This window comes from Talpa occidentalis, unplaced genomic scaffold (genome assembly GCF_014898055.3).
Source record: "Talpa occidentalis isolate TD23 unplaced genomic scaffold, MPIMG_talOcc4v2.1 talOcc4.12, whole genome shotgun sequence".
Lineage (NCBI taxonomy): Eukaryota > Metazoa > Chordata > Mammalia > Eulipotyphla > Talpidae > Talpa > Talpa occidentalis.
Window position 1 is genome coordinate 60,810,353 of NW_023601212.1, and position 144,179 is coordinate 60,954,531.

The window sequence follows — 144,179 nt, forward strand, 5'->3', positions numbered from 1 at the left end:
GAACAGAGCAGTTAATGTGTAGCTCCGTGTGTGTGTGTGTTCACCCTTAATAGTTATATAAATAAATTACCATAATACTATGATAAGTGTTAGAATAGAGGTAACTGTGCAGAGATAAAGATGGTTAGAACATGTCTTTCTAGATGTCTACTTTGACAGTCTTTGTCTGTCTAAGTTTGTGGATTTTTGCCTGAAAGTTGTGGGTTCTTTCTTGGAAGGCATACGTGCATTCAAGCATGTATGTTAAAGCCTATGTGCACTTGTTCAAGCAGTGCACAAGTGGGAGCAGACCACTACCAAGGTGGGAGGCACAGCCTAACCTTCTCTTCTCATGTCACATCACAGAAGAAAAAGGGACAAAGATTGACACAGCCCAGCAGTACCTGGACTGGCCTTTGTGGGACCACCCAAAGGAATGTTCACATTAGGATAATGTGTTATTGGACTCTGAAGATTTAAGACTAGACTGTGCTATTCAGAAAAAGTCTTGAAATGGTTTAGGCAATAAAAGATCCTCTATTGGGCCTTTGTGAACTCAGGGTAGTAAATGAAATGCTAACAGTGAACTATTTACTAGACTTCACAGAGAAAGAAACTGAGACCCATAAAACATGATAAAAATCAGAAGATTACAGATTTAGGGGAAATTAGTTCACATAATTACTGGTGGAAGTTTATACATCTGTCATTTCTCTTATAGGAGATAGAAAAATATTAGCAATTAAGGTTTATCAGGTTGAAGATCTCATGAGGGCTAGCTTCCACAGAGTAGAAAATCTACACTTACAATTCTAGTCAAATGCATATGATCACATGAATATTTGGGGGGAATGTACAACATTAAAAACATACAATTCAAGTGGTAGCAAAAAAGGGAGATGGTAACTAATCTCTTCACAAGGCTCTAGAGAATGGCGATGTAGAAAAGGTGGGGCTCCCCAGAGGGTTCTTAATAGGCATCATGGCAGGGAAGGGAAAGCCACTCGGGGGTGAGTCTTTGGCAACTGCCAAAACTTGGAGAAGCTTCAATCCTTGGGTATGGAGTCCATAAGCATCTCAAAGTGGCTTAAATTCAGTATCTATATACCCTTCATAGGCATGTTAACAGGACTACCTGTTAATTTTAATTTAGGCAGGGCCTTTCTGCACAGTCAGGTTTTTATCTGGACTCCTTTCACCTCTGTCTTTGTAAAAGAGTGGCTAATTTTTAAAAAAGATTTATTTATTTATGCATACAAGAACTGGGGTGTAAGCCAGAGTTGTGGGGGGGTGAGAAGATTCACCAAAGAGTGAGGAACAGAACAGGCAGATCTACTCAAACACACTGCTGAAGGGAGCAGCGGGCAGGCCAGGTGGGAGAGGTCTGCTGAGCCATGTAGGTTGTTCCTTGGCTGGGGATCGAACTCGAGCTGCAGTGGGTGGCGATAGATAGCTTGACAGTGCTGTCTTTAACAGGGAGGCCCCACGAGTGGCTAATTTTTAATTGATAACTTAAAAGTCACTCTGCCTCAGTTTCCTCCGCCTTTCCATCAGCGAGGGGCATCACAATGTTAATGTGTATGACATCTCTTGATCAGGTAGGATCATTCCACTATCAACACATATGATAACGTTCCTCAGTGGGGATCTTGAGGACAAGGGTTCATTTCTTTAAATTCCATTGAATAGATTACTTTTTGTTATGTTAGTCCTCTTTCATGAATATTGCTGAAAGGTAATACAACCAACAGGCATTTTTCAAAGATGGATCAACAATTTCTTTATCATAAGTAGCAATCTATGGATCAGTTTAGAGAGTCATCACCAGATGGAATAAAGGTGATTTCATTAGTAGCAGGCTCAGATTCTCACTCTTGATAACACTAAGCAGCATACTAATTTCTGTAGTTAAGTAGCTAGCAGAGATGGATCTAAACTAATCTAAAATATAAATGGACACTCCAAAATACACAGCTTTACTTATTTGATGTAACTATAAATCAGGCAAACTGCAGTGTGCCTGAGCTACAGGCATTATGGCCCTGTGGTAAATATTCCAGGTATTTCTGAGTGAGGATACATTGTTACACAGAGCATGCAGACTGGAGCTAATGTAGCCGAAGCGGAGCTCATGCCATTTATGTGAAAGATATTCGGGGGCTGTGGGGGGAGACCAGTGACTTGGGGGGGAAAGGAGAGCCACAGTTTCCATTTTCTGCTGTGCTAGTAGTTATTATTTTTAAGTAGAGCCTCTTTGATGTGCTGTATATTAGCATTTCATGCTCCCTCAAATCAATATTCTTTTTCATGTGGGGATTGAGTCATTTTTGTACTTCCTCTTTCAACGTTCCATAAACCCCAATAAATAAGAATTTTGATTGCTGGCTCTTGGGGAGAGTAAACTTTTCTTTACCATTGATTAAATATTGTTCATTTGTCTTCATTGCTGCTTGGTTCTTGGAATTGGACTGTGGACTTCTTGAGCCCTTTAAGGTTAAGTCCTGTGGCTGCCTCTGTTTAATCAATAACATTTATATTTATTTGACTTCATTAAACAAAATGCTGCTTTGAAATAAGTCTCATATATTCTCATTTGATGACTACATGCTGCAGGTTTTCTTGGCAATTTTTTCCCCCACTACATTGTTAATTTTATCTGAAAAAAAAAAAAATCACTTTATGGTCCTGAAAACCTGGGTTAAATCAATTTTAATTTTACAATTTTTCCATTAGGAAATCTGGAACTCACTATCTATCCAAAGAGCATTATGGTTTTTCCCCCCTAAGCAGTACTGGAAACGTAATTTTGGGATTTTCCTGAAAACTGAATATTAAATGTAACATTTGATCCCAAATAGGTATTAAGAATATAAGGTTAATGCATTACTGAGTCCTAGGTCTCTCCAGCTTCTGAATACAAAATAAGAACTTTATGGAACAAATTCTACCTGCCTAGTGCCAGAAGTGTGCTTCTGCAAATGACTCTCACTGTTGAATTCCTCAGAGGATTTCTGGATTCTCGGTAGTACTCATAGGTCTCCAGCAGGAGGCGTTATGACATAGTGAAAGTCATACAAACACGTGTGTTGGAATCCCTGCTCTTCAAATGACTAACTTTGTGATTTGTTTCAGTTTTTTCTTTTTAAAACTGGGACAATGACAACATTTATAAAAGTAGGTTACTAAGAGGATACATTTATGTTTTAGCGTGGTCTTAGTACATGGGGAAGATGGCACAGTGCAAGGAAAAGTTCCTCATTTCACTCTATGTCACTGAACCAACCAATCCTGGAGCCACCAACTGTAGGACCTTGATAAATGAAATAATAAATTCTACTTTTAAGCCATCCTCAGTAGTTTTTGGGATACTTATTACCAAAAGCCTCCCATCTGATTGAAGTAGCAGTTACCATGTGCTAAGACAAACTGCTGTTAAATAGAGTGGCACATCACCTCCCTGGGAACTACTTTAAACCACCCTGGATTTAAAACTTGCTTTTTCTTCCTATTCACTTTAAAATCACAAATGCTTATGCTAGTTCACACAGACTATTTTACAAGTAAGTGTTATAATAGAAGGTACTTGTTTGGATTTTAATATCTGATCTGTCAAAAAAAAACCCTCCACAAACTTGATAGTCTAGGGTGTATGACCTTAAAATTGCCAGGTGATGAGCTGTCATAAGCAAATACTTTAAAAGATTAATTTTGAAAGTAATAGGTTAAATGAAAGTCATGAATACATGCTCCAATAGGATTTTTTTTTACAAGTTTTACCGTTAATGAAATGAATACTTGTGGGCTGGTGTAAAATGAATATTTGTGGGCTGCTGTAAAATTTAGTGTCAACATATCAGTTGAAAAGCTCTTAGTCCCCCCTGTTTGGTAGCTCCTACACTGATACTAGAATGATTTGGGAAAAAAGCTAAGTATGGCCCTTACACAAGGATGACATACATGCAACAAAGTCAGAAAGAAACCTATACTGTTACAAGAAACTAAACAGAACTACAACATAATGAAACTTGACTGCACCTTGGACACCTCTCCCTTTAAAAAAAAAAATGCAATTAACAGCATGAGGAGGGGAGTCTATGCTTTCAAAATGTAAACAATGTAAGCCAACATTACCTCAATTACAAAAAAAAAAGGCATACATGAGGAACAGGAAAAATCTGACTATGAACTGTATATTAGATACTACAGATTCTTTTTTAAATATTTATTTACACATACAAAAACTGGGGTACAGACAGAGGTGTGTGTGGGGGGGTGAGAGGATTCACCAGAGACAGAGTGGGGAGCATAACAGGAGGATCTAATGAAATACACAATACACTGCTGAGGGGAGCAGTGGGTGAGACAGGAGAGATCTGCTGCATCATATGGGTTAGCTCCCTGGCTGGGGATTGAACTCGTGCTGCAGATAGCTTCATACTGCTTAGAATTAACCCCTTGCGCCATCAGGAGGCCCTACTGTGGAATTATTAACTTTATTCAGTGTGGGCAGACAGACTCTGGCAGCTCAGGGTGCACAAAGGGACCCAACCCTGGATAGACACCTTTCTATTGCATCACACGCAACCCCACATTCAGATTGGGGATGAGACACACATCTGAGAACTTACATGCACATCTTTGGGATTCGGGGGAAACAAAATACCTGGAGAAAACCCATGTTGACGTGGGGAGAATGTGCAGACTCCACACAATGATTCCAGCTCAGTAACAACTATTTTCCTTATCAATCTTAGAATAAAACATGGAATGAAATGTTGAGGACCTGCTGTACAAGCCTTATAATACTATTAAATTCTTCAAATTGTATGTACATATAACTTCAATAGCTAAAAAATCCAATTTAAAGAATTGTTTCATTTTATATCCTCAGTGTTACCCATCCCTTAGTTTCCTCCATTTCATACAGTCTTTTTTTTTTTTTTAAACATTTTTTTTTTAAAAGATTTATTTATTTATTCATACAAGCACTGGGTACAGTCAGAAGCGCGGGAGGGCGAGAGAATTCACCAGAGCCAGAGCGGGGAGCAGAGCAGGCAGAAAGACCAAAGTACACTGCTGAGGGGAGCAGCGGGCGGCAGAAGAGGTCCGCGCGCCATGCGGGACCCTCCTCCGGTGGCTGGGGAGCAGCCGGGAATCGAACCAGCGCTGCAGAGACTGCGGGCAGCCTCGCAACCCAGCGCTCAACCGCTGCGCCACCGGGGAGGCCCATTTCATACAGTCTTAATCCCTAACTGGAGAAGAAATAAAAAGAGGATGATTATCACAGAAGATTGAAAGCCTATTAGATAACATAGCTTCTTATCAGGTACAAATCTACCACTGGCAAGAACTTTCACTCATTAAATATTTTTTTGCCTTATTTGGGCAATATCTCAGAGAAGAAAAATAAACTTCAAGTTGCAAGATGTTATGTTCTATTTAAATATAGAAAATATAAAAACAAGTTACAAAATATTACATACTCTAATATGGAAAAACAAAAAACTAGTCTTACAGATCATATTTAATAAGGGAAAACTACCCACATTTTATCAAACAGATTCAAATTCTCATCTTAGTGTTTGGAAAGGTAAACTGTGATTGTTTAGGGAACAAATGTTTATGTGAACATATAATCAGTTTGGAGTTGACTAACAACCAACCAATTACTTAAATGGTATGCTGTTGTGTTTAGCTTTTAAAGTGGCAAAAACTTACACCTATGTTAAGAGTAACAGATTTGTTACTCTCCTTCAAAGAACAGAAAAGCCAATAATTAATAAAGACAAGTGTTCAGATTTATTTGGAAATTCACAGTTTCTAATGGCACTACAGCTTTGTAGTTACATATTGAAAGTCATCTTTTCACAACACTGGATGCTGCACACTGATGGTGTAACTTCCCGCTCTACCTTTTCTCTCCTCTGGGCTTCTTTTCAACGGGTTCCTCCTGTACAATCAGGTCCTCTTGCTCTGAATGGCTAATTGTACAGACTGGAAAAAATTTTAAATCATCTAAAACATACTGTTAACCTAAAGCAGCAACTTAAACACAAAGGCTTTAAATAAGTCACATTACAAACAATACCCCAGAAAGGTATTAGACAAGTTTAAAAAGTCATTACTAAAAGTGCTCAATAAGTTATAACTTAAATCTTATAACACAAAATGATCAATTCTCTCTTTCAAAAAGAAACTTTCCTCTTCTACTCATTGCTGTACAAACACATAGTAAGAAATCATTTTATTCAAATAGTCACTGCCAATTATTTTTAAAGAAAAACTAGGACAAAAAAAAGACACATGGACATCACACACGGATACTTCTGCACTTTTGTAGCCAATGCAAAGCAAGTAATAAGAATCCCTTGAAACTTGCCCAATTAGACAAGGTTTGACAAACTCACTAGCTGGTTCTGTGCATAGGCACGTAGGCAGTGATTATGAGATTCGAACTCATTCAACAAAGCTTCAAATTTTCTATTTGTGGAAATAGAAAACAATGACCTTAAAGTTTGGAAGGATTAGTGCTTACTGTGAGTGTTTAAAATACAATATAGTTAAAGAAAAACTTTACAAGTGGTGGAATGTGATTAACAGGTAAATTTCAAAGAAATTTATTTGCAAATACCAATCTTTTGTAAGAAAATAGTTTGCCCCGTCCCCAAGTCAGTGACTAAAGAAAACTTAGTGTGACTAAAGTCAAATGAAAATAACATTAACATATCATCATGTACCTATAAGAATAGATTAAAAATTCCAGCAAGTTTGTTTCAAGTGAGTTTGCTAAATAGACTAGTTGGACAAGTCTTTAGGATCTTTTCACTGTTCGACCCACATTACTGAACTTCAGGCGCAGAGCACCTTAAAGCCTTGTAGTGTTTGCAGCTTCAAAAAACTAATAAAGTTATAAAAGAAATCAAATGACAAAAAACATCTTCCTCCTCTTCCAGTGGCATTATAAATAGACAAAAGGCACATAAATATGGGAAGGTGCAAGAAATAGGAACAAAGCTAAAGGAAGAGGTTTAGGCTTTCATTCCTATCCCACCCAAGGAACTGGGCTTCCAAATTACTTCTGTCCCAGTAATTAATCTGTGAAAAAAACTTCTTTACAAAATGTCTACCATTGTCCTTGTAGGAAGTGATCAGTCTTATAAAATTGCGGATCATTAACCAAGATTGACACAATCCCACCTACTTTTTAAAATGGCAGAAACCATAATTTCTGAATACTTCTCCCATTAATATTTTCTCCCTCCCCCAAATCCTTCAAATACCACAGATTGTTCTTTAAAGAACAAAAAAAGTCTCCAGTATGAAACATGTGACTAATTTTAGATATGTCCCGAGACCGCTGTAACCCCAAATGTCCCCACGGTGAGCTCTTTGTTTCCTTTGATTATGTCATGCAGGCTCGGCAACGATCCCGACTTAGTCTGTATTAGAGTTTTTAGCAATTTCCCTTGGTCTTGGACTTTAGATCGCCTTCGTTTTAAAGCCCTCTTCTCAGTTTTTGTCTTTTGGGTCTGTCCATTGCACAGACTTGTGCAGGCGGAAATGCCACAAAAATAAGACTCTTCTGACTGTGATGAAGTTTCTGAGCTTCCTTCAGATGGAGGACCTTTATAAGAAGAGTGATAAACTTCTCCCATATTAGAAAAATCTCTCTGATTTGTAAAGGGCTTCCTTCCTTTTATGTCTCCATTGGCTATTGGGTGCAATGGATCTGCTGGCTTTATGGTCTCAATTTTTTCGGTTTTATACTTGCAGCGTTTCTTCTGAAAGACAAGTAAAAGGACAGGTAGGAGTCAGACCTCCAATAGGCACGTAACTAAACATCTAGAGATGGAGGCAAGTGCAACCTCCAGTGAAAAGCAAGACAGTATTATAAACATTTGGATACTGCTATATTCTATATACATACCATCATTATCTTTCCATTTTGTAAACTACTCAGAAGTTCCTTATCTGACATCTGATTACAGATTTAAAGGTGGTAACTTCTAATTAAGCAGTGTTTTAACTAACATCTGAATACCCGTTACGTGCCAGCTATCATTCGAGTTGCTGTCATGTGTATCTTATTTACTAACTTTGAAAGATATTTCATCCCTGATTCCTAACAAGGTTCAGTCAGAGGCTTGGTTCCCTGTGCAACCTACAATGTAGAGAGTAGACATGTGATTGAAGCCTAAGCTTTTTGGTTGAAAAAACCAATTCTTTCACTTGCACACAATTACCTTTAATCAGAATGAGTACAACTTACTTTGAGATTCAAAATGGAAAAAGCACATACTTTTTAGCTAAAAAAGCTAAGGTATAGTTTAAGCTTAGATGCTGATCATATAAAGAAGTTACAAACTCTCTTGAGTTTCAGTTTTCTCATCTACAGGTTGTTGTGAGGAGTGTAGGACCAGCACATACACATTACTCAATAAATAATGGCCATCAACCGGGGATCATCAAACTTTTTCTGTAAAGGGCCAGACAGTAAATATTTTAGGCTTTGCAAGTACATATTGTTGCTCTTGAATATTCTTCTTTATTTTACTATGTTTTAAAAACAGCTCTATGAGTTGTGCTATATATACTCAATGAAAATACTACTTAAAAAAAGATGAAATCTTCTCTTTTGTGTCAACATGGAATGAACCTGAGGTGATTATAGTAAGTGAAGTAAGAAAGAGAAATCACCAGATAGTTGCATTCGTATGTAGAATATAATCAAATTTACAAAACACAACAAAAATAACTCGTAAGACTTTGCAAAATACGGTGGTTTCCCGAGGAGAAGGAAAGAAAAGGGAGCAGTAGTTTTCAGGGGTCAATTTAATAGGGTGAAAGACACTAAAATTTTGGTGGCGGATGAATGAGGCATATATACATACAGAGGTGTAAGCTGTATTCCTGAAATTTATATTAACATTGTAATCAATGGTAAATCAATGAAAGTTTATTTTTAAAAATTAGCTTTAGGCCCATACAAAAGAAGTCACAAGCCACATATGACCTATGGGTCACAGTTTACTGAACCCTGTAAACATTTATATTACTATTGAAAATAAATAATATGTTCAAGGACCATGTAAAAGATTATTAAACATTGCTACCTATTTCTTCACAACACAACAATATACAACACACGTTTAAAAGAAACAAATGTTTACCTTTTTTTCTGGAGAAAACTTGAGAGGTTCTACGATGTATAAATCATTTGGGTCTACTATAAGTTAAAAAAAAAAAAAAGAAGAAGAAGAAGAGGAAGACGTAAAATGTAAAGTAGATTATGTATGCCAGGATTAACCACTACAAAAATATTTTATGACCCCTTAGCAATTATTTTTTTAAACAGTGAGTTTATATCAATACCAGGTTAACAATGCATATATATTTTTAAAATTAGTAAGCCAAAAGCAACAAGGTAGGAGATGGCATCCTTATTTGGGCTTGATTGGTCACCTTCAAATAACTCCCTTCAAGTTTTTACCTAATAGCTGAATATCAGTCAATACAGTGGTAATCCTTCTTTTGGGTCTAGCCCTACCCTCATAACTGCTAAGTAAAATGATATCACCAAGTTAGCTAATATGAATTAGCTACCCATCATTTAAGTAATTCCCTAAAAAATCTAAACTCTACACTAAGTCCAAATGTTTGGTTAACATTGTGCAACAAGAAGTTGTGACCATGTGTGAGGGTTAGAGAAATGTGCACACAAAGAGATCTAAGAATTTTTTTCTAATTATTACTATGATTTACCCATGATCAAAACTATGAATTCCAAAGTCTAAAAATAGCTTCAGTGGCATCCCTCGTGGCACAGGCAGTTGAGGGCAGCGCTGTGAAGCTGTCCGCAGCCTCGGCAGTGCCAGTTCGATCCCCGCCGGCGGCGGAGCAACCCACGCAGTGTGACAGACCTTTCCTGTCTCGCCCACTGCTCCCCTCAGCAGTGTATTTCAGTCAGCCTGCCTGTTCTGTTCTGTTCCCGGCTCTGCCTCTGGTGAATCCTCTCACACTCCCGCACATCTGGCCTGTACCCCGGTTCTTGTGTAAATAAATAAATAAAATTTTTTTAAAACATAAAAAAAAAAATAGCTTCAACATGTAACAAATGAATAAACAATAGGAATAAACATTTCTGAACTGGTGAGTAAATTAGATATATTAGTTTTAGGTTTCTAAGATTTCATTATGTCAAGCACATTCAAGACATCTCTATGCCACCCCCAGAGTGGCATGGTAAATGTACATGTAAGAGGGGTTATTGATACTTTTAGTCCTGATCGATTAGAAATACACAATTTATGGTGTGACAGAAGTTCAAACAATTATAATTTTTTTTTTGTTGTTGTTGTTTTTGTTTTTTTAAAGATTTATTTATTTATACAAGCACTGGGTACAGTCAGAAGTGTGGGAGGGTGAGAGAATTCACCAGAGCCAGATTGGGGAACAGAGCAGGCAGAAGGACCGAAGTACACTGCTGAGGGGAGCAGCGGGCAGCAGGAGAGGTCTGCGCGCCATGTGGGACCCTCCTCCGGTGGCCGGGGAGCAGCCGGGGATCGAACCGGCACTGCAGAGGCTGCGGGCAGCTTCGCAACCCAGCGCTCAACCGCTGCGCCACCAGGGAGGCCCACAATTATAATTTTTTATACTGTCAAAGAAATTTGTTGAGGAAGACACTGAATATATGAAAATATTCAGTCATTTTTATCACATTACTAATCTTACTCAAATTGTTTAAAAAAAAAACATGACTGTAAACTTAATGAATGTTATTCAGATAACCTTCCCACTGAAAACAACTAAATATGATAGATTTTTAATAAATTATTGAAAGCACTAAAGAACTATTAAGATAGTGAGTAATCCCCAGGCCAAAATTCAAAGAAAAATAGAATTCAGAGTCAAGTGGAATACACAAGTCATTTCTGTCCTGAAAGCGTTTGCCAATGCAAAAATATGTGCACATAGGGCCTCCCTGGTGGCACAGGGGTTATTAAAGGCTCACCACTATCAAGCTATCACCACCCAACGTTGCGTGGTGTTTGATCCCTGGTCAGGGAGCTAAACCACATGGTGCAGTAGACCTCTCCTGTCTGTCTTGCCCACTGCTCCTCTGAGCAGTGTATTTTAGTAGATCCACCTGTTCAGTTTCCCACTCTTTTTCTGGTGAATCCTCTCACCCCCCGCACCTCTGGCCTATACCCCAGTTCTTGTATGTGTAAATAAATGAAAATAAATCTTAAAAAAAATATGTGAGCATAGCTCCGATGGCATCATAAGAAAATGTGTTGAAATCAAACTTCACATCTACCCAAAGTAGTTTAACAAGATATCCTTTCCATTCCCTCAGTAAACAGGGACTCCAAAGGCTTACATCCTCAGGGAAAGAATGAAGCTATAGGAAAGACTTAATAGTCCAAATCCCCAACACCTGGCAGTGGTCCAACAAACCTCAATTCACAAATGTAAAGTATTTTAAAATGAAAAGCAAACAAATTCTCTCTGGAATAAGGACCTACATTCTTACTCTCAAATTAGCCCTAGAAATAATTTCTCAAAGACATGGACTAGCAATGACCTTAGGCAAGCAAAAAAGCACCTTAGGTAAGAGCTTGCAGAAAAAATTAACAGATTCACAAAGATTCACTACATCAAAACTCCAAACAGACAATAAATACAGTTATACTGGGGTAGGTTCAAAATACCTGCAGGAAACATAAAACAAGAAAAAAATGCAGATGTTCGAAAAATACTAAAGACAAAAAAACTAAAAGAACTCTTAGCACTGGAAATGGTAGATTATCAATAGCTAAAGGACATGTGGTCTAGTAAGCAGATCAGAAGAAATCATACAAAATAAAGCACAGAAAGGCAAAAGGGTGGAAAAGAAATTTAGGAGACAATGGGGATATTATGGAGAAGGACTAACATTTAATAAAGTGAAGATTCTAAAAGAGAATGAAGCAGACAGTATTTTGGAGAAAAATGGTGAAGAATTTTCCAATATTGATCAAAAATACCAATTTGGAGATACAAAGTGTCCAATAAATTGAAGCAGGAAAAAAGAAATAATAGAGAAGTCTGAGGGCAAGTAAAAGTAAGACAAATGGAAATCCTTAGAAAGACTTAAGAATTAAGAAATTGGTAAATATGTGAGTAATTTAAATGAACTTTAGTATTAAAAAACCTTACTGCATTAAAACTGAGCAGAAAAAAAGTAAAAATACACAAAAACAATAACATATAAGTCAAGATAAGAAGAGACTGGTGATTGCCAGAGGGAGGGGATAGGAGGTGGGATAGGCAAAAAAATTTGTCAAAGGGGTCAAAAGCAAAATATTCCAATTATAAATAAATGGATCCTGGGGATATAATGTACAGAATGGTAACTACAGTTAATACTACTCCATTGTATATTTGAAAACTGCTCTAAGAGTAGATTTTAAAAGTTGTCATCGTAAGGCAAATAAATTTGTAACTCCATGTATGACTGTGGCAATCATTCTGCAATATTCTGAAATACTGAATCATTATGCTATATAAATGAAAACTAATATAATATTACATGTCGATTACATGTCAATAAAAATTTATGTAACATAACAAGTACACCAATTTAAAGTCAAGAGTGGGTTAAAAAAGTAAGACTCAACCATATGTTTATGAAAAATCCACTTTGAATGTTTAGATACATATAGATGAAAAATTAAGGGATGAAGACATATAATACTAAATAATCAAAAGCAAGCAGGAATAAGTATATTAATTTCAGACAGAACAGACTTCAGAATAAGGAAATTTATCAGAAATAAAGAGGGGCATTTCATAATAAAACAGTGACTATTCCAAGAAGACATAAAAATCCTCAATGTGTATGTGTATGTGCCTCACAACACAGAGACAAAATACATGAGGCAAAACTTAATGAACTGCAAGAAAATACAGATGGCTCTGTTACAGTTACAGGCTTTAATACACATCTATCAAAAATAAACAGATCTAGCAAGCTGAGAACCAGTAAGCACATAGCTGAATTTAAACACCAAAATCTATTGTATTTCTACACACTCGCAATACAGATATACACATACCATTTATGACAGCATCAAAAAATATTCTAGGAATAAAACTTTCAAAAGTTTTGCCTTTTTGAACCAAACAGATATTCTATGTTCTTCCCAAATTGATTTGTAGAGTCAATGTAATCTCAATCAAAAGCCTACTACTATTAATAAAGCATTGAATAAATTTATATAGAGATGTAAAGAGACAACACTGGCCAAGAAACCTGAAATAACTTGATATTCATTTAAAATTTTATGAGAATCACTACTTAATACCATATACAGAAAATCAATTTCAGGTAGATGAAAAACCTAAACATAAAAGTGAAATTAAACATGTAAAAGAAAACATAACAGAATATCATCCAAAAACTTGGAGTATTCTGTTTATTTTTTTTTCCTAAAGATTTGTTTATTTATACAAGAACCGGAGTACAAGCCAGATGTGCCGGAAGGTAAGAGGATTCAACAGAGACAGAGCAGGGAACAGAACAGGCAGACTGATGAAATACACTGCTGAGGGGAGCGGCAGGCGAGACAGGAGAGGTCTGCTTCGCCATGTGGGATTCTCGCCGGCCTCTTGCCGGCCTTCCGGGATCGAACCCGCACTGCAGAGGCTGCGGACAGCTTGACAGTGCAGTGCTCAACGGCCTGCGCCACCAGGGAGGCCCTGGAGTATTCTGTTTAAACAAGAGATAAATGACACTAACAAAGTGGAAAAATAAGTTAATAGATCTGATTACATTAAAATCAAGTGTTTTTCTTGTTTAAAAGACCACATGTTAAGTAAGATACCTGCAACATAACTAGCCAACCAACAACTAAGACCCAAATCTCAACAACAGCTATAACTCAGTACAAAAGAGGTCAACAACCCAATAAAAGAACAGGCAAAATAATTTTAAAGGCTAATGAAAGTCAAATGACTAAAAGGCATAAGATGATCAACTTAATTAGTAATCAAGATAATACAAATTATAATTGCAATGCACACACTTTAAATCATATCAATTTTGGGACCTCCCTGGACACGCAGGGATTAGTCTCAGTGCTATCAAGCTATTACCAGTCACTGTGGCATGAGTTTGATCCCCAGTGAGGGAGCTAACCCACATGGCACAGCACACCTCTTCTGCCTTGCTTGCTGCTGCCCTCAGCAGTATATTTCAGTAGCTCTACTTGTTCTCCCCATTCTGTCTCTGGTGAATCCTCTCACTCCCTGTACCTCTGGCCACCCCAGTACTTGTATGCATAAATAAATAAAAATCAACATGTTAATGTTGTTTGTTGATAAGAATGCAGTATAGTGGAATTTTTGGTAAAAATATAAACTGGTGTGACCATTTTAGAAAAGTCTGCTATTATCTTTCAATTTGCAGATAAGCACATTCTACAAACACAGCAATTTTACATTTAGGTACTATTCCTAGAGAAACTCACACAACTTAGGTTCCAGTAACAAAAGGTATGTTTATGGAAAAATCTCTAACAAAACACTAGCAAACCAAATTCAAGGATTATACATTGTGACCAAGTGAGACTTACTCTCAGAGCACAAGGATGGTTCACCATATGAAAATCAATCAATATATAATATACTACACATTAACAAAATGAAGGACAAAAACCACAAGATCACTTCAATTGATGCAGAAAAAGGCTATGACAAGATTCAACACACTTTCATGATTAAAAAAAAAAAACAAAAAACAAAAACACTCAGTAAACCAGGAACAGAAGGAAACTACCTCAACAAAATAAAGACTATTTATGAAAAGGCCACAGTAATATGATATTCAAAAGTGAAATACTGAAAGTTTTTAACTAAGATCAGGAACAAGGAAAGGATATGTCCTTATCATATAGTCAATCAAAATAGTATTGAAATCAATACTTCTAATCAAAATAGTATTGAAAAGTCCTAGCCAGACTAACTAGGCAAGAAAAAGAAAATAAAGGCATCCAAATTGGAAAGGAGGGAATCAAATTATCTTTATTCAGAAATGACATCATCTTATATGTAAAAAAATCTAAAAATTTCACATACAAAAAAATGGTAAAATAAATGAATTCGGCAGTTGTGCACACAAAATCAACATATAAAGATCATTTGTGTTTCTGTACAGTAATAATGAGTAATCCAGAAAAGAACTTAAGAAAACAATTTTATTCACAATAGCACAGAAAGTAATAAAAACTTTAGAAATAAGTTTAAGACAGTGAAGGACTGGTATACAGAAAAATACAAAACATTCATGAAAGAAATGAACACACCAACAAATGGAAAGATATTTCATATTCATCACTAGTAGATTTAATAGAGTTAAGATGTACACATGATCTAAAATGATCTACACAGGGCCTCCCTGGTGGCGCAGTGGTTGAGCACTGGGCTGCGAAGCTGCCCTCAGCCTCTGCAGTGCCGGTTCAATCCCCGGCCGCCAGCGAGGGTCCCACATGGCACGCAGATGTCCCCTGCAGCGCCCCTGCTCCCCTCAGCAGTGTATTTCATCAGTCTGCCTGTTCTGTTCCCTGCTCTAGTTCTGGTGAATTCTCTCACCATCCTGTGCTTCTGACTATACCCAATGCTTGTATAAATAAATAAATAAATCTTAAAATAAAATAAAATAGAATGATCTACACAGTTAGTGTAATTCCTATCAAAATCCCAACAGTGCTTTTTGCCTGAATAGAAAAATACATCCTAAAATTCATATGGGACTTCAAATAACCAAAACACTTTGAAAAAGTGTAAGATTCAGACGTCCTGATTTAAAACACATTATAAAGCCACAGTAATAGAAACAGAGATGGGATGGGCAAACAATACAGAGAAATGGAATAGAAAAAAGGTCCTAGAACAAAACCTTATCCATATGGTCAATATAGTGCCAATGCCAACCAATGGGGAAATGGATATCTTCTACAAATCTTACTGCAAAATCTAGATATTTAGAGGCAAAAGAAATGAAGTTGGAGCCTTATCTTTCCCCATGTGCAAAAATTAACCCAAAATGTATTAAAGACTACAACTATAAAATTCCTAAAGAAAACATAGTAGAAAAAACTTCATGACAATAATTGGCAATGAAGGGTAACATAACAAGTAGGATAACATCACATGTCAAAAATCCTATCAAAGAACACATACAACAGAGTGAAAACATGACCTACAGAATAGGAGAATATATGTTGTAAATGATACAACTGATAAGGGGTTAATATTCAGAATATGTAAAGAACACCTACAGTAAAAAAAAAAAAAAAAAAAAAAAAATCAAATAACCAGATTGAAAAATGGACAAAGTATTTGATATTCTCCAAAGATGACTTATAAATGGCTAACAAGCAACATAAAAAGATACTTAACATCAGGAATTATCAGAGAAATATACATCAAAACCATGAGTTACATCATCACACTATCAAAAACCAGAAAATATTACAGGTCTATAAAAAAAACAGGAAACAAGTGTGGCAAAGATGTGAGAAAATCAGAACACTTACACATTATTGGTGGGATTGTAAAATTGATGTAACCAGCATGAAAAACGGTACAGATGTTCCTCAAATATTGGAACTACCATATGTTTCGGCAATCTCACTTCTGGGTATATATCCAGAAGAAATAAAACAATGAAATATTTTCACAGTCATGTTCATAAGCAACACTATTTACAAAAGCCAAGAGGTAGAAGTGACCCAAATGCCACCAACAGATGTTAAAAAATATGGCATGAACGTAAAATGAAATATTATTGAGTCATAAAAGGAAGAAGATCCTGTCACATGTACCACATGGATGAACCTTAAGGACACTGTGCTAAGTAAAATAACTTAGGCACAGAAAGACAAATACTGTATGATTCTACTTATATGAGATATCTAAAGTAGTCAAATTCATAGGAACAGAAAATGCAATGGTGGTTACTAAAAGCTGGAGAAAAGGGTTTAATGGAATGATTTCAGATTTACAAAATGAAAAAGTTCTGGAGATCTGTTTTACAACAATGTGAATACACTCACTACTAAACTATACACACACACACACACAGAGTTAAAAGTGATTAAGATGGTAAAGCTTATATTGTGCATTTTTCACCACAATTTTAAAAAATAACACACGGTCTTGTCTCATAATGTTTAGACTGAAAATAAGGCAAATAGAGGATGGCTAACCTCAAAGCAGACTATAAGTGCTATAAGAAGAAATTTAATTCAAATAGAAGAAACAATAGCAGAATCAGAATTAAAGTCAGTCTCCTGCCTATTGTAGTCAACATTTTTAATTGTAAATATAAACAAGGATGAAATAATTGTTTAAAATAGAAGTAATTCTATTATCAGGTATAAAAGACTATTTCATTTTCTTTGAAATGTTACATAAAGAAAAGAGAAATAGTAAAATAGTCATGCTTTCAACTAATTTAAAATAAGATTAGAACTATGGAGAAGGAAAAACCTATTTCCTAATTACATGTATATAGTTCAAAAAAGGAATGTTACATATCCACTGGAATGGCCAAAAGAGCAAGAATACTAAATGTTAATAAGGATGTGTGGAACAAATGAAACTCATACATAGCTGATAGGAGGGCTGACAGGTGGAAAACAAAATCAGGGGTGTGTGTGTGTGTATATATACACACACATAAGGTATATATACATAAGGGGTGTGTGTGTGTGTGTGTGTGTGTGTGTGTGTGTGTATGGTACCATATATATATGGTACATGCCTAAGTATAAAAATATATCTTATGATTCAGCAATCCCATTTCTAGGTATATATCTAAAAGAAATCATCTATATGTTTACCAAATACATGTGATAGCCTCAAACTGAAAATAATCCAAATATAAATAAATGTGTGTAATGGAATACTACACAGGAATGAGAATAAACAAATTACACTCAAAGAAATGGTAAATCTCTCAACGAATAGTTAAAAGTCATAATAGCAGCTATCCAGTGAGAGAATGGGCAGTAACTGAAAGAACACAAAGTTTCTGGTCTGGATAATTTACTGGTTCTTAATCTGGGTCACATAGGTGTGTTTTGTTTGTGAAAACTTATCAATTTTTACATATAATAATTATACTTTCTTGCATATAATAAAAAATTTCAGTTATAAAAAGACATCAGACAAAATAAAATATGAGAAAGAAAACATCAGGAAGGAAGAATAGATTTACCAGTTCTAAGTAAACATACATGTAATGGGTTAAGTCTGTAAAACTTAGTGATAACAGTAAAATCAGCTGAAGTTCAGGAATGATTACTTGATGATTTGATCTATTAAAACATGTTGCTTAGTTACTAATCCTAAAGCAAGAGGGAGGGAGAGAGAGAGAGAGAGGCCAGTGATCATTAAGAAAGCACTCCTAATTGAAATATACAATTTGGCTATTAACCTGGCTATTTTAACCTTGCTATGACAATAAATCTCTTAGTAAGTACTAACTGTAAAAGTACTGATAAAGCAAAATAGCAACTCAGTACCATCCACTCATTTAAATTTAAGTATTCATTAAATGTTAGACAGTGGAAAGCTATTATAGACTCTGGGCTATAAAAAAAGACAGGCCAGATTTTTTAATTAGAAAGTGCCTCATAGTCCTAAACTATAGACAAAAGGGGTCCTACCTGTACAGGAAGAGGAGGCAGATAAGCACAGGATGCTATGGGAGGACATTCAGGTTTTCCATATCTGTTGAACTTTCTCAAACATCCCTTTCTAAAAAGAAATACTTCTAAACAGGAGCATGTGCAAACAAAGCTACCAATGGCTAGTTAAATAAACTAAGCACCCCTCCCACCCTATGGGCTCTTAGGAACAAAGATAAAGTGTGAAAGTGGTAAGGTGGCTTTAACACAGCACAAACGCAAAGATTTGCATCCATTATTCTGTTACAGATGGTCTCAAACACAATACTGACATACTTATTCCAGAAGTAAGCTACAGTCATGTTTACACACACACACACACAAATCTACCTTCTTTGCCAGTTAACTGTAGAGACTTTGATCTGATGAGTGGGAATGAAGTTCTCCTTTTCAAATTCATATCATCATAGGAAGAGAAACACCTAACACATTAAGAAAAAAAAAAAATCAATGTTAAGCATAATGAGTAAACAATATATAACTTACTCTACAAGTTGGGACTATTGGAAGTTATTGAGAATTTGTACATGCCACATGGGACCAAGCTCTAAAGGAACATTCCAATTACTGCCAATACATGTGTGGGGGGTGGGGGGGAAGAATTCTAAAGATTCTTCTCTAAAAGGTGCAATACTGAAATACCTATCTTTTCCCCTTTAGAATTTCACATTTAAGCATCTTTTAAACCCAAACATTTCAAATACATTAGTCAACAGAATCATCCAAGCATGTAGAACTTGGATGCCTCACTAACTCAAATAAATCTTTCAAAATTTTGGTCTCAAGATAATCATATGGTAAAATGAATTAACTCACTATTTGTTCAAAGTTCTCAAAAATACAAAATGCATTGTAACAAAAAGAAAATTGTGAAATAGAGTGCCAACATTACCTTTTAGGGCTTGGATACTGACTACTTTTAGGAAGTTGTGAAATAAAATCTCCATCAAATTGAGGGGTATTTCGACAACGCTGCATACAAAGCATCAGTCCCAAGACAACACAGAGAACCAAACATATGACAAGGTAGCTTTGTCGATCTGAGACCTGAGATGGGAAAGGATTTGAATCAATAAAAACAATAATAAAAAATATAGTGAAATCCAAATTCAAAGGAATCAAAAATTCGATCATTTTAAACATTTTTCAATGTGCTTCAAAAATACAGGCTATATACTCTTTGATATTACACAACTATGCAATGTTTTACTTTTTAGTTTTCCCTTAATCCTTACCTAGAAAATTTTAAACAAATGGAAAAGTTTTAGAAGTGGTACAATACAGGCCTCCTTGTTGGCGTAGGGGTGCTATCATCACTATGGTCTGAGTTCCATCCTCAGCCAGGGAGCTAACCCACATTTGGCAAAGCAGACCTCTCCTGGCTCTCCTGCTGCCCCTCAGCTGTGTATTTCAGTAGATCCACCTGTTCTGCTCCCCACTTTGTCTCTGGTAAATCCACTCACCCCCTACACCTCTGGTCTACACCCCAGTTCTTGTATGCATAAATAAATAAAAATAAGTCTTTTTTTAAAAAGTGGTACAATATACATATTCATGCCTTTCATATATGTCCACCAATTGTCAACCTATTACGACACTTGCTCTGTCCTTCTATTTATATTATTTCTTCCTTAGGGAGAGAAAATGATGCTTGTACCTAGTCTTTCCCATCCTGTAAAACCGAGCCATCAGTTTTAAGCCAAAAACCTAGGGCTCACTCATAGCCTCTCATTACCATACAATCTTTCAGCAAGGTTTGTCTCCTTACCTTTTAAACATATTCTCAATTTAACAACCTCACACTGTTCTCCACTTCTAAAATCCTAGTCCAAATCACTTTCACCTCATCAGATTACCACAATTACCTGCCAATGGGCTTCTTCCTCACACCTGCAATTCTCCACAGAGCAAGAAATAAGGAATTTCTTAAATTATTAAATGAGCTGATCCATGTCACTATACTCTGCAATGACTTTGCAATGATTAGAACTCACTTCTTACCCTCATGCCTCTCATTCACTGCTCCAGCAACATTAGCTTCCTTTCTGCCCTCAAACATTTTACCTTGTTTGTAATCATGGGTCCTTTGCCCTAGTTCTGCGAGTAACAGGTTTGGTCTGACCTCAAGCTGTATATGACTGTTTACTCTTACTGAGTATTCAGTCTTAACACCACCTCCTCATAAAAGACTTCCACGATTTCCATGATCACCCTAGCCAAAGCAGCAATCTTTATCACACTAATCTATTCACACACATTTTGTTATCTTCTTGTTCTTCAGAGCACCTATTGTTAGGAGAAATGATCACCTATATTTACTATATGTATTTCCTTTCTCCCACAAAACATAAAGCCTGTGAGGCCAGGGGCTATGCACTACTATATGCCAACCTGAAGCTCATGCGTCATATACTGACAGTTCAATCAAAATGTGTTAAATCAATGAAATCTTTGCTTTCCTTAGCAACCTAACATGTATTTTTGAAGTGAAAATGGAGAATTTATTGCAAAAAGCCTAAAACTGCTTTATAACTGGTAAGATATAATGGTTGTGTTTTCCAAAAGATTTTGATACTTCATTTCCAAAATTTAAAGATGCCACATTCAGGTATAATAAAAAGTTCTCTATAAAATTCTGTTCAGTTAAAATTCATTTCTACCAAGTTTTTAAAAAGCCTGCCTTTATGATAATCTCTATATGTGCACCTGCAAAAACAATTACCTCACGTTTTAATTCTGCTACTGTTGTTGATAAGTTTGAAACAAGTTGTGTCATGTTGGTCAGTTGTGCCTGAAGTAACTGGATGGCTTCAGTTTGACGTTGATCCTATGATAGAGGAAAAAAAATAAGTACTTTATTTTCCATCTGTACATTAACTACATTATAAATTCAAGTAAATAATCTGCTAAGTGGAATGCTGCCCGATTCATGAATCATTTAATAAAACTAATTGGTTTTAAAATTAACTTGGTTGGATTCTGTTACTTAATATTATGATGTCACATAGTCAATAACCTACAATTGATCATGCAGACCATCAATGCTATGCTGGGGGAAGAGGTTTCATGTATAAAACTGTAACAAAAATGTTTCACTTACTACCATTACTGTGATCTTCTGGGGTAATTTCTATCCTACTTTATTATTTTAAAATGTTGAACATAAATGACTCATTAAATTGTTTAACATTTGGAAAACACTGATGAATTCTAGACATTTATAAACATTTACAGGATAAGGTATTAAATTTAATAAGTTGGCTAACCTTTCTAATCAAGATTTACTTCCAATACTATAATAGCAAAGATGTTAACATATAAATCACAGGGAAAAATACAGAGTAAGGGAAATTAATACAATTAATGAATAAATATTGTGCTCATGTATTATAACAGTTATGTTAAAGTGTAAGTTCTTCAATTGATCTATAAATTCAACACAGAGTGATTTTTTTTTTTTCCTTCTGGTGGGAGGGTTGGTGATTTTAATAGAAACTGACAAGCTTGCTCTCAAATCCAGATTGGTCAAAAAATTTTGGAAAAGAAGAGTAAAGCCAAAGGAGGATTCACATTACCTTAAAAGTTACTTCATAGCAATGGTAAGATGTACAAATAAATAAACAGAAAAGAAGCCCAGAAATAGACCAATAGATATAGCCAATGGATTTTTATGAACATGGCAAAGGAAACTCAGTGCAGATAGATGTCTTTTGAACAAATGATGCTGAAAAGCTAAGGAATATCCACATTTCCTAATCTCCTTCCTCTATACTTCCTTAATCCTTTCCAACGCATAAAAAATAACTCAAAATGGATCATAAACCTAACATAATACTAAAACTATAAAATTTCTAGAAGAAATTACATGAAAAAGAGTCTGTGTGACTTTCTTTAGGCAGGGATTTTGCAGAACAAAGCAAATGGTAAACTGGGTCTCAACAAATTAAAAATGTAGCTTTTTCAAAATACTTTTAAGAGAATGCAAAAACAAGTAACACTGGGCCTCTCTGGTGGCACAGGCAGTTGAGCGCTGAGCTGTGAAGCTTTCCGCAGCCTCGGCAGTGCCTGTTCGATCCCCACCGGCCACAGAGCAACCCACATGGTGCAGCAGACCTCTCCTGTCTCACCCGCTGCTCCCCTCAGCAGTGTATCTCAGTCAGTCTGCCTGTTCTGTTTCCTGCTCTGTCTCTGGTGAATCCTCTCACTCTCCCACACATCTGGCCTGTACCCCGGTTCTTGTATAAATAAATAAATCTTTTAAAAAAAAAAAGTAACACTGGGGGAAAATAACATTTGCAAATCAAATCTCAAGTTCAAAAAAAGGACCTGCACTCAAAATGTGTAATAACTTTCAAACCTTAAAAAAAAGTGGGAGAGGGAGTAGAGGGGAGGAATTTTTTATGGAATCACAACTATAATGTTGAGAATTAAAGGCTAAGATTAAGAGGCAATGGAACTCACTGAAATTATAAGTCTTTTCACTTCACCTCATCTCACAAGTCCCTACACCAAAATACCTTTTAGAAAAGTTTGACATAAAATAATTGTGATAACACATTATAAAAACTTAATAAACATCACATTTAACAGTGCAATACTGAGGTCATTCCCTTAAAATCAGCAGAGAGAATGGCAACCATCACCAGTCCTATCACATCATATATAGCTCAAGGCGAAAGAGAAAAAAAAATAAAAACATATAAGGATTGAAAAAGAAGAAAAACTGTTGTTTCTTATTTGCAATAAAATTGTCTAATTGAAAACCACAAAAGAATTGAGTTTAGCAAAAGTGCATAAAAGTACAGTGTACCTCAACACATGTCTCAAAATGTAGGATTAAAATGCTCTAGAAAGTTTTCTCTAAAGGATATAATGATGCTAAAAACTATGCGACTTTCCAAACATTGGTGATGCATAACGGACTTAATCATTAGTTATCAGGAGAAAAATAAACTAGTAATACTTAATCTTCCTACCGGAGAGATCCTACAAAATTCAATGGAAATTTACGTAAGAAGAAAGTAAGACATGCAGATGACCAACCTGCTCCTCTGCTATTCTTGAAGTATTCTGAAGTTTTACTATTGTTTTATTAAAAGCCTTCTGCATTTCTTCCATTTGTTTTCGGTACCTGTGGAGTTAAGAATTGATCTAAATTTAATTTCTTATTTACTCATTTATTTACTGGAAACACCTCTGATTTTGATGAGATAAATTCATTTTTTCTATAAATGATGCTTGTGAACCTGTGTGATACAGGTAAAAAGAAAGGTTAAAAAGGAGATCCCTTGCTGTTAAGTCTTAGCCCTTCCGCCATGGTGGCCTAGGTTCGATCCCTCGCCAGGGAGCTAACACACATGGTGAAGCAGACAGCTCCTGCCTCACCCGCTGCTCCCCTCAGCAGTGTATTTCAGTGAATCCGCTTGCTGTGCTTCCCACTCTGTGTCTGATGAATCCTCTTACCTATACCCCAGTTCTTTTACACAAAATAAAAAAAAAAAAAAAAATCTTAAAAAAAAAGATCCCTTGAAGTATCGGCTACCTCAATGTCAATTCTATGCATCTCACTGCTATAGAAGAGTTATTACCAATTGCTGTAGTTCTCCTGGGGGCTGCCTGGGGTATGGGAGGTGATTGGGAAAAGCAGGTATGAGCTAGGTGAACATGCACATGAACACACAATCTGTCGATAAATGTATGGGCTAGGGCGAAACCCCATTTAAGATATAATGACTACCTTAGTGACATCTCATCAGTATTTCTACTTAAGAGGAAGAAGAAAAGGTAGTATTTCAGAAATTTTAAACACTTAATGCCAAAATGCTGGAGAAGCCCTGAGGACCCTGGGAACTTAAAAGGAACCAAAAAAAAAAAGAGTACACATGCTTGTCAAATGAAAAATGGTATCTTAATAACTGCATAAACATACTGGAATTGCCTCTGGCACTTATGAGCAGAAGAACATAAATTATTACAACTAGAACTAGGACTCTAGGACTTATTTAAAATAGCACAAATGTTGCCTAATTATCCAATTCGGTCCATTCTAATTTTCACTTACTTAAACTCTAGAATGATCCCTTGTCAAGTTTCACTAGGAGCTTTAAGGTTCATGTGCTATGATTTTTTTCCATGAGCACACTGGTAATCAAATAGTAAAAGTGGCTAAATTTAAGCGACAGTAGAAAGCAGAAATGGAGTACAGATAATTCAAACTTGTTACCCTAATATCAAAAGCATTTCATTACTTAGTACTTCTAAAAAAGAAATTATTCTTTAAGTCACCAATTAATATCCAATTACATTCTTTCTCTTCCAGATCTTTTATGCTTACTGCTATTATATCACAGGATAATGAAATCCTTCCTCTTCTAGTCACAGAGTATGTTCTGCTACTTAACTCATAATATGCAAAATAGATTGTGCTCATTCATAAGAAAGCTTACCTTTGGCTTAGCTCCTCCAGATAGCGACCACTAAGAGACATGTTAACTTCTAAGGCTTTAATACGATTATTAAGTCTCATAAATACTGACTCCTTTTGGTTTGATCCATGTACAAGATTCCCATTAGCATATCCCAGATCTGTAGAATTCTGCAGTTCAGCATAAAAATCTGTAGCTGTCCTCTGTAACCCTCTCAAAAGGGCATCTTCTGGAGATTGTTCCTCCTCTTTTACTTCAGGTAATGTAGAAGAATCCACAACAGGAGTCAAAATTTGCTTTGGTGTATCAGCTATGTTTATTTTGGCTTCACCATCTTCACTTTCTGGTACAGTAGGTGTGTTTACAGGTGGCACTATTGTTTCAGATAGCTTTGTGATAATTTGCATGGAGTTTACGTCTTCTTTTACAATAGTATCCATTACTTCATTAACTTTACTTGTTTCATAGATCACAGCTGGTTTTTCTATAGAACTAAAACTCACAGACTTCTTTTCTGTTTCATTATCAACCTCAACAAAACCCTCTTGGGGAACCACCTGTGATGGTATAGGATCTGTCTCATATTTAATAGACTCAGATACTTCTATTTTAGATAATGAATTGATTTCTGGAGTAACATCTAAATGAAGAGACTGAGAAAGAGTTTGAGGATGGCTTGGTTCAAGTTCAATTGCATCTATAGTGTGATTAGTCAAATCACCTTGGCCCATACTACTTAAGTCACCTCCAACAATAGTTTCAGCTTCATTTTCCTTACTCTTACTATTCAATTCTTCACTTTGAGGTTGCAATACTGAAACATCTACTGACCCTGCAGGAAGTAGTAATGGTGGTTGAAATGACACAAGATCATTTCTTTCTTTATTCACAGCAGTTCTGCTGCGTTGCCGATAAAAAGCAACACTAACTGAACACCATTCATATATGTATTCCGAAAAAGTAGAAATACAACAAATTGTAGCGAGTTCACTGCAAAATATTTGTGTCTCTAACTCGAACCAGGGTGATGACTCATCCTCTTGTTCACCGCTACCCAGAAGTGTCACTGTGGATGGACTTGCATCCTCCTCTTCCTCTTGAACTAGTTGTACAATGGGACTCTCTTTCGGAATATCTGGTGATGACACCTCTATGTCTTCTCTGTGTTCTTCAGTGGTTACAAACCTAAAATTATATATCTTAATTATAAATCACTTTAACTAGAAATCTGAAGTTAAAATTATTATAGATATTTCACACAGAAGACAAAAGACCAAAAATGAAGAAATACAAATTATTTTTTGATGAATATTTCCCCTTCAAATCATTTTCATCATAAAGACAAAAACTGTTCAGAAATGGTAACAGAGGACCATTTATCAGTTAACATTTGAGAGACTGAAACCACAATATTTAACAAATCAAACTTGTGTTTTTATAATGTTTAAGATACTTACTGAAATATCACATACCTTTCTTCCTATAAATCTACCTAAAATCTTTATAAGCTTCATCACTCTTTGTATCAGAAACTAAGCCACCTAAGGACTATTAAGTCTCACAGCCAGAATCAGAATTCTTAATATTTATGAATGTACTTTTTGCTTGACTATCCTATCTGAAAAGGCAGCTAGGATTCTGAAAGGTAATTTTTCCAAGGATTATTTAAATAATTCCAATATGGCATTAAACACACACATGATTATCTACTTCAGAGAGAAGAGTATTTTTCCCTCCCACACTCACCCCCTATACTGTTTAAGTATTTCAGGCACCCTTTATAGCTTTTTCTAGGCATAGCACAGATACTTAATCAATGCTTTCAAATTACAGGCCTTTTATATTTGTCCTCAAATCTATACTTACAGTGTGAGGTCAATTATTTGCAATAAGGATTCAGTGTTGGGAAATGTAAAGTAATACATAATATCAATATGACAAACATTTGGTTTAGAGTGAAGTATATTCCTAGTACCAAGAAACAAAGTACCTTGTACCAAGCTGTTTTGAAAACTGAAACATCCTTCCTATGATTCAGAGCTTTGGATAGATAATCATTTCACATACAAATCACAAGTAGCTTTTCATATGCTAGTATAGATAGCTCTCTATTTTAACAAAACTCTAATATACAATATAACTTACTCAGGTGCTGTAACAAGACTTGAAACAGGAACTGACTCAGGCATTTTAGGTGTAGTTGTGGCAGTGGTATTCTCAGATATACTTCTATTTCCTATTTCAAAAAAGATGCCCATTTTGAGTTTAATTTTAAAAAGCTATACCATAAAACATTTCATTTTAACAAAAAACTTAGTTTCAATGTCAATTCAATGTCAATTAGGTTTACTATTGAAGACTTTTTTTATCAGTTCTTTTAGTAAGTATTGATTGTAAAAGGTCACAACTACAACTAATGCATATTCTTTTCCAACTTCTCAGATAATTAAACTCACATAACTATGAATTTTATGTAATATTACATGATTAATATGTTTTCTAGACCTGAAGTTATAAAGAGAATAAGAAGAAATAAACAGGTCATTTCAAGTTTGCTCTTAGAACTAAGTAATTTTTTAAAATAAAGGCAAGATTGTTTCTCCTTGTTAATAATATTCTTGTTTGGCACTCATTAAGGGAAAATAAACCCTCTTTCTAAATGGAATATCTCAAAAAATAAAAGGAAAACATAGTTGAAGTATTACTGGTTATCAAAACCTCAGTAAAGAAATAAGGAGTAAAATCACTACTTTGACAATAGGGAAGAGTCAAAATACAAATTTTGAATTTACATAAACAGGATCCTATTATAAAAGAGAATTTGTGTAATTTAAATAATAAATAATAAGATAGCTAATTTCCTTTGGAACATTTCAGTATTTCTAAATAAAAAAAAACTGCGTGATAATGTAAGCTTTATTAATTTTCTTAGTAAGAAAGAACCCTGAATTATCAGATATTTCAAAGACCCATAAAATGATTAGGTACCTTCTGTTAGGTCTTCAGTTTTTGCTCCCAGAATATTAGCGGCAATATTCACCATATTTAGAATGGCATCTAAAACAAAATTCAATCAGAGAAAAATACCAATACACCTAAATAGTCTCATATAAAAATATCAGAAAATCAAGAAACCATTTGTAATGGTCCTTTTTTTGCATTTTTGGACTAAAGTTAAATCACCTGCTACTTAAATACAGGACACAAATTTCAGCCAAAAGATATAAAACATAAATCTCAATTTTTATGTTCATAAGGACTGAAAATTAAAATGTACTTTTATAATAAAGCTTCCCAAAATGTATAAACAAAATGCTATATTTAGTATATCATAAATATTCAAATATAATTCAACATAGTATTGTGACAAGGAAGAAATATGTCCAAAATTCATATTTCACAGAGAAGTTTGTTTTTCTTTAATAAGGTTCGAAAGGTTAAAGAAACAAAAATTTTTTCCTAAACAGGTAATAATCATAGGTAACCAAAAAAAGGGGAAATTATCCAAAGGACAGCAGATTTTGTTTTATGAACACATAATATCTATTGGTATTATGATTAAATCCCAAATTGATATTGCCTATAATTAAATTTATTAGATTAAATTTAACAATGGACAATAAAATACACAAATTTTTTCACGAGTTGGGTGGATACAGTTATGAGGTAATTAAACCTCAAAGTTACGAAACTCTAAGTGTAGGAGGTAAAAAGCAAACTGCATATCTGCTAATTTTGCCTCTTTCCAAAGAAGGTATTTGGATGATGACTGAAGTGGCACAAACCTTAATCTATATAAAAGAGGAGGACCATAAAAGAGCAGAAATCAAACCAGCTCATGCTGAGAACAGGATGATTCCCACCAGGAATATGATATAACTTCAAGGGAAATTACCTTCTACCCCCCATGTAATCTCTGAAGTTTCACTGAAAGTTACTTCATCAGTATTAGGTATTTCTCCTATTAAAATACTAAGGCTTGCGGTCTGCCTGGTGGCGCAAAGGGTTAAAATGCAGCTATTGCCAGCCACCACAGCAAGAGTTTGATCCCCGGCCAGGGAGGTAACTCACATGGCACAGCAAACCTCTCCTGTCTCATCCACTGCTCCCCTCAGCAGTGTATTTCTGTAGATCTGCCTGTTCTGTTCCCCACTCTGCTCTGGTGAATCCTCTCACCCACTGCCTCTCTGGCCTGTACCCTAGCTCTTGTATGCATAAATAAATAAATCTTAAAAAAAAATACTAAGGCTTGTCAGAGGCTATGTATGAAGCATCATCATCTATTTGTATCCTTTTTTTTTTTTTTTTTTTTTTTTGGTGGGACCCTAGCCGGTGGTGGGGGATAGAACTGGCGCTGCTGAGGCTGCGGGCAGCCTCGCAACCCAGCGCTCAACCGCTGCGCCACCAGGGGAGGCCCATCTATTTGTATCTTAGTCTCCTCTCCAAGAAGAGAGCCATAGGATTTTTTTCAACACACACCAAAAAAACCACTGATGTGAAAAGTAGGAAAGGATCCAAAAGAGGACAAGCTAATACATGAAGAAAGTTGGAAAGGGGCTAAGCATTGTTATCTGGAGCTGATCCTGTAAATATATGCTTGTGGGGTAGGAGAGTTTAGGTTAAAGGTGATAACCAGTAGACATTATTTTGCTCTTTACAGAACTATGATCCTATGCTTTGAAAGGCCTTGTTTGCAATCATTAGTAAAATATACTCAAGTTTTATATCCGACATTTTAAAATGTTCAATTTTATAAGTCAACCTTGCCTTTTGACCTGGCAAATTGGTAAACATAAGTGGTCTCGGTTCTGAAACAGATACCTCAGCACTGATAAAAACAGGAAAGGAAACTTCATATTTTTTTTAACAAACCAAGACAAAGTAGCAAGAAAAACTGTTACTTCCTCAAAAACCCACTTTTAAATGCCAACCAATATTTCAATTAGTGGTATGTGATCTTCTACTCAGCCTGCTGGCTAAAGCTGATCAAACCTGACTACTTGACAAAACCCAGATTTGTAATCTTAGTCTTTACCCAAGTGCTTGTATTTCAAAGGGTGATCTAACCTCATATTTCAAAAATTTTGGCACTCACTATTTAAAGAATTCAAGTAAAGATCACACCAATTATCATGTGTAAATAAAGAGGCTTTAGAGCACTATTTTTTAACCTAAATATTAATACTAGTACCTACAAAGAAGGGAAAATTTATACTATCCATTTAAAAATCATTTCAGAGAACTACCTTCTAATAAAAAATTTGGGGAAAATTTTTACTTTCTCAGCCCATCTAACCGACAAAAAATAATTTTGCATTGTTCATGGAACACTGAAAAATGTAGTCTTTTCTTGTCTTTTAAGGGAAAGCAGGACTGTGTATATTCTAATCTGAACACTCATATTTTGTATCCGAATACATATCAGCCTGTCACAGTGACAATCTGATCACTACAAAGTCTTCAGGTAGGCTATACTAATAATTTGGTATACAGTATCTAACTAGATCTCTGTTCCTAGTTTCTCCTCAATTAGCAAACTCTTTAATCTTTGTATTAGGCAACTATTCCTCCTAGCTTATCTTCATGCTTTAGACAATCTCCAGTACACTAACAGTTCTTTTTTGATAGAGAAAACAAATTACCTAAACTACAACACAAGATAAACAAACAAAAATAAATACTTCAGCTATCTCTGAAGCATGCTCACATTCTCTCTTTTTCTTCTAGGACTTAAAATACATACACTTATTAAAAAAATACTTAAAAGTAGTTAAAAAAACAAATATTATATTTTATCTTAAACATATGCATTAAAACCTGGACTTGATTTGGAACTTCTAATAAAATACAGGTCTTTAGTAGGGGTACAGGCAGGTATGCAATAATATCAAAGTAGAGAATGATCTGGAAAATCCACATGACAAGTTCAAAGATAGCAGAGTGATATAAAGATTTCTTATTGAGCCAAAATATTATAATATTTTAGTTCAAGAACACAAACAAAAGAATCAGAGAGAGGAGCTACTAGAGCTGGCATATATGCAAAGAATGGTGGCTATTACACAATGAACTTTATAAACACAAATTTAAGGGCACAAACATTAATATTCAGATAGATATAGCAGCATCTTTTATACCTAAACAATGACATCCATTGCAGTGAATGAAGCACCTATTTTTAATACCATTATCAGCAAGATAACAATAGCTCTTACTTTAAAGGATTCAATATTATCTAAAGTCTACTGACTAGCAATAGAACAAAATAAAAATATATAATATGTAAAAAAATTAAATATTATATAAAAGGATTCCCTTTATCCAGGTATTTTTAATGTTATTCTTCCTATTTCTTAAAAAAGTACACTGAAGTCTACTGTCTTCTATGGAAGAGAAAAAATGCAAAAAGGGATATAAAGAGAGGGAAATGACTCTGAACTTCATATACCATAGCCATGCAAAATATTTACCTAAGTACATGTATTACTGTTTGAATATCTTAAAAAGCTATAGATGGTGCATATAGTAAGGCTAAATTCGGCAATTCAAGTCACTAAGAGCAACAAGGGAAATGCATAAGCAACTACTTTTCTACTTTACTAAGATTTACTTCCTTGAAATTCAATTTTCAATCTCAAAAAAAAAAACAAACAAAACCAAACTCCTTATGGTCAGTGTCATACTCTTTGCAAATACAAATAGCAAGCATTCAAATGTACATACATATATTACAACAATAAAAATAAAGTACAAGTTGGTAAAGTACCAGACTTTCCAGGAGTCTCCATAGCAAGCCTTCCACTAAGCTTAAATAACTATGTTAGAAGTCAAGAAACTAAACAACTAGCATCTTAGTGATTGTTTCTTTAGTTTACAAAGAGTATATTATTATCACTATTTTTACTGTTGCTTGGGGATCATTATTACACTAATTACCTCTTTTGGTAATGTAAGAGGAATATAGCCATATCCATAGATTAAAGAATTCTCCTTTCCTAGAATTTCACTGATGCATACCACTCCTGAAACTACCACTCAAATTCCTTACCCACCTGATATGAGGCACCTACATGTTCTTACTCATACGACCTAGGAGTGCTTTAACAATTCTTTCTTCAGACAAATTGTAGCCCTTTATTTACTCTAAGAAATTTGTGCAGGGGCCTCCCCTGGTGGTGTAGTGGTTGAGCGCTGGGCTGCGAGGCTGCCCGCAGCCTCTGCAGTGCCAGTTCATTCCCTGGCCACCGGCGAGGGTCCCACAAAAAAAAAAAAAAAAAAAAAAAAAAAAAGAAATTTGTGCAAAAATAAGTTCTTAATTAGAACAGAAGTACACAGGGCCTCCCTGGTGGCACAGCGGTTGAGTGCTGGGTTGCGAGGCTGCCCGCGGCCTCTACGGCGCCGGTTCTATCCCCGGCTGCTCCCTGGCCACCGGAGGAGGGTCCCACATGGCGTGCAGACTTCTCCTGCCACCCGCTGCTCCCCTCAGCAGTGTACTTCGGTCCTTCTGCCTGCTCTGCTCCCCGCTCTGGCTCTGGTGAATTCTCTCACCCTCCCGTGCTTCTGACTATACCCAGTGCATGTATAAACAAACAAACAAATAAATAAATAAAACATGCCTCTATATTAAAAAAAAAAGAAATTCTTAGAACAGAAGTACACAATTTATGGAGCACTTTCCCTCTCTTTTTTTTCATCTACCATTCCTATTTTATTTCCATAGGAATACTTTTCAAAACCTAGTATTTTTCATTTCTATTCAAAGTTCAACAATGGGAATACGAGCCTCCCCAAACCATATCACAACAAAATGACCACACACATCAGGGGGAAAAAGTTGAGAAACACTCTAACAGTGACTAGGAAAACCTAAAATACTTACTTGTAGCAGATCCAAGGAGGTTTTTTGAGGATTTATCCTCCCCAGTATTATAGTCCAGTGGATAGTCTGTTTCATGAGAAAATGAAGGTGATTATGCTGAGAACTAAATATAATAATAATACATTTAAAAGCTGAAGTTATGGCTTGCCAAAGTCAGCTGACATTCAAATCTCATAATACTCATTATAGTCCTACAACATGTTAAAAAAAAGAGATCAAAAATCATTTATCAAGCAAACAGATGTAAACCAAGGAAAGTAACTTCATCAAAATTTTAATCATATTATGAAACTTTCATTCAAGCTTTCAAGGTATTTTACCACCTCCCAGTAAATGTATTCATTTCACTTACTGGAAAACTACAGAAGGAAAAATTTAGATTTTTCAACTGGTTTAAGACATCTTAAAACAAGGACTTGAGGGCCTCCCTGGTGGCGTAAGCGGTTAAGTCACAGCACTTAAGAAGCTATTTGCAGTCACTGCAGCATGAGTTCCATCCCTGGCCAGGGAGATAACCCACATGGCACAGCAGACTTCTCTTGTTTCGCCTGCTGCTCCCCTCAGCAGTATATTTCAGTCAATATGCCTGTTCTATTCCCAACTCTGTCTCTGGGGAATCCTCTCACCAATCCCCCCGACCCCTCTGGCCTATACCCTAGTTTTGTATCCATAAATAAATCTTAAAAAAAAACAAAAAAAAACAAGGACTTAAAAATTTGAAATGGAGGGTGCATAAGACCTTTTCCTATCCCATCAGGCTCTAAAGAGTTTCTGAAAGGCTCAGGTTTCAATGTGCTTGGCTCTTAGCTTCTGGTAATCAAAGGATTTAGCACTCAATTCTATTATTTCAATTATGTTATAGGTATAATAGACCTTTTGGACCTGGCATAGGGATATAATCATAACTTACAGTTCTGATTTTATGAAATGGGGCTCCAGTCATAAACTGATTAACATGCTTGGAAAACAACTTGATTTGAAAAACAGAAAAATCATTTTAGAAAGTAGCTTTAAGGAAAACTTAATTAGCGTAAAAAACCATGAAAAAAACTAAAATAAAAACACAACCATCTTAATTAGTTTTTTAAAATGATTTGTATTGACTCATAAGTATCATATTTTAAAAAGCATAAAAAAAATATACACAATAGTCATCCATGTTAAAGTCACTTACCATAGTCCTCATCAAACAGTTCTTGACGTTCTGACTGATACTGGGAATCAGCAATCTCTTCATATTCTTCTACCATGCTAGTGCCAAATACCCTATTAAAAACAATGTCATTAGAGACTTTTAAAACAAAATAGAGTTATTAAACGCATCTTCACACAAAAAATGACAAAATACATTAGCTCTGGTCATGTTTTGAGATCCACTAGCTTTTAGACTCTTAACTGTTCCTTACAATGCAGTTCAGCTTCCATTAAATGTAAGCTTAATCTATTTAATACATTTAAAAATACAATGACCAAAGTTGGTATCAGTCTAAAATGTTTCTATACATTATCATCATAGCAAAATAGCAAACAAACTATACCAAATACATTATTCTTTCTTAACAGAAGAAACTGATATTTTTCTAAAAAATATTATTAGCTTCACATAACAGAAATTATTTCTTCATTTCATATATTGGGATTTTACTCTTTTTTTTTAAACACTGTAAATATATTTTGCTCTATATTACCTTATGAGGCTTAATGGACAAAAGTGCTCTGATCCAAAATGTGATATCAACTCCACCTAAAGAATAAAAGCACATGAAACAGGAAGCCAGCAATAATGCATGTAAGATTACCTAGCAATTTCCTGTTTCTTTCACTGCAACATTTCTAAAAATAAAGTCCTCATTTCCCCCCAAATCAATACTTGTAATGTTTTGCGTTTTTTGCCATGCAGTAATATGCCATGCCTTATTATTCAATATTGCAAAAGAGAAGGTTGCTAACCTTTATGTACTTGATGAACATCTGAAGCAAGAGAAAGGAAAAGAAAAAGAAATCAGTTTCAAAGTCTGGATAACATGCCATAAGCAACATTTAATATTTGTAAATTATATTGTATAATTAAAGTATAGAAAGCAATATACAGTGATGGATAACATTGTAGTACTCATTTCTTTGCAGAAATCAAACCAATGATTTAAATTTTTACCATCACAACTAAAAAGTAGAGCCTAAAGTAATGAAATAAATAGCTAGTAAGTTAAATAACTTAAAAACCACTGCTGTTGTTTTATGTGTTAGATATGAAAGCACTCTGAAGATAATAACAATTATCCAGACAACTTGTGTCTTATTTTAAATATTATAGATGTGTATCATGTGTATATATATCTATACATGAATTTGTATTGATACACATATATACATATTGATAAGATTAATAACTAGCACAATATGAAATATTTATTGATGTTTATTCTTGTATGATACCGTATACAAACTGTTTCAGGGAAAACATGAAGTTCTGGTATGCTATGTCATTTCAACTATAATTTACAGAATTAGATGATATATAGCAATCCACCTTTAAAATGTAAGCTAATAAAGTGGTTTGCAAATCTAGGTTTAACTCTTTTGGAAACACCAGGAAAACTTAAGTAACTTTTATTCCTCTAAAATAAGAATCAGAAAATTTTTTTTTTTTTTGCTTTTTAGATTAAATTCTATCAAAAAGGGTTTTTTAGAACACTAATTACCAAATGTTCTATACCTCTCAACCATTAAAAGGACAAGTAGGGAGTTTTATTTATTTTTTTACAGCACCAATAAAATGTTCTTCCCTTGTTAATAACACAGATAGTATAAAGAATGAGTCTTGAAACTATATCACAACATGTGAGCTGCTGTAACTGTAAAATTAAATACAACTATATCACCAAATAATTTAAATGTTTTTTTCTCAGTGTTGTATCTATGCTAAATAAAAAGGCCACTAAAGAATTCTTTCAGTATTCCTTTTAAAAAAACTGAAAATATACCTTCATTTTTCTGAACCCTACTGAATCATCATTAACTGAGAATATTTATACCAAGACTAGGAATACTACAAGTTTACCCATTCATAAAAGCCAATTTAAAACATGCTTTAAAAAGACACAGATAGTAAAATCTCAGAAGATAATCAGTTAAAGTTTTCACATTTAAAGAAGAAAAGATAGAAATTAGAACTGCTGCCACTCCAAAAATTCATTATTAACACAGTGGTACTTGAAGACATGGATATTATTATATTTGCAAGAAAAAAGAAGTGGGAAGGAGTAGGACGTTTTTATACTTTGTGATAATTCTACTTTGACAGATAATTCTTCCCCCACAAAGAGAGGAAGCAGCAGGAATACTGACTATAAATGTTTAATCAAAACTTTATTTGAAATTTGTATTTGGACAAAGAACATTTCACTTGAATATACAAAAGAAAAGGCAAAAGTCATAATAATAAAAAACTGGATATTAAAATAGGAATCTAAACATCAGATTCTAATTTAAGAAATCAGACTTCCATTAAAGACTTCAATGACTCACAATGTTTGGGTTTTGAAATAGAAATATAATACTATAAAGATGGCATTTTTTATTAAAACTCAAGGAAAATTAAGAGTCATAATTTGGAATTTCATCAGTCACAAATATCAAAAACTGACCTTGGTTTTCAGTTATATATAAATAGGATTGAATTAGTATTTTTTGCATAACAATATGTCTACGTAAGAATTGTATAACTAAGTGAATACAGAAATTAATTTTTCTTATTTCTAAACAGGTGGGGGTGAGGCATGTTTTCATTATAGAACATAGGCCTGTATATGTAAACATTACCTTCACATATTTTGCATACATTTGTTCATCTAAAGGGAAACTCTGGACATTCCGCTCATCTCTACCATGGAAAGTACCCAGCTTAATCCATTTATTTGTGGGATATCTAGAAAATATAAAATGTAAATATTACTTTAAAATATCATAACAAAAATCACCCTCAAAACAACCTGTGTATGGGTCTCCCTGGTGGTGCAAGGGGTTAAGCACAGTATTATGAAGCTATCCACAGCCACTGTAGCACGAGTTTGATGCCAGCCAGGGAACAACCCACATGGCGCAGACCTCTCCTGTCTTGCCCGCAGCAACCCTCAGCTGTGTATTTCTGTCAATCCTCCTGTTCTGTTCCCCACTGTCTGTGGTGAATCCTCTCACCACCTGTACCCCAGTTTTTGTATGCATAAATAATCTTTAAAAAAAACAAAAAACAAAAAAAGAACCACCTGTATAATGTTTTTCCTCTTCACGTAAATGCATTATTCACTTAACATAGTTTAAATACAAGTTAAATGTTGAGTTGAATAAATACATTTTCTTTTCCAACTAAACTGATAGGTTCCTCTTTACAGGAGAAACTATCTTGAAGAGTGACCACAATCAAACAGAAGGAAAAAAACAGGAAAAGATAAAAATAAGACCAGGACTGCTATCTTGGGGTTTAGAGAGCTTCCACGTAGACGGAGGTTTTAAAACAATTAATAGATCACTTTTTGAAGGAAGTATGTTATTCTTCATATACTGACAAATGTCTGAAAATAAAAAGTATAAATACTGGTGTAAACAGAAATATCAATCACCAAAAAATAACTCTTTATCATGATACTTACATTTCATAGATCTTACAAGGCTTAGAGGACCCCTCTCCCCCTTTAAAAGGAAATCTAATATAACAGCCTAAAACCATTAGTGGTTGGGGGGAAGGGATGGCATTCTCAAGAGGTCTTGAGAATTGATTTCAAAAACCAATGCAATGCTGAGTGTGGGATGGAGGAAGAAATACCATGGAAAGAATAGATAAAGAAGTAACAACTCTACATGGCATATCATGGGCACTCAAAAAGTATTTATGGAATGAATAAACACCTCCTCTGGGAGGAAAACAGTAAGTACTTACAAATGATGTTTTTAAAAGATAAAAGGATATTCTCAGGATATAAGCTGTAAGAACTGAATGTTTATATCTGTAGAATTAGTAAATAAACATAAGACTGAAAGGAGTATATTAAAAATGTTAATTTATCTCTGGTTAACAGGATTGTAGTTCTTTACCAAATTCCCTACAATGTATATTTACTTCTTTCATAGTCACACACAAGAAATAAAGTTTTGAAATATAATTTCACAAAAAATATACCACATAATACAAAATGAAGTACCCATGCTTGTTTTTAATAACTTTTAGAGGAAATGTTTGGAAACAGAGCATAATCATCAAAAGGAGGGACACTGAAATCGTATAGAACTAGGTTTGGGTCTTGGTTCTCCAACTCACAAGTCATGGGACTTAAGCAAGCTACTTAACCTCTCCTTGACTGCTTCCTCATCTTACATGGAAATATCTTTATGTTTGGTATAAGGCACCAGATGAGTTAATGAAAGTAAACTGATTAGCAAATGACTGCACTATACAGGTAGTACTACTATTCTTACAAATCAATACTTTAAAATAAAAAATAAAATGATTGATTTTACCTGTCACTGATGGAAACCAGAAAGTCTTTAGGAGTAGAAGAAAATAATTCATAATTTGCAATATCAAGCTGTTTTACTTGAATTGGTTCACAGAGTTCAATAACAAACCTTCAGAAAGAAAACAGGACAATTATTTAGATAAACAAAAGTAACAGTATATATTAAACATGACATTAACAGTCCAAACAAATTAGACATTTATTAAGTTAGTCGCTTAAAAATATAAGGAAAGCAACTTCCAGGTCAAGCCTTTAAAAGGAAGCTACTAACTCTCCTTATGCTTCTTCCCTCACTCCCTCAGGAGTGAGGCTGTGGTAGGAATAAATCAATTTGGCAATGCAGGGAAGAACAGAAAGTACACAGTTTCTTCAATTATTCTGTTATGTCTTGTATCACCTATCAGTTTGAGTTTTTATGTCAGAGAAAATGAAGTGTCTATCTTATTTAAACCACAATTTGGTCTCTGTTAGAAGAACAGAATCAAAGGTCCTAACAGATATTTTGGCAATAAATATTGAAGTTAAAATCAGACTACAAATCTGGGTGACTCTAAAACATAAACATTTTCAGACCACCACAACATCCTAGAGATGGCTCCAGGAGAAAAATCACTCAGCCTCTGGTTTTTATTTACAATGGAAAAATAAATATAAAACAGGATAAAAATGAAAATAAAAAGTGAATCCTGACACCCTCCTTTTATGTATATAATGTTCTCCATTTCGAAGAAAAAATGAGCTATATTAGTATCAGATAAAATAAGCTTTCAGACAAATGTCTTAACTGGCAAAACTCAGCAGGAAAATTTAACCATTCTAAAACTACATGCACCTAATAAAAAGCCTCACAATATATAAAATATTAATATGTAATTATCCTTCATTAAAACTCACTTTTAAATGTTTGTTATATCTTTTATGCTTTCTTAGAAACACAAAATATTGCATGCAAATTAATAGCACACATAAAAGGTCAAAAATACAATTCAATACACTTATTATTTATAGGCCAGACATTTTAAAAGATCAGTTAAATTAACAGCTCTAAATGCAAAAGTAGTTTCATAAAATGCTACCTATCAAAATTTAGATGATACAATTAAGGGAACTTAGAACCTTAAATGTGTCTATTAGCAAATTAAAACAATCTTTAAGTTCAATGGACTAAACCTAATGAAACATGAAACAACAAAAATTTAAGCTGAAATTCATGAACAAAGAAAAAAACATGGAAGAGGTAATCAATAAAGCCAAATTAGAAAAATTTATATGGTGATTAAAAGAGGGGGCATACATTAAGATATTAGGAAGTTTTTAAAAGAAAGGATCTTTAAAACAGAAGAGATTTTTAAACAGTAAGAGAATACTATAAACTATTCAATTATAAAAACTGAAAATTTTCAGCAATGAAATCAAGTAATCTAATAAGACTGTTGGTATATCACACATTATTTCTTTAAAAACCGGTCCCTTTTTCTACATTCTTATTTAATGGCAGAGTCATAAATCCAAGTAGTAAAGCCAAAATCCTGGTAAAGCCAAAATCCTGGGAGATTTCCTAAATGCCTATGTCTTCTTCATATCCAATTACTACCCAAGAGCTGTTAATTTTACCTGCTGAAAATAATTTCAGATATAGCCCCTTCTCCTCTCTATGAAAACTGCCAATACAATTTGCTGTTTTAAATCTTAACTATAATAACAGATTCCAAACTCATTTCCCAAATTTTCTTTTTCTTTTTTCTGCTTTGTTATTTTATTTTTTTAAATTTTCCTATATTATTGTTCATTTTAGTATAATTGGTTTCTTCCCTCACTGTATTTTCTCGTGTTCTTCCCTCCCCTGTTTTGATCTTCCTTCCTTCCCCTTCCTTAATGTATTACTCCTCAGATCGATGCTTAGCTTGCTAGTTGTATCTGTTTCTTGAAATTCTGTTCAGTTTCTTTATATTTTGCATGAAAGTGAAACCAACCGATATTTATCTTTTTCCTTCTGACTTATTTTGGTAAGCATAATCCCTGCAAGCTCCATCCATGTTGCCACAAATGGCATGAGTTTGTCTTTTTGATTGCTGAGTAATATTTCATTGTATAAATATAGCACAATTTTCAACTGCATTTTCTGCTATAACTGCACACCTTAAAAACAAGCCTTTCCGGGCCTCCTCTGGTGGCGCAGCGGTTGAGCACTGGGCTGCAAAGATGCCCACAGTATCTGAGGCGCCACCACCAGCGAGGGTCCCACACGGCATGACTCGGACCTCTCCTGCCATGCCCACTGCTCCCCTCAGCAGTGTGTTTCATCAGTCTGCCTGTTCTGTTCCCCACTCTTGCTCTGGTGAATTCTCTCACCCTCCCGCTCTTTTCTGACTGTAGCCAGTGCTTGTATAAATAAATAAATAAATCTTTAAAAAAAAAAAAAAAGAGCCATTCCTAAAATGTCAGTACAATCATATCACTTCCTCATTTAAATAAACAAGGCTGTCCATAGTCTCTAAAATAAACTTCAAAAATTTAATCTGGATATACATAGAATTGTATGGCCTAATTATTGTTAAAACTCTCCTACCACTACTCTAGTTACATCTTTATTCTTATCATGTCTAAAATAACTTCAGATTTTGTCTAATTGCCCAGAAGAAAAATGCTCATTTAATTAGTGCCCCTTATTCTCACAGATCATAAATATATTGCCTTCCTTTCTATGATACTGTCAAGATTCAGCTCAAGAATTACCTCTTTCAGAAAGCCCTCTCTCATTCTCTCCTGTAGTTACATAACATCTCTGCTCCTATAGTACACACCTTAGCTGTACTTTTTATACTATTTCATAATTGTTTCACTGTCATTTTTTGTGACTTCTGTAAAAGGAAAGATATTTTATCTTCAATTTTGTATCTAGGGCCTAAGATAAGTACAGTGATGGCACTAAACAATCATAAAAGCTTATTAGGTAGTAACAAACAAATCAGCCTAATCTTAACAGAGAAGCTTAACATAATGTGCTTTATCAAATTTTATATTACTTACCAAATTTTAGTGCTGCACGGATTCAACATATAAAGATCCATATTTTCTATAAGTATAGCAGATGTGCTCTATTTTTATAAAGGAGAAGGGCATATATTACTTGAGGAAAAATATTTATTTTAACTCTAAAGCTTTCTAGGAACTGTAATTTTGATCTAAAAAATATACTTAAGACTCTGAAATACTTACTTGAGGTAAAAGCATAAAAGTCATTAAAATTTACTACCGGGCCTCCCCTGGTGGCGGAGCGGTTGAGCACTGGGCTGCGAAGCTGCCCGCAGCCTCTGTAGCGCCTATTCGATTCCCAGCCACCGGTGAGGGTCCCACATGGCGCGCAGACCTCTCCTGTTGCGCTCACTGCTCCCCTCAGCAGTGTATTTCATCAGTCTGCCTGTTCTGTTCCCCGCTCTGGCTCTGGTGAATCCTCTCACCCTCCCGCACTTCTGACTTTACCCAGTGCTTGTATAAATAAATAAATAAATAAATAAATAAATAAATAAATAAATAAATAAATTTTAAAATTTACTACCTACAGCTATAATACCATAACAAAATATTTGTTTAGAAAATAAAATATTTAAAATTCAATAAATGCCTGTTGCTACTAAGAAAAAATGATTTTCTATTATTTCCATTTTAAAATCTCACAGATTTTAAAAGTTTAAAAAAATGGTACATGATTTTTAGTCAGTGAATAAACTGTGATACACCCAGACAATGAACTATCATTCCAAACCAAGAAGAATCTGGCTATAAAGCCATGAAAGACAAAGACAAAACCTGAATACGTTTTACTGAGTGAAAGGAACACAAAATATTCCACACTGAATGATTCCAATTATATGACATTCTGGAAAAGACAAAAACTACAGAGATAATAAAAAGGTCAGTGGTTGTTAGGGCTTAGAGGCAGTGAAGGGTGAGGCACAGAGGATTTTTACACAGTGAAAATACTCTGTGTAATATTATAATATGAATACATGTGGATACATGTACACATTTGTCCAAACCCACAGAACATACATTAAGAGTAAACTCTACTGTAAACTATGTCCTTTGGGTGATATTGATGTGCAAGTTAGGTTCATCATCACCTGTAATCAATGTTCCATTCTGGTGAGGATATATTGATAATGGAGGAAGCTATGAGAATGCAAGAGCAAGAGGTATATGGGTACTTTTTGCTTTCCGCTCAATTTTGCTATGAACTCTAAATTGTTTTAAAAAATAAAAGTTTTACAAGAAAATTTTAAAAAAATGGCACAATTAACCAAGATAACTCAGAATTCATGCAAGGAATGTGTTTAAAAGCATAATCCTCTATTTATTAGTGAATTAATGGCTCATGTTAAAATACAGTTTCCAGCAAACCACTGTTCATACTTAATAAAGACAGTTTCTTATATGTATAGAAGATTTTTATACTTGAAATACCTTGGCTTCTGGATTAGCTGCCAAAATTTTGGCACCACATTCTACTGAGGCATAATTGTTCCGATTTTTCTGGACCTTTTTTGTAGCATGTAGACCTCCATTAGAAGATGGATGCATTGACTGACCTGCAGACAAACCTTATTATAAACATATACATGGTGCTTATGACTGATCATTCTGACAGCATCAGAATGATCTCAAAAGCAACAGGTTGCCATTTAAGAAAAGATTTTAATGCTTCAAAGATATTTAAAAATTCCTAAGAAATTCAAAGTTCTGCATCCCAATGGCTTTAAAGTATCAATAAACAGATTAAATAGAAAAATCCATGTCTAAGTTATATGTAATTCACAAAATAAATCTTTTCCATAAGAATCAAAGCTTCTGCATATACATTTTATTCCATTAAGGATGAATGGTATCCTTCAATCTCTAAGCCCCAATATTAAGAATTCTTAACTCTGTAACTTATTGTCCTATGGCAAAAAGAAAATATAACAGTCCAATTCTGTTTACAATTTAAGCTGTATGACTCAGAAATTTCCATGATTCAATTTTCCTCTTATAAATTGAGATAAAAATCAATGTTTTTCCTTCTTTAGTATCTTCATTTAATAATTTACAAGAATGAATCTTAAGATTAAAATTGTATATAATTATAACACAGTACAGATGAATCAATAGGTTCTTTAACCTTTAAGAAGCTTTTAAGAGTTTCACTTTATTCTGCCAATTAAAAGGAAAAATGCATGTTTAACCAATCCCTTAAAGGGGTTAAAAAGAATCTCCACTTCCTTACTTTTTTCTTTTTCTACTTCCATAACTTTCTTTTTCCATTCATCAAATGTTGGTATATCTTCTGGGTCTTTGGGACTTGCTACAGAAGTAGGGTCAATTTCTCCTGGCTTTGTATAGTCAGAACTCTGAAGAATCTCAAAAGTAAACAGATTTTAAATTTCAGAAAACAGAAAAATCAGATTAATAAATTACAAAAGTAAACACAAATGTTTCCGCCAAACCAAAGTTTAACTTTATAATGAATGATAGTACAAAAAAAAAAAATTTGGACTGTTAATCTAAGACAAAGGAGTCAAGAGGATACAGTGGAGAAAGTGAAGTCTCTTCAATTAATGATTTTGGAACAAATGGACAGTCAAATGCAAAAGATTAAACTATCTACCATCTCACACTACACACAAAAATTAACTCAAAAGCACTGAAGACTTCAATGTAAGACCTGAAACCATAAAATAAACAGAAGGTAACATAGGCAAAATACTCCCAGGCACAGACTTCAGGTGTCTTTGGGGACTTGACTCCAACAGCAAGGGAAACAAAAGCAAAAATAAACAAAGGGAACTACATCAAACCAAAAAGCTTTTGCATAGCCAAAGAAACTATCATGAAAATTAAAAGACACCCTTCTGAATGGGAAAAGATATTTATATAATATATATATAAATTATATATGTAAATATATATTATATAAATAGCATATAACATAAATATAATATATAAATATATGCATAAATATATAAATATAAACATATTTATATAATTATATATAAATATATATATTATATAACATATCCCACAATGGGCTAACATCCAAGATCTTCATAGAACTCATCCAGCTCTCCAAAGGAAAACAATAACCCAATCAGAAAATGGGCATAAGAACTAACTAGACAATTCTCAAAATAAGACATACAGATGGCCAACAAGCACATGAAAAAACACACATCATCGGTTATCACAGGGGAAATGCCATCAAAATCACAGTAAGATACCATTTCATACCTGTGAGATTTCCCATATCAAAATACAAAAAACACAAGTTGTTGAGGGTGTGGAGTGAAAAGGAACCCTTGTACACTGTTAGGCATACAGAATAATATAACCCTTATGGCAAACAGCATGGAGTTTTCTCAAAATATTTAAGATAGACTGATCATAGATTCCAGCAATTCCACTCTTACATATCCACCTTGTTGGGAGAGACCCCGTGCAGTGAGCAGAAGGGCCTTGACCTGAGTCCCTAAGGCATGTGAAAACACATGCGTCTTGGAGGAAAACCTCTGGGTGACAGGACTTGGTGTTGAGTGCCTGGAAAGTGACCTGCGTGGAGTCAGGCCTCTACATCTCCACAGTCTGAGAATAACAAAAATAATGAGCGAACTTCCCAGGCTCTACCTAGGGGGCGATAAGATTATGTGCGTGAGAACTAACCACCTGGTATCCCACTGTCTGAAGTAAATAGATGATAGTAAGAAAGTAGACAAATCATTCATATGTGTTATCATTATATGGTATGCTTTGATGTTAACACCTGCTGCAATTAAAATAGTATATAACGAGCACTAAGACAATAAAGATTTGCTGCATGCTGGACATGACAGTCCCCCATGTCTGATTTCCCTCCCCGTCGTGTCCCAGGTCTCAGACTCACTAGAAGTTCACACACCTGAAGACAATTAAAACACTATGAAGGAATATAAACACTTATATGTTCACTGAAGCACTGTTTATAATAGGATTATGGGTGCTTTGGTGGTGGTGTTGCATAGTAATATACATTTGAAGAAGTTTCTGTTTACTTAAAATTGATGTTTTTCTTCAAAGAATTGAAACCTTCAACCTAAGTAGCACAGGATGTATTCCCTCACAAGTTAGCAAAACAAGCATGGGTTGTTTAAAAAAAAAAAAAAAAAAACACCCTACATTATATCCTAAAAAATTAGTCAAATATAAACTGTACACATTAATAAATACTATATAGTTGTAGTGCATCTATGTTATGTCAAATACCTAACATTAAAGAGAGCTAAAAAATAAAAGCTGACTAATTTTAGAGGCAGTATATTATTTTTACAAAATCCTTAATAAGAAGTGCCATTTACATAAAAATTTTAAAGTAGATTTAAAAAATTAAAGTTGAAAAACAAACTAAACTTTGAAGAAAATATATAGGTAAATATCTTTATGATTCAGGCTATGAAATATTTAACAAGATGAAAAGTACCTCAGTTTTTAAAGGCTGATACATTTGGCTGGATAAAAATAAAAAACTAAACATAACAAAAAAATCAAAAACTACAAGGTACAATAACCCACACTGAAAAAAAGTATCTACAACTACTCACTACCGTATAAAGAGAGCCTACAAATCATAAGTTGGCAGCTGGGGACAATAAATTCAGCAAAGAGAAAATAAAAAATGCTCAACCTCAGTAATAATCAGGTAATACAAATGAAAATCAGATATCAAATAAATTATACCAATCTGATGGAAGTTAAATGTGATAACTCTGTCAACAAGTATGGCACACCTATTGATAGGGATAGTTATTACACTGGTAAAAGGAGCTTAAAATTTAGCAATATTAAATAACAAAGAGAGATATACTCTAGTACCCATTAAGTCTACTCCTATGTATAAATATCAGTGGAAACACATTAGTCACATGTAAGAAAGTATGCACAAGAATGCTCACTGCCCTATTGTCGGTACTATCACAAAATTAGAAGCAAATAACTATTAATTGAAAAATAGACAAACTGTAGCAGAGTCAAATACAATAGTAAAAACAATGAATAGACAAATCTCAAATTTTAAGCAACAAAATAGTTAAGCTAAGAATGATACTATTTTATACTGTTTCAAAATTCACCAAATAACAGTATGCTATTTACAGTAATGCATATTTGGAAAAAATTTAAAAACATGCTCTAAAAATCAAAGGAAGTCTTTGGTGGTTACAAAGTGGTTATATCTACATAGGAAAGAAGAAATGTAATCACAGAAAGGAAGAAAATTCAATGTCACTTTTTTCTTTAAGCTAAATAATGTACGCAAGGATATTCATTCCACTTTTTAATTATTTGCATTCCTAAACCAATGTATAATGTATTTATTAAAAGCACCTTGAGACATATATAAAATCTATTTAAACAGCTTACTCTGGTAAAAGGCACAAATATCACATAGTATGTACTAGCTATTTAGGGCACATTTCTGAATACTAATCAGTATATTAGTGCAATAAATACTAATGAACTAATACAAATGCTAGTAATTAATTTCTCTTTAGGAAAACTTGACAAACGGTTCCCATACAATCTCCATGCTGGAGTGTTTTGTAGAACAGTTAATTTAATGAAGTGATGTATATAACTTAAAAAACAACTGGCAGAAAATAAAAGTTAAGCAGCAGTGTCATTAAGTTTAACATTAAATGATAAAAATATAGTTTGAATACAGTAAGAAAATAAACAAGAAACATATTTATAAAAATTAAGCTAGCTGAGATACTTAAAAGTGAAACACAAATACAGAAAAAGGAACATAAACATTATTATTTGAGGCCTAGGCAAAGCAATCACGGTCACCTCTTAACAAAAAATAAGAAAACTAAACAATAGAATAAAACCACCTTAAAAAGTACTATCTATAAACATGGCACAGTGTTTTACAGATCCTTGAGATAACAGGGACAGCACAAAGAAAGAATTGCATCAGAAAGCAAAATCTTTCCATTCACACAAACTTAGCTACACAAAATTACCCTGAACTAGATAACAGACAAAACCACTGGATATTTCATAATGTGTTCATTATATAATTTTTCTGGGATATTAATTTATTTAGGCAGGATAATACAATTAAAAACCCCACCCTTTGCCTATCAGCAGACTCATAAATCATTTAAATTCCTTAGATAATGGGCAGCTCTACTCTGCTCATGGTTAAAGAGAACAAATAAATTTAGGATAAAATTGGCTACCGTGCTTGAATTTTTACATTTGATACCTGAATAGTTCCAAAGAAGACCTTTTTGTAATGGTTGTCTAATTTCATGGCTTTAGTATTTGACAACTGAACTGTAACATATGCTTGATTTGGTTTCAAGGGAACCTGGTTCCTTCAAGATGTTGAACTATGAAATACTAAGTTCCTATACTTATAGAAAGCATTACAGAAACAGCTGATCCAGTGACAGTAAGCCTCCAGAATGAATTTTAGTTCATTGTGAATTCAGATTCACTGAAAATATGTGAAAAAAAAGGTAGAGAACTCAAGATTCAAAATAAAAAGGGACAAATGTGGATATGGTACTCTAAATTTTAAATTACTCTTTGATCCCATGTTTTGCTTTTGTAAAATTCATGCAGTAGCTTTCATCTGTTTTACTTTGGTATTTCTTACCTGAATATGGCCTAAATTTTTCTGTCAATATTTCTTTATTGACCTGTACAGGAAGTCAAAGCAGAACTCAGAAGCAGAAAAGAAAGCAAAACCAGTTCACTAGGATGAGCCCTGTCTTTCCTGGAAGAATGACACTCTTCAAAATAAACTGGTCTAGTTGCAGCATACTCTGCATACAAATAATGAAAGGTCAAAGTTCCTTTAAAATAATTCTGTTGGGCCTCCCCGGTGGCGCAGTGGTTGAGCTCTGGGTTGCGAAGCTGCCCGCGGCCTCTGCGGCGCCGGTTCGATCCCCGGCTGCTCCCCAGCCACCAGAGGAGGGTCCCACATGGCGCGCAGACCTCTCCTGCCGCCCGCCGCTTCCCTCAGCAGTGTACTTCGGTCCTTCTGCCTGTTCTGCTCCCCACTCTGGCTCTGGTGAATTCTCTCACCCTCCCGCGCTTCTGACTGTACCCAGTGCATGTATAAACAAACAAACAAACTAAATAAATAAAGCATGCCTCTATTTAAAAAAAAAAAAATAAATAAAATAATTCTGTTGAAGAGCTTAAATTTAACATTGTATTGGTGACTTAACCTTATATTCTAAAAATTCTTAATCTTAATAGTGCTTCTTCTATACATCTCCCTAAAAAATTGCTTAGAGGATTTACTGTATCTGGTATCAAAAAGTCAGTGATGGTAGAAAAATGATTTAATTACATATAACTAAAGAGAACTCGTATTTGGAAAAACTTTATGTATAAATAAATACTATGTAGTAATATATTCTAGGGTGCACAGCTTACCCCACTTTCATATTCATCATTAATTACTTAATCCCTAATTTTATGACAAATATGGTTAGCAAAATACAAGATTCGCTAACAAAATCCACTGTATGATAAGCTAGGAGACAGTGTGAGTTATATACCTACTTCATTTTTTAAATTATCTGAAGCATTCAATGCAGATTTTGGATCACCATCACGCTGCTCACTTGTTGAAACTTCTGATTCAAATTCTGATTTTGTTATCTTTCCTTTGCCATGTGAAGATGACACATTTTCTATATGCTGGCCAACAAGACTATTTGAAACCAAAAGACATATGTTAAATAAACAAATTATAGGTGCTTAATGAGTTTATAAAATTTCAACTATTATAAGTTATTATAATTATTATGAAGTAAATCAAGAAAGGAGCATCAAGAGATCAGTATTCTCTTGATAATAAAGATGAATTAAGCATACACCAAAGTCTATTCAAACATGACCAGTGACATGACACCCACCTTTCAGGTGAACTGACAAAGGCAGGCTGGTCAACTGGAGCATTTCCATCAAGGGCCTCACCAACATCACAATCAGTTTCAGACTGCTCAATTTCACTTGGCTTGGCTATAGGAACAGTACCAGGTTCTTCTATTTCACTAAAAAATAGAAAAAGACAACCTGGCAATTTCATGGACATAATATAGCATAAGTTGAAATCAACATTAGTGGTTTCCAAAACTAGGCAGAGGAGAATGCTTAACAGCTCTGCAGACTGTTTTTAAGAATTCACTTATTTTAAATCATGTAAAATATACTGTTGATTCTTGATTTGCTAATGTCCTGGGTTTCTAAATGGTTACCAAAAGGTTACCAAATTTTAAAACAAAATATCATAGGTTAATATTTGGTCCTATCAAAAATAAGATTTAATTATCTGTTCAAAATGCATCTTCTCTAATGTTTCATTTCTATTACTATAGCAATATTAGAATAGTTGCCTGTAATATCGAAAATCATCTATTACAGCAAAACATTTAAAAATCTTAAGGCATTTTTAGAATATCATCTAAAAACATATACATCCTAATATGTTTCCCTGCCTCACTTCCATTTCACTAAATATTTAGGTTCAATATTATGGAGAGGGCCTCCCCAGTGGCGCAGCGGTTAAGCACTGGGTTGCGAAGCTGCCCGCAGCCTCTGCAGCACCGGTTCGATCCCCGGCTGCTCCCCGGCCACCGGAGGAGGGTCCCACATGGCACGCAGACCTCTCCTGCCATGCCCGCTGCTCCCCTCAGCAGTGTACTTCGGTTCTTCTGCCTGCTCTGCTCCCCGCTCTGGCTCTGGTGAATTCTCTCACCCTCCCGCGTTTCTGACTGTACCCAGTGCTTGTATAAATAAATAAAAAATAAATAAATAAATAAATCTTTAAAAAAAAAAAAAAGTTATGGAGAGGTAAGATGTGCTGTCCAGATATATAGCAGCTAGTCTTACATGCTTTCTGGGGTAAGTATTTGGTATTCAAAAATTTTAAATGCAATCATTATTTCTAAACTTATCTTCTGTTCCCTTATTTCTTGTGGGACAAACTACTGAACAGTAACTATAACATCTTTGTGTGTAACTCCTTCAATCCAATCCCTTACATTCATGAAAATAGATGTTTTAAAGTGTTTAAAGAGTTTTTGAAAATTATAAGGAAAATTATTTTATTCAATTTTCTGTTTTTTAAACAAATACATTTTCACTTTACATATATGATGTGGAAACCTCATAGCTGAAATTTTACCAATTTCATTGAGTTAGGCAGATTTATAAATACTTATTTTAAGCTCAACAAATTAAAAAATAATATATAACATAAAACAGGGATTTTAATTTGGGTCTGCCACATAGCCTAAACTTCAAATCTTCCAAGATGACTTACCCTGAAAAGAAAATTTTTAGCATTATGTAATGAGATTACTTTTTTTTCCCTCTGTAATAACTTACTCAAGCTTTGAAATTGGAGTGATCTCTGAGGTAGATGAGCTGGAGATATTTTCAATGTTTTCACTGCCCACAACTACAGTGGATGAATCTTCATGTAGATCAACTGCAGGGAGTGTCTTAACCACAGATGAACTTAATTTTTTGGACTCCGTATTCTGTTTTTCATAAAAAGTCAGTTACAGTAAATATGGAGATTAATAAGTTATCTCTTTTGCCAAAAAGGATTGTATTTTTAAAAGTCTCCAAGGTGACAATATAAAGAATGCTCACTAAAAAAGTAATAAAAATTCCTTCTTCTAATATTACCACCCCAGAGAATATACTTCATGTTAAAATACAGGCTCTATGCATTTTTCACCACAATACATAAACTAGAACAAAGGAACATGTCTTTCTTCTTTCCTATAGGACCTACAAACATTTCTTTGTTATTATAATTAATGCTAGCAGTAAAACAGAAACCCTATGTAAATAACAAAATAATAAAACACACGGTTCTTGTCCCTAAGCAGTTTGGAAAATAATAGGTGTCAATAACAATACAAGCTATATAGGATTAACGTTATCAAGCAACACATGATTCTTGCTGCTCCCATCCTAAATGGCTGAGTCATTCATTCACCTGCCTAAAATAAAAAGTCTGAAATCTCCCTAATATCTACTTATATTTGAAAACCTCTACCAGCATACCTCCTCTTCCCTAACCAACCTAAAATGGAACTAGTCATTCCCTTTCTATTCGTCTCTACTGTTTCCTGTATAGGTATTTATCATAGCATCTGTAACACCTTAATTGCCCTTATTTATGTCTTCAGCTATACTATAAGTGCCTTGAATAAGGATTATGTTCTCTTACATTCCCAGTGTCTAACATAGACCTAACACAGAGCAGACATTTAATCCTTACTAAATGAATAACAGTATTCAGTTCAAGGAAAACAGAGACTATGAACTACGGCAGACTAGAAGAGCTAGGACTCTAGAGAAAAGGAGGGCCAATAGGTGAGCAGAAGGAAAACACAAGGCATAGAGCAAGAAGAATACAGAATGTGATCAGTTAGGGAATTATTTGTACTGGAATGAAAAATTCAAAAGCAATGCAAATAGTTTGCATTTTATTGTAGAGGTCTAGAGACTATTATTAGAACTATTATAAAATAGTGTATTATCACTTCAACATGGTTCAATATTAAAAAATTAATTTTTTTCTCTTTATCTAAATTTCCAAAATTGGGAGTATATTTTGTCTTTAGAGCAAATCACAAATTGGACTAGCCACAATTCTAGTGTTTGATAGCCACATGTAAGCTAGTGGCTACTGTACTGAATAGTACATGTCTGTAAGATGCAGTAAGCACTTCAAAGTATTTGAGCAAATCATGATAAAAGGCCTAGCAAATGACAATGGCACACTGTTCAGGATAATAATATAACTGGATGGGCTACAGAGATTATATTTCTCTTACTTCTACACACAAACCTGTGACAAATATCTTCCAGATAAATAAAATGAAACTCAGTATAACTCCTTAGATATGATAAACCATTAAGTCATAAAATAATTCTAGCTATATTTTAAAAAGAGAATTCTCCCTCATTTTGAGTTGAAATTTGATTTTTTAAAATATTTAGTTTTTCCCTAGTCCTTCTTCTTACAGATCAAATATTCTCAGTTCCATCAGTCATTCCTGATACTAAATGGCTTCCAGATGTTTTTAGCATTCTGATCAGCTTACATTCTGGTTTAGTTTTAAAGATCTTTCATAAAATCTGGTATACAAAGTAGAAAATAATATCGAGATGTAATATGAGAAAAAGGAAAAAACATTTTATCCTATTAGTTATTTATTAATTCATATTCCACACTGACAAAAATTTGGTATCAAGACACTAAGTTCCACATATACTCTTTATAGTAAGATAGAAAAATAATTTTTCCTGCCATATGAAAATATGAAGAGACAAAACACATTATAGTGAGCCAAATGGAACCTAAAAAATAATAAGGACTTACACTAAAATTTTAAGACAAAGAAATGTCACATTTATCTGTAATTTTGCATTTTCTCAGAAGCTGAAACCTAATTGTATGGTAATTCAAAAAGAAAAAACAATATGGTGACAAAACAGAGGTTTTCTATCTTGTAAAGTAGCTAAAAAGACTACACTATTAAAAATCAGAGCAAAATAGCTTACTTGTACATCCACAATGTAGTCATCTTTTAATTTATTTTCTTGTGGAGGAATAGGTAAGTTTGAACCCACTTTTTCCGATAATTCGGTATTGATAGGTCCCTTTCTTTTATCCTATATTCAATAAAGGAAAAGGGTTAATAATACTGTTTCACAAAACTTTCCTGAAGAAATATTAAAGACCATCTTTCTATGATTTACAACAAAAACATATTTTTATGCCATTTGACACTAATTACTTTTATGTTTACATGCTTTTTGTCTATCTTCCTTGCCCCAACACTTAAAATGTACACTATCAGTTCTAAAACTTCATTTGATTTCTTTATAAGGATTTCAGTCCAACCACAGCACTTTATGTTAGGCACATACAAAGTAAATATCTGATAAATGAATACACACATAGCTATTGTGTCATCTGATACTTATTCAACTTCAGATGCCTTCATGTCTTTAAAATTACCTTATAGTTTCACAAAAGCAAAATTATATCCATCCTCATCTTTGTTTATTTAAGCCTGTCTCTCATACTGGGTACCTAGATGTTTATTGAAAGAATAAAGTTTTCCCTGCTTAATGCTCTGCTTAAATTCACTCTTACAACATTTAGTTTTCATAAAAGAAGAGATTAGATCTGTCTCACAGCAGTGGGTGAAAGCATGAAATTACACTCTTCTGTAGATATATTCAGCAACAGTCTTCAAAATTGTAAATGTTCCAGCCTAGAAATATATCCCACATAACTCAAAAAATTAAATAATCCACTCTAAATATGGAAAAAACCCAAACCCCAAGCATGCGCGCGCACACACACACACACGTACAAAGCTAAGAAATAATGCAAAAGTCTCTCATGAAATGTTTAATAAACTTAGACATACCTATACAATGTAATACAAATGCAGCTCTCCAGAAGAATACAGAAACATTAAAGGGGAAGGGAAAAAATCAGTCGGTAGAATATTTATAATGTGACATTTTAAAGAAAAATATTGATTTGTGTACTATATAATGGTATGTCTACATACCATTATGTACACAGAAAATAATCTGAATATTTTCACAAGAAACAGTAAACTGTGATTCCTTTGAAGAGAGAAATGGGATATTTATATGAATATTTTACAGTCAGCATAATTTACTTGCATAATTTAAAATAAATACATTGATAGGGTGGGAGCCAAGTCTAGTCAATATTCACCTTTGAGCATTTAAAAAAATAAATGATTTAGGTTGTTTGGATTTTGTCTATTCACTCTACTCAATTATATAAAACAAACTATACAGCCACTTATTACAGACTCTATAATCTTCATTTCTCACAGTTTTTCATTTATAAGACTGTAGTTTCTTTAGAAAATATTTAGAGCATTGAAAACAGAGCCACTAGTTTTCAGTTCTCTAAACAGTGATTATTTTTTCCTACCATAGGACTAAGGATATTATAACATTCCAACTGATTAAATAAGAACAAATATATAAATATCTCAGAGTTAGCTTAATTTCAAAATTATCTGAGTAACTCCACAGATTATAGCAGGATAATTACCATCAAATTTTTTATCTTAGTATCTTTGAAATTACTTTTATTCCACATGTATTAGGAAGTCTTAGCTGACAAACAATTATAATGACAACTTTATTTAAGGTACCTTTTCCTGGAATTGTACATCTTCATTTTCTAATGTACAGCTGTCATCTTGAGAGTAATATGATGAAGGTGAAGAACTCTCTTTACAACATACATGCCAACTGGGAAGCCTGAAAAACATCAGTCATCATCATCAAAAGAAAGGAAGCAAAAATTATTAAGCCAACTTATGAGCTAGAATTTGAAGTAATAAACAAAGAGATGTTCCCTATGCACTTAAAAAATTAACAATTTCATAATGAAAACAAATGTACACAAACCAAGGGCAATATCTTTTAATCTCCTAAGATGTACATAGCATTATAAGTATTCCAATTAAGATATTATGAATTTCAGGCCTTCTAATGGTGCAAGGGGTTAAAGTCTCAGCCCTATCAAGTTATCACCAGCCACTGAGGCCTGAGATCAATCCCAGCCAGGGAGCTGACTGACATGACACAGCAGACCTCTCCTGTCTCCCTACTGCTCCCCTCAGCAGTGTATTTCAGTAAATCCCCACTCTGTTCCCTACTGTCTCGGGGGAATCCTTTCACTCCCACCACCCCACACACCTCTGGCCTACATCCCAGCTCTTGTATGCATAAATAAATAAATCTTTTTTTAAAAAAATACATGAATTTCATGAAAGTAAAATAAGAAATACTTCAAAAAAAGTATCTGATAATGATCACAGAAGAAACAAAGTTGTCAAAGAGCCAATCTCAGAAAAACACCAGCTGCCAATGATATTCTAAATTCTACCAAATATTTAAGAACAGATAACTCAAAGTTACATAAACTATTTTAAAGCATAGAAGGAAAGCTTTTTGTTTTTATATAGGGAACAGTGACATAAAAAATTAACATAAATAGCACACAGACACACAGCACAGAAATATGAATACTACTATAGGTTAATAATATTTGTGAAATTACATGCAAAACTTCTAAAGTCTCCAGGCTCATACCAAAGAAATAATACACCACTGTTATGATCAAGTGGAGTTTAGCTCTGATATTTTGTTTGCCATGCAAAAATACCAAAGAAAAAATATCTTACATGATTATCTCTATAGTCACTGAAAGACATCTGAGAAACAATCATTAAATTTTTTAAATCTATAGGAATAAGCAGATACTTAATAAATAAGCCTAAAAGTCAGTATCAGATTTAATGAAGAATCCTAAAAGAAGAATATCCATTAATATTATTACATAAAATGAAGATTAAAAAAGGTATCAAAATGGAAAAGGAGATAGTAAAATGACAATTAATTGCAGATGAGTTATAGAAGTGGGAAATTAAAAAGAATCACAGTAAGTCTTGTATATGACTTTCAATTACATGCTTAAGTCTTGTAATTACATGCCAACCTATAAACTTAAGAAACAAATGACTATCAACCATCACTGCCAGTTATATGTCATATTAGAAGTCCTCAATTACCAAAAAATACCCCCAAACAATAAAATGTCAAATATATACTTAGCAAGAAATAATCTTCTAAGCAGAACTTTTTGAAATTGGCAATATTGGGCAATTCTTTTACCTGAAAAAAAGTTAACTTCATACAATTCAAGTAAATATATCTATGTATGGAAATTTGAAAACCATATACTAAAGAAAGAAAAAGGATACCTGTTTTTAATTAATTAAGCTGATTCTAGCTTTTCTTTTAAATTTTTTTTTAAAGATTTATTTATTTATTTATACAAGCACTGGGTAGTCAGAAGTGCAGGAGGGTGAAAGAATTCACTAGAGCCAGAAAGGGGAAGAGAACAAGCAGACTGACGAAATACACTGCTGAGGGGAGCAGCGGGCATGGCAGGAGAGGTCTGTCACGCCATGTGGGACCCTCGCAGGTGGCCGGGGATCAAACCTGCACTGCAGAGGCTGCGGGTAGCTTCGCAGCCCAGCGCTCAACCGCTGCGCCACCAGGGGAGGCCCTGCTTCTAGCTTTTATATAAAAAGAACAGTCAAAAAGACTTTAACATGAAGGAACAAGATTCATATGAAACCAAATTACAACATCATACTGAGATGAGAGAAGAAAGGGAAACCCCATGGTGACTGGAAGGAGAAATCCTAGAACAGTGGGCTACCACTGCTGGAGGTCATCAATTTGATAACTTGGATAAATTGGAGGTTATCAATTTTAACTTGAAAAAATTCTTCTTCAGGAAGATGAAGTTCCCAGGGTAGCTGATGATTCTTTGAAAGTACAGATTTATGTAACTGGCAAATAATTTGCAATTAAATAAAAAAAAAAATAAGCAACTTAACAAAACAAGATCCTCCTCCACACTTTATATCTTTCCCTTTCCCCTTCCCCACCTGGAATCTTAATTCACCAGACAAATTCCTAGGTTTTGTTATCGGTTTGGTTTTGATTGATCCTTTGTTTTTTTTCTTTATATTTCACATATATGCTTTCTCCTTCTTGGCTTATTTCACTTTAGAAATATCCTCTCCAATTCCATCCATGTTGTTCCAAGTGGCAAGAGTTCATCTTTTTTTTAAATTACTGAATACAATTACATTGTGTGTGTATATACACACACATACACGTACATCATCTTAATCCACTCATCTTTCCTTTATCATTTAGGTTATTTCCATAACTTGGGTACTGTAAATAGTGCTTCAACAAACATAGGAGCACACATAGCTCTACAAATTAGTGAGATACCTAAGAGTGGAACTGCTAGATCATCTGGGAGATCTATTTTTAATACTTTGAGAAATCTCCATACTGTTTTCCATAAGGGCCACAGCAGTCTACATTCCCACTAACAGCGTCCAAGGGTTCCTTTCTCTCCATATCCCTGCCAGCACTTGCTGTCTCTGGATTTTTTTTTTTTGATATGGATAATTCTCACAGGTGTGAGATGGTATGTCATTGTGGTTCTGATTTGCATTTCTGTGATTAAGTGATGATGAGCATTCTTACATGTGTGTGTTGGCCATCTGCACGTCTCCTTTGAAGAAGTGTCTAACTAGCTGTTCTGCCCAATTTCTAATTGAGGTATTTGTTTTATTTTATGGAGTTGTATGTGTTCTTTGTATATCTTAGTTATCAGTCCCTTGTGGAATGTATGATATATAAATATTTTCTCCCATTCGGTAGGGTATCTTTTTTGTTTTAATGATAGTTTCCTTCATGGTGCAAAAGTTTTTTAGCTTGATACAGTCCTATTGTTTATATTCTCATTTCTCTTGCCTTTGAAGATAAACCCACAAATACATCACTGAAAACCAATGTCATGTAGTGTTTTGTCTATATAATCTTCAAAGTATTTTATGGCTTTGTGTCTTACACTAAAGTTTTTAACCCATTTTAAGTTAATTTTTGTGTAAGGTGTGAGATAGTGATATAGTTTCATCCTTTTCCGTGTAGCTGTCCAGCCCAGTTTTCCCAACATTATTTGTTGAAGGGTGAACTTGCATTCATACTCTGCCCTTGAACAAAAACCCAAACTTCTGGGTAGAATTCAAAGTAGAATTTCATCATTGGCCCCCTGTCCTGTCCTTGGTTTCTCAGACCTTTGGGCTTAAACTAGAATTAGACCACTGGCTCTCCTGGGCATCTATTTTGGCAGGTTTTTGAGAAGTCATGTGAATTTTCAGCTTCCATAATCATGCGGGTCAATTTCTCTCTCTCTCTCCCTCCATCCATCCAACCCTAATATAAACGTATATCAATTATACCTCAATAAAGCTGTTAAAATATTATATGCCCATAACTATATAATTTTGGAACTACTTCTACATTTGAACATACCTCACCCTCCATCAAAGTTCCAGTGTTACATCCCTGTCACTTTTGCTCCCTATCCTCTGTTTTTTAGGGCCCCCCCCCACCACCTTCCCTCTGGTAACTACACAGTCTATATGATCTTAGGAAAGTTCACTAAATAAATATTTCTCTGTGCTATTTCCTCAAAATTAATTTACCTATTTCATGGGACTGTTCTGAGGATTCAATGAGATACTTTAAAGCACTGAAAACTATAGACAACATAATAGACACACAATATTAAGCACTATTATACTTATGAAAAATATTTTCAATTCTAAGAAATTCAAGTAAGTGGTTTTTGCACCTAAAAACATGGTTCAGTGAGAATTACAAATGGAGGTAATTTATACCTTTGAACTATTTCTAATTTGTTCTTTCATCTTTTTATCCACTGTTGATCATATATAAATCTACTGCAAAATATCCTTGACGCTCAGATTTTATTCTAAACTCTAATGTCTACAATGAACCAATGGTGAAAAAAAAAAAAACATTTTGGATATTTCTACTCATTTGCATGTGATTTCTTGATCAATGGACTTGATTATGTACTTAATGTAGGATTCTAGACTTGACAGGAATAGAATTACACTGAGGAATTTGGATTAACGGGTAGTTAGGAGTTAGGTAGAAATCCACACAACTGCCTGCAAAAATGTATCCACTTTTATATAAGTATTCATCAGTGAAACTATATATGATATCTTAGTTTAAAAATATTTCACCACCTGCCCCTCATCCTGAAATTTCTAGGCACAGTTTTTATATACAGCATCAAAAGAATGATCTATGTGTTATAGCAATGTTTATTTCTTAGTTTTGACAAATGATACCATGAGTATGTGAGCCTAATAATAAGAAATTAGCAATTCAATTTTAAAAAATAGGCAAAAGATTTTCACAGGTCTATCACCAAAGATATAAGGATAGCATGTAAACACATAAAAGATTTTTTAAATTTTATTTTATGTATTTTTACATCATTTTTCATTTTTGTACAATGTATGCATTTTCATCTTGGTTATAGTCCCTGTGAAATTCCCACCACCCATTCACCCATGAACCATCACCATGTGCTCTTGAGCACATGGTGCTCTTCTGCTCTTGTGCTCTTGAGCTCTTGTGCTCTTGAGCACCTTGTGCTCTTCCTACCCTTGTTTTGATACTACTCCCTTCTCCCCGCTGCAGTATGTTTCTGGTTTATAGTTGCCTGTTGATTTTGATTTTTACTTTATTATAATTAGTCTTTTTTTTCCCTGCTCCCTTATTATTTTTGGATCCTCTACAATCCTGCTATTAAGTGAGACCATCCGGTATTTTTCTTTTTGTTTCCAGCTTATTTTACTGAGCATGATCTCTTCCGGCAGCATCCTATTAGAATGATTAAAATTAAAAAAGAATCATCAAGTGATGCCAAGAAATGGAGAACTGGAACCTCCACATGCTTCTCGTGCAAATATAAAATGGTGAAACCACTTTGGAAAACAATTTGGAATTTTGTTAAAAATGAAACATAAACTTCTATATGATCTAATCATTCACCTGTAAGTATTTACTTAAGAAAAAGGGGAATATAAATTTTCACAGCAATTTTACTTATAATTATTAAAATCCAGGGGAAAAAAATTAAATGTCCATCAATAGGTACATTGATCAAAAACTTGTGGTATACACAATGCAATGGAATACTGTTAGGCAATAAAAAGGAATGAGCTTCATACATACAATGCCCTGGATAAATCTCAAAATTATTTATGCTGAGCAAAAAAAGACCAAAAATAGTGCATAATTTCATTTATATAATACAAAGAAAAATGTAATCTAAACTATGACGACAGAAAGCAGACAAGTGGTTGCCTAGAAGAAGGCGATTACTGAGGGGACAAGAAAATTTCTGAGGGTAATAGATCTTGCTTGTGCTGATGCAGAAAGGATGGTTCTTATAAAATGTACAAGAGGACTCAGAAAATTTTTTTCTAGAAGATATAGCAACTGACTTAGGCCTTGAAGTGCCAAGGAAGACTTAAGAATGCAGAGAGCATTCTTTAATGTGAAATTGATTGAGAAAAATACCATTTTTTAATAATAGCCAAATGATTTAGAGAAACAGCATTTTACATCTGCTTGACACAGAAATACTGAACTAGCTATCTTTTAACAATTATTTTTTATAATCTTACCAAAGAAATCTAGCAAATTAATATAATAATGAAGTCTAGGACATATTAATATACAATTAAAAACATACTGATATGCAAATCAGCCAAGTATAAAATTGTGGGGGAGGGGATAAAAGTAAACTGGAATCTGTTAAGCTTTCCAATGAGTCAAAATTTTACTCTTAAGAGTTATACTGAAGAAACTACATAAGCATTTAAGACTACCTAATTGGCACTAGGTATTATTTAGATACAGAATCTTGTTAAGAAATGTTAGGTAAAATTTTCAACTCATTAAAAATTTGAGTAAAGATATGTGACGGAAACAGGAAAAAAAACAAAAACAGAATATTATGTTATAGTGGAAGACTACAAGTGAAAACTGATGGGCTTCACATAAGACAATGGTAGGAAAACTAAGCCTCTGAATACATTTGGAGACAAGCACTGAAAACAAAGGAACAGTGTAGATCCAAAGTGGGGGGAAGTGGGAAATAAGGACAGAAGTCATTGAACAGAGAACAAAAAAAGGACAAGATTAATAAAACCAAGAGTTGGTTCTTAGAAGAAAATATTAAAAAGATAAACATGGCAAGACTTATCAAGGAGAGCTGGTGATGTGATTTAACAAAATGGTATAAAACATAAGATAAACACAAAGTACTTGTATTTTTCAAATTATAAAATGCTATAAACTGGTACATATACTAGCCAGACACAAGACATTTGAAAATTTAGAAGAAATGACTGTTTCCAGAAAAACAGCAAAATTCAGACTGTACAAAAATTGAAATAGACTAATGATATGAACTTTAATGGATTAATCTACACTTCACATACATAGGAAGGCAGTCCTAGCACATTTTTTCCATGTTGTATTTGTAAATAATTTCAAGTTTTCAGAACTCCCACCACAGTATTAAGAACATTCATAAACTCTTTACCTATAGGAACCTATTATTAACACTTTACCCCATTTGTTTCATCATTTATTTTTTGCTAATGGCTCATACTCACCCTCCCTCAGTGGAAAAACAACACTGATCCATTCATCTAAGAACTGATGATATTAGCAAAGGCCAGTTATAGTATAACATAAAAATATAAGAACTGGGCCTCCCTGGTGGCGTAAGCACAGCACTGTGAAACTATCCGCAGCCTCTGCAGCACGAGTACAATCCCTGGCCAAGGAGGTGAACCACATGGTGCAGCAGACCCCTCCTGACTCAACCGCTGCTCCCCTCAGCCGTGTATTTCAATCAATCTGCCTGTTCTATTCCCCACTCTGGCTCTGGGGAATCCTCCACTCCCCGCACCTCTGGCCTGTACCCCAGTTCTTATATGCATAAATAAATAAATCTTAAAAAAAAAAAAAAGAAAGGCATACAGTCTAGAGAATGCTACTTAAATATATATGTATGTATATGTGTATGTGTGTGTGTGTGTACTATCACAAAGGACAGTATCTAAATACTTGTATTTCCACAGAAAAAGGGTATTTTCTTACATAACCACAGTACAACTATCAATTTCAATATATATTACATTGACACAATAATTTTCCATCGCATTTCAATTTTATAAAGTAACCCAATGTCCTTATACCACCCCACCCCCTACAGACCTGCCTAAATTAAAGATCAAGTCCTGCATTTGTCATGTGTCTTCAGCCTTCCCTGAACCTGGAATAGTTTTAGGTATTTTATGTGGCACTGACACTTTTAAAGGATACAGTCCTTTTATTTTTAAGTAATCTGGTTCTTATTTGAGGCTTTCCTGATGTTTCATTATTACCAGATTTAGGTTATGTATTCCTGGTCAGAATCCTTCACAAGTGTTATTGTGTCTTTCTCAAGGTAATACATCCAGAAGCTTAAGATACGCATCTGTTTCAGCTCTTGCAATTCACCTTTAGGTACCTCCCAAGAGAAATGAAAATTGTGTCCACAGAAAGTCCCTAATAGTGTTCCTGATAGTCAAAAGCTTGAAGCAGCCCAAATGTTCAATTGGAGAAAAACAAAAAGTGGTATGTATTCATGCAATGTACTACTACCCACAATTGAAAAAGAAAAGTTACTGATGAATGAAACAACATGGATAAATTTGGAAACACTACACTGGGTGAAAGAAGTCAGACACAAGAAAAAATACTGTATAAATCCATTTATTGATAGATTAAGTTCCAGTTCCATAATGATAATAATTTCAATCAATGGTTACTTCAGAGTATTTGCTAGAAATGGACATGATCTGACAATATTCTTGGGTGATGGGAATGTTCTGTATCTTGATGGGGTGTGGGTTATGCAGATGTATACATTTGTCAAAATTGATCCAATTGATCTGTGTATTTCATTGCCTCTGAATTGTCTCGATTCAAAAATACAAGAAACAAGTCACTATTTTCCTCCACAGCTGTAATAGAAAATAAACTTAACAATAACAAAAAGCATAAAACAACTTAGAAATTAATCTAAAAAAAATACCTACAACCACTTATAGAGAAAAATTTAACTCTATTAATGATCATAAAGAAATAAAGGCCCAGTATGTTTATACATGAAATGCTGGTAACAGCAATGTGAACATAGTAATTCTCCCCAAAGCAATTCACCACTTCAAATATAACTCCTACCAAAACACAGGATTCAATTGTTTCAAATATGATACAGAAAGGGGTGGCCCAAGAATAACTAAATCAATAAAAAAAGCAAAGGTATGTGATTCACCTTGATAGATAATGAAGATTTGTCACTAAATTAGACTATACTCTAATTGGACTACAGTACTGGGATAGCAAAAGATAACCAAAGGGAATAGAATGCCTTCATAGGCATAAAAGTCTCTTTTTAGAAGCAGGACCCACACACAAAGTGCTCAATACCTGTTGAATGAATGAATGGCAGGTCTTCCTGAAGGCATTTGCCACATCATAATTATGTATAAGTAATTTTGATGATTCTAGTAAATATATCGTTAAGTTTAAGGAAAGTAGGAAAAAATAGTGAGATTAAAACCTTTGTACCACTTGTTTGTATTTTAGAACATATGAACAAATAATATTATTTTGGAAGAAAGCACACATCTAAATAAATACTTGAAGGCTGACTGGGAAAGCACATCAAACATGCTCTAGGATAAATGCCTAAATTGGGAGTAGCTAAAAGTAAGATCTAAGAGAGAACATAAAAGAGTAATGGCATAAAATATAGCAAAAATAGGGACAATGAAAAGTATGGCATAAACTGAGTATGATCACTCCAATTCTGATGTCTCTAGAGAAAAAAGTCATGTTTTGCTTATTTCTTAAGTCGTAAAGGCCTTTGGATTAATCTAATTTTTACTGATAAACTGAAGTTCCAGAGTCAACTTTCCCAAAGCCACTCCACTGCAAGTTCTCTCACTCTCCAAAGCCTATGATCTTTCTGTATTGCTATAGTTCATATTCAGTATTTTTTGGTCAACAAATGAAAAGAAAGGTGAGGAAATAGCACTGATCCATTCATTCAAGAATTGATTATCAGTGAAAGCTAGTTATAGTATAACATAAAAATATAAGAACTATCACAAAGGAGGAGAATGTTTACCTCATGATGTAGACACTTTATAATACAATGGCTATAGTATGGAGCTCTGAGTCAAAACATTTAAATATCAAACCTGGCTAGCCCATTTAATAGTTGCATGATCTTGGACAAATTATAAAACCTGTGTATCTCAATATCAACATTGCAAAATTAAATTAATATGAGTAAAATGAAATAATGTATGTACTATTTTTAGCCTGGTATAGAATATACTCTCAAACGTTAGCTGCTGTTACCATCTATTCTCCTATCTTCTTTCACCTATCAAATTCCAGAGTATTACACAGTACCTATATTCTTAATGTCTTCACCTTCTAATTACTCCTCAGTCTGCTCACTTGTAATTTCTGCTGCCCTCATGATGCCACTGAAACTGGCATATGGTTGTGGCAGAATTTACCTTTTTTGATTTCTCTGCTGTGTGTGGTACCTTTGACTACTGCTTCCACTTGAAACTCCTTTGGCTTGTCAAATTACACACTTTCTTTTTCCAACTTTTTCTGAGTCTTTACTATGTTTTCTTTGCTCACAACTTAATTTTTGGTTCTAGTCTCAGTCTTCCCTTTATACTCTTGGGAGATTTCATTTACTCTTACAGTTTTCAGCTAATTTCTACCAACTTTAACCTTTACTATCTTCTCCTAAATGCATTCCTTAAAAACCTCTATTACCTCTATACTAATGTAGAGAATGAATTAAGTTCATTTAAAAGTTGAATCTCTCTTCCTTTACATTCTAAAACATCCCATAAATAACTAAATCCAAACTTGAACACAGTATCTCCTTTGCCAAACCTCCTCTTCCTTTGTTCTTGATCTCACCATGTAACACTGCTATCTACCGAGTCCTCAAGTTAGAAACCTGAATAACATTTTACTACTCCTTTTCTTTTACCTTCTTCTACCATCTCAGTTATTTTAACTCAAATTTCTCTAATGCATTTCTCCATCCCTGTAAGACTGCCTTACCTCAAGCTTTAATCCCTTACCTAGAATAACCTCCTAACAAAGCTTCCCAATTTCCATCTCGGTTCTTCCACAAATCAATCCTTCATTCCACGGTCTCAAAACCAACTAAATTATCAGATAATCATTCCCCTGCTTAACACTGTATAGATTCCATTACAAAATTCAAGGTTTCCCACATGATATTTAACGATCTCTATGATTCTTCTATTTCCAAAGTCTTCAGTTTATTTCCTGCCACCACCTGCCTCCCATCTTATGCTTCAAGTGATACAGAAAGAACTGCTTTGAATTGTTTCTTGAACATAAAGCATGTTGTCTCATGTTTCCAAATATCTAGTTCATGCTATTCCCTCTTTGAAGAATGTTTTCCCTCTGCTCTCACTTCCCACCATGGAAAATATTACAGTATTTTTATCACTCTTTTTTTCTGGCTGCAGGAAACAAGGAGACTGTCCTGATTTCCACAAGGTGGGGTTTGGTGGTTTTCCTCTGAATTCCCACAGTCCTTAGTCTATCTCTTTATGGGCATTTACTACAACTCTAAATGTAAATGAACTGTTTATATTTGTCTCTCACACAACACCGACCACCTCTAGTACAGATAGCTCCCTGCTCTGTTCTTAGCAGTGATTTACTTATTAGCTCTTGCTTTGATGATGTATTAGAAAAGTTTCTGATAAGAGGTTAGAAAATGCAGAGCCCCGCAGTGACAGACTGCGGAAAAAGAACAAACTGAACTGGGCAATAAAAAATTGCTTCTTAAGGGCCTCCCCGGTGGCGCAGCGGTTGAGCGCTGGGTTGCGAAGCTGCCCGCAGCCTCTGCAGCGCCGGTTCAATCCCCGGCTGCTCCCTGGCCACCAAAGGAGGGTCCCACATGGCGCGCAGACCTCTCCTGCCGCCCGCTGCTCCCCTCAGCAGTGTACTTCGGTCCTTCTGCCTGCTCTGCTCCCCGCTCTGGCTCTGGTGAATTCTCTCACCCTCCCGCGCTTCTGACTGTACCCAGTCTTGTATAGATCAATCAATCAATCAATCTTTAAAAATAAAATAAAATAAAAAAATAAAAAAATAATTGCTTCTTAAACATATGTACAAATCAAATCCATAACGCAACAGCAAAAAGCCAACCCTTCAATTATAGCAGTGTATTTAAAGTAGTGCCCTGCCCACATAGCCCCTCAAAAAAAAGGAGGGGAGGAACACTCCAGGAAAGACACCTTCCTGAAACACAGGCATAGGAAAGTAGGATTTACCTTTCATAACCATGGAAATTATGCATAACCATTTGAAAAAATTCACAGAAGTACTTAAGAGACTTGCAGGAAATTGATAAATAATAAGCAAGCCATTTCAGTCAAATTATTGGTGATAAACACTAACAGATCACTGGACCCCCAGTACCTTTGCTTAATTAGCATCCTATTGTTTTCAATCATAATGTATTAAAAGACAGTTACTTTTCTTAATCTATTAACAGTTTGGGCGCTTTTTAAGGGGCGTCCCATCTGTTAGGTCCATTTGCTGGTAGGTAAAAGGTCACCCTGTGTCCCTTTATCCTCCCAGTTTTTATTCTATTTAGCTGCCTCAGCAGTCCCCAATCAAATCACATGGAACTACAAACTCTGAAGAAAACTATGCTCTGGTGCTTGATCTAAATCAAACCTTTGCATATATATCTTTAATCTTCACTCTGATGTAAGGTTGTTCTTTGGTTCTCCTAAGTTTAGAATAGTCCACATATCAAATTTTACGAGACTTTTTCACCAAATTGACCTACAATTTTATGAATCCAACATGCGAAGGATTTATTAACACTGTGGTATATACTGTTTTCATATCTTAAACAGACCATTAGAAATTCAGTCAACACAATCTGTCCTCACAAATTCTGGAATAAATCATATGCTACACTTAATGACGATATACTATAAGAAACTACGTAAGTTGTATTAAAAATCACTTCACAGTACCTTTAACCTTCCGTTTCAATTCAAATTACAAATATTTCACCCAATAAGTTACTACCAGACTAGCAGGTTAGCCATGCTGCAACAGAAAGGAACATTGGAAAATTAAGCTACACAAGTAGGTTCAGGCCTGTAACATGAGGGTTTAAACTTATCTATCAGGCAAAAGGGAGTCTTTGAAAAGGTTTTAGCAAGAAATTGACATAATCAAAGTTGTATGTTAGTCACTGTGCAGAATGAACTGCGGAATTTTTAAGTGCCTATATAAATTCTTCACTTGGATATTCCACTTGCATCCAAACAGTTCCTTCTCCCTTCAAGCTCTCTGCAACTCTTTCATTTCTTTTTGAATACCTCCAATTCTTATTATTATCCAAGTTTTAAAAAATTGAATTTTCTTCTCACTGATCTTTATTTCACAGATTCATAACAACAGAATTTATTCTTTCCAAGATAGGATGCTGCAAGAAAATAGCTACTTTATTTTGTCCACCACAATCCTGCACTGAACACAACACATAGAAGCATCTCTTGACTCTGAGATGGAGGAGTGAAAGAGGATGTTGAAGAACATGAGATGATTACAGGCAAACTAATACCAAGGTCTGTTCTGTCTAATGTATTATTGTACTGCCAGTTTGCTAATCAATCACCAAATCAGATCATTTACTTCCTCACATCTGCTCAATCTACCTTCTTCCTATCTATTGCCAAGGTAAATTCTTGTTATGACAAATCTCAATTATTGTAATTGCTTTTATTTAATATTCATCCCTTCAAGTCTCTCTTCTTGAGTTATATCTAGCATAATAATATCAAAATAACATTCTCAAAATACCACTTTCCCTTGCTAGATCTTTACTAACTCCTTGGCTTAGCTTGCAAAACCAGTCACAAACTCACAGTATACCTCATACTTCCTACACAGGCTTGTCTTCATATTACTACTTCCACCCATATCAAGAACATTACTTCTTTTATTCATAACTCTTTCTTCTTGACAATCAAGTACTAAGTATTAAGTACCAAAACACACACACACAGCATTATCCACATCAGTGGTACCAATACATCTTATTTCATTTCATGAATCACTTGCATTTCACAAAAGGATAACTTATAAACCACACATTGTTTCTTTTAAACTAAAGTCAAGTCTTCTCTGACAACTCCAGTCTTAATTTTCCCCTCCTTTAAGCACTTACTAAATAATTCAACATTTTTATCATTCATTAATGATCAAATCAGTTATTAGAAGGTTAGAAGTATCAAAAAATCTCCAACTTGATCTAATTTAGTAATAATGACTGAAATGCACAAAGAATATCCCAAACTTAGTAAGAATCTCCAAGGTCAGAGTCCTAAACATGAGCATCTTTTAAAGGTTCATGAATAATTTACCACCCATTGTTTGTAAAGGTAACCAGTTAGTCCCATTTTCATATAAGAAAACATTAAAAATTTTACTTAAGGTCATCTACCAACCTACTGGCAGCAAAAGCAGTGATTAAGAGCACAGGCTCAGAATTAGCCAACCTACTTAGGTTCTGGCTTAATGCTTACTAGTTGTGAGAAATTGGAAAACTCAGTTAACTTTGTTGGGCCTCTCCTCATCTTTAGAATGGGGTATATAGCTCAAAAGAGTTGTAATGGGGATAAAATGAGTTAGTGTATAAAAGTACTTAGAACAGAAATAAGCACCCATTAAATGTTCGCTATTAATAATGCAATGAATTGCAACTCACCTCTAACTTATTTTTTGGCCCATTACACTTATATCTTTATTTTGACAACAGCTTGCATACACTCTTGAGGGCAGAGCTCAAATTTCCTGCCTTTTCAGTATCCCCCACCACACCAAATACATATTATTAAAAATAATATTTTCAACAAATTTATGGATTCCTATTTCTGAACTCTGACACCTTGGTCATCGTACCTCTACGGAAGTAACCAGAGTTAATGAATAAGAAGTTATGTAATAGGGCTTACAATGAGCAAGGCATTGCTTTAATATTTTCTCCTGTCCGATTACAAACATTCCATAACAAGAAACGCAAGATTACCTTAGTAATCTACGAGCCACATTAATGCTACAAAACATTTAATAAAGCTGTGTTACTTTTATGTAAAATGACTTTAGTGCTTCATTACAAAAATAAGTCCTAAATGAAATCAAATTTTCTTTCAAAAAAAAATCTGCCTTTGAAAAATAAGTTTATCCCAAGAGATGAACATTCTTACTTCCAATCTACTTGCAACAAAGACAATTTTATTTTTTGAAATTACTTTAAAATATGGCCTTGAAAAAACAGATAACACAACCGGCACGATCTGCAACATGCACATGTATTTTGAACACATTTTGTGTTCAAAACAAAACAGCATTTTGTTTCTTTCCAGTTATATGTAAACTACTAAAGGAAAGTATTTCATACATGAGTCTAAGGGATAACTTGAGAGAATTAGAAAGCACTGAAATTTTTAATAAATTTCCGACTTTTTTCTCTATTCAGATCACTGAGAAAAATGAAAAGAATAATATAGGAGTTCATGAACAACTGAAAAATTAAATAATCACCGTCCCCCAAAGGTAAATTATGCATTGGTATCTTTTGCTTTTTATCATTGTCTATCAACCCCACAACTACATCCATTCAATATATCCTCAACTGTTTAATAATCCAAAAAGGTAATTATGAAACAGGTCTTTAAAAAAATAACAAAGAATATTATAGTTTTATTTCCCATTTTTGTATTAGATACAAGTACTTGAGTTTTACACAAAGATATTTTATCTTCCCACCATACCTTCTTTCACAGACCTTTTCCTATGTACGCAGTGTGGCTTCATCTAATTTGTCTGAGTGAATTTTATACTGTTTTTAACAATTTAACAACATTTCTTGTAAGTACTAGGGATTCTTTAGGACATATATCCCAGAGCAAAGATAAACTTTTCTTTCCAAAGTTTTTGACTGTAAATTCCTCAAGAAATTTTCTAGTTCAGATATAACTGACATATTAGTTTCAGGTGTACAATATAACGATATAACAATATAACAATTTGTATGGACTGCAATATAATCACTACAATAAATCCAGTTAACATGTATCACCATACAGCTATAAATATTTTGTTTGTAAGAGGACCTTTAAGACTGACTCTTTTAACAACTTTCAAACATGTAAGAGGAACAGTATTGCTAATTGTGACTATGCTGAAATTACATTCCCAGAACAAGAAAAACTTTTTTTTTTTGGTCATCAAATAACTTAGAGAGAAGACTTATTTTATTATCTTATTTATTTTGAAAATTATTTTATCCACAACAGAAATATAATAGATTTAGCTTTTAAAAGGTTACAGAAACAAAGCAAGGGGAAAAAAAATTCTCCAAATAAAAGATAATTGGGATTTTCAAGGACATTTTCAATCATTATTTTTTTTTACAATCATTATTTTAAAAAGTAAAAAGCTGCTTACATATTTTTCTAGTTTCTTTTTTTCTGCTCATAAGCAAGAAACCAATAAAATTATCTTCAGAGAAAAATTAAAATACAGTGTACAGAGATTTAAAAAATTCAAAAACCAAGAAATTGCCAATTAAACCAATGAAAACTGGGTGATATGCTCAGAAAATTACTAAGGTCAAAAAGACCAACAAAACAAATCACCTTGATTTAGACATCTACTCTCTACTAGTGTGGCTGCCCCTTAATACTACTCTGCCTCTGAAGTCTGTTCCTTCCAATCCATTTCATCGCCATGAGATCTAATTAAAGGATCAATCTGATCCCACTCTCCAGTTTAAACTACTTCACTGGTTCATCCATCCCCTCAGGTTAAAATCAGAGTTCATTTTCACAATAATCAAATTTCTTCAAAGTCTTATTCTAGCCTCCCTTTTTATCTCTTCTCACACATATTTTAGATAAACTCACTGAAACAAAAATGTTTCATCTTGAACTATCTATCCCGAAAACCACTTTATGGATGAGAACTGAAGCTCAGAGAAATAGCTTCCCCAAGGAACTACACTAGTGATAAAATCAAAACTAGGAAAGAAATTCTTCCCTCAGTGTTCCTAAAAACTTTCTCTATTATTAACTATTTCTTTTACATTTGTCAAAAATTAGAACTCCTTAAACGGCAGGCTCCTCACATTCCCTCTAAACAGAAGCTTCAAGATAATCTTTTTGAATGCAGGAAGAAAAGAGTAAGTTTTTAGTCTTGAAAAATAATTTTAACCACTCTGGTAGAGGATGTGATAATGGAGGAGGCTATGAATGTGTGCAAGCAGAGAATATAAGGGAAATCGCTGTACTTTCTGCTTGATTTTACTGGGAACCTAAAACAACTTTAAAAAATATAGTTTTTTAAATGAGTTAAGCTGTACCAAGAGTATCTAGGGACATACTTGGTCTGAAGAACAACAATAACAAGGGCTACACAACCAGAAACCCAAGGAATCTGTGTGTTCCACAAACAGTGAGGGTTACTTCCAGCACAATGTGACTCATGGTAGTTTATGTGTGCCCAACTAAAGTAGATTTGGGGATTATACTATTTAGTTTGAACTAAACTGATTCTCAAGTAATGAGAAGTAGCTTTGAAAAAAAGCTTGCAAAGACTGCAAAAATTAATAATGCAAGCACAAGTCAACAAAAAAAGGGCAAAGTTAAGACTTCTAACTAGTACAAGCTAGTCTTCATCCACATTATGATAGAAAATAATCTAATCAATCACATAGTTCTCACCAAATATTAATACCATTTTAAATGATAACAAAATGGTACTACAAACAGAAAGTAATATAATTCTTTACTTTCCTTCTCATCTTTCTTAAACATCTAATTTGAGTAATTTTTTTACATATACTAATATGTTAGTTGTATGCTAACACTACTATTGGTACATGTATATAACTTGTAACAAGTAACACATATTAAAGGTGTATGCACAAGGTTTTACTGACTAGAGGACACACTCAAAAAAATTTTAATAGCCCCTGCTTAAAGCACATACCAAATCTTTTTTCCTCTCTATGCTGATTATCAATCTTCCAGGTTGCCAGATCTGAAGGGGGTGTTTTAGGTGGCATAATGGCCACCCAGAGATGTATGAGTCCTAATCCCTTACATGGGAAAAAGTTCTTTGTAGATGTGATTAAAGATGCTGAGATGGAGAGATAATCCTGGATTGTTTGGGTGGGTCCAATTGTAATCACAAAAGTCCCTGTAATAGGAGGCCAAAAGATCAGAGTCATTAGTAGATGTGAGACCTGAAACAAGAGGGTGGGATGTAGGCAGCCCCAGAAGCTGAAAAAGTCAAGAAACAGATTCCTCCCCCAGAACCTGAAGAAGGAACCCTCCTCTGCAGACACCTTGACTTTAGTACAGATCCATTAAGAATTATTTTGAACTTCTAACCCTCAAAACTGAAAGATAATAAATGTGTGTTGTTTCAACTCTCTACATTTCTGGTAACTTGTTACAGCGAAGTCAGGAAATTAAAGTAGGTGATTCCTAGGATGTGACCATTGAGTACTAAAACCAGGGTAAGTTAGTGATCCTATTTTCAGGTTTTCAATACCCGTAACAACAGCTAGTATGTGATAAACATGGGAAAAATCTTTGTTGCATGATTGCATGATGAAATGTATAGAAAATATACACTTACTGTCTTATAAAGATCTATCAAATCTATTATCTCATTTCAACTTCCCAAGAACCCTGTGAGAGATGAATTAGTTTTTTTCACTTTTAGGATATCGGAACTAAAATAAAAAATAATTGTATATATGACACATCCAAAGACACATGTCAACTAAGCACACATCCAGTGAGACATATCTAGTAAGTAATGGAACTACATCTAGAATACAGGCCTTCTGACCTGTAGTCAAAGGATCATAGCAGTCAGGGGGGGTCTATGCTCTGTATCAGGATGCCTAGGCTCAGAACCAAGGTCTAAACTTAATCTCCGATTTCCTCTAGCCAAATTACTTCACTTCTCCATTTCCTCAACTATTTAACACAAAATGAAGTTAAAATAATACTTACAGATCTGTGGTGAAAAATTAAGATGCAAAAATGTATAAAGTACCACAGGCTTGACACAAAAATTACTAACAAATATTAGCTATCAGTATTTCTCTGTGCTGCTGCAGCTACACTACATATATGCCTAAAATAGTATTAATAAAGAATCACACAGAGTATGCAAAAGGAAAAAACAGCAACCAGAATGAATAGTAAGATGAGTAGGATGGTGCTAAAGATGGAGCTGCCATATGATCCAGCAATCCCACTCCTGGGTATTTACCCAAAGGACACAGAAAAATTAATTCAAAAGGGCACCTGCACCCCTATTTTTATAGCAGCACTATTTACAATAGCTATGCTATAGAAACAACCCTAATTCCCAAAAATAGATGACTGGATCAAGAAGATGTGGTACATACACACAATGGAATATTACTCAGCAATCAAAAAAGATAAACTCATGCAATTTGCAGCAACATGGATGGAACTGGAAGGGATTATGCTTAGCGAAATAAGCCAGAAAGATAAAGAAAAATACCAATGGTCTCACTCATAGCAGGAATTTAGAAAACCTAAATAAGGGACCAGGAAAAAGACTAATTATAATAAAGTAAAAATTAAAATCAACAAGCAACTATAAACCAGAGACACAACGGGGGTGGGGGGGTAAGAAGGAGTAGAATGAAACAAGGTGGGTGGGAATTGTATGGGGACTATAATCATGACGAAAATGCACACATTGTGCAAAAATGAAAAATGATGTAAAAATATATAAAATAAAAAAATATATTAAAAAGATGAGTAGGATGGGTTTTCTGTGAAAGTAATCTAAAGTTAGGACTCTCACTGAATAGAAAAGGAAAGGGGAACATAATGAAGATAGATAGTACAAAAGGTGATACCAAAATTCAGTAATATTATAAGATGAGGAAGAAGAACCTCAAAAACTAGAATATTGTATAAATACATAGTCTTCATAAATCTACAAAATGGTATAACTATTTTTTTAAAGATTTATTTATGCACACAAGAACTGGGGTACAACTGAGGTGCGGATGGTGAGAGGATTCACCAGAGACAGAGTGGGGAACAGAATAGGAGAATCTACTGAAATACACTGCTGAGAGGAGCAGCAGGAAAGACAGGAGAGGTCTGCTGTGCAAAGTGGGTTAGCTCCCTGGCTGGGGATCGAACTCGTGCTGCAGTGGCTGCAGATAGCTTCATAGTGCTGTGACTTAGCCCCCTGCACCACCAGGGAAGCCCAAAAATGGTATAACTTTAAAAAGAAATGGATCACACAATTTTGGGACAATTATGAATGGCAAAGCAGACCAAAAACAAAGCTACTAAGAGGAGCTTATCAACTCTTCTCCAAACCTGTTTTCTAACTCTAAAGTGGCTTTAGGTATGCATCAGTTAAGTGGCAATGGAGATGTTGGGAAATGGTCTAACAGAACAGACTGTAGCAAGTATAAGACCTCCAGCTGTGTCAGTGCTGTAATGTCAGTATTTCAAGAGTCTCAAAAGGCACAACATACCCTTTTTGTCAATCACCAGCACACTACTCCTCTTCTCCAATCTCATAACACCCATGTTCCCCCCCCAAAAAAAACCTGATTTTAATGCCTTTTAATAGCTTCAGTAAAGAATAAAATGTCTCTAAATGTGGCAGTCCAAACAAATCTCAAAATACACTAACTCAATTGTTTAAGGAAAACTTTCTTAAACTTTTCATTCTCTTAAATCCTCATCAACCCACCTTTCACTGTGGGAGTTAAAAAAAACCTTACAGGACTTTATGAGTACATTTTCAATATTGGGCTGATGTTTATCTCTAAAGGGTCATAATCTCCTCACTATCACTAATGAATAAAGTTGAGAAACCATACTGAAGTTAGCTTTAGCAAAAGACAGTCAGAAATTACACAAATAGACACACAGTTGATTTAAATCCACAAATGATTTTTAGAACCACAGTGTGATGTCTAATCTTTACCACCTAACTAAATTTAAAAAAATGTTTAAGGGTACAAACTTGCAACTAGTAGATAAGTCAGCCCTTGTGACCTAACATACAGTATAATGAATATAGACAACAACATTGCATGAAACCTTCCAACTTGATGAGATGCAATCTTAATTATTCCCACCACAAAGAAAGAAATAACATTACTTGATAGAGGTCTTGAAGATGACAATCATATTACAGTATGTAAATGTATCAAATCAGCATGTCGCAATACCTGAAATTTACATTGTTATCTGTCAAGAATATTTCGACTTAAAAATAAGAGAAACTGGTGTGTTTTAAATGTGGATGAATGCTGTAACCTTTCTGCCCTGTCAGTCATTTCAGGAAGTGCTAATGAAGAATAACATGGTCTAAAGATGGGCAAGACCTTGCAGAAAGATAAATTATCTACAAACAACTAAGCAGTCATCAATAAAAGATGTATTATGAATACAAGGTTTCAGTATCTCATCTATAAATTTAAATTTAAAATGGGGTGAATGGACTCACTCCTACATGCACTTCTTGATCCAACATGATACTAGAAAGTAGAAGGTAGGGGATGACAATGGTCTTATTAAATGGGTCCAGAATGAGACAAAATTTCTTGTTCTCTAAAACTTCCACCAGCCTTCCACTCAAAATTAGCTAAACCAGCTTTTTCTTTTCCCCTTATTTCTGTGTTACTTTATGTCAGCAATAACTCGACAAACTTCAGTGTCTTCAGCATCCTTCAGACACCCGCAAAAATTAAAACATTGTTTTTGCAGAAACAAGTTAAACAAGAGACTTGGCTTATCTACATTTTAATATCGCAAACAGCAAGTCCCTTCCACGGAAGAGATATCTTTTCTGGCAGTAAACGTCACACATCTTAGAAGAAATTCCCAGGGTGGAAAGAATGGCTTTTTCAAATACAACCATAGCAGCCCTTTGACTGATAAATGCTCATAGAGCCCCTCACCCCCGCCAAAAACAAAAACAAATGTAGCAGGGATGAAAAAGAAACTCCACGAGGGGCAAAGCACTCTTCCGGCCTTCAAATACGGGACTTTTCCTCCCATAACTCAGGAGCACAAGCCAAGCCACACCACCACGAACTATGGTGGTCACTACACCCAAGTCACCCTGTTTACTAAACTAAGGGCTCCCATCACCTACCCCTTGAAAAAGCACTTCATAACGCCCCTCCCCCAAGTTTCCAAAGCAGCAGCCCCAAGCGTACCTGAGGCCAGAGAGACTGCGAGAGGGAGGCAGGAGAAGGGCAGCTTGTCCACTACTCTCACCCTTCAGACGACTCACGTTTTTTAAATCGCAGGTCGAGAACCTATGGCATCCGACGAGCTGCTCGTCCTCGCCACACTACGCAGGCAAGTGACTGGCAGCACACCTGGGCGACTTACCTGGCTTCTAGCTTCAACACCACCCCAACACAGCGCGGTATCCCAGGGGCAGGGTGACTGAGCACAAAGGCACTCAGGTGGTCCCTTTCACCCGGCACCTTTTCCCTCTCACTGAGCCCCTGAAAATTCCATAATACAACAGGAAACCTCCCGCAGAGTGCAGCCGAGCCCGTCAACGCAAGAGGATCAGAGGAATCGGCGTGTCGCTCCACTGGGACCTCGGAGACCGGCACCCCAAAAGCCAGGGGACTTGGGGGTGTGACCTGGGCTGCTCCTTCTTCCCCCGACCCCCTCCCGGGGAACTCCCGACTTGTCGCGGCTACTCACCAGACCAGCGAGCAGAGAGAGAGGCAGGAGACCAGGGCCAAGGCCCGCTGGTACTTCTTCATCTTCTCCTCCTTCTTCCCCCTGCCAGAAGGCGGCACATCCTCCCGGCAGCCGCCACTGCCTAGGCCAAGATGGAGGAACCGGAGCAGGATCGAGAGAATGGGACCGAGAGTCCGAAGGGCTGCGGCGCCGGGGGAGCGGCTCCTCAGCGGCTCGCGGGCTGGCCGCCCTCCGAGCGGGGCCGACGGCGGGGCCGACCGGGGGGCCTCACGGGAGGACTCCCGCGACTGCCTGTGTTGCCGCGGCCGCTGGCTCGTCCGCGCCCGCCTCCTCCAGCCGCCGCCGCCGCCAGTGCCGCCCCATATCCCCCCAGCCCGCCCCGGCTCTCGCTCCGTGCTGCCGGCGACCAACGGCCGCGGCGAACTCGCTCCAACAGCCAATCGCCGACGGGGCCGCGACACCTCACACACCGCTGAGCTGGAAGCGGACGCGTCACCCACGTCCCGCGGCGCTCGCGCCCCCACCAACCTCCGCGCGGGCCACGCCCCCTCCGGCGTCCCGGGCCCTGGAGCCGCAGGGAGGAGGACACAAAGCGCGAGGCCCGGCGTAGTCGCCGCCCCGCCCACCTTAAGCACCGCCCAGCCCGAGGCTCGCGTTCAGGAAGTCGGAGAGGAACCCTGGGACGCTCAGCCTTCTTCCTTACAATGGCCCGCCCCCTCGCCCTGGGCGCGCGTAGGCCGCGCAAGGCCCCCTGGGAGTTGTAGTTTGCGCTCCCGAACCCTTCTTTCCCCTTCCCCGTCCCTCCTGGAACCCCAGTTTTGACAGAGGGGTCTATTCTTTCGCTTCTCACCGCAAAAATGGCCTGAATTGGAACTGTCACCTCGGTTCCTCTTTTGTGCAGTTTGCAGGGTGATCTACAATGACGGTGGGCGGAAGGGGTTACGAATGAAATATAAAAGGTGGTTTCCGGTTGTCAGTGGGCCGGGCGCATTGGTCTAGGTGCTGATTGGTAGGATGGAAAGGGGCGGGTGTACGCCAAAATTTCCTCTAGCCTGATTGGTTGGAACGAAAACTCTGTCGCTACTTGTCAGTGTCCAGGAAGAATTTCATCGCCCGCCGGATTCCTCTGTTGCGGTCAGCTGATTGGTCTCGGTTCTGTTAGATCTGTACTTGGGGAGCAGTGCGGTGGGCTGTGGGTGCAGTGCGCGACCCCCGCTGGGTGAGCGACGCTTCCTCGAACGCTGCAGGGCCTGAACACCACCGATATCAGCGAAGGCGGTCGCGTGTGCATGCCGGTTGCTAGGGCCTGAGCAAAGAAAGGATCATTCCCCAATCTTTATTAATCTGCGGTTCGTCCGGATTTTATGTCACTGTAGCACTTAAAAATTTCTCAAAACTAGGTTAGGGACCCGCTCTAGCTCTCTGAAATTCCAAAATGCTTACCCTCTCTTGCCCGCACGCTCCTGTGGATGTTGCTCTTTTAAATGATAAGAGCTTCCATTGGGGAAGAAGTCGTTTGGTCTCTGACTTAATGGGTTCCTTCATCTGTATCTCTAGTAACATATTCTCTTAGACTGTAAACGTTAAGAGGGAAGTTAATCACTAGCAAAGGATATTTCTTTTATTAGAGAAATAAAAAAGTATATAACAATGATGTTTACATTTTTGTCTTGACTGTAGGAATGTAACAGGGTGGTCCCAGGAAAGGGGGAGGTTCCCTGCCCCACCCAAGGGAGGGTGGAGCTGAGCAGGAAGAGGAGAAGCTGCAGAAGAGACTGAGGAAGGAAGCAGGATGGAGCCAGGAGACCTGGAGGAGGCGCATGGAGCTGAGAGACACGTGAAGAAACCACTTGTCTTTTGGTGGTGGACGGGGTGACACAGATGTGGGTGAGACCCGTGGGGAGGTGACAATGGCAGCTTTTATCTTGATGTTGATTTTGCTCTTTTCCTTCTGGGCTTGTCTGATTGTTTCTGACCCTTTGCTGTGGGTCCCCACTGGAAGGTGCTTTAGACTCATGGCAGGCTTTGGGGCCTTGCTCTGGGCTGATCCCATATGGATGGAGTTTTACCCACGAGGGGACGGGTAACTTTGGGTGCTTCATTTAGAAACTAGACTCTTTGCCTTACCTGTATTGTTTCCTAGTTTTTATTAAAGTTCCTTCCCATTAAAGTGTCATGTGTTTTGTGTTGATGCGGCGGATGGCAGAACCCATTTAGTATAGGCAGGTTTGCGGGGTTTGGGCTGACCCTTTCCCTGTCCTATAACAGGAAGATTCAAATATGTTCTACAGAAAGCAGCCAAATTGTTAAACATAGGCTTCAACTGTCTGTGCTGTGGAACATGATATAATGTTTACTGTAAAAAAAAAAAAAAAGTTAAAGCAGTTGTTATTAAAGGTCACTTATGAAAGGTCCATGCAGGAAGCCAGAATGCAGGAGTCAACCAGGAAGCCCACCTGGGGGGCAGGAATGCGGATACCTGCCTGGAGGACTCAGACAATGAGCCTCCCCCCACCCCCTACGAGTCTCATCTCAGACAAAGAACCTCTACCTGCCCTACAAACTTTTCCCGCCGTAGGAGCCCAACTACCCACCTGACCTCTCCTCACCCTATAAAACCCTGCTTCCCCCTAACAACGTGCGCGACTCCACTGACCCCCGCCTTGGGTCTGTGAGGTCCGCCCGGGGCGCAATAAACTTTCCCTCCCTTTGAGAAATGTACCTTGGCTCTCCTTTTCTTTACCGCGCCGAACCTTTCAACTTACTGTCCATGTGGCTGTAAAGGAGGGTGAGGAGAAACTCAGTAAAAGACCCATCTGACATCTAATGTTGGGCCATGTATTTTCTTATGATCCTTCTAAGTTGAATTAGTTCATTGTATTACCAAGAAACTGAATGATTTGATCCATTCGGAAATTGTTCATAAAGTCAACTGGGTATTAGAGAAATTCTACAAAGAATGATTTGGCTTTAGAGGAGCTCACCCTGAGCTAATTTTTCTGAAAGTAATTAGGTAACAATTTCAATGATCTGTTTATGCCACTCTTAACATATGCCAGTAAAATCCTTTCATCTCTTTCTCATTGAAGTAGGTAAGCATGTATCTCACCCAAGAGCAGTTTCAAAAAATTAATGTGCATGTTACAAAGAAGGGATGGGCGATAGAAGGATGGGGATTATTTGGCATTCTTTATTGAGTTGGGCACCCCTTCCCTCCAAGAAATAGTTAATTCAAATCAGGAACTGGTATTCAATGGCTATTCTCAACAGTCCAGAGTCAAGGAGGTCCTATTAGGATACAGGCTCATTTCAAGTTTGACAAGTTATCAGGTGTCTCTCCTTTTATTCTCTCCAAACCACAAGCTCACCCATTTCTCCACCAGATTCCTGAAATAATCTTTTAGAATATACAGTTGGTAGAATTTTTTCATTCCCTCTATTTCCTCTTTCTTCTTTTTTCCTATTTTTGGGACTTTATTAATGCCCATGTGATAAGGTTGTCATTCACCTAGGTATTATTCAATCATTAGCTTTCACTATTTCAATTATCCTTTTTACTTTTTGCTAGGTACATATCCATAGTTTCATGTTAAAGTTTAATCTTTGGTCCTCAGCTTTTTCATTTTTCTCTGGGACACTTCATAATTTCAATTCTCAACTATATCATTGACTCCCAGCCCTATATCCCAACCTTTCTTCAAGTAGTTGCTGGACATAACACTGGGATATTCTACTATTACTTCAAATTTTACCTGCACAAAATAGAACTCATCTCCCTTATAAATTAATTTCTTCACCTGACTTCTATTTGTTTTAATTATACTTTGTTCTAAGATTTCAGATAGTAAGCGTAAGAGAATTTCCATGGTCTTGATCATTACAAAACTGTTAAGACATTTTTCTACATTGGCAATTGATGATGTCTGGAGACATTTTGGTTGCCACAAGTGAAAAAGTATCACTGGTATCTAGTGGGTGGAGGCCACACACACAGAATTATATAGCAAAAAAAAAAAAAAAAAAAAAAAAACTGACCTGAAAAATCAAAAGTGTCAAACTTAAGGAACTCTGCATAACAGTCTCTCAGTTCAACAAACATTGTACCTCATGTGCCCTGCAGATCCTGAGATTACTCAAGAAATCACCAAGGAGTAACCCGCAGAGTGAACATGAGTCCCATCCCTAAAAAGTTAACTACACAGAAACCATACAGCTCAAAGTCCCTGCCCTGATAAAGATCAGATACTCTGCTGTAGTGAAAAAGAATAAGCAGATCTCAGGAAAGGAGTCATTCCCAACTCCCAACTCCCCGACCTCTCCTGCCATTTATTTCTTTTGTCCTTTACCTCATAAATGCATCATACTTAAAAAGCACTGGTAAAGAAATGTTTGTCTAATGTAAGGTGATGTGTCTAATATAAGTTGACATTTGCTGAGCAAGTTTTGATAACTTGAATTAGTTGAAAAATTATCTCTTTTGATTTTATAAAATGCCGAGTTGCTACATTTCTTCCATAGGAGCAGCTGAGGTCCAATTATACACTTTCAAAGTAAAAAAAAAAACTACTTAGGACAAAAGTTCCCTGGAGATCAGTGAAAGATCAGAGAAAAGAGAGAAAGACTGACTAACAGACAGTAAAAAGGACTACACCAAATAGACGGAAGGATGAAAATGGATGAAAATGGCAACATTTAAAATTTCTAACTAGGGCCTCCCCAGTGGCTCAGTGGGTTGGGCGCAGCACTCTGGAGCTGTCCGCAGCCTCTGCAGCACAGGTTTGATTCCCAGCAGGCCAGGGAGATACTCACATGGTGCAGCAGACCTCTCCTGTTGCGCTTGCTGCTCCCCTCAGCAGTGTTTTTGGTCCCTCTGCCTGTTCTGCTCCCCGCTCTGTCTCTGGTGAATTCTCTCACCCTCCTGAACCTCTGGCCTGTACCCCAGTTCTTGCATAAATAAATAAATCTTAAAAAAAATTTCTAACTACATATAGATACATTATAAACAGAATTTTCTGACTACTGTCACTACTTCATTTGTTGCTGCTTCTCTGAGTGTAGGCAGGTATAAATATAGAAAAGCATGTACCTGTTTCATGTAGTTACTTCTAAACTGAAGAAAGCTTACGTTACTTTGCCAAAGCTACCTCAAAAGACCATTCATAATGTGAATACTTCAGGAGGTAAAACTGAACTCAGAGGGAGATAAGAAAATAAACTGCTTCTCCAGAACAGCCAGAAAATTCAGTCTTCTTAACAGATAAAAGTATCGCAAAGTAGTCTTGTTCAGTAATGTTTATCATACAAATAACAATAAGATTTCCCTTTTTTTAAAAAAAAGTCTACTTTGATCCCAAATTTAATCTTCTCTCACTGGTTAACATCTATTTTGAATATACATGAGTTTAGTAGGTTAATAATGGAATCAGAGGAAGAATTATTCAGGAAGTGGGCAGAAAGAGTGTGTGGTGAGTACATGAATAGGAAAGTCTGGAGGTTGGTTTTTTTTTTTTTGAGATTCTATAGTAATATCTAGCAAGCAAGTAGCAACAAAAGATTCCAAGTGAGGAAAGAAAAGTAACAACTGAAGGTAACCCGGGATTCTAACTGCTGTGCCCTTTGGTATCTGCTGTATAATACTCAGTAAAATATTATCTTCATCATGTCCTTAGTTTGATGCAAAAATCTCCAATAGATCTTATATATTTATTGAGTAGAGTTCTATCTCATTGGCCTGGTATTCAAAGCTTCCAATAATTCAATCTAGTTAATAGTTAGAGACTCATATTCTCAGGACATTCTGTCTCCCCAAGCAGTATATAAATTCCTTATGCAAAGAGGTCATGTGTTTTATATATGCACATATATATATATATATATATATATATATATATATAGTGGAGCACTTGGATGTCATGTGGTAACACCTAAGAAGGGAGATCCTATGCTTCTAACACATAAAACAACCAATGTTATTGGTACCTCAAAAAAAAAAAAAAAAACAGTAAAGCTATGAAAGAAGAAATTAAAACTCAACAGAAAAACTGGAAGATAAATTGGAAGAAATCACCCAAAAACTGTACAAAAAGATAAAGCACTAATCCAGAAGATCCAGTGTATCAGTAATAGGAAGGGGTGAGGATTAATTAGTTCAGATATTTTTCTACCTCAGTGATCACCACACTAGATAAAAATGATCAACATTAAGGCATATCACAGTGAAATATGAGAACATTAGAAACAAAGAGGAGATTATGGAAATTCTAGAGACAAAGATAAAAATTGACCACATAAAAAAGATCAAGAATCAAAATAAGGGCCTCCCTGGTGGCACAGAGGGTTGAGTCTCAGCACTATGAAGCTATGGGCTGCCACTGCAGCATGAGTTTGCTCCCTGGCCAGGAAGCTAACCTACATGGCCCAGAAGACCTCTCCTGTTTTCTCCTGATGCACCCCTCAGCAGTGTATTTCAGCAGATCTGCCTGTACTGCTCCCCACTTTGTCTCTGGAGAATCCTCTCACCCTCACCCCTATCCCCATACCTCTGGCCTACACCCCAGCTCCTGCATGCATAAATAAATAAAATAATTTTTCCAAAAAAAATCAGAATAGTTTCAGAGTTCTCTACATTTACATGGGAAATTGAAAGGCAGTGAAACAGTAGCTTTAAAACACTAAAGGAAGGGCCTCCCCGGTGGCGCGTTTGAGCGCTGGGCTGCGAAGCTGCCCTCAGTCTTTGCAGCACTGGTTCCACGCCTGGCCGCCGGGCCAGGGTCCCACATGGCGCGCAAGCCCGCTGCTCCCCTCAGCAGTGTACCTCGGTCCTTCTGCCTGTTCTGCTTCCCGCTCTGGCTCTGGTGAATTCTCTCGCCCTCCCATGCTTCTGACTGTACCCAGTGCTTGCATAAATAAATAAATAAATCTTAAAAAAAAAAATAAGACTGTTTTCAACCAAGAATTCTATGCTTCACCAAACCATCATCAAACCAACAACAAAGGCATTTTCAGATAGGCAAGTACTCAAAATAAATAAATACCCATTCTGCACAATTTGTGATGAAATTTAGAGATTTTTGTCTACCCAAACTAAGGAGGAACCCATAAAAGACAGTTGGTGCAGGAAACAGGAAATCCAGTACAGAGGAAAGAGATGAAGGCAGTGTCAAGGGTGAAAGTACAGAAAGAACCCAGCTAGACACTTAAATATCAGGCATAGAAGGGAGTGCTGAGCAGAGAAGGAGAAAGCACTGGGCAAAACCTCTTCAGGAAGATGATGTTGATAGAACACCTAATGAATCTGAGCAACTTGAGGGGAAATTAAGACAACTGTGAAATAATAATTTAGTGGAAAACACTTAGAAAACCAAGATAAAACAATTTAAAAAACAGCTGTGCAAGAAAGATTCATCTTTGACGAATATTCACATGATCTTTACAATGAAAATCTATCAAAAGCATAGCAAAGCTGCCTCAAGAGAATGGGAAGGAGGATTATGGTCTCTGGAGGAGATTATTAGTCAGGGAAAAGGAAAAAAGAGCAAAACCTTAGTTGTTATAGAATAAAAGTAAATCAATAATGCCTCCCTGGTGGCCAAGGTAGTTGAGCACAGCACTGTGAAGATGTCCACAGCCTCTGCAGTGTGGGTTCTATCCTGGCCGGCCGGCGAGAAAGCCACATGGCAGGGCAGACCTCTCCTGTCTTGCCCGCTGCTCCCTTCAGCAGTGTATTTCAGTCAGTCTGCCTGTTCTGTTCCCCGCTCAATCTCTGGGGAATCCTCTCACCCTCCCACACAGCTGGCCTGTACCCCAGTTCTTGTATGCATGAATAAATAAATCTTTAAAAAAAATGCCCAAATCTTGAAAAAACAATAACAATTCATGCTATTCAGGGCATGGAGGTAAATATTAAAACAATTGATTATAAGAGGTGAAAGCAGATGTTTTTGAACAGGAGGAGGACTGCAGAGAACTGTTTTTTTTTTTTTTTTTTTAAGATTTATTTATTTATGCATCCAAGAGCTGGGGTACAGGCCAGAGATGTGGGAGGTGAGAGGATTCACCAGAGACAGAGTGGGGAACAGAACAGGCAGACTGACTGAAACACACTGCTGAGAGTAGCAGCGGGTGATACAGGAGAGGTCTGCTGCACCATGTGGGTTGCTCCCTGGCTGGCCGGGGGATTGAACTTGTGCTGCAGAGCCTGCAGATTGCTTCATGGTGCATTGCTTAACCCCTTGCACCACCAGGGAGGTCGAGAACTGTTGTTTTTCATAACAAACCTCACTGGAAGGATTTGGTCCTTATCTACATATATAATTACACATTAAATTTTAGAAAAAATATAGAATATTTTATTGTGATGTTTGTGATTTGAGAAAAAGTCAGTTCATATTTTTGACATTTAGTAACTTCTCCTTTCCCTTTTGTTTATATGCTCTGCTGAATATATAGAACAAAGAAAGTTTTTGCTATGATGTATCCAGTTTACAATTGTGTCATTCTGTTTCTAGCCTTGAAAATCTAATGTGATGAGATAATAAAAAGTATAGTTGTGGGGCAAATAAACATTCTCCTTGGAATTATTTCTCTTTCAGAGTATGAAAGCATTACTCGAACACTCCCTGCCATTTCTTCCTTCAGAACCACCTATTTCATGTTTAAAATGTAATTTCTTGTCTGAACTGTTCTCCTTCCCTCTGCTATTTATCTCTATTTTAAAACTATCTTCAAAGATTCTATAAAGTAAAGCAATTACCTAGATAATTGAGGAAAACTTACTTTGCCTCAGCCATTTAGTCATTATCCTGGTTTGAGACCTAAATGTGGATCATTATATGGATCAAGTAATTCCTCCTCTTCGCTTCACACAGGGAGAGATATGTGATATTGTTATAGGACTATTAAAATGTGTCCATCTGTAAGTCTCTAAAGGATCTTTCTGAAAAGACATTCATGGTAAACTAGTATTGAAGGGTCTTTGCCATTTCCCTTCACTAGACAACTTTTGGTTTGTTATACTGAAATAACTCAATTTAACTGAACTCCTTGGGAGTCTTTTGCATAGGAAAGCATTAAATAATAATCATTTCACATCACCAAATAGATGATGAAGAATAATAGCGATGTTCCTTGGGAAGCTTAGTGACTGAGAATAGAGCATTTTTACTGACACTATATGCAGGCAACTCAAAAGCCACTTTCTCCATAAAATCTTTTTTCTATTTCAGAATCATCCTTTGTATTCCCTCCACTTTATTAGTTTCTATAATATGGATTATTGCACTAGTTAATGGGTCCTTTACTGGGAGAATGGGACGTGTATCTTATTTCATCTCTGTGCCCCACAATACTTAACATTTTTATCCTTAGCACAAAGGAGACATTCCAACAAGTCTATGAGGGCAATAATGGTGATGAGAGCAGTAATTCATAAAGTAGCATACTTAAACTTTTGAGCATCTTCTATACACAAAGTTAGAGCTTCAAGATGCATTCTTTCATTATACAGTCCTCATTATGTTACTTGAAATATTAAAATCTGGCTTTTTAGAAACATTTGAACTTATTGGATTGTATTAGTACTGTCAGTAGTTACAATCCTATCTTCCAAGACACAATCAAACAAAAAAATTATACACTAAGAAATTTGAAATTTTTAAATGTTTATTATTGAAGAATAGGGATCAGAAGAAAGAGGTTTTTGATAGCTATAAACTAGACTTTAAATTTTGAATCAGTTATGGTAATTTTGGTTAATCTTAACATGGCATATTTTTATTTTTTTAAAGACTTATTTTATTTATTTATGCATACAAGATCTGCGGTGTAGGCCAGAGGTGTGGGGGCGGGATGAGAGGATTCACCAGAGACAGAAGGGGGAGTAGAACAGGCAGATCTAATCACTGCTGAGGAGAGCAGCAGGAGAGACAGGAGAGGTCTGCGGCACCAACATGGCATATTTTTAATTTCACCTTTTTAATTTTGATTTTACCTTTCTGCAGAGCTTATTTGTGGCCTAAAAAAATATAATGCTTTATCTGCTCATTTGCAATTAAATATATCTACCTTAAAGTTAGATACATGTCTTTGCTCAACATGTCCTCATAAATGAATGGAATATTTTGAGTTAATTTATTTGTATTGTATTTAGTAGCAGCAATGTGGTGAATGTAGATTCAATTTGCAAAACAGACAAAGCATCTAATTAGCTGTCTTTTTTTTGTACTTAGGGAAGCAGTTCTTTGGATTTTCACTCCTCTTTGGTTGATTACAATTTTTTCTAAATCTCAATTTTCCAAAATTTCCATACAGTAGAATCCTCCATTAAAGTATACTTAATAAAGCCTGCCATAGAATCACACAATCAGAATCTCCAAGAGAAGGACCTGAAATCTGCTCCTAATATATGGTGTTTATTTTGAGATAAGTTTGGAAAACCCTGTTCTAAAACATTTTTCCCTAGACTCCGTGAGCCATTATTTTTACAAGACTAAATAAAAGATCACTATTGCATTATACTGTAAGCATAGCTTCAGGGAAACCTGGTGAACATTATTTCTATCCTAATGTCATTCAGTGTTTAAGTTGTACCACCACTCTGGGGAACTGACAGCTCACATTCTCATTTTAGAGTGAAAAAGTAAAATGTATCATGTATATGGTTCTACTATGACTTTTTCGTCCCAAAAGGCCAGAATATTATGGGTGACCATGTTCTCACATATTTAAAATAGGCAAATTGTAGGCATAAAATATTGATTTCTTGTTTTGAAATCAGATTATGTACTATTGACAAAGCAGAAATCTGATGATAGTTATAGTGGCACAGACTTTTCATTATGTTACCTTCAGAGATCCTTCTGCTATCTTTTGTCTACTAAGTTTCAACTACAATCAACCAAGATTTCAAATTTGGCAAAGATAAATAAGAGATCTTAGAAAAATTCCTCCTATCAAGCCTCTCCCCCTTGGGGACTCATTTCCTTCCTTTCTCTGCTATTTTTCCAAGCTCTCTCCGTTGACTCTGTTTTGTCCACATTCAAGTAATGACTTTATATCTGTATTTATAAACATAACCTAGAATGTAAACTTCATTGAGACAGGGACATTTTCAGCAGAGCTTTCTGGTCTTGGTCAGAATATTAATAAAATAAACAACAGGTACCAGGCTATAAACTAAACCATTTCGATGATGAAGGTGGAACATTTTTTCTCTAGTGGGAAAGCAACTTGCAGCAAATACTTCATATCACTGAACCAAGGTATCTCTCTGCCACTTAAATAAATCTGGACCTGAATAGCTATGACTCATCTGTCCTTTTCAACAATAAATGCATGCAATTGAATTAACTGCAGAAGAAAATGTGACAATGGCTATGATAGATTGTATTTTCCAAAAAAGGACACAGAAATTTATCCAGTTCCATGAGCTCTTTTAGAAGCTTGTCACTCCCCCATCATGAGGCAAGACTTACCTCTCCTCCTCTTGAAACAAGAGTGAGTGGGGCTTGGTGCTATCTTGCCAAAGCAAACGTGAAAAAGTGAAGTTGTGTGGTGTTCAAGGCTAAGTAGTGAAAAAGAGAAATGGATTCTCCTTGGTTCTCTTTCTTTCTTGGTCACCAACCTTTAGAACATAGCTTCCACAAACTGCAGGGGAGGGGGGAGGAGAGGGATCAAAACAGGGGAAGGAAGAGCACAAGTGAATATGGTGATGGATCACAGGTATATGGTGGTGGGAGAACTATGGGGACTACACCTGAGGGAAGAAACCAATTACTGTGCAAAAATGAACAACTATGTAAAGACAACAACAACAACAAAAAGAACACAGCCTTCATATTATAAGAAAGCCCAAGTGACATGTGGAGGTCATATATAGGTATTCCAGATGGTAATTTCAGTTTAGATTCCAGCTAACTGCCAGAATCCAATGTCAAATGTGTGAATAAACCCTCAGATTATTTCAGGCTTCAGCTGTCTAGTCACTTGAGCCTTTTATTTTTCCTGCAAAAGGCCTAGACATTGAGAAGCAAAGACAAATTGTTCCCATTGTGCCCCGTCCTTATACTTGAGTCACAGTCTCTATAAACAGATATTTCACATCTCTACATCTTAACAATTTTATTATACAAAAGATAACTGGAGCAGTGGCTACTTTGATGAAAGAAAAAAACACAAAGATTAATGTATTAAAAAAGGATTAATCATGGAAATTTTCTGCACATTTAAAAAATTGAATTGTCTTTGTATGCATGATTTCTGAGCAAAAAGTCAATAGGAAGTTGGTGTAAGATTTTTAAAGGTATTAGTAAATATTAGCTTTATTTTTTTAAGGCTCATGATAGTTAATTTTGAAGTTACAGACAAATCCAAGAAAACAATGATCCCACTGCATAAAGTCAACCAGAGTTAACAACTTTTCTGTATTTCTTTTCCTTCCTTTTTGTATCCATCTGTTCTTGTTGTTGTACACCATCAAGATCAGGACCATTCAACCCACATAGCATTCATTGCCAGCACCATTGGATTGCTAGAATCAACCAGAATATATTGCTTCATGACACTTTATGTATGTATCTTTTAATGTCTGTATCATTATATTTTCTTTTCCATTATGCCTTATTTTTCCTAACTAGGTTAAAAGGAACTACAGGGAAGAAATTAGTTTTTTAATCTTTCTGTTCCCTTTAACATCAAATATATTTGTGGTTAATTTCTAATATTTTTGATATTTATTTCAAAGTTCTTTCATCTTCAAACCATCTAAGTTATTGCCATAAGTTTGACATGTGGATGGTTATAAATATATATTTAATTGGGAATGTACATGAATATATGTAGAATTTTATCTGGAAAAGGTATTACAAGGTCTATAATTTTTCCATTATCTTTCACAAATATGTCTATATTATGGAAGCAAAACTGGATTTTCAAAATTGCTTTTTAATGTGCACATTTTCACAAACAGAGTATATTATGGTACCCTCATGTATGTGATTAGAAAATAAAGCTACTTGGGGTTTTGTTCGATGCATGGAAGACTTCAGGGTATGTACAGGCTGCCAGATGAGCTGGGGGCATCTGCAACTGCCCCAATACCAAGAAGTTAGAATGTTCAGGAAAAGGCTGGAGAGGGGAAGTGAGAAGAATATAAACTATTCAGCAGGTTACTGTTGGTCAACAGGATGCATAAGGCGCCAGAAGCAGTGGTACTTAGGAGATTAAATACAATTTAGTGGACATTTTGGCATTTGAGGTGTAGTGTGTGTGTGACTCCAACTTGAAAAGGTGTTTGAAACATGTTGAGCTGGAGTTTGGAAGCCTTGGCAAAGTTTCAAGCATCTATAACACTAGCAGTAGCAGAATGAAGACCAGAATTAAGAGAGGGGAAAACAGCATAGCTGTGTGAGAGGACATGGGGAGGTAGGATTCTTTAAGATAAATGACTGTTATATTAAAAAACGTGTCCCTATAAAAGATCACAGGGAGAGAAAGGGGGAAAGAAGGATATGAACAGGGACAGGGAGAGAGAAAAAAAAAGAGATGGTCGGGGAGGAGAGGAGGAAGTTAGCTGCGTGGCAAGTCCTGTAGCCTTGCAGTCACCATGGCGACCCTCATGAAGCTACTTCTCTGTCTTGCCTGTTCCAATCTTCAAGCAGTTGAAAAGGTGAAGGGAGCCTATGAACTGTGGAGGAGACCCTGTATGCTTTCCCTTTGTGGTTGCTTTCACTGGCAGCAATGATATGCAGTTTTTGGTGTTCCGTTTTATTTTTCAAAAGGGAGCAATGGATTGATAAAAATAAGTTGGTTAAGAAAATGAAAAGGCATAATCAGGAAGCGGTTCCCGGTTCTTCCTTTTTTGGCAGTGACTGGGGAGACCTAGAGCTACAGAGAAATGGTTCTTCCTTAACACACTTACTTTGTTCTTGGTATGTTTGTTTGTTTGAACATCTAAACTCCACCAGGGAGTGCATAAAAGGACAAACCATGCAATTCTGTGGCTGAGGGCCGCGGTCTTATGAAATAAAACACAAGATCAGGTATTCTTGCAAATTGTCATTTATCAAGAGACTATGGGAACTAAGGTAATGCATTCTAAAGACAGGAAATTTAGAATTTCTAAAGAGAGGAAATTAACTTTTTTATTAAAGTGATATGCTTAGGGACCACTGAAGTTTCTTTCTGAATAATCCACTTGATACCTCTATTTTAGTTTCAGGTAAAAATGCCAGTGTGTATCCATCTTTTGTTTCCCTAAGAGGACCTTTCTGTTTGCTAAGAGGACATTTCATCGGAAGTTGGCAAGGCTCGAATTGATTGGATGGGCTGTGTAGAAAGAACCCTTATCTTTAGGCGGCACATGGCTGCATGACAGTCTGATATGGCCAGTGTCACATCATTTCTTCCAAGATACATCTGTCTTAGAAAACATGCTGCATAGGACTAGGGGTGAATAAATGAAATTCTACCAGTGTGGGACTGGCTCACACCTATATGCCCTTTAATCCAAACCTGCTGTGTTTTACCTTTCACACCTTCCTGAAATACAAAGAACTTGCTTACCCTACAAAAATCAATCATACATTTATAAAGTCCTGGGAAAGAAAAGGTGGTTTTATATCATCACCCCTAACTACTCAAGCTAGAGATTGCTCTATTTTTGTTGTTTCTATGCAAAGTGCTTAAGGTTCTGCTTGTAGAATTAAAATTAGCAAAAAAGAATATTTTTCTCCCCAACTTTATTATTATTTAATATCTAAATGTTGATATTACTCATTGACTCTGATTAAACAGAAACAAGGGTTGTTGGAAGAAGCACAGGCATAGTATCAAGAGAAAAATGCCAATCAGAACTCTAGCCAATACTTCTAAGGTCTTAGGTAAGTCACTTCATTTCTCTCAGACTTCATAAAATGATTACAAGTGAGAGTCCTCTGAAATTGAAGTGTGACTCAATAGAGGTAATAGGAGCAACTAGCAAAGTACCCCGCTCAGAATAGTCACTCGTGAACATCGTTATTTGAACCTGAATCTGAATCAGTAGGTGGAAAAGAACACAAAATACTTGGAAAATATCCATTAGAACTATTTTTATTTCTAAAAGTAGTTCTGCTAGTCTAGGAACATGTTTTGGGTGTCATACCTACTATTATGGAGATTAATAATAAAATTCCTTTTATTTTTTAAGAATGAAACAATGAACTCTTGAGTTTTTCTCAGTGAATCTTTTCAGCATTCCAGGCTAAGCTCTGCACACAATAAATTAAACATAAGTATTGTTCTTTAAGTCCAAGTTTCCTTCCTTCCATGGATATATATTTCCAAGAGATCTAACTATCCTGATAATCCTTACATTCTGCTTTGCTTCTAAGTATTTAATAACTGTGATTTCATTAATAAAGAGAAATATATGCTTAAGTTGTCAGAAATATGCTGATTGCTTTATAATATTTAAACTTGGGAGAGTGAAATTGGACTTACAATGTCAATATTCTAGCATATCCAAATGACTATATTCACAGAGCTGGAGAGGAAGCAGGTGCTTATTTTAAATGAACCATGAAAGATGAAATGATGGTCAAAGGCTTGTGTCAGCAAACCTGGCAGAACTGAAGTTTTCTATTCTTCAGTTCACTCATTATGACTCTGTAGGTGGGGCTCTTGCTGAGATCACCTTGAGTAATCCAGGTGAAATCAGGCCTGTAGCAACACAGTCACGCTGGCCCAAGGGAAAATTGTTACTAGTTTTTTCCTAATATTTAATGTGGATAAGGGGGACACTGACTTGAGCATCAGAAATATGAGCTTCTAGTCACAAGTTGCTATTTATTTACAAAGAATAATATTGGAAATCAGCAATCACTACAACTAACCTCAAACCAAATCTTTAATACAGTATCTGGAAAAATTTAGCACCGTGATTAGTAAAAGAACCCTACCTCTGGTAAATTCTGACTCAGAAAGACTATGCATTGATTTTCTAATGCCTCTGTGTTTCACTTTTCCCATCAGTAAAAGAAGTGACTACATTTATTAGTAGATTTTTATTTGCTTGTGACCATCAGCCCTTTTTTCCTTCCAGAAATAGCATTTCCCTCTCCTAGGGGAACTGAATTCCACCTTGCATCTGGTCCCAAGTTGTCTGATTGGGAGCTAACCTCACCCTCCTGACCAGGGAATTGGACCGAAGAGTGGACACGTGACCCAGGCTGACATGTTCAAAAACTTTCTCTGGGATTTTCAGACCAGAATTGGGGGAGGTGCCCCTTTTTCTTTCTAGTAGGGAAGGGATGGAGAGCAAACCCAGAAACTTTTTCTAGCCTAGAGTAGGATCTCATGAAGTCCACAGCAAAGGGAACAAATATAAGGGGAAGGGAATCTTGCTGATATTAAAGCTGGATTTCAGTTTTCCCAAGGCCTGCTACATCCCTCCGCTTCCTACTGTTTGGATCCTGAGACAGAGCAGTCAATCCTCTTTGACCAGGGTTAGTTCAAGTTAGGTTTCAGACTCTTGACATAAAAAAAATGCCAATTTGCATGCCCTCTCTGTGCAGAGAAAAATCTGACAGTCTGTAATTCCTCAGATGAAGATACCAATGTAAATATTTTATGAGAGGGTAAATATTACAGCCATTTCAAGAAAATAATTAGAAATGACAGCAATACTCTTTTTGACTCTGCTTGAAAGGGTGTAGAAGTCACTGAGTGTTTGTTAACAACCATCTACTCTGTGAAGTGAAAATTTTAAAATTATTTCAAACATAATTATTTCCTAATCATCAAACCCAGTGACCAGTTTCCTCTTTTACATCCCATGCTCACTTTTTCTGCTGTGCCCAGCATACACTTCATATTCAATCAATATTGAACAAATGAATAAATGATTTGAATCATCTTCCATAGAGGTCCTTTCTCACACATCTACCAGTCAGCTACCTAAGTGATTTGTAGCTAAGAATTTATGATTGCCTATAATCCTAGAACCCAAATGCAAGATCCTTATAATTTTCTAAGGTAAACCTAAGAGAGATGCAATGTAACCTCAAATGGCAATAGATTGGGGCACCAACAGAAGTTTAATTTCTAACAAAGACCATAGCCACAAATACATATAGGCCCAGCTCTGCCTAGAAAACATATTTATCTAAAGCTGCAGACCATTGAGGGCAGTAGGCTACCTATAGAGAATTTTGGAAAGAAGACTAACAATGTACATGCTCTGAGATTATTTGTATTTTCTCCTTGAAAAAATATTAGGCAGTTTTAGTTGGTATATCACCTCTTATTTTGCCCAAGCAGGAAAAAAAAGGCATTTTTTGAGTTAATCCTATTTCTGCTTAAGTTTTATGAAAGTTAGTGCTAAAAAGGAGACTTGGGATCCATCTAGGATGGAAAATACATTTTCATGCAAAATTGACACAGTTACATTTCTTTCTCATAGGAGTAATTTGCCCAAGGAACAAGAAGAAATATTCTCTGACTAGACTGCGCAACAAGGAAACCCAAAGAAGACGTTGGTTCTTGGTATAAATAAGAACCATGGCTTGAGAGGCAAGGGGAATTCTGAGGACTTGGTGGAATCTGGTCTAGACTTTGTCAGTGATCAGCTGAAGGCCAGGATGAGTTACTAAGTTCTTCTCCTCCAGTTTATTATTTCCCCCAAGAGTTACCTGTTCTTTCCTCCTGCCCCAACTAAGAAACTGCTTCAAACTTGTTCTGAGCTGGGATCTGCTTCCTAAGCAATCTGCCAGGTTGGAAGTTTAGCTCATGCTGGGGGCCACTTGTTTATTGTGCAAATAAGGCCGAGCTGTTTGCCCAGGCCCAGCCTCAGCAGAATGTTAAATTCTGTTAAGTGCTTTGTGGGAGTTCCTGGGAATAAATACAATTTATCTAGAGCCATTTCTTCTTTGGATATTTGACCTGCTTTATATATTTATCTACCCCTAACTCAGCCCAGTCCAATCACATCTAATATGTTCATGAGCAAGATACAAAATACTCATTTGCTTCTGTCCTTGAAATATCTTTTTTTTTTTTTAAGATTTATTTATTTATGCATACAAGAGCTGGGGTACAGGCCAGAGATGCAGGGGTGAGAGGATTCACCAGAGACAGAGTGGGGAACAGAACAGGCAGATTGACTGAAGTGGACTGCTGAGGGGAACAACGAGCAAGTCAGGAGAGGTCTGCTGCGCCATGAGGTTTGCTCCCTGGCAGACCGGGGATCGAACCTGTGCTGCAGAGGCTTCGGATTGCTTCATAGTGTGGTGCTTAACCCCTTGCACCATCAGGGAGGCCCTGAAATATCTTTTTACCTCAGACTTAACTGATCTGATCAAATTGAATATTCAGGACTAGGAAATACTTTGGGAATATCAGAACTAAGTTAAGGGGGACTTAACAATTCATTGCCTTTCATTCACTGATTTATCAAAGGTATTTCTGAGGGCCTACAATCAGCTACTTCATTCCAGGCATGGTGCTAGACCCTGACAACACTGAGATAAATGGTGTGGTCCTGTCTTCAAGCTATGGACAGCCCAATGGTAGATTCCAGGATGTAGTGATGAAAATCAGACTAGGAGTCAGATAGACCTGTGTTCAGTCCTAACCTTGCCTCTTGTTAACTATATAATGTGAAAAAAGCCTTTCTAAGGTTCATTTTCCATATCTACAAAATGGGAATAATAGTCCTACTTCCCAAGATTGCTGTTACGTTATGGCATCTACATTATTACCATCATCATCATCATCTTGGGCTCAGCCAAGTAAATTAACAATCACAATACCACATGTGATGGATGAAGATGAAGGTGCTACAAGAGCATGGTCTGGGATGGTAATGAGGAAGAAGACTTATAAGAAGGGAGTAATTGATACCAAGCTGAGCCCAGAAAGATAAGTAGCAGGAAGGCAGGTGTGAAAAGGGCATTTTACAATAGGTAGACAGAATAAAAGCATGTACAAATGTAACAGGGTGGTCCCCAGGAAAGGGGGAGTTTCCCTGCCCCACCCAAGGGAGGGTGGAGCTGAGCAGGAAGAGGAGAAGCTGCAGGAAGAGACTGAGGAAGGAAGGAAGCAGAATGGAGCCAGGAGACCTGGAGGAGGTGCATGGAGCCTAGAGACACGTGAAGAAACTGTGCTTGTCTTTTGGTCGTGGACTGGGTGACACAGATGTGGGTGAGACCCATGGGGAGGTGACCATGGCAGCTTTTATCTTGATATTGATTTTGCTCTTTTCCTTCCGGGCTTGTCTGGTTGTTTCTGACCCTTTGCTGTGGGTCCCCACTGGAAGATGCTTTAGACTTGTAGCAGGCTTTGGGGCCTTGTTCTGGGCCGATCCCATATGGATGGAGTTTTACCCACGAGGGGATGGGTAACTTTGGGTACTTCATTTAGAAACTAGACTCTTTGCCTTACCTGTGTTGTTTCCTAGTTTTATTAAAGTTCCTTCCCATTAAAGTCTCATATGTTTTGTGTTGATGCAGCGGATGGCAGAACCCATTTAGAATAGGCAGGTTTGCGGGGTTTGGGCTGCCCCTCTCCCTGTCCTATAACACAAAAACCTAGAGGGAAACAAATAAAATGTAGGCACTTCCAGGAAATTACAAGTGGCTCAGTATGCCTGGCTCTTGGGATATATTTAGGGAACTACTGGGCTAGCAAGGAAGGGAGGAGTCATGTCGTCATCCCTGCAGTTACCATAGGTCCCTACACTGCTGCTCTTCCACCAAGCCTCCCCCAGATAAATGGCAGTTGGTCCTATGACCCTTAGAGTGCATCTCATTTGGCTTAGGGTGTAGAGATACAGCTGTATCTTTCCATTTTCCATTTCTTCCAAAAGCCAATCAATGTGTTATAAGCCAATCACTGTGTTATAATCACTGTATCTTTCCATTTTCCATTTCTTCCAAAGCCAATCACTATGTTATCACTATGTTATCTTCAGGAGATTCCCTGAGACGTGTGACCCACCCTCTAGTTCCATTCCAGAGAATGCTTTATGGGGGTAAGAGGAAGTCCTTATGTTTGAGAGAATTGGAAGTGGAAAGGAAGTATCAACTAATGTTCGGCTAAGGCAGAAACCATTACTATGGCTTGTGACTCTTTCTCTCTAGTGACTTTTATCTAGTTATAGGTTGCAAGGAGAAGCTTTAAAGTAGCTACTATATCCTAAAGGCAGGTTCCAGCAAATCAGGTCAACATGTACTCACTGGCATGTACTTTCTGCTAGGCACTGTAGATGTTATAGGACAGGGAGAGGGGCAGCCCAAACCCCGCAAACCTGCCTATTCTAAATGGGTTCTGCCATCCGCCGCATTAACACAAAACATGTGAGACTTTAATGGGAAGGAACTTTAATAAAAACTAGGAAACAATACAGGTAAGGCAAAGAGTCTAGTTTCTAAATAAAGCACCCAAAGTTACCCGTCCCCTCGTGGGTAAAAGTCCATCCAAATGGGATTGGCCCAGAACAAGTCCCCAAAGCCTGCTACAAGTCTAAAGCATCTTCCAGTGGGGACCCACAGAAAAGGGTCACAAACAACTGGACAAGCCCGGAAGGAAAAGAGCAAAATCAACATCAAGATAAAAGCTGCTGTTGTCACCTCCCCACGGGTCTCACCCACATCTGTGTCACCCAGTCCACGACCAAAAGACAAGCGCAGTTTCTTCACGTGTCTCTAGGCTCCATGCGCCTCCTCCAGGTCTCCTTGCTCCATCCTGCTTCCTTCCTCAGTCTCTTCCTGCAGCTTCTTCTCTTCCTGCTCAGCTCCACCCTCCCTTGGGTGGGGCAGGGAACCTCCCCCTTTCCTGGGGACCACCCTGTTGCATAGAGACTCTGTTGGGCACTTAGAGAAAGACTAAAATATACAGTATACTGAAATATGTAGGGGTTACCTAAAGGCAGTGCCCAGAGTAGAACCAAAAACCCAGTTCTGCAGGACTCCAGAGTCTATGCTCTTCCTGATACATTATGTTGCCCTCTTGGTATTAAGCTTGGCAACTTAGCTGAGGGATAGCTAGTACAAGCTATGATCAGTAATGATATTGCACATCTTGTTGATTTAACATGACTTATCCTGACATCATGTTAGAGGCTTTGCATAGAATCAAGAGAAGGAATATCAACTGACCTTGCAAAGCAGGAAGAAGTACAATATAACCAGGAAACTTTTGGCAAGCTTGGACTGCTATGCAACTGAGCTCTGGGTGAATTAGGAGAAAACATAGCTGACCCTTGCATCTGCCCTCAGAGGGTAAGTAAAATAGACTAAGAAATTCTTGGGAAAGAGATCCAATCTGCTACAGTGATCATGAAGATAAAAAAGGCAAAAACTGGAAGTTGAGAAGGTTTGTGGACAATTTCATTGCTTTCAATAGATATGGTAATTGGTATCTGAGATAATGTATCATGTCTTAATTGGTGATTGGGGGAAGGAACAGCACAGAGATAAACTGATGGAATTCAAAGACAGAAGACCCTAGCAAATTAGTAGAATGGATCTACAGTAGACTAGAAATTTTTACAAAAAGATTTCATTTCAGGCATTAATGAGAAATATCTATGTAACACTAGCAGAGTAGATATAACCAGTCCATTTTACTAAGGGCAAACTGGAGAAGTTACTTTAAATTCAGTTAGTTGCCTGGGAAAGATTTAACATTTACAGACTTACCCAGAATGGGAATTGGGACACACATTAACAGGGAGGATTGACTCTAGAAGAGGGAACTGAAATGGAGTGACTGCATTTCAGACAAAGAACTCCAGCTGGTTTGCTGTGGGAATGGGGCATTAAGACTCTCTCACCACCTCTCCCATGGTTTCCCTACCTCTGTAATGAGGCAATGATAGTTTCCCTGAATCTGCCTGATAGAATTGTCAGGAAAATGAATAATCCTGCATATTAACATACATTGAAACCTTGGAGAGATGCCTGGTGTAAATGCTGGGTATGATTCCTTAATACCATAATATTACCTTATCACATTATCATAGCAGAAAATCATGCTTGAAGAGTTGTGTTAACCATTTTGACATCGATTTGTCCAACTTCTTCCTCCCTTGTTTCTTTCCACACTGATGGACATTAAACCAATCTAACTGGTCTGCTCAATCTCCCTAACATTCCTTGAACATTCTGACGTTTGATTCTCTGTGTCTTATGCCCCGCCCACCTCCATCATCCATGTTTTTCCTATTTCTCCCACTTTCCGAATCCAACTTTTTTCTCAAGGTCTAACTCAGGTTTCCTGTTCTCTGTGAAGTGGTTCTCTCTTTTTCTGATTCAATACTGTATTAGTGAGATTTCTCCAGGGAAATAGAACTAATAGGATAAAATTGGGGTATCTATCTATCTATCTAAAGAGATTTATTTTGAGGAAACAGCTCATATGATTATGGAGGCAGAGAAATCCTCTAATCTTCTGTCTGTAAGCAGAGCCCAGGAAAGTGAGAAGTGAAGTTTTAGCCTAAATCTGAAGGTCTGCAAACCAGAAATGCTAAGGCCGAAAGGAAGGAGAAAATGGATGTCCCAGATCAAGCAGAGATCATATATGTTTTCTTTCTCCTTTTTGTTCCATTTAGTCCCTCAGTGGATTAAATGATGGCCACTCATTGGTGAGGGTGATCTTCTCACCCAAACTCTGACTCACTTGTTAATCTCTTCTGGAAACATCCTTATAGACACACCCAGGAATAATGTTTTACCAGCTATCTGGGCATAGTTGACACATAAAGTCAAGTTGACACATAAAATTAACCATCAAAATCACACACAGTCAATAAACATTTGAGTCCTTACATATAATCAGGGACTGGGGATATAGCCCTGAAAAATCACACTGTCTCTGTCCTCAGGAAACTCATGCATTAGTTAAATAGATTTCTAAATTTCTTGGTGATGTTTCAGTTAGTAATATGTTTTATATCACAATCCATTACATACATATCTTTGTGTGTATACATATATGTGTATATAAAAGCTTCACAATATAATATTTGTTATGTATGTTACCTTTTGATATCTTCTATTTTGTTTTAAATGATGCTGGTTGTGACCCACATCATTTTACAGCCCCCTAATGAATCTTGACTCACAGTTGAACAAAAGGAAACACTGGTCTCAGTGAGATACAGAAAGGGAAACAGTCATGTAGGTAATTACAGTATTGGGTTAGAAGCTTATATTACTTTTATAACTTTTTAATGTTAACTATTAAATCTGTGGGACTCATACTACCTACTCAGTAAAAAAAGGGGCCATGGCCTTTAACTCCTCAACCTTGGAACAATTCTTTCGCTCCTCAACCTTGGAACAATAATCTCTATAGAGAATGTGATAGATATGTTATTCTTGATGGTAACAATATATTGTTAATGATTGTACTAGTTCAGGTCCTTTTTGAAGCAGGTCCAAGAGAAGATTAGGTGAGCAAGGGATTTATTGGGGTCAATGTCTGTGAATGACAAGGAGGGAATGAGCAGGAGAGAGTTGAGAGAACTTTCAATTACCATGATGCAGGGATGGTAACTGCAAAGGAGAGGGAAAAGATAGATAAATGGACAGGGAGAGTCTTGTATTACTGCACAGTTCCAAAATGATTTGGCCCAGCATATAGAGTGTCATTGAGCCAAAGTCACTTACTGGAAAAGTCCCAAGACTTGCAGGAATGGGCCTGCATATGCCCATAAACCCTCTACTTCTTCACTGACTGAGAGCAGCCTGTGGGAAGTGTGGCTTCAGCATGAATGTGGTGGGGATGGTGGGGAGGTGGGGAGGGACCCACCAAGACAGCAGCTGAGGTCAATTATGCAGAAGTAGGAGTAATGATAGTTTGATATCAGAGGCAAGGTTTCCCTTTTCAGTTGAAAGCAAAAGTAAAAAATCTAGACAAGTAGATGTCACTTTCCAGTTGTAATTTTTTTGTAGGTTCTTTCCCTAGAATTCCCTTTAGCGGTAGAGATGAGGCCCTCAGTGGCAACTATAGCCCTACTATCTAGCAGATCAGCCAATGGGTAAGATTTAGGAATTTCTTTTGACCCATTGTTCCAAGTGTTCCCTAGGGGTGGGGTGAGGGGAAAATAATGCTAGAGGAAGTTAATGGGAAACTCTTGAGAAAAGCTGGACATCAAGGAGTCCTTCACAGAGGTTGGATCTTTAGAGCTCCCAACCCAGGCATGTCAATGTTTTATTCTCAATCATTGACTCAGTGGTCTTTCTCTATTCCCTGTTCCTTATGCTGTAGCCCATAGGGCAGATTTGGGGGCCTAGGAGAGCCATCTCTTCATTTTTTAATTTAAATGCTTAATACTTCTCTTATAACATTTACCAAGTATGTTCTATCACCAATAATTTAACATTTTGTAAGTAATTAAGAAAACCTTGCCTATCATTTTATGGTTCATAGAGCTTCTAAAACATGTTCTATCTCATTTGACACTTCCAGCATCTTGGACAAGTTATTTAACCTCAATGAGCCTCATTTTCTTCCTTTCTTAAAAGAATTAGCAAAAATGTCTGTTTTGTCGGGGGAAAGAAGATTCACCCATTAGTTGACCAACAAATCAAATAATCAAATGATGCACTAAGGGTTATTTTGAAGAGCAGATAAACAAAGGGACGTGACAATTGTTTTATAAAATGCAAGATTACTCATGGATTTAGAATAGCAAAGTTTCTGACTTGTGATTGAGTGCCAAGATGGAGAGTTGAAGCAGTACATGAGAGGAAGAAAATTCACAAGTTTTAGTTGAGTATCTGATGGGATATGTCTGTCTGGTCAATCAAGGTCTTGGCTGGTGCTCAGGGAAAAAATGTCAAATCTAATAGGTGTGAAAGTCAGTGGCATGAAGGCAAAGCTTGAAGACAGGGAGAGAGTGCAGCAGAGGCCAAGAAAAACCTTTGAGTAGGCTGATATTAAAGAATGAGTACATAGAAAGGAGGTGGCTAAGGAGGAGCTGGATTAGTAGAAAAACCAAAGGGAGGAAGAGATTCCAAATTAGATACTGGAAGTCTAATGACATGAAAAGAAATGTTGGATTGGCAGTACAAGAAACCACTGGCAACTTTGAAAAGAGTGTTTTCAATATTATGGAGGGTTGAGTGAAACAAGAGAAAATGGAGGCACTTAATAGAGAATGCATTGTGGGCTATTCTTTTGAGAAATTTTGTATTGAAAGGAAATCAAGAGTTTGGATGGCAGCTTTAGGAAGAAAAGGGACCATGGAAATGAAAGAAATAATTATAGCTCATGCTTAATAACTATTTAATAATTAAGAAACAATTACATAGCACTTACAATATATTAAACACTGTGCTAAGTGGTTTATAAAACTAATTCAGTTAACCCCCATCATTACCATGAAATAGTCATGAGTCTTCCCATTTTACAGATTAAGAAACTGAGGCATAATATGGTTAAGTAAGTTGTGGGAGCCACTGTTATCAACAACAGAACTGGTATTTAAACCATAGAGGGAATCTGCTTGAAAAGTCTATGATATGACTCATTTTTCCCTGTGGAGCAGTTTGGTAGAAAGTAAAAGAGTAAATATTATTATGATTTTTTCTTATTTTTAATGAAGAAGACTTCAAATAGTTTCTATGCTAAGAAGAGGGAGCTCATACTTAAAAAAAAAAAATGAACAAGAATTTCTGGATAATGAAGAGAGCAAGATCCTAGTGCATGTAAGTGGTTGTTGTGGGACAGTATAGATGAAGTGAGTCTTGGACAAGAGTTAGCAACAATTCTTTTGAAATAGAAGAGAGAGAAAGTATAGATGAAATTTTGAGAGGATGGGAGGGAAAACTGAGAAAATTTATATGAAATGAACCCCAGTAATGTCTCTGCTTAAAGAAATTGGCAGAGTGGTTCAGGGTTGGCTAGAAAAAGCTGCAGCTCCCTGGAATGGAATGAGGAGTTGGTTTTTACCAAATTGCACTGAGACCACCTGATATGATTACAAAGACTTCCTACATTCAAAGCTGCATGCTGAGATCTCAGTCTTGTTTATCATAGCTTGCAGAGTCTAGAATACTAGAAAAGGAGTAATTATAGACAAATAAGAGACAAGATATGGGCAAGTAGCATGTGTATGGCTTACTGTTTTTTAAGAGCTCAGAGATAGGAGAGACCTGTATACTTGGGCTGAGCCCAGAGAGGCTGCTCTTGAGCAGGATATTGAAGATCCACAGAGGTTGAGGGATAGAAGAAGAAGCACCATTTTTGGTGGCGGAGGAAGTGAGAGGAACAGAAGGATAGAAAGGAGAGAAGCAGGCATTAGAAGGAGCTCTTAGTAAAATGTAGGGACTAGGGCCTACGGGGAGCCATGGCATTTGGACCAAAAGACAACCCATCCCAGTGACCTACTCCTGATTGTGTCCCTTGGGTCCTTACATTTCCATCAGCCACCTTGGCTACTACCAATGCTTTTTTTGCTTCCTCCTTAGTAATGATTACTTCATAATATACCACATTGAAAATTTTTCTTTTATTAAGTTATATTTACTAGAATGTGGGCTCCATGAGAGCCAGGATAATTCTCTGATTTGTTATCGATTCTTAGAGCTTAGATAAGCTTGGCACATAAGGCACAACCTAAAGATTTACTCAATGAATGAAAAGACCAGCTGTTTCAGGGTTAACCTGGGGTCCTTTCCAAGTGTGGTCACAGGAATTCCTGGGCTCACAGTTTGTTGGTGAGAAAAAATATGACTGTCTGCTTCTTGAGTCAAGAATCTTTAGTACCCAGGAGGAAACTCACAAAAATTAAAAGCAGAAAGTTCCAGAACTTCAAACAGAAAAAGACTTTTTCCCTGAGGAGGTAAGAGGTGTTTAAAATGGACAGATTTTAGGATAATTGACTCAGAATTGTTTTGAAGGGGGAAATCAAAACCCCTGAGGGAACTTGAGGAATTTGGGAGGTCCTACTAGCTCTCAGGAGGCCTCAGTTTTTATTCATCTGTCCCTTATCTCTCACTAGGGCCTTTGCCAGCTCTGGTAAAAGGGACAGTTTATTCCAGAGTATTTTTTGGTCTTTCCTCAGTTTCCATTCAGGTAACAAGGGCTCCTTGTATCCTGACCAGTTTTTTTAAAAGACTGTCTAATAGGTTAAAAGCATGATTTTTCCCCTTACACTTAGTTTAAATTTGACTTTTAACAAGGAAACAAAACATGTACTGTTCAGAAGCCAGAATTAAGCACTGGCCAGTGATGGAGGTTATTCCTGTGTTCAGACAACATCAACAGTAATCAAGGCCCATCGACCCTGTGCCCACCTCAAGCTACCCATCTCCTCAATATAAAGAATTCAACCCTCTGTGAAGGGGTGACCCAATTACCCTGTTCTATAAAATGAGTATGAACCCTAGCCTGCTCTGCATACCCATGCATCTGATTACATCTACGAAACACCTTGTGTTCCTTCATAGAGGCCATTTATTTTAGTCAGCACGACTGCTGTTTTGAAAGTCAATTGGCCACTTGTCAGGAGAAGTCATTTGTCAGAGGGGTGAGCTGGCAATTTCCTGGGCACCTTGGCATGTGCTCACAATCTTTCAGGGAGAGGCCTGTTGGCTTTTAATTTCCTTCTCCCAGAGAAAACCAGAGGCAGTCTTCCTTCCCTATGAAAATATCAAGGAGGAGACTCACAGCAAAAAACTGCCTCTAGGAGGGAATGGGCAGGTGAGGGAAAACACCTAGTTACACCTATCAGCCCAGCCTCTGGGGTTGAAATGGAGCCACCTGCCCCTGTCTCAGGACAGGATGCTCACTATTCAGAGCCCACTATTGAGCAGAGAGGAGTCAGGACCTGGCCCCCTAACCCCACCCTTCCATCATCACACCCACTACCCCTCCAACTCACTCCTGTGGCCCCCTGGGGAAGCTATGTCAAAGCTCATTCTAGTCTGGTTGGTGGAAAACCGACCTGGAGGGCTGAACTTTGATACTATCTCAGGCTATCCTCCTGCAAAGCACTGCATTGTGTCATTGCCACCTGACTCTGAACAGGTCATGGGTGCCAAACTTCAATCCAAAGGACCGATGTGGCAGCGTATGAGGCAGCTTGAGTGAATCTGGCCATAGGATCACCTGAGAGTCTTGTGTTTCTGGTCAAGTTCTCCTCCCTGCTCTCTCTCTATTCCTTTTCTCATAATCTCTGCCAAAGAGATAAACATGATGGGGCTGCTCTGTGCCAGCTCTGCCTGGCATCAAATCCCAGCTCTACCAGTGGGGAGCTCTTTGTTCTCAGACAAATTACTTAATTTCCATGTGCCTCAATATCCTTAAATCCATCTGTAATAGGAGAATGGAAAAATGATACCATCGGCCTCAAGCAAAAAGCAGTCAATTATTTCTTCAACAAATGGTCTTATTTGGAAACAACAACAAAAAAGCAATTTCAAATGTATAGCTTCATGGCTTTCTCATGAGCACCTCCCTAGAGCCAAAGCCAACACTCTCCTTCTATAGACTTTGGATGGACTCTTGCTGGGGAAGTTTACTCTTTTTTCCTTCCATTTGGGGCAGCAACATCAAGGCTAGATGCAAGTTATAATGGATCCTGAAGTTGGCTGATTCCACATGTGGGAATCTCTTCTGGCCTCATAACCTCATTTAAATAGGGCTTCTGTATATTAATTCTCACTCATGGTGCCTAGCAACAAGACATATGCATGATAAATGACAATATTCAGTCTCAATCATCACAGTGATTCTCCTTATAGTACCCTGGAAAGTTTGTTCCACAGACTGAAGCAAGCAGAAGGCACTAGAGAACATTGCATTGCTTAAGATTGTTTTACCCATTCCCCATCTCTGCTCAGAGACCAACCTCTCCCCTTCCCTGATCTGTGGAGAAATTGTGCTCTTTTTGAAACTACTTTTATGAAAGTTCAAACTTGTTCTCTGAAGTTGTAGCTCTTCCTACATGACCTAGCTTTTAAAGCTACAAGTAACCTTGGTTATGCTTTTGCCATCCCACATGCCATAGTTACACACTCCAAGGGACAGAATCTACTTGGTTACTTTTTCACATTTCTGGCTTTTAAACTCCACTTTCAATGGATTTGAGGGCAAATCAATAACCACCACCAGATTTATTTTCTCCATCTGCAACTTAGAGTTTTAGTAAAACAAACACTCCACATGACATGGTCATGAGATGAAATAACTCACTTTTTTGATATCTGTTTCTTCAGAGGATTATCTTCTTAACTGCTGGAGCAAATATCAAGGAAGGCAAGACCTCAAAAAGTCTCATTGCCATTTGCCCCTGACAAAAGATTGAGGGTTTCTGAGGCTTCCATGAGCCCATTTGTGCCAATTTTTTTTCTAAACCTCCATCCCATTGTTGGGGGAGGGATGGGTTGAAGCAATCACAATGTGGTACAAGCAAGTTGGAGTCCTATTCACTCATGGAGCCCTGACTTACGCTGGGTCTAAGAGTTGAGAAAAGTTGAATAAGAGTTGAAAGTCTACATAGTGCTCCTAGGACTTCATGTGCCTCGGAATCACCTGGAGAACCTCACCTGGGTGTTGACTCACCTGGAGCTTAAGATTCAGAAGAGCTGGGATGGACTTGAGAACACGCATTTCTAACATTCATAGGAAATGTTGAGGTTGCTGCTGGGGAATTACCGGTTTAACCCAAACCTAAAAGATTCTCCAGCTTCTAACAACTGTGAAAAGTGACATCAGTGGAGCCATATTAAAATAAGGCTGGAGAAAGCCACTCTAGACAAAACCACTTCATTATCCTCTTTATACGGATTCTGACCTTCGGACTAGGTCAAACTACCAACACACCAAGAAGCCGGCACAGTGAGACTATCCTGTTTGAGAAAACTAATAAAGGAAACTTTTACCTACTTTTACTTTGTGACCCCTTTATCTGACCAGATTACCTTGTGCCCTCTCCAACTCACCATTTCATCTTGTGACCCCTCCACCTGACCATTTTTGCCTTGTGATGACTTCATCTGATCATTACATAAACTATGACTTCATCTGCCATGAGCTCATCCTTCTTTTTCCCTCCGTAAAACGCCCCTGACCTGGGTCCCTGTAGTGCCAGGAAGGCACAGAGCAAGATCTCTCTGATCCAAGTGGATGGGTAAAGGAGAGTTCTGGAGACTTCAGTGGCTTTTTCAAGCTTTTAATGAGCTTTTACCAGGTCATGGCAGGCAGGGGTGCTGGGGGCCAGGAAGCTGCCAGGCCTCCCAGCTCCCTGGCGAGTCCTCACTTTGGGTTCTCTGGCATTCTCCCGTGGTCTCTGCTTCTCCTTTCATTCTCTGCTACGCTCTTCCTCGTTCTTGTTCTGTTGCTCTCATTCTCCTGGTTCTTCTTCCATGATGCCACCCTTATAAGCCCAGTCTCAGCCCAGGTGTGCCCACCTATTTATGCCCACACCCCACTGCAGGTGTCCGCCATCAGGCATACATTCAGAACCACAGGGATCCATCATGAACGCTAATGGCGGGAGGGTGGAAAAGCCTGATACTTTTTCACTTACCCTACAGTCCCTTCTTGGAACATGTTTTGGGTTTCTAACTTGAGCCTGTCCTCCCTGAAATGCAATTCTCTGCTCTTCCCAAATAAATGCATTTTGGCGGGGAAGGATGTTCTGAACAAACTCCACAAATAGGTTTTATGGATGCCCCCCCACCCCAGACCAAAGAGATCCAAGAAACCAAGGACTACAAATCCCATAATGTCATCATCACCAAAGAGAGGATTGCAGGGAACTGAGGTGGAGTTAAGCAGCCAGGTTTGGCATATAACCAGACATATGGGCCTTGGAGGTCCTTGGTTTTTTGCCAGCTTTCAGCATGCTTTTGGGGTTCCAGCTCAGTGGAAATGGTAGGACACATTCACCAATATATCTCCCTCTCTTTCTCCCTGAGTTATTCATTTCTTCATTTCCCCTTCTTTTATAAATAAACCTTTTATTAACCTCCTTGTGTGTGCTGGCAGTTGAGTCTTATTATAGTCCCTTTAAAGCGCACAGGTGATGACCCGCAGTCAGGCAACCCATTTCACATCAGTTTGGAGCCCAATGTGGTTGACCACATTACACCCGTGGTTGAGTAGCCCAAAGTAACGTTCCTTGCGCTGGTCACCGTAAGCACATTAGGTCTGCAGGACACGTGGCATAACCTGTCTCAAGTCTTGAGAAGTTTACTTTTTTGCCCTGTAACATTACCACTAACATTGCTGTTTTCTTGTTAAAGGTTAGCACAACCCAAGTCACCAGTTTCTTGCAACATCTTAGTTCTATGGATGGAGCAGCTGGGTAGATACTGCTGCTGCTAGGAAGTCAGGCTCTGAGCTCAGGCTGCCTGTGTTTGAATCTTAGTCTCATTCTATCAGCCGTGTGATCCTGGCTAAAATACTGAACCTCTGTGCTCCAGATTCCTCACAATAATAATTAACTTTTTCTGAGAACTTACTGTGTATCAGGCACAGTTTCAATGTATTTGATATATTTTTGTTAAATCCTTACAGGATTTACAGACTATGAAGTTAGGTGCTGTTATTACACTCAGTTTTCAGAGGAGGAAATTGAGGCACAGAGAAGATAGTGATACAAATGCCTCATAAAACTCTTGGTAGCATTAAATGAGATGAAACATGTCAAACTTGCATTTGGACACTGTAAGGACAGGAAGGACACAGTGCAGGTTTTCTGATCCAGCTGACCGGGTAAAGGATTCCTAGAGAGTGCTCTGTGGGTTTTGCAGGCTTTTTATTTAGATTTACCAGGCACATGGCAGGCAGGGTTGCTGGGGGGCCAGGAGGCTGGCAGGCCTCCCAGCCCCCAGCAAGTCTTCACTCTATCTGGGCTCTCCAGCCTTCTCTCGTGTTCTCTCTGCTTCTCTGCTCTCCTGCTTCTGTTCGTTCTTGACTTCTTCTCAGCTTCTGCTGGTATCCCTGTGACGCCGCCCTTAAAAGCACAGTCTCAGCCCAGGTGAATCCCATCTACCTATGCCCACACCCTACTCCAGGTGCCCACCATCAGGCATGCATTCAGGACCGCAAGGATCCATCATCTATCCTGATGGCAGGAGGGCAGAAAAGCCTGACATTTTTTCCTTACCCTATAGACACCTAAGAATATTACTTGTGCAACGGAAGCAGGACTCTGAAGTTCTTTTCCCTACTTTTGAGATTTTTAACATTTGCCTAGGAGAGCGAATCCCCTCCCTTCCTTCTGGGTCTCATGGGTAAGAGCCACATCTTGCATTTTGCCTAATATTTATATCTTCTCACAAAAGGTTTGTCTCCCCTCTTGCAGACTTTCTGTCTCCAGAGAGTTGTCACAGTTCTAAGGGCCCTGGGGCATGTGTGGGTGGAAGAATGGGGGATGGGGAAGGAAGCCTGCATGAAAGCCAGGGAGGATGTGTGCCTGGTTGAGCAGGGAGGTGTGTATGAGACCTGACAGGGCCAGCTCCCGAGAATGCACATATTTTGCAAGCTCACGAGACCAAAAGAGGAGAGAGGAAAAAACGAGAGAATGCCCCCAGCCCCTGAGCTGCTCCAGCACATTCCAGCACGGTTCACATGTGCTGGTGAACTGTGTTTTTCTACCAGAACTAGAAGCAGAAAAACTGCTTTTTCTGACGTCCATATATTGGAAGCTTTCTTCTCACAGATTAGGACAGAGGGTTTTTGTTAAACTAGACTCATTGTGAATGCTAATTTTTATTAACCACTATTTTACTCAGTAAAAAACTAATAATTAAACCTTTAGAACATTTCAGTTGTAAGTAAAATATCCGGAGACACAAGGACTCATCCTTCAGTTCTAACACATCTTCTCTCAATTCCCAGAGGTCACTCTGGCCACTGAAATGCCTCTCTGTCCCCCTACCCTGCCTTGTCTTTGGATTAGCTAATACCAATCAGTTCTTCAGTTGCCACCTCCCCCACATCGCCCTATAATCATCTTTCCTATCCCCACCCCTCACCAAGGTTAAGTAGGTGCCCCTCTTGGGCCTACTCACAACCCTGGTTCTTCATTGTTACCTCACCACTTACTTACTGGTCTGCTCCCTCCCTCCACACAAGGACATGAGCATCCTATTTCTCTTTGCCAAGGATAGCACCAGACAGAAAACAGATTTTCACTGCTTTTTATTCTGTGCGTGCCCTCCCTCTCCTTGCCACGCTATAATCAGTAGGCCCTCACAGGTGGATTCCCTCACCTCGAGAGAACAATAACAGGCAAGAAACACTAGGTCATTCTGCTTGGTTAGAGGTAAACACCAGGTGAGAACATGTTTTACACGCTCCAGCTTAAACACAGGGTGAATTGATTAAGTTGAGCAAACAAGAGGTGATTGGTAGGCTGGTGAATTGGTCCAGAGTGGACAGATGAATAAAAGATGTGTCTGAGCTTACACAGAGGCCTCCTCTCGGTTCAATCTGATGCTTTTCTACACACCTGGTTCCTCTAAGGGTTGCAATTCTGATAAGGTAAGCAGATACTCCGAAACGCCAGATTTCTGCAAAGCCTTTACAATGCTGACAAGAGGCTTAGGATGGTCATGGACTTGCTAAGCAAGGCATTATGGGATTTGCCACTCCTAAGGGTGAGCTTTCTTCTGACCTGAATCTGAGTATTAAAGATATCCTTCTGGAAGAAAAGCCTCTTTGGTCCCACTTCTCAAACCTCACAATTGTTAACTTTCTCTCCCACTTCTGGTCTGATCCCAAATACAGTTAAGCCTTGAACACAGGGGTGTGAGCATAGGTAGATGGGATTCACCTGGGCTAAGACTGGGCTTTTAAGGGTGGCGTCACGGGGACGCCAGCAGAAGCCGAGAAGAAGTCAAGAATGAACGGAAGCAGGAGAGCAAAGAAGCAGAAAGAACACGAGCGAAGGCCAGAGAGACCAGATAAAGTGAAGTCTTGCTAGGGGCTGGGAGGGCTGCCAGCCTCCTGGCCCCCCAGCACCCCTGTGTTCAAGTATTCACTAGTTCCACTTCTATGGGTTTAACTAACATCAAGGTTGGTTGAATTTGGGAATATGGAACCAACACATTGAAGAAAATATGAGTATAAATGGACCCCTGCAGTTCAAACCCAAGTTATTCGAGGATCAACTAGATATGTCCTTGGTCATAGGTAATCTGGATACAGATATTTGGGTGGCTGGGTAAGGGTACATTTTTTTGAAACTGGATACATAACACTAAGATGATCTTCCAATAGACCAACAGGGGTCTTTTCTATAGGAGAGAAGCAATGAACAGTAATGAAGAAAATACCCAGGACCTGGTAAGGAAGATAGTCTGTGGGGGGTACCCCCATTGCAGAAGGACTCCATGGTCTTAGTACTGCCCCTGGGGAGTGCTAACTACAGTTTAATTGGTTTTGTATTTTTACTTTCATTGCTTTTGTGTGTATACAGCCTTCTTAAAATGAATATATATGCTCCTTCAGGGCAGGGTAAATATTTTGGTGCTTCTTTTGTATTTTGGCAAAATTCTAGGAAGTAGGAGTAGAGAGGGGAGGAGACATAATGCTTTTTGAAATGACAAATCAAGAAAGGCATTGGGCACAAAGTTCCTGGTTTGTCCATTCGCTTTCTAACTCACAGGGCTCCTAAATTTAGTCCCTGATTTTTTTTTTTTTTCTTTATAAACTTCTCGATGAAAGGTTGGGTCATATAGAAACAACACCCCCCCTGTAGGGGCAGGAATGGGCACTGAGCAGGTTTTCTAAGATCCCATGCAGACCAAGTAAAGGAGGAGTCAGAGTCCTCAGTGGTTTTGCAGGTCTTTTATTGGGATCACCAGGTACACGGCGGGCTGGGGGGCTGGGAGGCTGGCAGGCCTCCCAGCCCCCAGCAGGTCTTCACTCTATCTGGGCTCTCCGGCCTTCTCTTTCTCTCGGCTTCTCTTTCAGCTTCTACTGGCGTCCTCGTGACACCGCCCTTAAAAGCACAGTCTTAGCCCAGGTGTGCCCACTTCAGGTGCCCGCCATCAGGCATGCATTCAGGATCACAGGGTTCCCTCATCTATCCTGATAGCAGAATGGCAGAAAAGCCTGATACATTTTACCTTACCCTACACCGCCCCCCCCCAAAAAAAAGAAAGAGGTTGCAATTGTTATGGAAGCTCATGAAACTTATTAAGGGTTTCTATGAAACTCAGGTGTCCACTATAAAAAAAAAAAAGAGTTCCCCTTTCCTCCCCCTCAGACTGCAAAGCTAAACAAGGCCAGAGCCACCTCTCTATTTTGGAGTGAAGTTTTGTTCTACAAATCATCACCCTTCAGTGAGCAGTGGAGGCCAGATTCAGCAAGACAGCACAGAGGTAATGCATCTCTGGAGCCAGTTCCTTTTTGTCCCCATAAACACTAAGGTCAGTTTTCTTTCTCTCTAGCTCTTTGAGTTGAGTGGGTGGCCTTTGTGGCATTTGAGAAGAAATCACCAAAGGAAAATAGAATGATTGTCTTCAACTATTTGAAGTATTTTTTTTTTAAACTGGAGAGGCTAGACTGGTTCTGTACTACTTATTTTGGGGGATGGGTAGGTGACTAGATGCCACACCAGAGACTGATTTCAGCTCAGCAAGAGAAACAACTTTTCTACCGGTTCCAGCCATCTGAAAGTGAATGGTCTGCTTTGGAGGAATACATCTTCTCACACTGAATGCATTTTTAAAATATTCATTTTTTTGAATTGGTAACAAATGTGTAAAGTCAGGACTTGGACACGGTGCAGGTTTTCTGATCCCATGCAGACCGGGTAAAGGAGGAGTCAGAGTCCTCAGTAGTTTTGCAGGTTTTTTATTTGGGGTTCACCAGGCATATGGCAGGCAGGGGTGCTGGCTGGGGGGCTGGGAGGCTGGCAGGCCTCCCAGCCCCCAGCAAGTCTTCACTCTATCTGGGCTCTCTGGCGTTCTCTGCTTCTGCTTCAGCTTCTCCTTCAGGTTCTGCTGCTGCTGGCTGGGGCTGCTGGCGTCCCCCCGTGACGCCGCCCTTAAAAGCACAGTCTTAACTCAGCTGAATCCCATCTACCTATGCCCACACCCTATTCCAGGTGCCCGCCATCAGGCATGCATTCAGGACAAGGATCCATCATCTATCCTGATGGCGGAAGGGCAGAAAAGCCTGACATTTTCTTTACCCTACAGTCCACCCCCTCAGGGTTTTCTGCCATACAGTCTATACATATATATATACAATTTTCTAAGCAAACAAACAATGCAGCCATGGCCCACAAAAGCAAATACATCAAATATAACAAAATACAACAAAATACAACAGAACACAAATAAGTCCAGGCAGGGCACCAACCAAGTGCAAAAGACAATTATTGGTACCAGCAGATGAGCCACCAAATCTGCTGCCGAAGGCACTGCTCATACGAGGGAGGGGAATCACTCACGGCATCTACTATATCACACCAGGAGCCGTCAGGCTTCCTGGCCTTCTCCGGCTGTAGTCTAGGCTACAAGGCACACACAGCATCCACCCCCAGGATGCACTAGCTCTGGGATTGGCAATTTTATTCTGTTGGGGGTAATCGCCAACCCTCAGGGTTTCTGTCTGCAGTCGCTCCAACACTCGGCCTTCACAGCCACCCATGCGACTCGCAGACCCCTGCACTCAGGCCAACCCACTGCACAAGCACATGGGTCGGGGATCCAAACTCTGCATTCGGCTTGGGCTCCACCCCAAGCCACGTTCCCCACCTGTCCCCCAAGGACAGGTTCCTCAGCTCCTCACCCTCGCTCAAGAATGAGCAGGGCATCACCCACAGGTGATTTTACGAGACTCACAGTTCTTCAGCATACCCAGGCTGCTTAACAGCTGCTCAGGGCTTCTCAACTTATCATCAGTACCAGCTTTTGCCTTCTTAGTTGGCTTTTCTCCTCCACCTGGCTGCTGGGCATGCACAGGCTGCTTTTGGCCATCTAGGCCCACTGGCCACCCCCAGATTCTCAAAAAAAAAATAACCTGCCAAGGTCCTCCGCCTTCTGGCGGGATTGTCAGTCCAAGTTTATCAGTTCATCAGTCTATCAGTCCAAGTCCATCAGTTCAAGTCCATTGGCCTCTCCCTGCTTCAGCAACGGCCTGCTGCCTCAGGGGTCATTGGCTGGTCCTTTCCGGTGTCGTTGGCTGGTCCTTTCTGGTGTCGTTGGCTGGTCCTTTCGGGCGTCTCCTTCACGCCAGGTCTCATCCTGTAGCTCGTGGATGTATCCATCTTCTATACCGCCATGGTGCCTCCAGCGTCGTCACAGGCAGTCTTTTACTCCTTAGTCCCTCCAGGTCTTCGGAGGGCTCCAATACCTGTCTGCATGGATCTTGCCGACTTACGCCAATTGTAAAGTCAGGACTTGGACACGGTGCAGGTTTTCTGATCCCATGCAGACCGGGTAAAGGAGGAGTCAGAGTCCTCAGTAGTTTTGCAGGTTTTTTATTTGGGGTTCACCAGGCATATGGCAGGCAGGGGTGCTGGCTGGGAGGCTGGCAGGCCTCCCAGCCCCCAGCAAGTCTTCACTCTATCTGGGCTCTCTGGCGTTCTCTGCTTCTGCTTCGGCTTCTCCTTCAGGTTCTGCTGCTGCTGGCTGGGGCTGCTGGCGTCCCCCCGTGACGCCGCCCTTAAAAGCACAGTCTTAACTCAGCTGAATCCCATCTACCTATGCCCACACCCTATTCCAGGTGCCCGCCATCAGGCATGCATTCAGGACAAGGATCCATCATCTATCCTGATGGCGGAAGGGCAGAAAAGCCTGACATTTTCTTTACCCTACAAAATGCAACAAGATTAAATTTTTTTTAAATAAATTTTATTATTATATTCCCCATACAATTGCAACCCCCCCATTCTGACCCCAATCCCTCCCCTCCCGCCCCCACCCCCCAAAAAGTGTCTCTGGTTCATAGTTTTTTGTTGATTTTGATTTTCACTTTCTTATAGTTATTCATTTTCCTGGTCCCTTATTTAAGTTTTCTAGATCCCTGCTGTGAGTGAGACCATCTGGTATTTTTCTTTTTCTTTCTGGCTTATTTCGCTGAGCATGATCCCTTCCAGCGCCATCCATGTTGCTGCAAATTGCATGTGTTTATCTTTTTTGAATGCTGAGTAATATTCCATGGTGTATATGTACCACATCTTCTTGATCCAGTCATCTATTTTTGGGCATTTGGGCTGTTAAGATGAAAATTTTTTTAAAAGCCAAAAATAATAATGAAAAGTTAATCTTCCCACCCTTTCCCCCACACACATATTCCTTATTTATTTATTTAATTTCTGAACAGGTGACCTCTGTTACCTGGTATTTCATCAAAGGCCAGATATCTCTATGAAGAATATTGTGACTGGACCATGCTCTCATTGAACAAGAGGGTCCCTGAAGACCTTCCATTTCTTAGATCTCTCTCTTTACATTTGCAGTCATAATTCTATCACAAAATTGAACTTGGATTTGTAAAATACAAATACACTATTCTCAGCACAGGTACTGTGGGTGGTGGGAGAACTATGGGGACTACACCTGAGGGAAGAAATCAAATATTGTATAAAAATGAACAATGATGTAAGAAAAAAAACTTAAAAAATAAAAGATCACAATAAAATCTTTGGATTTTTAATACAAATACAATGTTCAGGGGTTGGGTTGAGGATTTATGATGGGACAGTGGGATCAGCTCTGAACAGCCCCTAAAGCAGCATGGATGCAATATGTGAACTAAAGTCCTAGCTGGACCTTAGATGCCTATGCAAAGGTTGCAGCATTTTGCCAAAAGTATTCCATCCTCATTTGAAATTGAAGATGGAACAGAATTACAGCATGATTGGGGAGAGGCAACGAGAGCTATAGGAAGGGTTTGGTGGGGCTTTGGTGGGAGCGGGGGGCTGTTGGGCATAGAGTGGAAGGAAATGGTGACAGTGCCATCAGAGACTGGCACTAGGGTTCCTGGGCAGTGACTTCTACAGTCACTGAAAAACCCCAAGTACTCTTGACCTTTATTCTTGGTTATCTCCTGCCTTCTTCTGATTTCTCAAGAGCCTGGAAGTCTATTGTCACAGTACTTATAAAATACAGTTTCATCCCCAGACAGAGCTACACTTGACTACATAAAGGGAGTATCTTTTAGTGTAGCCTAAAAATTCAAAGGTATTTTTGACCTTGAGGGTAAGCTCAAACCTCTGATCCTGACAGATGAGTTCAGCTGCTGCTTTCAAGGGCAGCCAGACCTGACAAAACCTGGTAGCATCTGTCCTATTTCTGAAGCTTGGCTGTTTCCCTGGAACCAGTGGAGGGAAGTGGGAAAAGGTAAGGCTTTCAAGCAGGATTCCAGATTGATCTTTAATTACAAAAGGTACCAGAGACCTGTTCCTGATTTAGCTTGTTAGAGGGGAAAAGATGATATAACCATTTCATTGCCATCATTGTTACATTGGCCATCATTTATTTCGCAGATTAAGAAGTCATACTTGGGCCTCCCCGGTGGCGCAGTGGTTGAGTGCTGGGTTGCGAAGCTGACCGTGGCTTCTGCGGCCCCGGTTCGATCACCAGCTGCTCCCCAGCCACCAGAGGAGGGTCCCACATGGCGCACAGACCTCTCCTGCCGCCCACTGCTCCCCTCAGCAGTGTATTTTGTCATTCTGTCTGTTCTGCTCCCTGCTCTGGCTCTGGTGAATTCTCTTATCCTCCCGTGCTTCTGACTGTACCCAGTGCATGTATAAACAAAACAAATAAATAAAATGCTTCTATTTAAAAAAAAAGTCATACTTATCAAATGTAAATTGAAGAAAAGATGTACATTTTCTAGGCATATTTTTGTTGACTAAAAGTCTCAGTAATAGATGATCACTATGAGAATTGGAACCCAGGAAGCAATCTGACAGATTTTACTCTATGAGTTCTGTTCCAACAATCACAAGTTTGAGTTTGGCTTATATATATAGATAGAAAAAGTGAGTCGTTGTTAAAAAAAAAAAATCAATTATTCTTGATGGCAGTGGGGTGGAGGGGAAGCTTCTGGTTTTTGTCTAGTGGTTTAGATCTTTCGATTTACTAAGTGATCTTGACCTAAAGAAATGTCAATACTAACTGTATGTGGAGAAGGGCAAATGCTGGGGTTCAATCACCCCTGATTTCTAAAGAATGCACTTTAAAGACTCAAAAGGCTGGATACCCATTGTTGAAATCTTATCTGGCTTTTTGGACATTATTGGAAGTTGAAAGACTGGTTTACCCACAGATAGCAGATTTCTGTGTGACTGTTTCACAGGATGAGGAGTGAGTTCTGACGTTCTGACTTATAGCCTAAGCATATGGACTTGCTTGCTTGTCTGCTAGACTGGAGTGGGGATGAGGATATTCCCAGAGCATTTGCAATATGTTCACACTTTCATGTCAGCGATAGCAAAGCACATGGCAAGTAAACTCAAAAAGTCATTATGGATTTTCTTATCCAAGACAAATTTGCAGGATACGTTGAAAGCCAAATTATAACATGGGTCTAAGCTTGGAGATAGGTTTGGCATCCATTCCAGAAGCATCTCTTCATTTTAAGCTCTTATCAACACTTTGCTTAGGGACCTTGGTCTTGGGAATCTTTGGATGTAGAGCCAGACTAGATCTGACTGTAGGCAAGATACTCAAGGCAACATTGTGCCATGGAATCTCCACTCTACTGACAGCAACAATCATATCAAAGATAGTGTTGATAAGAGTTAACATATGTAAGTGTTTATCACATAGACATTTGCTAGAACTTGGCACATGTTCTCATTTTTGCATCATAACACTCCTAAGTGAGGGACTCATAGGGACCTTGTTTTGTAGGTGAGCAGACGCATGGCTTAGACAGAAAGGTCGAATCACTTTCACAATATCACACAGTCAGCCAGTGAAGGGGTCAAAGTGCATACCCAGAACATCTAACTTCTCAGAATCTGCTGTGATCTCTGAGAGGAGTCAATGGAATTTGGGAGGGTGATTCCAAAGAAAGTTCTTAGAAAGAGTACAATTACCAAAGTGAATACCATCAACACCAAGAGCAGGAGCAAGTGACATGTGAAGAGCAGGTGAAAGTAATTGATGTGGAACTAACGCCATAAGTAGAAAAATAGGCTGAGACCTAACTTTAATACTATTTGTGTGGTAAGGATGAGTGTGAATTATAAGAGCCTGCTGGCCTCTTTTCATCTCTTATTGCCCCATCTAAGGCTCCCACCTCCCAGATAAGGCAAAATTAGAAAAGGAAGTATCTGTGGGTCAGACAGAACCTGGTCTCAAGTACATTCTTGCAACCCATAACCAGAACACCCATGTCAGCTTCCAGATCTGCCCAGAGTATATAGAGGGAGATGTATTGGCTGAAAGGAGTCACATTGGCTGAATATGGCTGAACATGTGTGTCTCTTAAGAACACATATCACAGAACACTCAAGCTAAGCAAGACACCCTATTCATTTAGCAGCATTAGAAATGGAGAGACATTTAACAAAAACTATATGAATGCTACAAATTGTGGGGAAAATGGAAATAGTAATCTATTTGTCTTGAGGAAGAATGCTTACTGCCAAACACACAAAAAATATCCCTGGCATTGATATAAATGTTTAGGTAATTAGGAATAACTCTCTTTAGTCTAATAGCTACATAATATAGATGTCTTAAATTAGAAACTGATTTTGAGCATGTTCAAACCTGGATTAGGGTTTCTGACTTGTTCATGCCAACCCAACTCCTGTCAAAAGGGTTTGTGAATTTGGAGGTTTCATATTTATTTGCTTGCAGGAAGAGGCATGCAGTAAGCAGAAGAACAGTTAATGTGTGCTTCTTCAATTTTTCATGGCAGGATAGAGACAGAAAAGTATTTTTGTCTTGGCAGTTCCAACAGGAGACTGCTGATGGGCTTTACTGTGCAGGAGGAACTAATCATTCTGCAATCTTTCAGAATTTCTTTCCCCTTGCCATCTCCACCTTTACCCAGGACCTATTTTTCCTTGCAAGTGTTAAATACCTTGAAAACACTCAGTACTCAGTCGGGATCCAAAGAGAGCCAAGATTGTACTGCCACAACCCCAGTGTACGAGCATCAACTACTGCCAGTCATGAAAACCAATGATTAATTTTTTATGAATTTTATGAACTTAGTAAGCCATTGATAGTGTGAAAACTATGTGAAATTTTCTGGGGAACACACCCCACTCCAAGGTCCAGCAGGCCAGAGAGCAAAGTTGTCTTCATAGACTTAAAGTGTGAACAGGTTCCAACCTGTAGCCTATAAAGGAATTCTGATGTAAAGCCTGTCTTTTCATACCTACTGATGACCCAGAAGCCAGATAAAGAGAACTGAACAGGGGCTTCCCTGGTCGAGCAAGGGGTTAAGCACTGCACTAAGAAGCAATCCTGCAGCCTCTGCAGCATGAGTTCGATTCCCGGCAGGCCATATGACGAAGCAGACCTCCTCTGTCTCGCCCGCTGCTCCCCTCAGCAGTGTATTTCAGTCAGCCTGCCTGTTCTGCTCCCCACTCTGTCTCTGGTGAATCTTCTCACCCCTCTGCACCTCTGGCCTGTACTCCAGCTCTTGTATACATACACACATGCATAAATAAATAAATACATAAATAGATAGATCTTAAAAAAAAAAATCAGCCACCATACCCAAATTAAAAAAAAAAAAATTACATTCTTAAATGTCAATGACTCACTGTACCTACCTTTATCAACTCAATCAAACACAAGCTCTCAGAGAGTGAAAATCTGTTGGACTGCTTCCCTGGTTTGAATCCTCACTTTGATTATCTAATGAATTCTTTGCCTAGCTATCATAGAGACTTTATTGCCAATCCATAGTAGTCTAAAAGTGGTATGTGGGGGCGTATTTACAGCACAGAAATTGGCAAAAGCTATAAAGTGATACTTTATTTTCTTTGAGATCTAAGAGACCAGGATTCCTTCACCAAACATGACAAACATACACAATTTTTTCAGCAAAACTCACTGAGTGCCTACAAACTGACAAATCTTGTAGTAGGTATAAGAACTATAGAAATAGGTATTTTGTGATTTCTGTACCAGAAGAGACCTCATTAATTTTGAGAAACCCCACAAATATTCTCTTGCTTTCTATGAGATAGGCAAATAGCTTCAGGGATAACTGCTCTCAAAATAAAATCTTTACTAAATACCAGAAAAATCATGCCCCTAATTCTTCAGAAACATTTTTTTCTCTTCCTCTTCTTAACCCTCACTCTGGATCCTTGGGGGTTTTTATCATGCTAAATAAAAAGACAGGGTAATTCCCTCGTGTGTCTTGGGTTGTTTGCTTTTGCTAGTGCCTTCCAAATTTTTGAGAACAGGTTCACAGGGACTTCACAAATGCTATTTATTATTTGTACATCTTAAAATCTTGTTCAAATATATGATTTTCTCATTAGCTTGCCCCGTCTTCCATTTTTAACTCCTAGTTCTGTGTCCAGAATGAAAAACACCAAAGCAAAAAAGAGCCTGACTTGAGTTATATGATGCTAATACCCTATTGGGTGGAGCTGGAGTCTGACCTTCTGGATCTGGTGCTGATCTGTTGAATACAACCTTGAGCTAGAGCTTCCTGATCAAAATGTAACAGGATGGCATTTCTACCCACAGCAGCATTTAAAGGATTAACTGTGCTCTCAAGGATACTCACAAAAGGTAAAGGGAATTATTATTAATCAAGTGCTGGGCTAGTCAGATGGGCAGGCTCTACATTGTCTAGATTATGGAAAGCCTCGAATCCCTTACCTCTAAGAACCATAATCGGCTTAGAAGAATCTAAAACCAGGACTGCTCAGAATTTCCTGTTGAGGATCAGAATGAGTGCAATGTTTTCTCTTGGGAAATGAAGCAGGATCTCGAAACAGTCACAAAGACGTGGGTCACCACAGAATGTGACTCCTGACATAAGGAGAACTTGAGAATGGAAAATAATAAAAGATTGAATCCCAGGCCTTCAAATGTGAAAGTGCAAAAGTGGTTGAAAGGGGAGAGACTACTGGTTTTTCTTATTTCCCTTTCCTTGGCATTTCAGTACTCAACCTTATAGTACATTTCATTTTTAAGCTTCCTCTAGTCTAAAGATCCCCAGCATTTTGGAGAGCAACTGATCTGGGATACATTAGAAAATGATATACAATTTCCTCCCCCATAGGACTGCATAATCCATGGGAGAGAGAGAAACATTAGGCCTCTAATGGTGTCTGAGGTCAGCTGCATCCCTGCCCTTCTGGTGGATTGATTGCTCTAGGAGAAAACCCAGGACCCCTCAGCTGAGTATATTAGAGGACATAATGCAATAGAATAGAGTTGGTAGGAGTTGTCCCAAAGTCAAGTTGGTCATGTTAGGAGGAACTTTCTGGAAGAAGAAATAGATACCTGTGCAAATTTGGGGACAAATAGATTTTAGCCACATGCATGAGCTGAGAAAGAGTACCTTAAGCAGAAAGAGCACAGGAACAGAAATGAAAGAGAATAAGTCACCTCAATGAGCTCTGAGTGAGGCTGGTACTTAGGGTTTATTCAGGGAGTAGATGAGTAAGTAGATGATAAGCAGAGGCCAGCCCTAGAATGCCCAGTAGGTCATGGTAAAGAATTTGCAGTGTATCTTGGGGAAAAACAAGAAGTCACTGAAGTTTTTCAAGCTGTAGAATGGCCTTATTAGAATGGTGATTTAGAAAGCATTTTAAAACAATAATAGTATGATTGGTTGATATTTATTGAGCACTTACGATGTGCCAGGCGTCTTTTGAGCACATTTTTGGATACAATACATTTCACTCTCACCACAATTTTGCCCAAGCCATAGGCTTTGAGAAGGGGCAGTGTCGGGATGGGGCCAGCCAGGCTGACGCCAGCAACACTGTTCTCTGCCACTAAGCTATAAACTCATCTCACAGTTGTTTCTCAGCAACAAACATTGATTCTCATTGCTTATTTTTTCCTTGTTGTTTTTCCATTTTAAATCAATTTACTCTAGCAATTGTCATGCACAAAAAAGAGGCTTGACTTTGTGAAATAACCCAGATTTCAATTACATAAGGTCTAGGACATTACACATTGGAAGGAATGCACAGAGAATTCCAAGCTGACTGGAATGCTTTTACCTTTCTGTAGTAGTTGTATCCTTCCAAAAAGAGATATGCAAGGCACTAATGGCTCTTAGTTTCAATCCTGAGTTTTTTCAGGAATTCACAGAAATCCCTATCCTTGATTTTCTGGATTTCAGGAGTTGCTCCTCCTTGAGAAGACTATGAAAAAGGATATTCATTTTCTCTCTTTCACTTGGAACCAATTTTTGTGAATCAACAGGAGCACAATTAGGAAAAATCAAATCAGAGTCAAATGAGGGATCATGAACAATAAAGCAAGGGTAAATTCAATTCTAGAGGGAAAATTGTGTGGCCTTAGAAAGCCTTAGATTGTGGATTGCTCTTGAAATATAATTGGAAATGTCTAATATTACTTTTATTCAGTCTATCAACCAAAACTTCCCTAATACCTGTACCAGGTCCAATCTGGCTAGATGCAAAGAAATGGCTAAGTCATGGCTTTTTCCTTTAAACCTAGTGGAGGAGCTGAGTGAGTCGCTGATAGTCTTATAGTGTGTGTGTTTATCATCTTCATCTCCCTGAATGAATCCATCTCCTCCAGGTCTCTAGCAACATGCTTCACTTGATTTGCAGAACATCCTAAAATATTTCTTTCCCTGAAATGCTCCAGCTCTGGCAAATCACTCCAGTCCAAGGAAAAGGGATATGGCTCTTTGCTTAAACCAATTCATTACTTCTGCCAACTTTCCCATTTGACTGGCAAATGAATATACATACTCTAGTCTGTGCTATTGCTATAGGCCTATAGAACTTACTGGGCTGTGACCATCTACTAAAGGGAAAAGTGAAAAATTTTGATTTCATGGCATCTGGAAAGAATCACTATTACTTTAAGTATTGAAAACAGAAATATTTCTAAAGGAAATGGAGAATCTCTGAAAAGCCCAGTTATGTGACATAAGCCAACCCCATCCCTTCCTCATAGGTACAGATTCTCATTTTGGAAAGTTTTAAGTTATAAGGATCCATATGCAATACTTGAGGATTGGTTGTCATGGAAACAAAACTGTGGCATGAGCAGCTCCTTCAGCCTAGCATCACTTTCGTAGCACTGTTAGGAAGAGGAGCTGAGCAGGCAGCCTCAGACCAGAAGGGACAGTGAATTATCAGAGAACCAGACCAAAAAACTTACCTTCTCAATATTTTTTCTTTTTTTTTTTTTAAGATTTATTTATGCATACAAGAACTGGGGTACAGGCCAAAGGTGTGGGGTGTGAGAGGATTCACCAGAGACAGAGTGGGGGAAAAGCACAGGCAGATCTACTGAAATACACTGCTGAGGGCAGCAGTGGGCGAGCCAGGAGAGGTCTGTTGCACCATGTGGGTTGCTTCCTGGCTGGCCAGGGATTGAACTCTTGCTACAGAGGCTACAGATAGCTTCATAATGCTGTGTCCTAATCCCTTGCACACCAGGGACGCCCCTCAGTATTTTTCAGGAGAGCCTCTCTTTCTCTGAACTGAAAAGGACATGGAGAACTGTGAGGTTTGTAGTTAAATTTTACATTGACCCCATGAACAGTAGTCCTCTCCTGTTTTTTATTTTTCTTTCTTTCCTCTCCATCTACTCTGCTTGTTTCTCACTTCATTCTGCTCATCCCCAAAGTCATAGTGACCTCTTTTCCACACTCTAGGAGTTGACAAACCAGTTCCTCTACCATCACCTCACCTTCACCTCTACCATCGTCACTAGCTTGAAGTACAGGTCAACTTCTTAAGTGGAGAGACAGAATGTGCCCTTTACAAAAAAACCCCAAAACAAAAAGCCATCACCCCCCCTCCCCCACTAGCAGTCTTCTCAAAGAGAGATGCCAATCTCAGCTGTTCCTAAACACAGCACCTCATTCTCACTTTCTGGGGAAATCATTGACAGCCCCATTGTGTAGGGGGGGCTGTTGACTACACTTGGTTTTACAGTACAAAGGCTTAGTCATTGCCTCACCAGTGCTCAACACAGAGCCAGGCCAAAACAAACAGACTCGGTGTTGCCCCTCAGTTCCACCCACTTCCTTTGGAAACAGTGTCTCTTTTTCCCCACCATTTCATCTTTTTTTTTTTTAAGATGTCTTTATTCATGCACACAAGAGCTGGGGCACAGGCCAGAGATGCGGGGGGTTGGGGGGGTGGGGGGGTGAGAGGATTCACCAGAGACAGAGTGGGGAACAGAACAGGCAGACCGACCGAAATACACTGCCGAAGGGACCAGTGGGCGAGACAGGAGAGGTCCACCTCGCCATGTGGGTTTCTCCCTGGCCAGCTGGGGATCAATCTCCTGATGCAGAGGCTGCGGACTGCTCCACAGTGCGGCACCCAATCCCCTGCGCCAGCAGGGAGGCCCCCCACCATTTCATCTTTATGGAGGTCTTATTTGATTCCTAAGCCAAAGGTTAATTTATTGCTTGAAGGTAAGGAACCTTTCCAAGTTAGGCTAAGTGCCTTGCCCTGGATTTGGGGCTTGGACTCAAAGTGACTGAAAGATATAAAGTTTAGAATATGCTCATAGTCAGTTTCCCACCATGTGGAGAGAGGCAGTTTGCAACAGGAGAAGGAAAGATGAAAGCACATGAAAAAGGGAACCCACAGCATATTAGGCCTTAATGGTCCCTGGTGTCCGCAGCATCCCTGCCTGTCCCATGGTTTGATTGTTCTGGGGAGTGTGTGTGGGGAGGCGAGATACTTCAAGTGTCCTTCCATATTTTCTTAAGGTTTGAATTGAGTTTTGTTACTTGTAACATAAAGGATCCTGAATACTCCCTCGTACTTAGCAGGCACTTTGTAAATGGCTACTGAATGATGAACAAGTAGCTTTTCCATGTCTAAATTCAGAATATTCTAAGACTGGAAGATGTTGGAAAGGTCACTTAGTTTATCTATTATTATCAGAGCAGACTCTTTAGTCAAGGAAAAAGTGACCTTATGATTAAAATCCCCCTAAAAAATTTTATAACCTCCCTGATTACTTAACAAAAGGGATGAGAGGAGCATGGACAAGGATGATATCTTGATTCTCTTCTTCCTTACAAGTCTTCCTGCATGCCACTGTCAGTCTTGAAGATTTTCATTTAAAAAGGCCTATTTTAAATCTATAAATTATGGGCTTCCCTGGTGGCACAAGGGGTTAAGTCTCAGCACTATGAAGCTATTAGCAAACACTACAGCACAAGTTCGATCCCCCGCCAGGGAGCTAACCCACATGGCATAGCAGATCTCTCCTGTCTTGCCTGTTGCTCCCCTCAGCAGTGTATTTCAGTAGATCTACCTGTTCTGCTCCCCACTCTGTCTCTGGTGAATCCTCTCAAACCCCCTCTGCACCTCTGGCCTACACCCCAGCTCTTGTATGCATAAATAAATACAATAAATCTTTTTTAAAAATTTAAAAAATCTATAAATTATTTGATCCCTTTCAATTTTCATATCATCTAAAATGGGTTTTCCAACTGCTTTTGTTTTTGTTGTTGTTAATTACATCACCTATGTCATTGTTCCCTGTTGATAAGTCTTATCACTTTTCCAGAGAATCATACATGGGGTATATGATGAATATTCATTCATCCAGTGAATTCCTGGGAGCCTCGTACATGGCAGGTACTATGCTAAGAAGTGTGGTACAGGGACATTAGAGCTAATTCCTTCCACGCAATGAATCCCTTAAAATTCAAAATGGGAATGTAAGAGGGTGATCAAATTCCTGGCCCCAATGTTTTCACCCCCTTATTTCGATGATTTTTGCCCTCCCTTGCCCACTCTGGGCTTGAAACTGGAGTTCAGTTATATCATTGAAAGTCAATTGACTAATATATGGTAGCATTTTAAAAGTAAAAAAAAAAAAAAAAGACTCACTTAAAACCCACTCTAAACCTGATAGAGAATTTCATTTGCTTGAAATTGAGATAATTAAATCTATTGTCCTTATTTTCTTCATTGATTAAGTCACTGTTCACTCACTTAAATATTTTTAAGTATTTTAAAGTATTTCTGGGCACTGAACTGGCTCTAGTGAGATGGGGGGAGGGAAAGTAGTCAGCAATTAACTAATCATTTCAGGCATATCAGATAGTGGTAATTGTTATGATTAAAAAAAGCAGAATAAAGGGCAAGCATCTTGGTAGGCTAGTATAGATAAAATAATCAAGGGGGTCTTCTCTGAGGTGATATTTAAATGGAGACCTGAATTATGCAAAAGGTTGAATCATGCAAAGATCAGATATGATAGGAGCCCTTCAGATGGCTTGAGCAATTAGAATCTCTGAGGATTCCTTCTAGTAGAAAAACCTAGAATTCTACCTCTTTTACCCAATTTATGGTTTGTAATAGTTTTTATGGTTTCTCTCAAAACCTCAATTGGGTGTGGGGGGTGGGGAGGGGAGGGATTGGGGTCAAAATAAGAGGGTCGCAATTGTATGGGGAATATAAAAATAAAATTTATAAAAAAAAACAAAAAACAAACCTCAATCAGCATTCATCATTTCCAGATAAGGATTCCAGAATTAGTCTTGGGACTCCAGGGCAGTTCTGTCTGAAACACTGAAGGCTCTAGCAGCTTAAACTTATTTGTCTGGATGCCAGCATGACAATTAATAAAAGCTACCATCTAGTCCTCCATTGCAAGAAGAGCCTAAGATGACAGACACAGACAAGTTCTGACTTTGTAGGAAAAAGAAATGACTGGGGAGCACTGAATTAACATCCCAATGCCATGGTTAATCTGCCATAAAAACTTTTATTTCTCCATTTCTAACTTGGGAGTAGCCACAATAGATAGAATATTGTCTCACAACATAAACTCACAAGAAAGAGGCTGCAGTCCAAATCCCTACACTATGGTTTACCAGATACCCTGAATCTTGTGTTTGCATATGAACATACTGATTTTGATTATTTTTAGAGTGGTGTGGATTTATTTTTGCTTCTGCTGGTGACCCTGACACCACTAAACTCTCAGATGAAGAATATTTTGACCACACTAGCTATGTGAGCTTAGACCACATGTGTGAGTGCCAGCCTGTAGTTTAAATTCTCAGATAAGCTGTTTTTCACCTTCTCTTCACCAGTGTCAAGCTTGAGATATGCCAGATCATTTGCTGTCTCTCTCTTTGTGTATGAGTTTATGTCTTGTTTACCTCTGCAAGGAAGGCATAGCCCTTGGTTTCTCAGCTTTATGTAGGGAGCTCCCATTAGATTTCTCATTTGGGGCTTTTTTCTTTATCAGGACATAAAAGATGAGATAGCTTTTAATTACTGTCATCTTAGATTTGGTAACCTATAGGAATTGGAAAGCCTAGCACTTTGGGAATAGAATTTAAGATAAATATGTGGAATGTGGGTGCCAGAGCAGGGGAGAAAAACCCTGGAAAAGAATATGGGAACTGATGACATGACTAGCTCATAATCTGCAGTTTTGAGAAAAGAATAAGAATCCACCTTAGATGGCACAGCACCATTATGATTGGCTGCTGAGCCATCTGGAGTCAGAATGCTTGAGGAGGAGATATGATGAATGAGATCTTATACCTCATGGTAGCACATCAAAGGCCAAACCAGTCAGGGCAGTGGAACCAAGGGCTTACAAAGTATAACTACAATTCAATGTGTGTGGGTCCAAGTTCTTTCTCCAGAAGGGGGGTTGTCTTGGGGTCCTTGACCATCAGTTGTTTATTCTTTATCTCCCCTAAATGTATATTCCACTGTACTCAGTAATGCAAAGGCAAATCACTTTATCGATGTCTTTCAGTGTCCAGAATAGTAGGGGCTCTCAAAGTAGGTGCTTCACGAATGCTCATGCAATGCATGAGTAAGCAGCGGGTCACTGCCGACACAGCCAGCAATGTTCCAGGGATGCAGGCCTGAGTTGCGTGGCCAAGCAGTTCAGTTACCAGGCCCAGAGATTCAGAGATCTGAGGTTCAGAGATCTTGGGAGTGGAAGCCAAATTGTGAAGCCAAGTAGGTCAGGAAGGGAGGGAGCTGCTCTCTTGACTGCAGCAAGAGAGGGAAGGGTAGTGGAGGCATGATGGGAGCTGGAGAGCAGACTGAGCTTCAATTTTCTCATCCCTGGGCCTCTGGTGTGAAGGTGCCGAGGGTATCGGGAGAGTCAGCATCAAGAGAGCAGTGATTGCAGGTAACACTGAGAGATGCATTTTAAAAATGTTGTCACTGAAACTCCTAAACCATCAAAAATATGTTTATGAAAGAAAGGTGTTCTTGGGTTAAATGCTATAGAAAGAAGAATGCCTTCCAAATGGTGATTGAAGGTGATGTGACATTTACAAATGGATCTAATCACAAAAGGCCAGAAGGCACATAAGGGATAACAGAAATATGAAGACAAGTGGAATATGCAAAGAGATGATTAATTCATATGATGCAGAAGAACTTGTGACATTTAAAAAGGAAGGAGGGAAGTGAACAAAATATGACTGAGTGATAGATGTTATCACATAAAATTTCTAAACTTCCATGCATTCCTTCCAATACACATATACATTCATGAATGGACTAAATGGCAAATTCCAAAGTTTGGTATAAAACCCCAATTCTTATGCTTGAAATAATACAGTTAAAATCAGGATCATTAACACTCAGAACCCACTATACAAAGGCACAGAATTGGGAGAGATAATTTGTAGCAGAGAAAGTAACTGTTTAGCAACTCCCCAAATATATCCATCTCCACCAATAAGAAAATGATTGCAAAGGAAAGCTCTTTAGCATATCCTTGTTCACCTATTAAATAATTTCTTTCATGTTAATATGTAAAATGCATGTCTTGTGATGATCCATTGGTCTAGATCTTTCTTATCAATAGGAAATATATGCATATATATTTACATGCATAAAATGCTATGAATGGGATTCTTAAACAGCAAAAAAAAATTTAATAAATATTTCTTATCTTAAAAGTGACTCAGATGAAAACAAAGCTGTAGAATGCTAGGTGTTTGTGGGCCTGTCTCCAGACTCCCGCCTCTCCCATGTTAAAAAGATCTTTGCTTTATCGTTCCCTCGCTTTATTAGCAAACTTCTTTCTTTTTTCAATTCACTGCAATTCAGTTTGAACCTCCCATAATTTAAGTAACCTTATCCCTAACATCTCACTAATAGAATCTGGTGTCTTCTTTTACTCTTTTCCTGTTTGAATTTCCTGTAGCATGTGGCACCATTAACAATCTAAGGTGAAAAACCCTTTCAACATTAGTTTTTTGGGGGGGCACCTGGTTTCTTCTCAGCTTAACTTGTTCTCTTTCATTTGTTCATTTGACCTTTATTTGTTAATATTCTCTAGGCCTGCTCACTTATGTGCCTCTCTTTTCACACTATACCATGATGCCATCTCTTTGAATTATTCATAGCCACAGCTTCAAAAACCACCTTTAGACATTTGACTTCTTGAAATGCATCTTCAGTTCAGACCTCATTTCATGGGTCCAGGACATATATTCAGCCAGAAATTGTTAAGACATACTCACCTTACCTGGATTATTGCAAAAGTCTCCAACTGGTCTTGTTCCAACCAGTCTTTCTTCTTCCACTCAGAACAACTCTGCTCTTTCTCAGACAAATTTCTGATCGTGCTTTTTTTCAGCCTAGTGAGTAAGTATTGCACAGCCAAATACTATATTAACTGGTGTTTTGCACATCCTTTTAAGGTAATACTTACATATGGTGTTGTAATGCTTTAGTTCCATGAAAGTCTCTCTCAGTAAATTGTGAATTCCTATAAAATAGTATTATGAAATAAAAAAGTATTATGTATAAATCATGTTGTAAGTCTTCCGTAAATTAGAGTGCCCAGAACATAATGGAAATGCACATGTTTGAGTGAGTGAATACATAAGTGAGAGCAAATGTTGAGTTGGATTGAGATAACTTCCTGCTAAACATTTAATTCCTTTGAAAACCAACACTGGCACATATCTAAATTGTTTGTCAATTTCTTAATAAATCACCCTGTTAGCACTTACTTAATTTACCAGAAGGGAAAAAAAAAACCTAGATTAACTTGGGACTGTCTAAACATAGAAATACAACCCTAAATGAGCCCTCCATACAGAGTCTTGGACTCATTGGGTCATATTGCATTTGAAGTTAATTTATAGTTTATATTTACTGAGAGAAGAGGCACATGGAGCAGAGAGACATGTGAAGAAGCCATGCTTGCTTCTCTGCCTTGAACTTGTACCAGGGACTTGGGGAACATGTAAAGAGATGCTTGAAAGAAACACATGGGTGAGAGACTGGAGGGGAGGCTGACAATGGCAGCTTTTATCTTGACTGTACTTTGATTTTTCTTTTTCTTTCCAGATTTGCCTTGCCCTTTCTGCCTCTTTCCTATGGGTCCCCACCTACAGCAAGCTTTCAGCCCTCAGTCGCCCCACTTTGGGCCAACCCTGTTTGGCTGGCCATTTACCCATGAGGGGTTGGGTAACTTTGGGTCTTTCGTGGTGAAACTATTTTAACTATATTCTTTTTCTTCTCTTCTCTCTATTGCACATGAATTGTATTGAAATTCTTTTTATTAAAAGTCTTATACACTAAAGGTATGTTTTATCTTTGTGTGGAAGATGACAAAACCCATTTAGAGAAGGTAGGTTTGGTGGCCCTGGGGTACCCCTCATTCTGCTCACTAACACATCAAGCACTTTATTTTACATATGCATATATGTGCATATGCAGAATACTTTAATATTAAATGCAATTTCTAACTATACACCTCCTACCCCCATCGTGATATGAGACTTCCTGAGCCTCCCAGCTCTACTCTGTCCACTCCCCCTTCTGTAGGTAGTCCCTTGAACATGGTTTAGTGATGGGGCTTGACCACAGAAACCCAGACTTCCAATATGCTGAATTCCTATCCTTGACATTTCCAAGTACCTCCTTTCCCCTTCACACACATACCTCCACCTCCCTTTTCACTGCTTCAGTCCTCCACTTTGTTTGGCTTCCAGATGTTGACCAAAACACCAGGGGCAGCTGGTACAAGACTAGCAGTGCATGGACTTTGCCACGCTCTTGGGTGCAGTGTGCCTTCTAACTCTCTAGCCCTCCCCACACCCCAAGCCTTGTCTATACTGGTAGGCAAGTTTCCTGCCAGCACCTGGCAACTTCTGGTCTCTCCCTGCCTCCCATTCCAATGACATGACACATTCAAATCTTCTGACTCTCTAAATAGAGGCCTCTGCCTGGAGCATGCATGTGGCATTCTCACTTGGGAAAGTCCAACAAGATGAGGCTTGAGGTTGTTTGGTTTGAAGCCAATTTTACTCCTTAAAAGGTGTGGGATTCCATGATGGAAATTGCTGTTTTGGACTTAATCCTAGCTAGGCTTAAGTGATAGATAGGAAATCTTAGTGTATTAACCAAAAAGGGGCACTGTTCACAGAGAGGCAGAATGGGGTAGTGGAAGTTGCTTCACAAAAATCCCAAGTTCGATGCCCAAATTGATATGAACTTGGGTTAGTTATTTAAACTTTGTGAGATCCAATAATCTCCTCATTCACATTATTGGGATAATGACTCGACTTATCGTGTAGGTGCAAAACGTAAACTCATAACAGTGGGAGCCTGTGTTAGGGAATGCAACAAATGATCCTCTGCCCACCCCCTTTATCAGCCAGCACTAGGAATCTGAAAAATGTTGAGGAGTCAGATATCTGAATGTTAAGTGAATATTGAGGCCTCTGCCAGGAGCTCTTGTGTTTGCTCATGTGCTCGGTGACTCTAGTCTAATGTATCAAATATTATATTTTTTGTTATTTGGGTAATTAAATATTTTATTCTAAGAAAATTAATGTTTTTATTATAGCAAAATAGATTTAAAGTGAGACAATTCATAAAAAAATGTATGAAATGTGATTTCCTAAACATGAAAACACATTCATAAGGAGAAAGACAAATTCTACTTGCACAGACATCTAATTTCTCATTTCTAAAATTGGTGAAAAATAAAAATTATTACAGCCATTCTTAAGGCTGAGGGAAACAGGCTGATTCATATATTTATGATGGTAATATAATTAGAAAACTTATATGAAGGTGTAACAGGGTGGTCCCAGGAAAGGGGGAGGTTCCCTGCCCCACCCAAGGGAGGGTGGAGCTGAGCAGGAAGAGGAGAAGCTGCAGGAAGAGACTGAGGAAGGAAGCAGGATGGAGCCAGGAGACCTGGAGGAGGCGCATGGAGCCTAGAGACACGTGAAGAAACTGTGCTTGTCTTCTGGTCGTGGACTGGGTGACACAGATGTGGGTGAGACCCGTGGGGAGGTGACAATGGCAGCTTTTATCTTGATGTTGATTTTGCTCTTTTCCTTCCAGGCTTGTCTGGTTGTTTCTGACTCTTTTCTGTGGGTCCCCACTGGAAGATGCTTTAGACTCATGGCAGGCTTTGGGGCCTTGCTCTGGGCCAATCCCATTTGGATGGACTTTTACCCACGAGGGGACGGGTAACTTTGGGTGCTTCACTTAGAAACTAGACTCTTTGCCTTACCTGTATTGTTTCCTAGTTTTATTAAAGTTCCTTCCCATTAAAGTCTCATATGTTTAGTGCTGATGCGGCGGATGGCAGAACCCATTTAGAATAGGCAGGTTTGTGGGGTTTGGGCTGCCCCTCTCCCTTTCCTATAACAAAGGGACATTTTGTAATATCTAATAAGTATGCATCTATGAGCACAGTTTTTTTTCTTTTTTTCTTTTATATATTTTTTACATCATTTTTTATTTTTGCACAATGTATGCATTTTCATCTGGTTATAGTCCCCATACAATTCCCACCCCCTCAATTTGACTCTAATCCCTCCTTATCCCCCATAGTGTGTCTCTGGTTTATAGTTGCTTATTGATTTTGATTTTTACTTTATTATAATTAGTCTTTTTCCTGGTCTCTTATTTAGGTTTTCTAAATTCCTGCTATGAGTGAGACCATTCCATTATGTATATGTAACACATCTTGATCCAGTCATATATAAGCACAGTTTTAAGAAAATGGATTGCTTCACAAATTTGCATATCATTCTTGTTCAGGGACCATGCTAATCTCTGTGTCCTTTTAATTTTAGTATATGCGCTGCTCTTACTGTTGTACAGATACTTTTATCTTCATTATAGAGCACAAGAAACAGGTTTCACAGAAGCTAAGTAACTTGACTTCAGTCACACAATTATAAAGTATTACATTTATGGGTTTATCCTTGCGATTGTATCAACCTTATATGATATGAGTGTTAACTAATACTTACATATGAATTTGATGAATAGGGAGAAAAATTAATGGGAAAATAAAGCCAAATTTTATAGAAAGAAAGGAAGAATGAATATTATTTCAATAAATGGCCCTTAACTTGATAGTAGCATTAACAACATGAAGAGGGAAAGTATTTACAGAGGTCTTTGGCATACCATTAAAGAATTATGGTGATTTCTTTGGTAGGTCAATGTCATAATAAAAAAAAAAACTCAGTTATAATTTTTCAGACTAAAAAGACAAACATGTAATGATGCCTCATCATTGATTTGACTTGACTTTGAACAAACCAGCCATAATATAAATGGTGGGGACAAACTGAGGAATTTGATTATGAATTTAGTAGAGATAGCAATTAGGAATTATTCATTTTTTATTACATGTGTTAGTGGAAATTTCTTTTAATATATTTTTTGGAGCTGCAAGATAAACTATTTAGTGGCAAAATATTTTGAAATGTTTCAGCAAAACAATGTGGAGGTAGAAGAAATGTGACAGAATACTGACAATTGTAGACTCTAGGTAGAAGAGATATAGGTGTTTTTTGGTGCTGTTATTTGTACTTCTCTGTGTATTTGAGTGATTCATGATAAAACATAAATTAATGACGAGGCCTTGGGAATCCTGATCAATAGGAAGGGCTCTACAGTGTGTCAGAGAGCTTGATTGTTTATTTCCTGAACATGTTATTTACAGCACTTGCATCAATATCTGCAAGGAAGACAGAATACCATATTACTGAAAAGAGGACTAGGGAAGTTGAGATCTAGACTTATAATGAGGGTTACTGACTGGAATCTAACTAGAGGGACCCTAATCAGGAAGAATATTCACACAGTTTTTTAGAAATTAGCAGCCCAAGGAAAGATGTCAGAACAGCAATTCTCACTAAATGGACAAAAAGCCTTTGCTTGGTGAGACAATGAATGTGACTCAGCTGCTAGAAACATGCCCTTTTAACCTATATTTCTGGAAGTAGGCGATCCAGAATGAAAGAAGTTAAGCATGCAGCAATCACATCTGGTCAGGCCACATCTGGAGTTCTAAATTCCATTTTAGGTGTCTTATTTCGAGTGGCAGTGAGGTGGGTCCAGAAAGGATGACAGGGCCAACCTGTATTGGCCAAATAAACTGGCAGTTGCAGGTTTCCAAAAGACTATGAGGAAGCTGGTCTATGCTAACAAATTTTTCAAAGGTTTTGTGCAAGAGACTAGTTCCCTGCGGGCAGTTGCATTAAAAAAAAAAAAATAAAAATGCAATTGTTATAAAAAAGTGAAGGATTATAGAGGCGCCCAGGGAGGGACCTTGTGTAGCAGCATTGGGAGGAACATTATTGCTTCTGTTTAATGGCAAGAGGACAATGGTAAATTGATACAAAGAAAGAGGAAAGATTCAAATGCTGTATAAGCTTGAAGCATTTGTCACTATATGGCAGCATTTTAGTAGCAAACTTCCCAGGGACAAAGTGAAAATTTATCTTGGAAATGGAGGCTTGACTGAATTTTATAGAGTTCAAATCCTCTATTGTCTGAGTTTCAGGAAGACAAGTAATTATAGTGATAGTTTATCAGCTTTCCAAATCCTCAGCTAGAAAGCCCCCTGGCAATGTTAACAGGGTTTTCTTCATCTTGTGGTTTATGATTCAAAGGCATGCTCTGAAAAAACCTCCCTCTGCCAATTTCTGTCTTCCAGTCATTCAGTTCCACTCCTTAAAGCCAACTGTTACCAATATCCTTTCTTGTGGTTTTATGCACGTTTTACTCTTTATGCAATCTTCTCAATATGAAGTCTAGGAAGGAAGGGTCATCTGAAATCCCACAGAATGATCTGATACACAGGACAGAGAGGAAGTCAATCCCAAGAGTGTTGAGGAACAAGTTTTCCTCAAAACAGTAAATACCCACCAATGCTTAAGTTCATTCTTCTGCACTTCACTGGCCAGTCAGTAAAATGTCTTACCAAAGACCGAAAGAACAAGAGGTAATATCCTGTGTGGATGAATACGGCCGTTTCTCCTCTGACCAACTTTCCTGACAAGACCACACCACTGACTCTTGGTTCCTGTGCAGAGCTGGATGTGACTGCCACAGAGGGCACTGATGCAGTCACTGCTGGGGGCTCACAGTATAGAATAGAGAGAGGCTTACAGTAGAGAATAAGCAGAGAAAAAAGCTTGCAGAAAGAATAAGTAGAGGTTTACAGTAGAGAATAACCTATACTTTTAGCAGCCTGATGTATACACATGCTCTTCATTTGTGTGAGCCTCTGTGTGTGTGCGTGTGCTTGTGTGTGTGTGTGTGTGTGTGTGTGTGTGTGTGTGATCTCTCCAATTGAAGTGAGAAGTACCTCAAAGCCAGGGTCCTAGTCCCCAAACCCTTATGTCCTTACAGCCTCAAATTCATGGATCTCAATTCTTATTTTCTCATATTGTTTAGCAAGCTAGGAATAGAGTTTTCATCCAAGTATCCCTCATGTCTGTGCTTTGGTAGCTCCCATGGGGATGTGCTGTCAGCAAAAAATATTGACCTCATCCCCAGTAGCTTCTACATTTTTCTAGAGAGCCAAAACCACTTAAATGAAAGAGGAGCAATACTTAATAAAGTGTTAAATTAAGAAGGGTTTGAGGGGTCATAATTGAAACAGGACTGATTATTCCAGGTTCCTCTAGAGATAAGTTAAATTTTATCTAGTCCTGAATTTTCTAACTTATTTAATTTTGATTCTTAAGATTTTAATCCTGTGTTTGGCTTGGTATTTACCCACAAGGAGTGGGTAACTTTGGGCATTTTATTGGAAAACTATTATCCTTCCTTCTCTCTCTATGCACACTAATCCTATTAAAGAGCTTCACATTTGGAAAAAAAAAAAAAGACTCTGGTCTTGGATTCTTGGAAATCTTCTGTATCCTGTTGTGCAATACTTTCCTTGTTCCTAAGACCGCCCCCAATGGTAACTACACCCAAATAGGACTTTCCTTAGGAGAAGATAAGGCAGTTTTGCCAAGCCTGTTACGCTAATGCTGCTTGCAGTCTCATGTTTCTGTTACATATTCTGAAGGAAGAGGGGCAGCTCTGATGTGTAATACTACAAAGCCCAGGAACCATAGCTTCCCCTGAGCTTACATAGTTTAGGCACATGGAGAGTGGCCCTGAGCAGGGCACATGGCAGGGAAGGCTAAAGATTTTTCAAGGTTAAACCTGGGACTGGAGATGACAATGGCCTTGTGTTACAACTTGATTTTGTTTTTTTTTTTTAATCATACCATGGATTTTTCTACATATAGCATTTCTCTTCACTCCTGGTCATAAAGGAATTGTGCTGCTTGATTGGCTTCTAAGATTTCTGTTGGGATGAGGCAAGACTCATCCCAAGAGTTGGAGCTGGTCTTACTCATTTCTGTGGACTTTTATTACAACAGGAGTCATTCATATTTAAAAGAGCAAAAGCAAGCTTGAAACAAATAAAAAAAAAACTACCCAAGATTGTCCATTTGAAAAATTAATCTGAACTATATAGGACTTTGAATAATATTATGATTAGATCTTTTTTGTAGTAGATTTTTATAGTGAAGAAATTGTCCTGACCTATTTATGAGAGGTTTTTAGATGAAGGTTTGAAACATGTTGCAGGTAAAATAATAATTTACAAGTCCAAACTATTACCTCTAAGAATCCAACTCAGTACTGAAAAAGATTGCACCCAGAAGGATGGAAGAGTCAACAATTTGATCCCCTCAGTATAAAAAGAAGCAAAGCTTAGTGTGCATAAGATTATTTCTTTCATATATTTAATTTTTTATAAGAGAGATGAGACATTTATTAAAACCTTATTACCTTGGAAAAGATTGTTTCTTTTAAACATTTCTACTCATAAAGAAAAATCAGCATCCTCAAAGACCTCTTTCCAAGTTTAACTTGAAATCATGGCATCAGAATGGTTGGTTATATTCAGAATTTTGTTAAAAAGCTGGACTTTCTGATTTAGGACATTTTGCCCCCAGTATGATTTCTCTCTAGGATTTGATTACAGGGGTAAGTAAAAAGGAAATTTGCCAGCTACCTAACTGTTCAGCAAGGCTGCTGTTGAGCCACGGCTAGTGAGCTAAAGCCACACATCCAGGATTTGCTCTCAGATTCAAGGAAATGGCTGCATACAAACCAAAGGCAAATAAACATGCAACCCACCCTGCAGAGAAATAAGAGCTCAAAGGGAACTAGAGTTCTTAGGCCAACTGGTCAACCCACTCTCTTACACCAGAAACTACTGAGAAAAAATGAAGATTGTCAAGTAGACAATGTAAGCAAAGGGAACTGATATCATCAGACTTTGAAAACCTACTCCTGCCTTCTGCCTGCTACCTCTGTCAAGGGGCCACACACTCAGGAGGTGAGTTAAAGAATCCTGGCACCCCTCCCTCCCCCTGAATATCAGGGATGCAAGGGTATATCATTCATACCAGAATTTCCCAAAGTATGGTCAAGGGAACCCTGGTAATGTCTAAAATCCTTTTTGGGTTATCTGTGAGATCAAAATTATTTTCATAGTAATACTAAGATATTAAAGTCTTTCTTTTCTTAAGGGTACATAGAGATTCCCAGAGGTTACATGGCATGTGATAATGTCCTCCTTCTGACAGCTGTTGGAAGATATGCTTGGACGTTCTTGTGCTTTTAAAAATTCTCTTTTTTAATAGGATTACTTCCTATTGTTAGAACTCATATTTTTAAAAGTTCCTAGGACTTTCAATATTTGAGTTGAAAAGTTTCTAAGATCAACAAGTTTAAGAATCACTGATAAAGGGACCTCCCTGGTGTTACAAATGGTTAAGTCTCAGTACTACAAAGCTATCAGTAGCCACTGCAGCACAAGTTGAATCCCGACCAGGGATCCAACATGGTAAGGCAGACCTCTCCTGTCTCACTTGCTGCTCCCCTCAGCAGTGTATTTCAGTTTATCTGCCTGCTCCGCTCCCCACTCTGTTTCTGGTGAATCTTCTCACTCCCCTCACCCCCACACTTCTGGCCTATACCCCAGTTCTTACATGCATAAATAATAAATAAATCTTTAAAAACAAAGAATCACTGATATAGATCATCATTCACAGTTACTATGCTCGGATACTAGCAAGCAGCAGAAAACTGTTCTTTCTTGATGACATTTTGGAAATACCCTTATATTCTAGAGTAGACTTCGAACGAGATTTAGGAAGTGTTCATTCTGACTAGGTACATAATATTCAGATTGCCTCAGAAACTGTGGTTATACTTGACACATGAAAGCCCCCACCTATTATATGGGGATAGGTGCCCCAAGTGCTTTTACTACATATATCAATTTTCAAGGAAAGGAAGTATTTTTATTGGTGATTTGTCTTTATTTTGATAATTATGTGAAATAGGGCCGTAATTCATGCGTACAGTCTTTCACCCTTAGAGGAACTATGTACTGTTCTTGGAGTTTTTGAACCCTAATGAGACTGAAACTAAGAATCATAACCAGGGCCTCCCTGGTGGTGCAGCAGTTGAGCGCTGGGTTGCAAAGCTGCCCGCAGCCTCTGCAGCGCCAGTTCGATCCCGGATGCTCCCTGGCCACTGGAGGAGGGTCCCACATGGCGCGCAGACCTCTCCTGCCACCTGCTGCTCCCCTCAGCAGTGTACTTCGGTCCTTCTGCCTGCTCTGCTCCCTGCTCTGGCTCTGGTGAATTCTCTCACCCTCCCGCACTTCTGACTGTACCCAGTGCTTGTATAAAAAAAAAAAAAAATCTTAAAAAAAAAAAAAAAGAATCATAACCAACCAGAAATACAGGGCAGTCAAGCATTTCTGGGTGTATGTGTGTGTGTGTGTGTACATGTGTGCGTGTGCAAGAAATGAAGCTAATTTAGGCACTAGGTCACTGAGCAGAGTTTTCTCAAATTCATTCTTCAAATACAGTCAGCGCACAGGTGGGGTCTCAAGTCAGACTAGTATCCACTTATTCAGGATCATGGGATAAGGCCATTCATTGCCTTATTAGAATGAGAAGGAGCCTTCTTTTTTGAAATAGAGGCAATATTGGTTTATAACACTGAATGTTTTAGAAGTATAGGGTTCCCCCCTTTAGGTACTGTTACCACACCACATCCACCACCACAGCACCCACAGTCCTCCACCAGAGTCCACTGTGCTCCCTCCCTAATTTGTTCTCCCCTGTTCCATTCCCCCTCTGGTAGCCTCAGCTTTACAGTCAGATTTCTAGAGTTTGTTATTAGCTTGGCATTATCTGACCCTTTGTTTAGTTTATCTATATTCCACATATAAGTGACATCTCTGGTATTTGTCTTTCTCCTCTGACTTATTTCTCTTAGTCTAATCTGAAGGGGCCTTTTTTTTTTTTATAATGTTCTTCTGAAGTTGGGCATGAGCATATGTGCCTATAAAAATAATATTTGCAAGCCCAAAGTTTTCTTTTGTTTCCCTCTCTGCTCACACGTGGGTCAGGAAAGAACTGGAAATATACATCCTCAAATCAAAGCAACCAAACTACCAAATACAAATATTTGGTTTGGATTTAATTGAGCAAAGATTAGATAAACATCTGAGCTACACAAGACACCACAGGAGGTCACATGAGGAGGGCAGAACAAGGGACAGTTCCCGTCCTCAAGGATAGCAACAGCCAATCACTTGCCTTTTTCCAGTTATTGCATCAGTGTCCTCTGTCATCTACCAGAGTTAAATGACAGAAAAAAGGACCAAGGGGTGTCTTCCATCTCTCTTCTTTACTCTTAGCAGGCTGAACTCATGAGATATCTCCTGGCACCATCTCTGGTTTCCTGCCCTGAAGGAAGAACTGAAATCATTTTTCCCAGAAAATGCTTGTGTTAGAAACAGAAGGATGTTATCTGCTGTAATACAATTAAGAATACTTAACAGAATAAAATTAATGACATTCAACATGTTGTGTTTCAATCAGTCTTTATAACATCATCACTTTGTCTCTAGGAGGAATGAGAATAGAGCAGAAAGAGCTTGAATTTTAGCAACTCTAAGGAAGACAAAATTGAACCATCTTTTTGGATGGAGCAAATGATGTGAAGGCACTGGCTTGGTGAGGGTGTATTCTCTCTGGGCAACTAGGGTGGGATGGGCTCCAAGCATTTACCACCTCCTCATCTTGCCCACTGGCTGCTTTTTTGGCACAGAAGAGACTTCTGACTCCTGTAGAGTTTTGTAGGCATTTGACAGCATTCCATGGAAGACAGCGAGCCTGGGGCCCATAATGGGCAGCCTGTAGTGGATGTTGTCTGGAGAACAGTACAAGAAAGGAAGCTGGGCAACGGCTGCTTATATTCTACTTTTAAAGAAATTCAAAGCAACCAAACATTACCCAAGACCTCAATTTAAAACAGATTCAAAATGCACATAAAAATTCCTTACAATAGCATAGGTTCCCCAGCACGCCTTATTCTTGGGCATATTGTCTTGGTGCCCAGAGTTCCTGCTTATCAGCTCTCTCACCAAGGGCAAATGTCCTGGTATGAGGAACATACTGGGAAACCAGCAGGCAGATGTTAGAATAGAGATAATATGCTTTGACCAGCAGCAACAACGGAGCCCCCAGGCAATAGGCCCTGGTCACTCCACCCTAGCTTAAATCCCCAGTAACTTTTCTACCTTCCCCCCCACCCTCTGCCCCATGCACACTCCCTGTGTTCTTGCCCCACCTCTGTTCTCGATGCTAACAAATATGACACTGCCTTTGGATGGGGGCTGTACATTACATCCCTGTGTAGCTCTCCAGGCTTCTCACTGCCCCACATGGACTTTGAGTGATCTCTCTCACCCTGCACAGCTCCCACTGCTGCCACCCTGAGGTGACCCAATGAGCCATCTTACCCCCCACAGCATTTGAGCATTTACAAATCTTGTCAAGGAGGCCAAAAAGGAGTACCTAGAAACATCTCAAGTATTAGGAGTCACTATTAATTAAACTTCAAATAAAAATAAAATGTGTCTGGAATGGTAATGTGAGTCAAAGGGAAAAGAAAATTCTTGGGAGACTTTTCAGGGATAGGTATATTGTTCATGCTTTTGAAACAAACATGATCTCACAAAAGGACTACAGGAGAAAAAGTACTTACATTTAAAAGGAACCTTCATTTTATGAAATAATTTATTTTAGGGGCCCTTAACATCTTTGTTATTCTGACCTCCTCTTTGAATATGGTTTTATGGACAAAAAGTTGGTTAATATTCTACTTTTTCAGAAGACCCATTGCTTGAAAGAGTTGGAGAATGAAATAGCATATTCCCACTAGAAGCCACTGAATGACTAAGGGATCTGAAGTCCTGAATTCCCTAGCATAAGCTCATCAGTCCAACTGAAAGTGAATTCAGAGATAGCACCACAAGGTTACAACCTAGCGTCTGGCTTCATCACTGTACCATAGAGGAAGCAGAGGCCCAGCACCATAGGAACTGCTGGACCAAGGAATAACCATCTCTCCTTCATCCTGACCTAGTGCACTTTGGACCATTTCATGCCACTGTGCTAAGTGGTAGGACCAAGTCAGGTGGTTAGTATTATACGAATGTTTAGTGAGACTCAGAACCTGTGAGTGTCACAGGACTCTGAACTCAATACCAGAGTCAAACAAGTCCAGGAGAAATTCCACTCACCCACAATGATAAACTCTTTTCATTTACATAGTCCTCACGAATAATTACTGACAATATATAAAGTTTAGCTTAACCCAGAAAAATACTAGAAATCACTGTGGTGACCAGCACAGTGAGTTAGACGATCATTGGCAGCAGCACTTGCTGGGGTGAGTCAGCTGCTTGGTGTTTGTGGCAAGTCCGCAGGCCACACCACAAGGGTGGGAAGCAATTTTGGCAAGAAGCCACAGGGCTGCAGCGGGACGTGTCTCAATGGTATAAAGCAGCGGGCTAGCACCAGTGTTGACAGTTCTTCTGGGTTTTTTAAAGGCAAAGGACTGTGTCAAGGATCTGGCTCATGGAGTAAAATATGGCTCTGGGTTTACAGGTGAGAACATGGAAGCTCAGAGAATTTAAACAATTTGCGGTCTGTACAGAAGACTAGACTTTACACCCATGTCTCTCTGCTACTAGGCAAGTGCTTTTTCCATGACCTCAGAGCATAAACAAGAAGGGTCACAGCTGGAATCACAGTAGATCTACCAATCTTCAATTCCCTGAAGTTTGCTCTCCTCCAAGACTGTTTCCCTGAGATGGACTTTATGGGCAGCAATCAGACCTGGCCAAGAACGTAAGGTGCTGTTCTTAGGTACACGAAGTCCAGGTTTTATATTTGTAATCAAAGTATGCTCCCAGAGCTAACCAACCAGTAAAAGACATCTTTTTATACTGTCTTTTAGGATCAAAAAATAAACATTTTTATTGAGGATGGGCATGTAATAGTGCGTGTGTGTTAATACTGGTCCAAGGGAAACTCGATGAGTGTGTGGTTGATAGGGAGAACCCTGAAACCAACTGCATATGCCTTCCTCCCTTTCCTGTCCCCCCACTATGTTCTCTTGGCTTCTAAAATAAGGAGGTGTTTGCAGACCAGAAAATAGCAAAGGGGGAGATTTTGTTGGGCGGATGCTTTTAGCAGTAGGTGTTATGGTCCACTTTGGCTAAATGTGAGCCATGAGGTAGGTCCATGTTTTTGGCTACATAAGGAGGGCTTCACTGTGGCAGCTGCCTCTCACCCCATTAGAATGGACATCTTCAAACTTCACTCTTAACCTGAGTCTCTGGTTTTCTCTGGCACCCCTTTGAGACAGTCCTATCCTCAAATTTTTTTTCCTGAAGTCTTATTTTACTTCTGGTTCTAGATTCCCTGCAACCTCCCAGGTTGCCTTTCCCATCAAGAATGTGATTTTGAGAAAGTGAAAATCAGAATCAACAAAAAACTATGAAACAGAGATACTTTTGGGGGGGTGGGGGCGGGAGGGGAGTGATTGGGATCAGAATGGGGGGGGTTGCAATTGTATGGGGAATATAAAATTTATTATTTAAAAAAAAAAAAGATAAATACCGGATGGTCTCACTCATAGCAGGAATCTAGAAAACTTAAATAAGGGACCAGAAAAATGAATAACTATAAGAAAGTAAAAATCAAAATCAACAAAAAAACTATGAACCAGAGACACTCTATGGGGGGTAGGGGGCAGGGAAGGGAGGGATTGGGGTCAAAATAAGGGGGTTGCAATTGTATGGGGAATATAAAAATAAAATTTATTAAAAAAAAAGAATGTGATTTTGATTTTATTATGCGTATCGAAAGAAAGAAAAATTGAATGTGGCTTCAGTCAAGATGTGAACTTAGGAGAAGACAGACACAAAAGTGACAGCTTCTACTGCACCAAACCCTTGAATTATAATTTACCCTACAGAATGACTTACTACCACTTTCACCAGCGCAGGGCTGGTCTCTCTACAAGATGGGAGTTAGGTCAATGCTAAAGCTGAAGCAAGAGCTGCTCTGTTATTCTTTTTTTCTGCTAACAGCAAGTGAACATAAGAATAGCATTAGGCTTCTTCCTGGAGGAGCAGGTATCTTCAGGAGCTTGTGGGTAGAACCTTGGAGAGGTCACTCCAGGGGAATGAGGATATGGTACCCACCCCATCTCAATTGGCGTGACCAGAACGGCCTGAGAAGGGACTTTTGTCTAACTTTGTGCCCTATCTACATGGAAATCCTCCCCCAAGTGTATTATGGGATTCTTTATGAAGAATGGAGCACAGTCATGTGCTCTAGATATGGGAAGGAATAAGACAAGG

At 37.8% G+C, this 144,179-nt stretch overlaps 2 protein-coding genes and 1 pseudogene across 3 annotated transcripts in view; all 3 read right to left on the bottom strand.

Annotated features, from left to right (window-relative positions):
* Nucleotides 1-5,739: 5,739 nt before the first annotated feature.
* SUCO (SUN domain containing ossification factor) lies at nt 5,740-77,390 on the bottom strand (the record flags this gene model as incomplete). Its single annotated transcript, XM_037506471.2, has 24 exons — nt 5,740-7,760; nt 9,150-9,205; nt 19,044-19,135; nt 19,606-19,760; nt 21,436-21,540; nt 23,757-23,844; nt 25,160-26,323; nt 27,284-27,374; nt 28,127-28,195; nt 33,018-33,083; nt 34,192-34,283; nt 34,706-34,761; nt 34,968-34,988; nt 36,840-36,945; nt 38,532-38,639; nt 41,561-41,628; nt 42,995-43,119; nt 43,794-43,926; nt 49,118-49,268; nt 49,474-49,611; nt 50,948-51,102; nt 53,144-53,254; nt 54,793-54,901; nt 77,038-77,390. Coding segments are annotated over 24 exons (4,056 nt in total), but the record flags the coding sequence as incomplete, so codon positions are not given.
* A 55,736-nt stretch (nt 77,391-133,126) lies between these two features.
* LOC119242413 (U6 spliceosomal RNA) lies at nt 133,127-133,218 on the bottom strand (annotated as a pseudogene).
* Nucleotides 133,219-139,937: 6,719 nt separating this feature from the next.
* Nucleotides 139,938-144,179, bottom strand: part of CUNH1orf105 (chromosome unknown C1orf105 homolog) — a 33,472-nt gene continuing 29,230 nt past the window's right edge. The window contains exons 7-8 of one of the 2 annotated variants that reach the window (XM_037506476.2): nt 140,533-140,674; nt 139,938-140,208 (exon numbers count right to left, since the gene is read on the bottom strand). In XM_037506476.2, the coding sequence (XP_037362373.1) occupies nt 140,103-140,208; nt 140,533-140,674 (248 nt within the window). In that variant the 3' untranslated portion in view covers nt 139,938-140,102. Of the gene's footprint in view, nt 140,221-140,532; nt 140,675-144,179 lie in introns of both variants that reach the window. The other variant, XM_054693469.1, reaches the window with a different exon arrangement.